The 124,725-nt window shown below is 37.2% G+C and overlaps 2 protein-coding genes and 1 pseudogene across 5 annotated transcripts; 1 reads left to right on the top strand and 2 right to left on the bottom strand.

Annotated features, from left to right (window-relative positions):
* Positions 1-20,163: 20,163 nt before the first annotated feature.
* On the bottom strand, positions 20,164-24,870 carry LOC139674639 (sterile alpha motif domain-containing protein 9-like; annotated as a pseudogene).
* Positions 24,871-25,351: 481 nt separating this feature from the next.
* On the bottom strand, positions 25,352-47,468 carry HEPACAM2 (HEPACAM family member 2). 4 transcript variants are annotated; one of them, XM_071560007.1, is made up of 11 exons: positions 47,334-47,468; positions 43,390-43,740; positions 42,062-42,346; positions 36,039-36,335; positions 34,493-34,618; positions 34,387-34,411; positions 34,227-34,264; positions 32,864-32,937; positions 31,400-31,512; positions 30,142-30,160; positions 25,352-28,151 (listed from the first exon to the last, which is right to left on the bottom strand). In XM_071560007.1, the coding sequence occupies exons 1-11, from the start codon at positions 47,401-47,403 to the stop codon at positions 28,089-28,091; spliced, it is 1,461 nt and encodes a 486-aa protein (XP_071416108.1). In that variant the 5' UTR covers positions 47,404-47,468; the 3' UTR covers positions 25,352-28,088. The 4 variants fall into 4 exon arrangements, with proteins under 4 accessions (XP_071416108.1, XP_071416112.1, XP_071416110.1 ...); XM_071560011.1 differs by lacking the exon at positions 43,390-43,740; XM_071560009.1 differs by lacking the exon at positions 30,142-30,160.
* A 2,587-nt stretch (positions 47,469-50,055) lies between these two features.
* Positions 50,056-120,605, top strand: VPS50 (VPS50 subunit of EARP/GARPII complex). The gene is made up of 28 exons (XM_071560709.1): positions 50,056-50,185; positions 52,458-52,526; positions 60,942-61,064; positions 61,656-61,727; positions 64,124-64,177; positions 67,318-67,388; positions 67,803-67,920; positions 68,009-68,044; positions 70,506-70,588; positions 72,264-72,306; positions 72,541-72,639; positions 73,821-73,961; positions 78,421-78,556; positions 80,602-80,699; positions 82,108-82,202; positions 82,831-82,929; positions 86,184-86,274; positions 87,783-87,959; positions 92,611-92,729; positions 94,132-94,238; positions 100,943-101,064; positions 104,836-104,916; positions 112,472-112,620; positions 113,670-113,766; positions 113,914-114,072; positions 116,427-116,548; positions 117,734-117,923; positions 119,854-120,605. The coding sequence occupies exons 1-28, from the start codon at positions 50,153-50,155 to the stop codon at positions 119,971-119,973; spliced, it is 2,904 nt and encodes a 967-aa protein (XP_071416810.1). The 5' UTR covers positions 50,056-50,152; the 3' UTR covers positions 119,974-120,605.
* The last annotated feature ends 4,120 nt before the right edge of the window (positions 120,606-124,725 follow it).

Raw genomic sequence — 124,725 nt, forward strand, 5'->3', positions numbered from 1 at the left:
TCCCCTCCTGACTTTACAGGTTGGTGAACGCCTAACAGTAAAGGATCTCTCCAAAGAGAATATTTGATTGTCCTAAGCAATCTCTGGTTTAGTAAGGCAAATATCAAAGTTTTATCCAGTTGTGTGTGGCTTCTTAAAATAAGTTTTTTTATATGTCCAAGGTTGAAAATTTCACAGCCTCTCTGGACAGCTTGCTCCAGTGCTTCATAACCCTCAGCAGTTCTGTCTTCAGAAATACTACTGCTTGGTTCTGTTTCCATACAATCTGTTCTTGTCACTTTTCATTTTGTCTATACTAATAATCAAGCACGGGCAGGATCCCAAATTTTCCATACTGTTTAATTGTTACAATGACCTGGTTTTGGTTTGTGCTTGTCAGCAGCTCCCCAACCAGGGCTTTGGAAAGGCATTTGATGTGCACTGTGAATCACTGTAACAGTGACAGTAGACAGTTCATGTGTCCACCCTGTGTGCTGGATGAAGGAGAAATAAGATGTATAAACACACAGATAATCCCTTTTGCTTACATGATGCACATATAACTTCATGGCTAAAATGCCCATCAGAATATGAGAACAATCCCAAATCTGTCTTATGCAGCTGTGACTCACACTCACAAGACCCCAGAACTTCTTTTCTCTTGTCTTGAAACACTAACATAGTCAATTGTGGCTGAAAAGAAGTTATTATTAAATAGAAATAGTACATTTCTTCTGACACAGAAGAAAAACACCATATTCTGACCTTGTGATGAGATTTGATTGGGTGAGCAGGATACAAGGCTATCTATCCTCATAGGATACATCGGAGTCATGAAGAGATGTCTGCCAGCTCAGTTCCATTTTTTCCTTGCCCTTGTATAATCTGGTTATAGTCTGTCCCACATATACCTGTCTCCTTTTATGGGTTCTGTTCAACTGATTCCTTGTTTTAATCTTGGTTCATATATGCTGTACACATACAAACAAAATGGTGCATTTCTTCTCTCATAGACATGCTGTTATTATACCTGTAATGGAAAGTCACACCAAAAAAACTCCCTGTGTATGTTGGATAATCATTGTATTAGTAATGAATGATATAGAGATGTGAGATGCCATAAAACTAGAATTTTTCTTTTGAAGTGCCACAGACTTGCCACAGTCCAAATGGAACTGCTTGAAGACACATGGAAAGAGAAGGCAGTACACAGGCTTTAGAAACTTTAAAAGAGATGGAAATGCTGAAGTGTTGCATTGATGGTTTCTCAAATGTTAGAAGTTTGGTGTGCATCACTCTTCCAATAATATGAAAAGAAGGAAGTTTTAAAGAACTGTCAAAGTTCCAATAAGAAAAAGGTTGAAAACTCCTGAAATAAATAGTTAACACAGCTGATGTCCCCATGCCACAGCAGAACAGAAGGACAGGTTTCTATGTCATTGCCTAGATACACAATGTCTCCCAAACATGGAACAAGGTTTTTTTCCCTTGTGATTTCACTGTGGTGCCAAATTAGCTTGTTCATTGCTCTGTTTCAGGCTCAGTAATACACACTACTGCAGCAAGTCACAATTTATACAACTGAACAGAATGAAAGTCATATCACATACAATGAATGTAAGACACGTCTGTGTTATGATGCTGCATGGCATCCAGATGCCATGCAACATATGCTTCATGAATAATCACAATATTAATGATAATGGGGTAGAAGTTCTAGGCAGAGGCAAACATTAAAAAAAGGAAGAATGTTGCTGCAGTTACATGTAAGTTGAAGTAGGTATATGGTTTTCACTTCACTTTGAGCAAGCCTTACTCAGAACTGCTGCAGTGAAAGGATTCCAAGAACTTGAGCATCTACTGACAGAAGACTTGGTAAGTTTAGCTTGTCCACATTGAATCTAGCTTGGTACTTCTGTTCTAGCATGCATTTGTAGAAGGACTTCTGCAGCACTGTGTGTCACTTTAGAACAGCTACACATTCACACCAAGTCTTTCCAGATGCAAATCTGTGCAAAAATCTTAAGTAAAGCATATTGATCAAATAATTATCAGTTCTAGAAACATAATGGAGACAAGTGCATGTTTATGAAAATAAGCTGAAGTCTGAAAAAAAATCTGAATAACCTGAAGTAGAATTTGTGAACAAAAAAGAGCAGAGAGATTAGTTTGATGGAAACAGTCCAGAAGTTACTGATACTAGGAAAGGGACAAATCACCAAACTAAAATCTAAGTTCCAGTATGACAGGAGAGTTTCAACTATTTTGAATGTCAATATTTTCTCTTAGAATTAACATCTCAAATCCCTTCTCTATTTGACCTTCAGTTGCTTACAAGGGGCAAAAACTAGCTGAAGTGCTTCTCACACATCTGAGAGACATCTAGAAATAGAATTATAATGGGAACTAAGTACCAGAATAAAGCAGAATTCTCTTTAAGGTCAACTTCTTCTTTGGTTATGACAAACACAGTCCTCATGTGAGTGATGTGGGCATCTTATGGCTGATCAGTGAAGATAATATTCTAAGTGGCCTGTTCTGAATTACCTTACAAGGCACTACTGACTAAAAAGACAGTTTAACCTATCAAGTTATTAAAACAGGCAAATCCTGTGAACAGAAATCGCTGTGCAACACATTGACCACAGATGTAGTCAGACTGCCTTCTGGAATTGCTTGTGCCCAAGGCCAGGTCAGCTTTTCCTAAAGCCAGCACTAGATGTATGCACAGCATCTCAGAAAGTTAAAAAAAGATCATACAGGCTACCAGAGCAAATATCAGTGAAAATATCTGCTACACCACTAAGTAGATGATGATGGTACTTTTACACAAATACAGCACAAACTTATGGATCCTGGCTGAGTCCATCCAAATTTCCTGGCTGAGTAAATTTGAAATCTGAAGATGGGGTTTCTGTGGGTTATGTGTACATTTTTTTAATCTACTAGTTGCATGGTGCAGTGAATTCATTAGGTATTCAGGTAGCAGCAGATAACTGGGCAGATGCTTTAGGTCAACCAGACATGAAGCAGTTCTAATCCTGAAATAATTACTGTGGTGCTGGGGTCCCATTGAAGGAGGTCTGATTCAAAGCTAGAGAAGTGTGATTACAAGGCTCCTGGATCAGAGTTGTCTTTCCCTCAGGCAGTTCGGAGCACAAGGGAAGTGGCCATGCAGTTGTCTATATTTCTCTGTACAGATATGTTCTGCAGATGTTTTTTCAAGTTTCAAATGTGCCTCTTCTTAATTTTTTTTAAAGTTTCTGTGGGGTTAAGATTAAGGTAACCTAAAAGTCCCAAGAGCTTGGAAAAAATATTGCTAAGTGTAATAAAATCATATGTTACATCAAGTTGACTAAAAATATATTAAGACAAATTAAAAACTCCTTTAAAGAAAATACAGCCTAGAGACTGATTTTATGCTATGCAGCAACTACCATCTATTTGAAAATGGGTGTAAAGTTCATGGTGTGCAGTTGGCACTGGTCACCTATTACGTACAGTCATAGAGGACTTCATGCATTAAGGGCAGTCCGACACCTCCATAGCGATTCAGAAAGGTAATGGCTTGAGCCTGTGCCTTGCACAATCAGTGGTAAAGGATTTCAAAACCTTCAGTTGTTTAGGATCCAGACACTAGAGTGACATCTGGTAAAAGCCCATTCGATTGTATGAACTTAGATTCCCAAAGCAATTCTTCACCATCGTAGAAATACCATCCCCTTACACTATGCTACAGCATGTTTTATGCCAACATTGTTTGGATGTTTGCTTCATGCCATCCAGAATCACACATTCTTTTAAAGCATATTGTTTTCAGGGCAATCAAACTGACACAGAAAGAAAAGGAAACACTCAAAACACAGTTTTGACTTTGACAACTAATCAGCACTGTTTGAGATTTATCATTATTCATACAAAACCAAACTGAAGGCTAAAATCCTGTTAACATGACTTGATAAGCATTTTGCATATAGAATTCCCTTTGATTAACACCCCATTGGTGGCATAAAATGCTCTACTTGTCTCATTGCATATTGACTGGTGAAACACACTGATGTTATGATGCTGAGTTAGAAATGAGTTACAAGACCACCTTAAAATTAAACTAATTAAAATTTTCCCTTATGAAAAGAATGGCCTTGCCTTCTGCAAACATCTACTGTAGACTTGTATCAAATGATCCAATATTTCCTACAGCCATAAATTATGTCAATGCTGTATGCAAGCTGTGTAAGTGAGCCTATAATATTCCAGTGCAAATGCTGTGAAGAACGCCCTGTTTTTGTGGAGGATCTCATGTAGGAACAGTCTAAGTCTGCCTTTCTCTCATATGGAGAGTATCTGAAAGTTATACCATCTGCTGGGGCCTATATTCAAGATAAAGCTCTCAGTCTGTCAGCCAAGAGTCATGATTGTTTCCTAGTTTTAGGATACAAAAATGTTAATGCGATATATATTTTTTGTTATAGTCTTTGCAAACATTTCCTTTTTTAACCTAAACCCTCTTGAGACTAATGAAATCAGCATAGTTCATTATACTGAAGTACTTGTTCTATCTGCAAGTACCTGAGACTATTTTCCCTTTATATTACATGCCCAGAAAAAACTGTAAAAAAAAAAAAAGAAGAAAAATAGTAGAAAAACTGTTTCCATAGAAGATGGAACATGCAATTCCAAATTAATTACTTTTCAGGCGCAAGCAGATCCTTTTCAGGCAGTCTAACATCTACACAGCTGAGCTATTGCATACCTCTCAAGGATTGCCACAGCACACTTGTAAGTTTTAGGAATATTAAAAAAAAATCTGCTTCTTAACCAAGCATATTTTTAACCTTAATTGCCTCGGGGAATAAAAAAAAGATACGTCATCATTTTGTTCAATACTCAACATCTTGTTCTAGGAACAATCAACTCTGAAATAATAAAGGCTTTCTGGCTCTCCAGAGGTTCTTAGGTTCTTCTTGTTATTTTTGGATGATGGTCATCTTCTTTTTAGATTTGCTGGCTGCATTTATCCTAGTTGACATTCCTGATACCTTGACAGTTGACTGCAGGGTTGTGTGTGAGGGCAAGAGTGCATGGATTCTAAGAAAACACCTTGTTTGCATCGTCTGTCCAGGGACCGCCTATTTTCTTTCCTTTTAAGTAATCGCCACAATGACCCATTAGGCCAAACGATCATATACCACTGATAACAAATCTCTGAAGGGGTATTGACCACAAACACCAAGCCTGATATTTGTTGATCTCTCTTTGTGGAGCTTTCCAGACTACACTCCATTTCCAGCTACCTGATATCAGATTTGCATTAAGTGAGTGAGTGGAGCTGTGACTGAGTCATAGGCCAACAACGACCTTGTCAAAGCCAGTGCTCAGACTTCTACTCACCACAGATTTCTGGGTTTTTTTGTTGTAAGCAAGAACTTGATGAGAGAGGAGGATCTAGAAGCTGATCACAGCAGGACCCTGACTGAAATACATTCTTTCACTTCTCTGAGGGGGCCTATGTCTCTTCACCAACTGCTCAGAAGCCCTAGGAGAGTGGCCAGGTGCCTAAGCAACTGAAACTGGAGGATGTAAAATCCAATTTCCACAACAAAAGCGAGGTTGAAGCATCGGGGCCTCCATTTTAATGGCTGATTTTTGTGGGTGAACTCCTGAAAAATGACTATTTTTTTGTTATGGTGTATGGTGATCCTGTGTGATTAAGTTCTCTATAAAAACAATTTTAAAGGTGTTTTGTGCTGTTGGAGCTACCCCTGCTTACCCACTGCTAAAATAACATTAATGTCAGTCTCCCTGTAGGTACAGTGACTGAAGAAGAATCCACTCCACACTGACCAATGAGTAAGCAGGGGTGGAGCATTTTGAACTTTGCATTTTGCACTTTGCATTTTGTTGGAGCACAGTGAAGCATATGTGTGGGGGGAGATGTGTGTGGGGTTTTTTCCTCAAAGGAATATGTAAAATTAGGTATCCAAGATACCTATACAAAGGCTCATTTCATACCCATTACTCTAAACACAGTACATGCTAGAGTCTATTTTAAAAAATGGTGTAAATTAACTTTCACCATTTGCTTACCACAGACATCCTGACTGTTCATAGAGATAGCTTCTAAAGACATTTTATGTGTAAACCACTATAGACAGCTAGTAAAAGAATTGTATGTCCTCTATAGTTCTCAGATTAGAGAGCTCAGTTACATCACATATATAAATAGACAAAAAGAAATGCTACTTTAAAGAGCAAGCAGCAAAAAGAAGTTACTGAAAAGTCAGAACTCTTTGAGAATTTTAATTCTCAAAATCCAGAAAGACATAAGTTTACACATTTCCCTTGTTTTGATGATGGAGTAATTTTGCAGTCTGGAACACGTTAAACAACACTTACTAGAAATAAATGTCTTTAAATCAGCAAGCTAGATAGCTAACATCCAAAAGTCCCTTAAGAACTTGGTTGAGGAAATGTCTTTTTAATAAATCCTGGAATAGTGAGGAAAGTCTAGAAGAGTAGAAATAAGGTAACATTGATTCACTATTAAAACGGACATAAAGAAAGGCCTGAGTAATTTTGCTGCTGTGACATCAGGTCTAGACAGAATAAAAGGAAACACTGGTGTAATTCAGTTAACAGAGTGAATGGGTGGGAATAGAAATGAGTTTTTTCAGTAAAGCTCTGTGTTCTTTAAATTGAGGATTTTAAACTAAACTGTAGCCATTTTAAAAGAAAATTCCAAGTTTTCTTGGTAATGGTAACGGGACAGGTGAAACACAGTAATTCATAGGATGTTTAAGTCTTACCTGTCACTCTGCTGCACATCACCACTCTTCAGTGCATTAAAACAGTTTATGAAAATGTTCAACAAGACTTCTAAAAGGTAATCAACAAATTAGAAGTGTTTTACCTGGAAAATTAATCTGTTTCTGTTATATCTCATGCTATTCCACAGTTTTAGAAGTGATCTGGGAGTGAATATGAAACTACTTGTACTAAACCTAACAGTCAACAAAATGGTTGCTGGAACAATGTAAAGAAACCAGATTAAGTAATAAACTGATCCCATTGCAGAAAGTCCTATTTTAATACAGCTAGATAGAGGACATACCCATAAGAAGAACACATGACAACACCACCCTCTAACTGGGGAACAGTAAAGAATGTGAAATGTTAGTTTCACTGAAAAATTACTTCTTAGAACAAGGAAGACGCAGAATAACAAAAATATACATTGGTGGTAGCTAAACAGGGAGGAGACTACTAAGGGGAAATGGAGAAATCTGTCTGAAGAACAATCAGATATCTTTTTAGCATATGTGGTTTAGCTAAGGACAGGATAGAGGACAGTGGTGAGGAACTGAAAAGCAATGGCCTGTGATATACTGATTAGACTGTAGAATTTAATGATCTCTTCTGATCTTAACCTTGACAAGACAATGAGCTGCTTCCTTTAAGTGCAGGAAAGATAAGGTTCTGATGTGAAAATGCTCTCAGTAGAAGAATGGAAGCATGCTTATTGGCAAATAAAGTTAGTTAAGACAAGCTGCAAACCCGTTATCTCAAGTTTATTACATGTTATTGCATACATTTGGTTTATTTTATAGAGTTAAACTTCACAGCTTTTTATGGGTCTGCTTGGGGTTAAAGCTATGGCACAAATAGTGCTTTATTGTGGGGTAGGGATCATATAGAAGGATATTTTTAGAATGTAGGTGGAAGACAAATAATAATAAAGGTCAGATAATTCCTATGTTGCCTTAACTAAATAGTTGTGACTAGTAACCCCTAGCCTGTATTCTGGAAATGTTTGATAAAGATAAGCAGTCTTTTGTATTGCATGAAAAAAAAGTACTACCAAGGCAGAGCTTTGTCAAGTGTGCCTAAAGAGCTACAGCTGTACCTCTTCAGGCTTGATTTATGGTGCAGCAGAGTATGTGTATGTCCATGTAGAACCCCAGACTGGGCTGAATTCTGCTCCTGTTAGTTCTCCTGCCTTAAAATGCAGCAGTTCACTAGAGTTGGTTGCTATACTGGAAGATGAACCTCTTAATGACCAGCTCTTTTTAAGAATCTACAGTAAGCTGTATTCACATATACAATGCTCAGTGACGTAGTAAGATATTTTACATTGTATAGAAAAACAGAGCAGAAAAGTATGTTTGGTTATGTCAACTTCATCTCATACACTTCCAGGGCCCTGTAAGAGATGCAGCAGATGAGGAACTGCACACAAAAAGTATATTAACATAAAGCAAGCTCCTCAAGGCTATCACTCCTTAGAAACATAAACAGAACTCTGGTAATAGGGAATGAATATTTTCGTAACAAGTACAACAATCAGAAGAAAAGGTGTCTGAATATGATCTATACGCTGATTTACATTTAACTCATTGCTGCTCCTGATGCATGTCTAGTGCAGAATTCACAGCATGATTCACAATTTTTTTTGTTTCTTCCAAATTAGGCAGTCCCTCTTATGAGAGAGCCAGCATCTATCAACTTCAGTATTGTTAGTTTTAAAAACCTTTACAAACCATTCCTAATGCTCCAGGATCAAGGATATTGTTCCTGAATTGTCATGAAAAACTGCTCTGTGATCTGGCATTTTTAAACTCATATTCTGTTGGACATATATTTGAAGTAGTTAAAATAGTTTGAAAGTGAGGAGAGGAATGCAACTCTATCTTATTAATACAGTGTCATTATGAAGAGTGAGTATGTGAATTGTTAATGCAATTTAAAAAATGTTCTTGCAAGTTTTATCCAAGCTCTGTCCCTGTACATCTAGTGAAAATATTATAACCCCTCATCCAAACATGTCCCTCCAACCCTTACTAATTCCTACATTTTTCTCATTCCTCTGCTGTAATGTTAGTTTGCTTACTAAAGTGTGGGTACCTAACTTGAGGTCCAGCTGCTACTGCTTGTGAGCCAATCCATAGGACAGTGCATATTTTTGAAACACTGAGGCTGCTGTTTTCCTGTAGAAAGTAAAAGTGTTTCCCTGATAATGCACAACCAGCTGGCTGACCAGTTTTTGCATATGTACAGTCAAGGTCTATTCTTCATTTCACAGCTTTCTGAGATATTCACCACTGATAAGTGTCTCAAAAGATAACTTAGATTCTCTTAATCAATTCATTCAGAATACCCAGGAACCCTTAAACTGGTCATGTTTATCAGATCTTAGAAAACAGGGGCAAAAGATGTATTACTATCTGACCTAAAGGGATTTATTTACAATACTTTATGCAGGATTTAAATAGATGCTTATAAAGCATGATCAATTTTGAAAACATAACTTCATATGTTACTACAGATAACTATGGATAAATCCATAAGGAAAAGTAAATGTGATGAACTATGGTATAAAATACTCTCGCTTTTGTTTAAGCTGAGTTTTAATGTTTTAAAAAGACATTTACATTGTGGTATGTTTCCTGGACTGAATATCTATGTTATATAAAGGTCACTGAAGTGCTCTCTTTCCCCCTCCATTTAGAGCCCTTTTAATTTAGATCAACCATCATCCATCTGAGCATGAAGAGCCACTTCTGATATTTTTCTCTCAGTGTTTTCTCTATTTGCAGTAATCGATAAAAGAAATTTTAAAAAATATGAAAGCAGAAATCAATGAAATTTTACCAAGCATGAAATGGTGTATTAACAAAACAGGGGGATTTGCTGAAGTAATGTTTCAGTAAGGAAGGAAATACCATTGACTTTATTACAGCTGCCTAATGTTTTCCACGAACTGCAGAAAATAATTCATTGTATCTTAGTGACCTACAATAACAGCTGACTGCTTGCACTTGATGGAAATGTGATTTGTGCCTACTGAAAATTAACTATTTAACTTCTCCATATTCTTCTGTCTGGTAACCATTAGTTTCCTTTGCATTCTGTTTTAAACTGCCTTGAGAGACATGTACTCCAGTAAACACAAACAGCAATTGCTATTCACTGTTCTTCCACGAAAGAAGAAAAATACGGTCAGACTGCATGCTTCTGTGAGCTGTAAACCCCATGCTGAGCTCTAAAAGACTGAACTTAGATGAGGCCCCTTTGTTTTAGCAGTCATTTTATCTCAAAGGTTTAATAATGTAATAAATATAAAAGAACATTTTTGACAGTTGCATATGTGCAGACACATGCAGACATGCACACTCAGCACAAAGTTACAGGGTAAGAATGTTAGAGATGAAAAACAAGTAAAGGTTCAGAGATGGTCTAAATGAAGTGACAATGTAAAAGCAAAAGTAAAAATTTGTCTAAGTAGCGTGAAGAAAAATGAGCAGGGCTGAGACAGGAAGAATGGGAACAAAATCTTTGTCTATTGAGATGTTAGAAGAGTTACTAGCACCATTGTTGCTGCCTTCAAGAACTGAGATGGATCCAAGCTATTCTGCTGCAACTCACTTTGCTGGAAGTCCAACAGATTTCATATTTGCCATGTAATACCATCCCTTCATTACAGAATATGTTCTGTCTGTTCTAGGAAATATCACAGAGATATTGTACAGCCATCTATGCATATAATACTGTATGCACACACAGTGTCTATCCACATAATGTGAAACCGTATTTGTAGGTTCATCACATATAAAATATCTATGAACATTTACATCTACAACCACTGTTGGATAGCCACACTGTTTACTACAGAAGGACAATTTGTCCAGGGATCACAAGCAAGTTTTACTTTAATAGGTCACCTGGGATCCTTCATGTGCATTCGGAAGAATCAAGAATGTTCATTGCACCTTCAAATATGACCAGTATTGTACACCCCCGTAATTTACATGAAAAATAGATATGAAAAAAAGATATATCCCCTTTGACTTTTATTGTATAGCATTGGAATGCACTGCCTGTTTTTTCTAGGCTTTCTAATTTAAAGGAGGATAATTAGCATGAATCCAGGTTTACTTCCACTGAACTAATGCTCCTACACAGAGGTAAAACTAGTGCAAGGAGACCCTGAAGGCTTCATTCTACCATTAAACATTGGTGGGATTTTGTTTCATTCTTTCAAATGTGTGAATGAAAAGGCCATATTACTGACATGAAACAACACGGAAGGAAGGAATTGTTAATGTAATATCGTAATTGAAGATCAGTCCTTTTAAACTGGTTGAACCACTGCATTTTTTTAGATTGCTATCTAAGTCTAGACCTCCATTTTGTGTGCTAGTCAGAAAATGTCCCAGTGAATGTGACAGTGGCTCTCATCAGCAAGGAAACTGTTTTCTGACTTGTTTGTGGCATGACGTCAGGATACTACTCATTAAAGCATGAGTATCAGTGCCTCAGCGGTTTATGTTTAAAATATTAGGTAGGTCTGCTTATGAGCTGAGCTCTCTTAATATCAGAAATCAAGGGAACATGTTTCTCACTTAATCTTTCCCTTTCCCTGTGACATCTATAACATCTCTGTAAGTTCTCCATTTCCCACCTGCTGCTTAAAGTACGGGACCCATGAGTCAATTGCCTCTATGCATCTGAAGATGGAACTGGGCTCAAAGAATAGCTGAAATACCAATGTGAGAAGGAACCTGTGATTGTCAAACCACAAGCTTATATAATGAAAAGTTTGACTCTTCTGTCACTGGGGAGTCATTCAAAAAGTTCCTTGAGATCATTCACTGTTTTGTTCAGCTTTTTATTTTTTTATCCTTCCAATCAAAGGGAAATAACTGGCTAACCAATTGGCACAAGATACAGAAGACTTAATGCCCCCCAAAGTACCTTTATATTGTGCTGGTAAAAAGTTTATGTTCATTATAGACCTATATTTTTCCTTTACAGGTATTTAAATGAAGAGAAAGTGTGGAATTTAAACAGGTTCACAATACTGTCTGTATACTAAATCACAGTGAAAACCAAATTCTACAGAAGGGGAACACTCATGATAGAGAGCTGTGTCATAACAGGCTTTTCAGACTAATATATCTGATAACTAATTTATGTGTTTCTTACAAACTGATGGTGGATATGTTGTACAGATTTTGCCTTGTTTGACCTCATAGAAAACATCTATATAATGCAGGCAAATGTCTGAAATATTTTATAAAAAAGACTGCAAAGCTTTCTGTCTCAGCAGATATTCCAGTTGCCTGCTTCAGGTACTCAAGTAGAAAATTTCACTCACTGATACTAATTTTTATTATTAATTTTACTGGATATACTTTTTGGAATATAAGAAGCAAAATACAGATGCCTGATTGGCTTTCTCTATACCATCATGTTGTACACTTCACCTTTCTTCTAATATGCCTTCTCCCCAAACTAAATTGCCTCAAAATTTTTAGTCTCGATTTGTGCTGAAATCTTTCTCTGCCCTAAAAAGGACAAATGAGAGACTAGATGTCATAATATTTTGAGCTTTCATGATCTTACACTCAGGTTAGAGAGGTAAAACCCTTTCTATGTGGCATTAAAATGTTTACAGTATTATTCTCAAAGTTTTTCTTAGAGTGATGTAATTTTTTGCTTGCTTTTCAAGGAGTGCTAAAAATGGAGAGGATTTCTTTTAGTTTGTTATAATATATGGGTTTTCTCAGCAGATTTATAGTACATCAGCATGCACATGTAGTTTGGTTTCTCTGACTTACCTACACTGAATTCTCTGTGTTGTTATGTTTCTTCTTTTCCTTATTTCCCCTTGAAGTTTTTCACTAGCTTCTTGCCATTTTACTACACCTTTTCTCACTTTTGTCAATGCTTATAATGAATCATAAGACTATTTTTATTCCTCCAGGTTAAATAACAGGAGAGAAACTCTCACTTAAAATAAGGTGTTAGAGAGTCCTAACTAACTATGAACATACCGTGGAATTTTATATTTTAATGATATTTTTTCAAAATTCACTGAATAAAAGTATATTGAGAAATCTGCACAAAGGTTGCTTGCAACACCAGTAGATAATGGTGTTCCCAGTGGCACCAATGACTACAGAAATGACAGCACTGAAGCAAACATGGTTCCAAGATGTAGCTGTGCTAAGGCAGAAAATAATCGGTTCCATAATATTTGGTTATACTTTTCAATAATATTATTTTAAGAATATAATATAAATTCATAATTTTTTCCCTAAAGAACACCTTTCAGATGAGCATGTAATAATATTCTGTACACCTTTTAATTCCTGTGGGTGCACACATGGTCCAAAATGTATGTACTGGTTATGTTGTTCATCTACTATCAACATAATTGTTCTTAAATATGGTTCAAAAGATGAAATGGATAACTAACTGTGCACTTTCTCAAGTTACAACCATTCTTATATACAACATGGGAAGTTGAGATTACTGTTCAATGAATTTACCCTTGTGCACACCAAAGCAGGTACAAATAAGGAGTGCAAAATTAATTCCTGTAGTGTTGTAGATAATTACAAATATTTCAGTCAATAGTTGCAATTCAGTATCCCTTTGGTGAGTGTTCCAATGTCTGATAAATCAACATTTTCTTACTGCAGCTTCTTAGCAGAAGCTGTGCGTTTGCCTAGTGGAGTTAGATGCATGTAACTACAGCTACGTCAGTTTCTGTACTGTGGGCGTGTAGCTAAACACGGCTCTGGTGTTCAGCCTGGCATGCCTTTAGTGAGATGACAGTTTTCAAGGTGAATGTGAAAGTCTAGAGGGTCCTGAGGCAGAGAAACCACAGAGGAATGCTACAGTGAAAACATTAAGATTGGAAGCCCTAGAAAACACGAAACATTAATAATTATTCTATAGAAAGCTACTCAGTAAATAACTTATGGTAATAAGTTATTTTTTACTTTTGCAAGCTTAACTGATCTTCTGTGGACATATAGTCTTCTCTCTTACTTGTTAAATATATCTGACAGTGAGACAGGTTGCTTTTGTTTGCCATATGGATTTTCCTTCCTTTTTTTCTTGTTTCCTTCCTTTCTTCCTTGTTTCCTTCCTCCTTTCCTCCCTCCCTTCCTCCCTCCCTTCCTTCCTTTCTTCCCTTCCTTCCTTCATCTCCTTCCTCACTCTCCTTCCTCTCCTTCCTTCATCTCTCTCTCTCTCTCTCTCTCTCTCATTCCCTTTCCCTTTCCATCTTGTGGAACAGTAGAGGGAAATCCATGTCTAGATCACCACACTAATTGCTGGTGAGAGTGATGCAAGGCCATATAAGCAAAATGTCTGGTGCTGAGCCAATATTGTACTTTTCAGGGACCTTAGCTAAAAGGAACTTGAAACAGACACTCGGTAGAGAAATTTGGAATGTCTGGCAGGTCTATCTCTCTTGGGAGATCAGCCAATACTGGCTTTTATGTCTGACATCAAAAAGTAGCTTTTGGTGTCTGTCAGGTTTATCATGGTGCTCTGCCTTTTCAGGCTCCTGTCAATCCATACAGCAGTCCTCCACAATGAATACAGGCAAGCAGGACATTGCTCTTTCACATGCTTAAAGGACTCAGTGTATGTATCTTGCTGGGAGCTGGTGCAGGCAAGCGGTTCCTGGAATGGTGAGACAGATCATCTGTAAACTGCCTTTGCTTCAGTTCCACAGCTGCAAGAGCAGCAAGCGCTGGAGCCAGATGAGTCCAGAGAAGAGACTTTGCTAAAGGCTGGCCAAGAAGCCAAGCCACAGGCAGAGACATTGGTACATAAAATACATTCCAGTGGTTGGCATCTGGGCCCTACAGCTGCCCAGCACACCCAGTGTGTGGCCATGGGTGTTGGCTTCAATACTAGAACATTTTGAGGGCGAAGCCAACAACCAACAGCCAGAGAAGACAGTGCCAAGTTACTGCAGAAATTAAATTCATGTGCCAATTTGCTTGCCATTTCAAAAGACAAATTTTTATTGCATATGTATTGTTTTGAATATACCCGCATAAGAGTTAACAGAAATATGCTGGTATTTGCTAGGAGGGGGAGGGGGTAAAATACTCATGTAAGTGAAACGATGCTCCTTGGGGCACTGGTTAACAAAACAAAACCATACCCATTATACTATTCCTTAATTAATGCACGAGTTTCCTTAGAGACCACAGCTTTGTTGGGGGACACAAGTCTGGCGTGTTTCTTTCCCAGAGACAGTGTGGGGATAGTTGTATAAAACAAAGATAGAGGTGAAATGAAAGATATGTCACAAGACTGAGCAAGTTTCAGCTCCAGAGACAGGGTCTGTGCACTATTAATGTGTAAGCAGGTCAAAGTGTCATGTAAAAACAGAAAGGTTGTATTAGACCTTTAGAATATAATAGAATCTAACACGTGGCTTAGAGTATAGTATATCTAATGGGATGCATGCTACACAGTCCCAAACTGTATCAGGCTGTATAGCCAGCCCTTCAGTGGAGACAATGTCACAACAGATGATTACATTTCATAATGTGTTAAGAACATACAGGGTAAGTGTATAAATGGAATATTTGCCTCTCTTTCTTTTAAAAAATTAAAGCCCTTAGGTACTCAAAATACTTGAACTATGGTAGCAAAAACTTCATAGAGGCTAATTTACCAATCAGATCACACATTAATTAGCCAAAGCGATTATTGTTTTAAACACAGCATTCATTTTCCTTCAAATGAGACTTGATGTTGCTCTTGCACAATTCTGCAGTTCCTGTCTCCCCAAGCCCAAAAGCAATGCTGGAGTGCAGTACTTCTCTGGAGAGCTCTCTAAAACTGTGAGTCTAAGATCCTGTCTCAATGACTCACAGACCTCCCACCAAATCTTCTCACTTCACAACATCTGCAAATTCAGTTAAGAATCTGAATGTCAATCAATGGTTTTCTCTGGCTCAGTAATCATTCACAATAATGATTTTGTTATTGAAACTTCAGCACCAGTTCTGTTGAAGATTTACAGGCCAGAATGGAATCCAGCTCTCTCGCCTTTAATTATCCTAGCTTTATAGTGCTAAAAAACCTAGAAAAAATAATCAAAAGCCGCTCAATTAGGCAGTTATAACTTTACAAACTCTTGGGACATATTAATTTAGAAAGACAACATGGTAAATTGAAATAAAAAATCCCAAGTTTCTATCATATATAGGCTTTAATAAATAAAAACCAAAAGAAGATCAAATAGCACTAGAAACCTTTCAACAACAATCTACTATCATATTTTTCTTCTGAAAGCTTAGGTTTTAAATGCCTATTTCATTCAGACTATAAATTAGTGGTGAAATCTTCAGCAGTTAAAATGGCAAGATGTAATAGTCATCCCAGCTAACATGAATGTTTTCTTAACTCATTTAAAGCCTGTAAAGTGAGAAACAACTACCTTAAATCCGAGCTTAACTCAATAACTATTTTGCCTCTGAATAAAGCTGTTGCATATTAAGTATTTGATTTTAATCCCTTTGTTATAACTGAGAATTTACTCACCAAATTACCATGTTCATGTCAATATAAAAAAAATATTGTATGTGTATCACAGGAGAGCCCGTGAATTCAAATGGTAATGAGATCTTTTCTTTTCTGTTTCTGTGTTACTGGACTAGATTGTGCTGTACTGGGGCTTCTTAACAGTTTGATGTCTGTGGAACAGATGGCTGAACAGAATGAGTTACTGATGCAGATGCAAAGTTGACACAGAACCATCTCCAGGCAGTGATAAAAGAGATGGATGGCTCTAGGAGGGAAAGTTCACACAACGGTGTATCTTATCGGCACACTGTAGACCCTAAGTCTTTGACATTTTTACTTGTTCTCAATTTCTTTTTGCCATTTGGCTCATTTTGCTTCTTTTGCTACTGGTGTTTTCATAACTGCAGGCTGAAGAAATTTCACCATAAAGTTTTGTTGTTCTAATACAAGAACCTTACTTGCAAGACTAGTTACAAACAGCTTAACTAGACAGCACTTAAAAACACCATTTTGTTTCTCCTTTTAACAAGACTCTCATCCCTGCTTTTTGCCTTCTACTTGGCCTTTTGGAGAGCAGGTCTGTATACTAACATGTCATTTGCAAATCATCCCTGTGGCCACACTGATCATCGTTATCTTGAAATCTCCTATACACTTATACCAATAGCAGTTTTATCAAGGATCATAGCTATTGTTTCTGATGTTCTTCTGCTGGGCAGACCACTGGTCAGTCTATGAGATTGTAACTCATGTTTGAGGTATTTTTTGTAACTCTTCCTACATTTTGTTTCATTGGAACAGACATCCTGTCATATACATAAACTGAATCTATCTCGACTGCTTGAACTAAACTAGTCAGTGTTCTTCTCCCGTTTCTCTGTTACAAGACTTACACACAGGAATGATCATTGAAGAAGGCGGGAAGTTAGCACAAAACCAGGTCTCCTTTCTTCCCTTCTTTCTTGCTTTTTCTTCTTATCATCATTATTCATAACTGTTACCACATTATTTCCTACTGCAACTTTCTCCTTCAGTCTTCCATCTGCTGTGAAGCCAGACCTCTTCCAATGCAACCATAGCTGCACTGAAGCTTATGCCACAGTTTGGCTCAACCAGAAGCAGTGGAGCCCTAAGCTCCTCTCTGGGATCACAGCTACTGAGTAGGACAGAGCACACTTTTCATTCTGATCTTTTAAGCAACAGCCCAGAACAAGCAAATGCCTACAAAGATGAATTCAGAAGTTAACTTGTGATAGGTTACATGAAGTAAAGATTTCTGCAGCAGAGTCCTCAAATACGCAGTATGGATTTGTCACAGCCAACACTCCCTCTATTGGAGGGCGGATTGTGCTTCTAACTGAAATAAACACAGTGAGAAACTCCTCGTGGTGCTGCATCTCATTCTCTTTGGGCAAGTCCCTCCAGCCCAGCCCAGCCCAGCCACTGTCTTTCCATCTTTTTTGCTCAGGATGCATTAACTCTTGCCACACTGCCCCCTGAATCAGGTCCTCTGGGAAGCTTCCCAACGTTGGTGTTTGTGGTTAGACAAAGTCCAGGTCTCTTGCTGCAATCCTGTTGTTACCAGTCCTCCTGCTCTGTCCGAACGGCAGCAGTGATGGAGAGGGCCATTTCCCAGTGCCCTGGCACAGGTGACACCCTCACTCATGTCCATGCTCAGCCCCCTCACCACACCACTGCTGGTAAGTCTCCCATGAGTTCCTGACTCAGTTGGGAGGGGAAATGACCTGTCCTACCCCTGGTGGATTTTCCTCGTAGCTGCTCTTGTGCACCTTCTGTGCATTTTCCGGAGCGATTTCCCTCCAGCTGTGGGGATGGCGTTTTCCACATCTCTCGCACGGGGGGCTGGGTGGCCTCTCGTTGTGGCGACCCAAGTGTGTGGCAAGGGCATGTCGTTCCTCGAGGCCGCTGTGATCAGAGGCCGAGACAGCCTCGTCACCAGCACCTCTATAGCTCCAGCTATCCACTTCGAGCATAGCCCTGCAAGAGTGTAAGATCTGAGTGAAACATTATTCTATCGATATTTCTTTTCCCTGACTGCAATGGCCCCAGTGCTCGCTCCGCGGGGCAGCAGCGCCGCCCGCCGGCCTGGGCCGCGCTGAGGCCGCATCGGCGCCCTTCGCTGCTGTGTCTCTGCCGGTGTTGCTGTTGTGGTAAACACGGGTCGTTGTTGCGCGTCCCAGAGGCTCCCGGGTTTCCCTTTCATCCAGCACCCGTGGGGGTGAAGTGTGTGAGTCACCTGGGCTGCTGCTGCTGCTGCTGCTGCCGCCATGCAAAACTGCATCACCGCCTGCATCATCAGCCCAGAAGATAAACCCAGCACTCGTTTTTGATAAAATTCCTCCTGCCTTATTTTCCTATTCCATGGATGTATTAGTTTATTTCAGCCCTGAATCTTTTGAGTCTTGTACACACTTGTGTGAGAAAAAACCCCAGCGACCCAGAAATAAACAGAAGCACATTTGTTCTATCAAAAACCTTGAGTGACATCACTTTGGTCTGAAATAGAAGTGTGAAATGTGAGTACTAGAGACACTGATCCTTACATCAGGCAGAGAGGAGGGGAGGACTAGGCAGCAACAGCAAAATTTAACACACAAACACTAAGTTATTACATCTTTATTATGGGTACGTAGGAATATGTTCTGCTTCACAGGTGGATCTATTGGAATAAAATTGCTTCCCTTATGTCATATGAAGACTGAATGACAGACCTGAGATTTCAGTTAAGGCATTACCAGATAACACGTGTGGTGTACATGTGGTACCCACCTCAAATTTAAGAAAAGAGGATTTTTCCTGTTGAATAGATAGAAATCATGAAGAAATATAAATAAAAAGAATAATATGTTTTACTCAAATCTTATAATCTTGCAGAGATATGCTCAAATCTCAAAGTGGATAGCTGAAGCTGTAGAGGTGCTGATGACAAGATTGGTCCAGTTTGTAAACACAATGGCCTCTGAAGAGCAAAGACATGCTCTTGCCATGTACTTTGACACTGAATTATTTACATTTTGATAGACACATTCTTTGCACAGGCAAAAGAGGGGAATGTGGCAATAAAGCCACCTAATCTTTCTCTTTGAATATCTAGGGATGAGATTATGGTATCATCAGGAGCAGGCAGAACTGCAGAGAAAACAGCTAGGAAATGTTTTCCCTAGGAAATATGTGAATGCTTTCCCGAGGAATATCCAGCCTGTCCCAGTACATCACTTTTACTAATATCTTTTTTCTCTGAGGTATAGCTTGAATCTTCCCTGTGGTATGTTTTTAGCCTAACTCAGTGGCCACTTTGCACATGGAGAACAGCTTACTACCTTTCTTTTTATCTTTTTTATCCACTTCTTGTTAGAAGACAGTGTATCCTCCTCCATTTTCTCTCTTCTAGAAAACCTCTATTTATTCTGTCTTACCTCATGAGACCTTCAGTCTCTGCTCTGGCAGCACATCCTGAGTCTTCAGCGCAAGACATATTCCCGTAGTCCCTCCTCCCCTCCCCTCCCCTCCCCTCCCCTCCCCTCCCCTTCCCTCCTCTCCTCTTCCATTTCAACTTCAGTCCAACACCTCTCCTTCCACCTTTCTAGCCAAAGTGACAGGCCGGCAGTGGACGTTTTTCAGAGGCTGAAATAGTTTATGGCTTAAACATTCTAAGATCACCAAAAGACTTTTGTCCACTGCAGCAAACTGAAAAGAAACAGCTGCTCACCGAGCAAGGTCTGCCCCTTCCTGAATATGCCTACTTCAAAAGGACCTTCGGATCAGATAAGTGGGTGCCATTGTCCAGCTATCCCAGGTGCACAATGGTATGCATGCCTGAAGCTACAAACTGGATTTCCAGATAAGGGAAGAGGCCAATAAAAGGCAAATCCTGTGAGGTAGGATAATCCTTCTTATCATGCTGGCATGATGTTCAAAACCCTTGAACATTTCACTGTCTGTGTAGGGGTTTTCTACATTCAAAACACTATTTCCTGACAGATACTTTGCCACAAGTTGTCTACACTGTAAGTCTTCTTTGCTGGAAAAAGGAACATGCCAAAGGACATCAATAACATTAAGACCAATTTCTATTTCTCCCTGATAACCAGCAGTACTGTGCATTTGAAACTTTCCTTCAGGGTTTTTGTGCTGTAAATATTGCACATTGACTGCAATTTCTGCTTGCTTCTGAGATTCTTGGAAAGCCTGTGAAGCATTCTCAGCAAACTCTAGCAACTATTCCAGTTTCCCAGCTGTCAGGGCTGCAGTTTTTTCTTTGCACTCTACCCAGTTTCTCAGTTGGCTTTTAAAGACTTGACCCAGTGTATCTGACGTGTATGAATTGTGTTGTGCTCTCTCTTTGGCTATTTTGCCCTAGTTTAATGCAGAACCAAATTTCCTTTTTAAAATGTAGTATCTTGCTAAGGCTTGGCACATGTAACCATTTTGCTCAAAGTCTCTTGGATGCTTGTTCTAACACACATTCCACGTCACCACTCTTTTCTTCCTTATGAATGGCTTTGATTCAGGGTGAAAATGATGTGTCTGACTCATGACCATGTTCCTTGTGCTGCCTAGTAAGCAGCAGGGATTGTACATCACAAATAAGTTTGTCTTGCTTTAACAAAGTCTTATAGAATAAATTTTTGAATAACTGTAATATGATCGCACTTTCAGTCAAGTCATAGGTTAGTTTCAATTCTGTTAGGTGGTGGGATCAGTGGATGAATGATACAAAGACCTTTGTATCTTGTGTATTCATGAACCTGATCAGATATTAGAATATTGGAACCAATTCCCATCTTTTCTATTACTTTATCTTTACTGAAGCTTGTCTTGAGAATTTTTTCCTAAGAATTCTTCATATAGTGATATGGAAATTTTAGATTTTCTTACATATGAGTTTAACAGTGCTAGATAGCAAACCAGTTGTGCTGGTTTAGAGGCCATATCCAACTTACACAAGGTGTTTTTTACTGCTTTTTCTATGTACTGTGGATCAAAGATTTTTTCACAATCATAAATGAATAGATATTGTCAGGATTTGAATACACCTTTTTAATATCTTTTAGTTTCTGATGAAAGGCCCTTTGCTCTTTTCCCAAAAGCTCATGTTTTAAAGAAACACTGTTCAAGGAATTGATTGTCAAACTCTTATCAGGATTCTGAGATCTCATACAGTTTAGAATGCTCACTACAGGTTAAATGCCTCCCTGACATCCTATCCTGTCAGATCTCAGAAGCTAAGCGGGGTCAGCCCCAGTCAGTACTTGGATGGGAGACCTCCTGAGAAATGCTGAGGTGCTGTAGGTTCTAGTCCTGAGGACTTTACTGTCACCGTCCAAGCTTGCTCGACCGTGGCAGATGAACCTCAGGACTTAAACGGTGGGGCCAGTTCTGCGCACGCTGAGCCTCACCTAAAAAATGCACTGTGCACCCATGTGAGGACAGACAGCCCTTCCCAGATCTTCATTTGTGAAGCCGAGCCACACAAACACACACACACACTCAGGTTTTCCATACCTAAGGCCTTTTTCTATTACAGCTGTCTGAATTTCTTTCTGCAGAAAACAGATATTTTCTTGCTCTTCAAAATCATCCACAAGAAGTAATACAGGTAAATAGCCTATGTCGTCACTTGCTCCACAGGTGAGTAAAGTTGTCACCTGTGTTCCAGTGTCACTAGATTTGTTTTTCAGAACAGCACATCTGAATTGCTTCCAGAAATCCCAAAGGATATGCACAGATAATGTTGTACTACCATAGCCTCGGTGATGACGAAGGTTGACAATTTTTACAGGTGGTTCCTTAGCACTGTTAGATGAAGACACGATTAGGTCTTACAAGCTTTTCATAACTGTCCCTTCTGATAAATTCTGAAGTATAGTTTTCAGAAGAAAAGTAGAAATTTCACCAAGATACTTTACCACCTTGATAAAACTCTTCTCACCCTTTAAGGATATTTTGAGATTTATTTTCATCATTCTGTATTCCTGTGCCTTTGCACTCATTTTCACAAAGTATTTCCAATGCTGCCATGCAGTCTTTCTTCTTTGGAAGAACAGTCGAATGACCAAAAGAGGGCAGAACTCTTTCAGAAGACCACATGTGTGATGCTAGTTTTATGATGGTACCAATTGCCATTTCCAGCGTTACATTAGAAACACATTTCTTTGACAGTGTTATGCAACATCAGTTAAAGTACTGGAAGGTTCTAACTGGTAGTTGCCAAATGGCTCTGATTGCACCTAACTTGCCTTACTCTTTGCTGTTATCTTTGCCAAGGTAACTGACTGCTTAAAAGGTTTGGGCATTGTGATCCGAAGCACTGCTGTTACCCTGGTTAGCTGTCTCTTGAGGAAATACACACAATTTACCTCTTTGTTTATGCCTTTTGTTACAAAATTATAACTCACAACCCTTATATCTTGTGTTGGAAGTCTTAAGTAGATTATATGCTTGACTGATAAAGCTGGAACAAATAAATGTATTGACTAGTCCCTTTTCCTTGTTTCTTAAACAGGCCTAACTGACAAATGGCACTGTTTTCCCTTCATGTGCTGGCAGTCAGATGGGGATGCATGCTGAAGCTCTGTAGGATTTTGTGAAGTTACATGCTGCTATGACTGCACGTTGTGCAAACTTAGCTGAATTAGCTAGACTGAGTGCTGGTAGCAGTACAGACAGGCAGCAGGGACCCTTGGAGGGTTGAACCCCAAATTTTGTTACTTGTGCTACCCCCAAGCTGTGTGGCCAGCACTAAACACCTGCGCACGAGGAACTTAGAGAGAGAATCAGAGGAAGCTGGACTACCAGGTATCTTGAGGGAACAAACCTACAGACCTCTCAGAGGACCCAAATGGGTCTTTCCTTTTCCTTGTCTTATTAGAGATGGATAAAAAGTGATCACAGCCCCTTTTGTTAGAAGAAATTTTTACATACTAGAGGACTTATTTAATCTTTCTTTGTATCTTTTCCCTCTAAGATAAAATATTTCTTTAGACCTGTTCTAAACTTTCTTTTTCTGATGTTGCTTCTCAAAGGCTTTCCTCATGTGGCTGTATCTTTCAGACACACTTCAAAGGAATTTCAAAGGAAATCCAGTTTTCTCACTGTCCTAACCTGCTGTTTAGAATAGTGATCTGGAATATTGGAATGTATTTGGAATTTTCTGTACTTTTAGATACAACTTGTGGATGGGACTAAGCATAACAGACTCAAAGGACTTCAAAAGTGATTGAAAGCCATGTTTTGAATTTAGTATGACTTGATAAATCCAAAATTTAGCAAGGTGAAGTTAAAGAAGAAAGTGTAGCTCTAAGGAAAACATGAAAGATGTCCAACAGAATTTTGGTTCTCTCCCAGGTAAGCTTTTGTCTTGACTTAGCAAAACAACCTTATTCCTTTACCATTAAGATGAAAAAAAGGTATACAGAGGCTACTTTTTAGCACTATAGGAAATAAAAAAGATGTACCTTGATGAAGATATCAGTGCTGACCTTAGGCAGTACTTTCCTAAATAACAACATGCCTTAATTTTTGGTTGAGGCATGCTATTGTATTGAGATGCTCTAAATCAGAAGCCCTGCCCTAACATTTCTACATTAAATTGTATCTGAGTTATGAGAACCTCTGTGACCAGCAGCTTTGTACTTTATCCTGGAATGCAGCACATAGCTTGAGGAGATATATCTTGTCTTTTTAGGTGGAACAGGATTTTCAATATGCTGATATTTGCACTGCATGTGTAATGCAGATTCACACTTGAACAAAATGCTTGGATGTCTCACCTTTTGTCTTCTGTGCTCCTTGCCTATTGCTTATTTTCCTCAGATTTAATCAAGAAATGACCCTTTGCTTTTTTTCATCATCATTATTTTAATGACACAGCACAACTGTCACTTTCCATTACAAGGCTGCATCAGTTTCCTTGCTTAAAATGTGTTCCCTTTATATCTGTCTGTGAAGTGTTTGGAGACTTTTGCAGCAGTTCTCTCTCTCTAGAAAAGTTCTATGGCCTCCACAGAAAGACAGTAGGGCTCTTACTCTGTAGGAGCTGGGCTCATTTCATACATCATGGGTCTTTATGAAAAACTACTTGTTGAGCAAAACATTTCTGTACAGACTGACACAGTTTGTTTTATTGTCAGCTAGTGACAAAGATTGGATACTGCACTTTGAGATGCTTATGAACAACATTCTGGTTTTTCATGTGAGGGCAGAGATATACTAAAAAATAGAGCATGACTGACTTTCAAGGGCATTCTAATACAATGGCATTAAAAATATTTGGTTAGCCACAAAAATATTCTCAACACAGCCATTTAGCTGCCTAGAAAGTAGCTTCTATAAATCAGAAAATCCCTTACAGGACACAGGTTTGAGGAAACAGTCCCTCTTCAAACATAGAAGTCACATGGGACATGATCAACTCACCTATGTGCCAGGAAGATAATGTTTACTAATATTAGCTCCTTTCCCTTTCTCCTTCTCACTGTCTCAAGCATAGTTACCCAGAAGCTCCTGCCATGTTTTGTGAGAAGCCATTGCACTCTAGCTCCCAGAAAGACATATGATACAGATGCACTGATACACTGTCCCTTGTAATAACATGACTCCATTTGCAGAGCTGATTCTGCTGCCTTAACTAGAAGAATTATTTAAGCCAGACAATGAATTTTTCTTCTTTCTGTAGGGAAATAAATTGGCCTACCAGTTAAGTTTTTCTCTCTAAATTTTGATTGTAAGTGGAGAGTGAGAATGTACAGCCATGACCATACAGAGCCTCCAGGGGACATTTTATTTGCAACAGGTAGATTTTTGTTTCTTATTTGCAAACCTAATGATATTTGCCCTTTCCAGTGAAAATGCATAACCATACATGGACCTATAGAACTATGAGACATTATGTGATGCAAAAAATATTTTATTAAAATTACAGGAATTTTAACAGGTACTTTTACAGGTATTTTTCAGAAGTTTGAAGGACTGTAAGAGTGGACTTCTGTCTTGGATTGTTGAAGTCATCTTGATGCCTTAAGATTTTAATATAGCTGTATAGTTTCTCACTCTTAACATAGCAATTAAGGGTTTCTAAACCCCTTTCTCATGCTTTATGTTACATTCCTGAAATTCTGTTTAATGGTCTTTCAAGGAAAGAGATTTTAGCAAGGATATCTCATTTGGGACACACACACTTGGGCAGGAATAATAAGATATATCGGAGTCAAAACAAGATAGAGGGTCCAGAAGCCTTGGACAGGCTCCAGTGGAGCAGTTCTAAGAGTGGCACGAGGGGCAAATGGGTTTTGGGTGGGATGTACCCACTACATATGGTAATTAGTTAAAGTTATAAAATTGTGACAATTCTATCCTGGTGCATGGACCTATAGATTGTGTAGCAACTGAAAGCACTTTCATTAAAGACCATCTCTATTTTTTCTGTATTAATATTGTCTCGAAAGTTCTTTTCTTCAATTTTAGGCAACAATCTGACAGTATTGACAAATGACTTAATCCATAACAGCTTGCTGATCTGTTATTAAGATATGAGCACAGATTCTGAAACAAAATGTTGTGGAAGCCTTAAAAGCCACTTAGGCATGGGCCTAAATGAGCTTAAAAGAATGAAGAATGGAACTGATACGGAACTGATTTTTTTTGTCACAAAAAACTTAGAAAAATATATACTAGTGGCAGTTTTAAATGCAGAGGCTCCAGAGATGGAGAAACAGTAATTTCTGTTAATTCACCTGCATTTGTTGCCCTGTGGTCCTGCAGTGACATCAAATGTGGTTAAGATGGAATAGTGTCAAGCACTTCAGAAATTTGTGTACTCATTTCAGGGCACTCCAGCGAGAAGAGAAAAAGAAGTGAAAAACCAGACTTTGCATATCTCAAAGGACTGTCTCAGTGCGAAACACATAAATAAAGTCAGCTTTGAATGAATGATGGGGGAATCTGTGGGTAGTCTTCTGGGTTTCTCAGTCCTTCAGGACAACTTCATTACTCCTGAATTCTGCCCAAATGTTTCTGCTTACAGCCTCTGCTTGCCTTCATGTCAGAGGGTTATTTCTTGGGGAGCAAATCTGGCAACTACGTTATCTTTGAGATGATGTCAGTACTTCTCACATATCTGGGCTGCATCAGCTGCCTTTGTGAAATGTCAAATCCTATTTTCCTCAGATGTAATGATGAAGTTATCCATTTCCCTTTTCAATATTCATTGAAAATCACATCATTTTTCCTTGTCTTTGAAAGGTGGAGGCAGGAAGAATGTTTACTAAATGCAGATTAGGAAGGTGTTTTAAGCAAGTGGAAATAATTTTTCATAAAACAGAGTGCTTTGAATAATCCTGTACAGCTTGTTTTAAAGGATGGACACACTGTATGCTTTCTCATTACTCACACTAATGATTTTCCACAAAATTAGCTGTTACTGAACTATCCTTTTATTTATTTTTTGTAGATTATTTCAGTTCATAATTCCCCTTTTCCCTGGCTGCAGCCAACTGACAACATCTAATAGCTGACTCTGAAGAATTAACAGTGAATTTTTAAAGTAAACTAAAAATAAATGGCAGAGGAACTGGACTTCACACCAATCTATGAGATTCATAGTGAAGACATTTTATTACACAAAGCACACAGTTTATATAGGGTTAGAACTACAGCTTATTGGCTAAAGGAGTTACACACCACCACTCCAGATACTTCAATTGGTTAGAACCTATCTCTCACAAGTCCCAGGTTTGTATTATTTCATCCTGGCTATTTTTGTGCACCTGCAGAGTCTTGTGAATTCTTACTATGTGAATTCTTGGGGAGTAACCCTCCTCCCTATCAACCAGCAGTAGCTGAGCTCCTTGCTGCTTCTGGCTGATAGCTAAGTCTCACAGGCCTTTCTATAGATCTGAATTGCTCATTTTTGATTTTACTGAAACAACAAATTTTCCTGTAGGATTCAGATACCAGCTAACAGAAGCTTTTGGAATAGTATTACTCTATTTGTGAAGGGACTTGTAGCACACTGTTTAAACACAGTAAGATTGGTTTCATTTGCATTGGAGGATTACAATTTTAATATACAAATAGTCTGAAAATTCTGCAGCTTTAAGAAATAACTTCAATTACTTGCTCTCCTAGTCAAGGAGAAACATGCTTTTCAGCAGAAAATAGAAAACCAGTTCAAATGCAAAGGAAACAGAATTTAATGAGAACACATGATTTTGAATACTATACATAAGCACATTTTTAAACTGTAACTGCCTGGTAGATAAGCTTGTATGTTTGTAAATTAAAATATAATGTAACACTAAATGAGTTAAAAGAATGACACTATTTTAAAGCCCAAATGTATTTTGCAATCTGACATTGCATTTATTACTTTTCATGGCAGTATGGAGATTTTCTCTTTAAAAGTTAACCCCAATGAAAATCCTCCATACACTACCTTTTGCCATTTTTAATAAAACAAGTTAGGGTGCCATCCCGGACCCGATTCCTTCTTGTGCCTTTACCAAAGGTTTTATACTGCATTTTTTAAGCTGTCTCTTTGTCTTTCATAGTCACTGATAAGGAAAAAAATGAATGAAAAACACTCATATTTTTCAAGGAATTATTACCTTAAAAGCGAAAAAAGAGAAATGGGCAGTTTGGAGCAGCTCAAGGAAAGGGGTTGTCAGTCTGAAGAAAAACTGCTATTTCAAGAAAAGGTGGCATAAGCCTTTGCCATTCTTGAAGTTGTTCTCATTTCTTTCACTGTGTTATAAAGAAAAAGAAGTATTTTCAGATGCTTTGATTTCCTCTTCCCATGTCTTCATATACATCTAGGAAAAAACATATATTTGTAACAGTTGTCCACAATGCTGCCTTTCTTTGCAAACATGTAAACAAACCAGCAGTTCTAAACAGAAAAGCAAAACAGTTCTTCAGACTGAATGACAACCCTTGGAGCGTATTTGCAACACAATGATTTTTGATTGAATTTTTAGCTTGCATTATATGTCTAATATTTAAAAGACAAGACAGATTTGAGCCATAAATAACATAATGGCTAACATGGCACTCTGCATTGCTGCTCCTTCAGCATAGATATTTCAAGTTGCTCTTGCTTTACCAACAATAATATGTTGGAGCACTTGCTAAAGAGTGGTGGTAATGGTGGGCTGAGCCAGTGCTGCCCACAGTAAAAACCCCTTGCTAAAATGCCTGACAAGACTTTGCATCCTCACTGCTCTTCAGCAGCTGGCAGAGCAGAGATTTGTGAAATGATTAATGCTTGCTCAGAGGGAAAGAGCATGGATTAGAGGACAGGGAGAAGACATAAAATTATCTTCATTTGGAATGAAAATGAAACCCAAGTCACAAACAGTTTCTGTTAGAAGAACAGTTGAGAGCTGTCAATGCTTATCTGTAAAAGCTGACTAAACCTTTTACTCATTAGCTTTTGCAACCATTTTCAGATTTATTTCATATGTGGAAGAGCCTGTTGTCCAGTTTGCCAAATGATTTATATTTAGTTTAAAAAAAATTGCAGAGATCTTAAAAAATCAAACAAAATGGCTTAAAGGAGTCTGTTTAATGAAATACTTGAGTATGTGACAGTTCCATAACTCTCTGTGACTGTGGAGAAATGGAGCAGAACAGTTCCCTCAAAACCTGATTTTGTGTTTTCTGTTTGATTCTTTTGAGGAGCAGAAGAGGTGAATCTGTAAAAGACTGTTGTGAACAGCAACTAATGTGACCACATGAATATAAAAGTTTGCACAGACAGCTAGCATCTCACCTCATGTTTTTGACTGCAATTAGGTTATGAGTCTAGCAGTCTAAACCCAGTTGAAGACTTTAATTTTTTTCCATCAATATTTTTACCTTTTAAGAGTTGGGGCACATTTAAAATTTTGTAATTATTTAGAGTGTCAGAGGCATAAGTGTATGTGTGGATGAAAGGATAAAAAGGCTGGAAAAAGCAGGATGAAAAGTGGAAAGCTATTCCCAGGTGTTAGGCATTGGCTGGTCTGTGAATGTGCTGGTACTGTCACTGGGATTTCTAAGAGCAAGAGAGAGAACACCAGCTAGTGCTGGTGAAGTTATGTTCAAACAGAGAATTTGGAAGATAGCTCAGACTGTAAATCTGAGAGTGAAATATTGCTTTTGACTTACTTTTCTTTGCACATTTATTTTAATAAATTTATGAAATGACAGCAGTTCCAGTCAAAAGCACTGGGAATGAGAGCAAAATGACCACTTTACTAACAAACCTGTTTGGCTCCCATAATATCTGTTATTTTTGTTTTGTACAAAGAGAGATTCCTGCAATAAACAGAGTGCAGGCAAGTTTTGTATCATTTTTACCATGAATATTGCTGATTACTGTACAGATGGCTGTATACCAAGTCTGTGGGATTCATCCATAAGGAATCATTTCTTTGCACTACAGGAGTTTGCAATTACATTCACAGCTTCATTCCCTGTTCCATGGTGTTTTATTTCCCCCCTTACACTGATGCATCCTGCTGCAAGCACCAGTGTTGACTTTGTTGTCCTTATCTATTTATCACTCAGAGTCCTCCTTCTCCACAGATAAGGAACTGGAAAATTCATGAACATGGTCTTTCTAATCTGAATAGTTTACCCAGTACTGTGCTTAGCAGATTTTGTGTTATTAGTGAGAATTTTATTCCTATGTTCCTTTTTTCAGAATATGAAATATGAAAAGACCAGCAAAGTAGGTTTTGCAAACTAGTTATTCACAACTACAGAATATGTTTTGCAAAGTTTGAGTTGAAATCTCAACTGTCACAAAGTTCAAGTTACCTTTTTGTTGCATTTATTCCTTTTTTCAGAGAGGTCATGTATCAGTGAGAAAGTTGAGAAGGAAGACATGTAGGAGGAAGAACAAGAAATCATGTAATTTATGAATGCTATTTTTATATCTGGCTTTAAAAATCATCTTAGGGTTCAAAGTGAAAAATTCCAAGCAGAACAAAACCATCATTAGTAGTTTATTGTTGGTTTCTCACTGCTCAGCTTGCTTTACAAGCATGGCTGCATGTTTGCATACATAATTTGGACATACAGGTGCAAATGTAAGCTGCACTAAATTTTTTGTAGTGTAAGTACTGCATGCTAATATAGTCACATAAACATTGTGATTACTCAGACAACGGATTAATATATTGATAACTGCGTGTATTTTTGTTTTCAACCATAAGAAACCCAGAACACTCATAAAAACATGGAAAGTGTGATATAATAGGCTTGTTACCAAATAAAGTCTTGTGTGCTGTTCTTAATTTGTAAGAAAGACTTTCAATATTCACAACAGATTTATAGCAGCTATACTGCCATTGCAGAAACTTTACAGTGTATTCACTCTTCTTATGCCAAGAAGTGCTAGGCAGTGGGTGATTTGAACAAAACCAGGTCTACCAAACACCAGCCACATAACCACATTAACCACAACACGCTGTGGCCTTCCTGGTATGTAACTCAGCAAAAGTGTTTCTGTGGAGCTCCCAGCCAGGGTACCACAGAACAAAAATTCCTTTGCTGTAAAGACACTGCTTACTGAAGCAGCTGAGCAATGTCCCTTAATATTCCAGTGGCTATTTTAACAACCACTGGTTACTGATCAGCTGATAAGTTTTGGCACTGCTAAAAAGCCCACACTAACTCTACTTGACAGATGGCTAGAAAGTCTTGAAGCTGTGCTGTCAATTAAACTGCTTTAGTTGAATATTTAATCTGCTCAGTAGGAAGTGCTGATGTCCTGGTGCTATGAAATTATAGACACCATTCTAAATCATACAGGAATTTTAATTTGAAATAGTGTTTGAAGATCTTATCTCTTGTTTTTCACACTTAGACAAAACCAGCATGATGAAACAATAGATGGGAGTTTGAGGAAAAGTGAGGCATTGTATAGGTGGATGAACTGACGTAGCTTTTACCTGTTTTCCTTCCTTAACCCACTCAGTGGAATTAAGCAACAGCTACCAAAATGTGAATTGTTCCAGATGCAAAAGTACTTGTCTTTGAGCTATCATATGAGTGAATACAGCCTTTAACTTACTGTTGGTGGTCTTGTTGTGGGTGGTCAGGAACATGACAAATAACTTCATAAACTGTACTAAGCATATCCTGGTCTGGGACAAAGTCAGATCCACGAACGGATTGACTTGAAACCTAAAAGCAGCAAAATGTATTCCTACTGTAAGTAAAAATAGGAAAAGATTCAACAGAAATTAAATTGATAATGTAACTTGGATTTTTTTTTTAACTTTCAATCAATGCTTTGTGAGTGGCTTGAACAAGTCATGTCTGTTAGTTTATATTTCATTGTGGGTAAGTTTTCATCACATTTCTAATAAGGCAAGTCATAGTTTTAAATTCAATTGGGACCTTAGAAGGTTTAGGATGAAGCTTTTGCATTTAATATAGCAAGTACTTTATATTAACATAGCACAGGTCAAGAAAGGAACATTTAATAAAGAGAGAAGCAGGAGAACAGACAGGAAAAAAGGAGAAAATATTCAGGACATGGGTTCAGCATGAAACTCTCACCAGCATGTCAAAGTGACAGAAATGCAGGGAATTTCCATAAGTGAAGTAATAATGAAGTTGTGTAATTTGTGAATTATATTAATCTGATCTTATGTCAAAACAATAGACATACCTAGACTCTTCACCTATAAGAAATTCCCAGTCTTTCTGCCTATACTCTACCTTCAGTTCTTCATTATCTCCACTTTCTTACTTTCCCCTTTCTCTACTAACTAAAATGAATCAGTCAATCAAATGCTGACATTATTGTCAATGCTACAAATCTGAGTAACTGAACCTAAACCAGTGTCGTTTCTTGAATTTTTTACTGGAAATTATAATAGATTTCTTTGCTTGTACATCCATTCTGTTGTCCTTGTCACTGCTCTCTCTGTCCTGACTTACCAAGGCCCCGATTCTTGCAGAGTTGTGATATGAGAAGCTAATGTAGTAGGATTTTTTTCTGCTAGCAAAATTCATTTGCTTAAGTCCTGCCCCACAATGCATGGAGGTAAAATAATATTTTTTGTGAAATACAGCTGAGATTTAGCTTGTATATTTTTTTACAGTGAAAACTTTAAATACTTCCCTGAGGCTCTTTTAAACTGCCGGAGTTGAATATTGCATGAGCAGCAATATTAGGGTCAAGGGATAAAATGGCCTCACAATAGTTAATTTGATTGCATGACACAAGTGGTTCAGTGCTACCCATCTACCCAACACTAACAATACTCTTTTAATATAGGCTAGTTGAATGGAGATTGCTGTCTTTAGAACTTGATTACTCCTTACTGCACCATATTGATACAAAGTATTGAACTAGTAATGCAGTAAATAAAGTAAGTACTGGGCAAACAATAGCTATGAATGTAGTGTCATACAGACATCTGCAAAAATGACAGAAGTAAACTTCCAGAAGGATTCTAGTACAGATATTTAGTACACCTTAAGAAATAGAAGAGAAATCATCTGTTTATTATGTAAAATCACATACCCGAGAACCACTGGCAAGATCAGGAAAAGCAACAAATTCATATATCCCAAAATCATCTGAAGCACTTTCATGTCCTAAAGTTAGAACATACAAACATGAGAAAAAGGATCAAGATGCAATATGAACCTGGAAAATAATGGCTGGCAAAGTATTTTGCCCTAATTTTTAAAATATCCGAATACTGTTTATTTGATCTGCTTTAAACCACTTGACCACCAAGCTCTCAAACTGGTGTAGAGTGAGGCAGAGCAGCTGCACAGCTGGTGTGCATGGTGCTTGGCCATCTCCAACACCTGGGATCAAGAGGCAAACCTCTTGCTAACCTCAGTAACAGTTTTGGTATAGCCATTAGTACTGTTTTTGCTGGGAGGCTGAAGTGACCAATTTACTTTCATTTCCCATAGAAACGACGCTCAATCCATAAAGTTTGCACATCTACACTGTAGTGAGGCAGTACCACCTGAACCTTTTACAGTGCTGAGAAAAAAAAGGGAACATAATACTAAGAGGTGCCACATTATTATTTGGGACTTCAAATACAGCTTGTAGTTAGGTGTAGTTAATGTCTTTCTCTATCCTCCCACTGTCCAGGAGATCTGAGACTCAGTTGTCTCACTCCACAGCAAAGTCTGTGGCACTAACAACAATGCTGAGATCCTGTCCTCTGATATCATTTGTTGGGAAGAAGGGCCCCTGTGCTCAAGTGAATTTCTTACCTTCCTAAGCTCTGTATACTTCCCTATTCTCATGCATGTGGCAGTTTACAGCCTTTTCTGATGCTTTGGTAGAAAAGGATGGGAATAAAAGTGCTACCCTTCCAAAGGATGGCTTGTCTCCAACATCTCCTGACCAGGATTATGTGGGAAGGATTGTGGAAGAAAAAGAGGCAGTGATAAAAATCACACTGGGTCCTGATGACAGAAAGAAAGGTAGTACAGAATATGGTAGAAGATTATACTGTAATATCATATTATTATCTCATGATTTTGTGCAAATTGCCACCATGAACATCTATAATTGTGATCCTCCCATGGTGTATCACCTCTTACTGCTATCCCAGAATAACAATAATTTATGTCATCGTGGTGAGAACAATGGAATGCAGGTGATTCTAATCCCAGAATACTGAGATTAACAGCTAGAATTCAAGCCAACAGGGTACATACTGCTGTCAACTCCAGGCATGAGCTAAACCCAAGCTGACTTGCCATTTTGGTTCTAAGTATGCTAACATAGAGGTGTGCAACCCAAGATAAAAACACACTTCCCTTCCTTTACTTCTTTCTTTTTTTATGTGGAGAATTCTTTTTCCCATCAGGAATGGATTTTGACCTTATGCTCATATTTCTTTTATTAGCATTACCTGAAAATGCCTGTGCCTTTCTGTAATCAGCCTCTGGCCTAGAAAACATAAACATGTTTCTCAGTTTGATGTCACAAGCCAAGCAAAGAAAATTAATATGATAAAATACCATTCTCTTGATGGAAAGGACTTCAAGACCTAAGAATGATTTATTTTGTACCTGCTCTGCAGCTTCTGTTGTATCACTGAAAAAAAGGAAAGAAAAATTATTCGTTTTGTTCTGATGGTCCAAAAGAAGAACTGTATTGTGCCTAACACTTACATACCTTTATGTGGCTGATATCTTTTCCATAGGAATAAAAAAGTCATAGCTAGGATCAAAAATAATGAAATTCCTGTTATTACTGCAAGTGAAGATAAAGATTTTCCTTTTTGAGCCAGCTTTTCCAACCCTGTGACAAAGAAGATGAATACTGCATTTAGTTTCTTGTTTTCTACAATGATACTAAAAAAAAGGCATTTTTTTAAATTAATCTGAAGATAGTAAACCTGCATGGAGACACAAAATAGGTGGAGAATTTGGGTTCTTGTGAATTGGTAATACCTGTATTGTCCCACAAATCTTGAATTGAAAAAGCAATGACATGCATATCTGAAATGAGTCCAGAACAGATTGGCACCCAGAGCTCAGTGAAGGTCAGTTAATATAATCCACAAATTACAACATTAGAAAAAGTAGAAGCACACTCAAACTTTAGGCATGGAGACACCAAACTACCAAGACATTTGGTGAGGAGGTGAGCAGGTTGTGTTAGATGGGAGGGAAATATCTTGGTAGGAGCTATAGAGTAGGATAGAAGAACTATTATATTTTTTTCTAAAGATTTTCAGATCACTGACAGTCTGGTTGTTCATCAGACCCTATCAGAAACCAAGAAATTTTGTTTGTTTGAGTTTATGTCTATATATACTTCAAATATTTCTTTCCTTTGCTCAGATCTTTGCTGGTATATGCATTAACAGAAGTTTTTCAGCAGGATTTATTGATACAACACAAACACAAATTGCCTAAAATTACATACTTAAAAGTACATAGAAAACATTTGCTGAGAATTTTGGAAAGACAGGAATGTGATAGTTAGGAAATACCAGATATAGTTGCTTGTGCACTCTCAATTTCATCCTTTTGCTCTGAATTGTGCAGAATTCTCATAATTAAAGGCCACATCATAATCCATACATGTAATTTAATGATGTATATCTGTCAGTGTCAGCTTTATTAGTACAATTCAAAAGTGTGTTATTTAGCTGGATGTGTTTGCAGTACTTGATGAACTCCTGTGCAGAGAGCTAGAATTGTTAATGTTTACTTACACCACCATGTAATTCACTGTTGAACTTTAATAACATACATTCCTTATCTGAAAATACTTGTATCCATCAGTACTAATAAGAGATATCACTCTTCCTCAATATCTTGCTCTTCCCTGTATGCTTCTGGAAGTTTTCTGAAAAACTGCTTTGTTGGCGTTTAACACTATCTGATACAGAAGCTGAGGTTATAGTGTAGGAGAAGTAAAGGTGTGGGTTCAACAGAACCTAGCAGTCAATCCAGAGATTCACAAAAATGACAGTGAAACAATTTTCATGAACATAGTAATAAAATCGCACAAAACTTCACTCTTAGTGGGCCTTGTTCAAAGTTGTGTCACACTGCAAGTAAACATGTATCTCAGTGAGCAGCCAAAAGCCCCTTTACCACCCTGCTAACAAGATCTGAATTTTGATACATATTCTAAGAATTATTTCCTTTTTCTGAGGCTGACACACTGCTCAGATGTTACAGTTACAGCAATGAAGTTACTTTCTTACCTATAGAAGTAACGACGACTGTGAAGTGAGTTTCATCTTGTTTTCCAGTCACATTGTTGAAAGCACAGCACACGTAATCTATTGTCTTCTGGGCCACTTTATCAGATACAACTTCCAGATGGGGACCATATTTGATTACATGAGTGGTATTGTCATCCCTTTGAATCCATGAGTATGTATTTGGTGGGTTTGAATCTGCTGAACAGTCAAACAGTATAACTTCCCCCAAGTCAACTGTAAACACTGCCCCTATATTCAGACCTTTATCTGACTTAACTCTAAGTTCATAAGGTCCATCTGCATTAAAAAAAAAAAAAGGAAAACACAGTGAGAAAATGAAAATCATAGTATACAATTAAACTTTAAACAGAATCATATCTTTAAACTTAGAACTTTTAGGTTAGACTAGCCTTTAGAGTGGATTCAGTCATTTTAATTAAAAGGCTTTCAGTTTGATAACTGGATCTGTACTAGGTTTAGCTCAAACTACATCCACTTAATACTGGTCTAATTGCTGTTTAGGGAAAAGGCACAGCTCCATGCATTGCTCAGTATGATAGAAAGAAAGAAAACTGAAATCAGTTAGAAATGCTATAAAGTAAAGGAGCATATTTTCTTCAGAGGCATATTCGATTTCTACTTCAATGACAAACTTACTGGCATAAGTAATTTCTCTGCAAATGTAAAAGGAATAAATTAGTCTTGGAGCATATAAACATTCATTGTAGTACTTAGCAGTATAATGATTACTTAGGGAGCCATCCTACAGGTGTAATATGGAGTAGAGTATGCCTTAGACAACTTCAGAAAAAGGTTTCCGTAAATGACTGCTGGAATCAACTTCAACTTTCCCCTCACTTTAGCAGTCGTGTACTATTTCAACACCTTACTATTCTAAGGTTATCTTCACAGAAAAATGTGAAGGGAAACAATATATTTAAATATTATAGGAATATTTCCCAAGCTATTTTTATTAGATCATTTCAGATCATGGGGCTTTCATATCTTTACATGTTACAATTATTTTTACAGTTTTCAAAGTATAGAAATTAATGTAAATAATATAATAATCAAAATGTGCCTTATTAAATAGGTTTTTTCCAGCTAAAAAACCCCAAACAAACCCCTAATAATTTTAGTGTTGCTAATTCCCTAAGAACTTATGTGAAGAATCAAAAATGCACAGACATAATATTGACAAAGCCAAAAGAAGAAAATATGAAGAATATCTTTTTGGTAGGATTTCTGAAGTTCAGTAAAGCTGCTGACAAATGCCGATGGTAGACAGTACAGTCAAGTAATATTTACACCTTCCCATGGTTGTCTAGAAGAATTAAGATAATCGGGCTGGGTTTGAATGTGAAACTGGCTGCTAGATGAAGCTGCACACTGGTACATTTCAGACTCTACTTCTCACCAGGAAATTCAGGCTGGTGTTAGCATTTCCTCTAATGTACACTTGTATTTACCATCTGTCTTTTTTAATGAGAGTCGTTTATTCTTCAAGAACACATAGGCCACCCCCACACAGCACAAACCAGGCCATTTTTTGTGGGCCTCTGTGTTTTTTTCTGTTTGTGATCACTTAGAGAATATAGGGTACCACACATAACCTCAGTTTAGTCCACTTTTAACCAAATATCCATATTTTGCAACATAAACTTGTCAACTATCTTATTTTCTATATTTATTTCCTAGTGGCAAACCTTTTGCAATTGCATTTTAAGGAATGGCCAACATAATGCAAAATATTTACTTGGGAAATGAAATACAGATGAACTTTAGCATGAATTAGAGATGCTCCTACCTACATTGCAGGGGCCACTCTGAAAAATCGAGGCATTTTTTTAAACTCTAGATGCTAGACTGCTTCTTCACAGGCTATGCAGTTCCTGAGTAATTTACTTTATTGTCTTCAAGGGTCAGCTGCAATGAGCATTTCTGCAAAGTACAGACCTATCCCAGAACACCAGTTTCTCACAGGGGCTTGCCTCTTAGAGGTATTTACTTCCCCTTTTTTCAGATAGGAAAGCATAAGGGATGTAGTGATCTTTGACATTTTTCATAAAAGAAAATAAAGCCCCTCACAGAGTATTTATGGGTAGGAACATACTTTTTTACTTTTCAGAGCAATTAGTTGGTTCTTTCTTTCCAGTTCTCCTTTCTTAGAAGAATTAACTTTTATTTTCACTGGTAATATAACCTTTGATATCTGTAAACAGAGACTCATGGTAAGAATAGCTGACTGGTTTCTGTGCCCCCTCACTGTACTGGGTGATTTGCCACATCTGCAAAAGAATCAGAACTGAGTTTTGATACTGTTTTATCAGTATTGTAACAGTACAGCATAGAGAGATAACAGTGAAAACAATACTTTTTTATGAGATCTGCAAACTGAAAGAAACCATTATAAAAACACTGGTGCAACCCGGCCGGGGAAATTTGTTTGAAAAAAATCAAGAGAGATTTTCTTAAGAAACAGTCAAATCTTGGCAAAATCTGAAAAGTGGCATTCCTTGCTGAAGTAAACACAAGGATTGAGGAACTCTTCTGCTTCATCTGGATCAGTCTTTTGCCTCTCCTGTGCATTGTGTACATCATCAACATCCCTAAACACTGGTTAGCTGACAGGTATACACAGCTTCAAGGATGATCCTGAAAAGCAGGTAATTAACCATTTCTGCTCTAGTAGTACATATATTCTAGCTTTGGGAAGTCCTAAGGAAGAAAATCCCACTTAGCCTGTTACGTTCAACTCTGTCAATACAGTACAACAGTTTCTGCTGCAGCCTCCAGGACAGCAGCTTTTTCCAGTCTTGAAATAATTTGTTTCTAGGTCAGACTACTACAACAGCCATGTTCTGGGGTGCATTATCATCATAGATAATGGAGAAGCAGAAGAATATTTATAAGAAATAAAGAAAAAAACCTACTTTGATACTTAGTTAAAACCCACAGTTGACAGCCTTCATGGATCCCTCAGCTCTGTCTCCTTTCCAGTATTGTTTTCAACCTGCCTCATGTCTCAGTAAAAACAGTTAACTAAATGACTTGTAAAATAATAAATCATCCTTTCTGAGTCACAATTTACTGCTCTATGGGAATATTTCCAATTGCTCCTATCATCATGAGACTGTTACAGTTTCCAAGCAGATGGCAGGTATTTACCGTGAGTGACCTTTTCTTTATCGCAACCCCCCCGCAGCAATGACATATGGCACAGAGAGATCCCAGGGCCTGCTCTGGATTGTTATTGACAACTGGGAGCTGGGAGACAAACTACCTCTGCAGGCAGAGGTTGAACCAAATTAGATGACCTCATATAGCTCAGAAAGTAAGACCCCAGTGCCCATCACTGACTTGGATAGAGATGGCAGCAAATGTATTGCAGTCTTTCAGCATTGCATTGTTTTCTCTTAACATTTTTTTCAAAATCTTATATTGTGCACAAAGCAAACCCTCAGTTCTGATGAATTTCAAAGGACGTTCTGAAAATGCAGATACTTTTAATGATATTTGCACATATGGAGAAAAACTGAATCTCAGATTTTTTGACATATACTCATCTTTTGAGCTGTGTATGTCAACCACTCAAACAGCAAAATGTTCCAGAAATATGGACACAGAATTAACTTTGAGATTTTAAAATTCTAATAAACAAAAATAGTTTAGAACTTGGAAAGATTTTTCAAATTTGCTGGAAAATGCATGTAGTTGAATGAGGAAGAAGGAAGGAAGCAGAACTGAAACTGAAGGTCAGTGCAAGTGTCCCAGACACCTGTCAGTGTGATCAGTGCTCTGGAGCTGATCCTGTGTGCAACAGGTCAGAAATGCAAATGCCAGACAGGCTGTGCCACAAACAAAAAAAGTAGTCCGAAAGGTAGCAAGAGTGGCAGCTGTTCTTCTAGTATGACCTGATTATTTTGCATTATAAGAAGGCTATCAGGCTGGATACAGTGTCTCCAGGTCTTTTGTAGATATTCTTTGAAAAGACAGGTGTATAAGGCCCTTTCATAGTTAATTAAAGTGCAAAAAGCAGTAGAGGCACTGCAGTGATAAACCTTCATCTCTCATTCTTAGCACTTTAAACACTTAAGTGAGCTGAGATTGTGAGTGTACACAAGCATGTACAAAATGTGCTGCCTTGAGGAATAAATGTGATTTTTTTTATTATAGTAATGATAAGTTAAAACTCCATTAGTACTGGTTATTTCCTTGTAGAGCATTTTATCATGAATCCTCTAATGAGATGAAAGCTCAATTCACATCCATCCTGTTTAAGACCCTTTGCAGTAGCCGCTTCATCTTCATGTATCCATTGCTGACACTTTTATAAGTTCCATGTTAGCAATCAATGTCTGTTAATCTTTGCTAATTTAGGCAGCCTTTTTCTCTGCTCCTGGTGCAAAGAGATCACACACATGTTTGCAATGCAAGTCACCCCCTTATCCAATTCTTCCAAGTTGTAAGGAAATAAGTAGCAGAATGGATAATCAGAGATGAAGGGAGGAGGAGGAAAATACAACAATAAGAGATGTAGATTCTGAATATGCTGGTAGCACAATCCCAACAAGTCTAGGGCATATGCTGCCTACTGGCTGCCAGCTGCCAGCGTTTGGTAAAAACAGGAGTGAGCACCAGCCCTTGGCTGCACAGGAATCCAGTTCCTGTCACTGTGCCATCCAAACTGTGCCATTTGATAAGGTAGTTACATCTGAACAGGACTGGTGGCAAAGTAGGTCCTGACCTGTCTGATTTCAGCTCTCCTCTGAGAGTGATAATTCAGCCCCCGAGGACATGAGGATTAGAGTATAGCAAGGTTACATGTGTAGCATGTGCTACTCGCAAACCTTGGAGGCAATGGAAAAAATGAGTGCCCCTTCTAAGATTTATAGTATAACTGTTGAATACTGATTAAATCAATCTTTTGTTTCCTCCAACTAAATTCATTCATGAACTCAATCTATGTTTACAGTTAGTTTTCTCAAGTGCCCTCATTCCCAATCAAAATATATCGTTACTGTATGGTTCATTCTTCTGCCAATATTGGTCTTTAAGCAACACTTCTTTCCCTGTCATGTTTCCCATTTGACATGGAAAGCATCACTCCTTTCAGCTTTAATTTTGCTAAGCCTGACTGAGTTCTCTGGGTCTCTTCCCCATTCCTTTGTTTTTTGTTTCTTTCCAGTTTGAGATCAGTGCTCTAGGATCTCCAGGGACTGACACAGTATTCTGCATAGTCTTATCATCTGTGTGCCATTAGTATTCCATTGTTTCCTTGCTGGAAATCCTTTGCCCACCATCCTAGAATTACATATGTCTTTATCATGCATGAATCACGCTGTCAGTTCACAGAAATGTTGTGATAGCTCAGTCACCCAGGCTCACTGTCTTGATTATTTCCCTAAACAATTTCAATCTTATCAGTAGAAGTTCATATTTTTTATTCCCTAAAAAGGTATGCCCATTTATTTTTTACTAGCAAATTTTATACCAGTTCTATTACTTTGTTGAAGTCATTCAGTCCTCCTACTTAATATCACAGATGAATTTCATTGAGATACTCTCAATCTTTAGGCTGGTGCCATTACTGGAAGTATTAAACTGAATTGGACTCCAAATGATCTTGAGGAAACTCACTAACGTCAGTCCTTCAGCATGGTACTTTCTGTGCTTAGTTTTTTGATAGTGTTTGGCATCTCCATTTTTAACAATATTTTCCTGTATAATCATCTGGTTATTTTTATCCTTTTAAGTCACATCTCCTCCAGATCTGAAGATGTCTGTGGGATTCTTGAAGTTCCTGTTTGAATTCTGGAGTTGCAACTGATCTTCACAGCTACATTACACTGACTAACTTTATTATCCTGTTGTAAGTTAGAGCTATTACAAACAAGCTCATTTTGAATGCTAGCTCCTTATAATGTTGACCCAACTGTTCTCTGCCTGTTTCCATAGTTAGAGGCACTCTTTCAAGCCAGATCATTCATACAAAGGTAATAATGAATATTTCATATACTCACAATATATCGTTGGTGCAATTATTTCACTTTCCATTGCACTGATGGGGTTAGATACCAGACAGCTGTAATTCCCAATGTCTTCTTTTACAACAGGAACAATTAGAAGTGTAGCATTGTTTGATGAAAAGATATAGTTAGGGCCAGCATGGAGATGCTTCCCATTTTTCATCCACTGGTAAGCTATCCTTGTACCTTTATCCACAGTACATTTTAGGGTAATATTCCCTACGTATTCCACTACGCCTGAAGATGGTTCAGTATGTACAGTAGGCTTTGTGACTGGAACTGTAAAACAGATAAGAAGAGTTGGTAAATTGACAAGCCACTATATTACAGTCTTTGTTGCCAAGGTGATTCAAATAGCAGTAATAATTCTCACTGGAAATCACTAATATTTCAAATTTTATCCATTAAATGTGGTTAAAGGTTAAAAAAGAAGGCCATATTCTTAGCCAGTGACTGCAAGAATTGTTATAGAACTTGAATAAAACCAGACTCTTTATATTACTGGTAATAAAATAAATGCTGCAATGAGGTATCCCATGGTCTCCAGTTCTTTTCTCATGTACAGATCACTGAGGCCACAGAAATGAAAACAGCACAAAGCATGACATTGCCCACGATGTGTGACTTCTCAATATGACTGTCCACAGCTTTGCCCACACTGGGAACCACTGAATGGTCCAGTCGTGAGGATGCCTGCAAATTGAGATGGGTTTGGCAGTTAAATGGCAGCTACAACTTTGTCACCTCAAGATGTCAGTCATCTTGTTCTTCCAAACCCAACAGCTATAGGGCTCTCTCTGTATTATCCATAAATTACAGTAGCCCCCTGTAATTCAATGGTTTTTTTTTTCTTAAGCAGAGTCTAAAGAGGGAACTGCAGTACTTTAGGAATTCAGATCTGGGCTTCTTTCACAGACACAAGGTTACAAACACTGGCAAAAGTCAGAGTTCTCTTTCTTACAGATGGTAAAGCTCAAGTTGTTAATGTAAAAAGACTGAAATTCAATGCATCCTTGTGATAGCACAGCAGAAACTTATGAAACCTTATTTTTTACAAGTCTGTCTAACTTCATATTGTTTCTATACCCCTTCAGTTTTTTACTTATGATATAGAAACATTAGTCAATATATTAATTTTGCTTAAAGGTGACATATTTTATCATTCCCTTCAGTAGCAGTAGAAAACAATATAACTTGTTAGCATTTATTCATGTGTGGTTGCATTAAATGATACACTATTTTAACTAGATACTAAGAACCAGTACTGCAAAACTATTGCAATTTTAATTTCAAAATGAAGATACTATCTTTTACTAACTTACCATCAACAGCTACTTGAATCTTTCCACTTGCAGCTATTGTCCTGTTTCCGCGGACATTGACTTTTACAATATAATTGCCCTCATCACTGGTATGCAATGGATTGATCATCAAAGAAGCATTTGGTGGTATAAGGGTAAACTTGTGCTGGTATTCCAAGTCTGGAACCACTGTTTGATTTACAGAGCCAAGCAAGTATTTTGGATTACTCTGAGGCCTCTCAAAAAGCCAAATTATCTGGATTTCAGAAGCTGTAGCATTGAAATTGTAGTCGACAGTAAGATGAAGTGGTTGTCCCTCAATACCATGGATGGTATGAGATGGTACTGTCAACTTTAAGGCAGAACAAACACCTGCATAAAAATGAAAGAAGAAACAAACAAACCCAAAACACAAATGGAAACCCTGGAGAACTCTAATGAGAAATTCTCATTGCGAAAAATCTCTAAACAATAAAACTTACACTTTTTTGTATGGTTACAACTCAGATTTCAAGTAAGAAGGGGGCAAATGCTCACTGACCTTGGTTAAGTTGGGTCTATCTACAGAGATCCAGCTTCAAAATATAAAAAAAGCCAAAGGATGGATCTTTCACTGTTGAAAATGCACATTTACCTTAATAGATAGAATATTTTACCTTTAAAGTATTTCAAATTTCAATGTCTTACACTGCCTAACAGTCTTGGATTGCATACTTAATTTTAAGGATTTTTTTTCTAGACTGGTTCAGTGACAGAGGGACTTACTTTGCCAGTTACACTGAGAAACTGGCTGAAAATCTGACAAGCAGCACTTCCATGAATGTTTGATTAAATTACATACAGTTATTGCTGACTGCTCAGTACACGCAAGACTAAATTCAAGAAACATTACTAAGCTTGCAAAAGTCAAGTATTTCGATCTCAGGAAATTAGCAGAATTGCTGTTGATATGCACAGAAGCAAAATTTTCAGCCCCACAATTAATCCTTTTCTCCAAGAATTCAGTCTCTGCTATGGTGCAAAAAGGCCACTCCTCAGTTAATCATTGGACTTTTCCATACATTTTTTGAAAAATTTTTCATTGTGTCTGCCTGGGACATATTTATAGAACATTATTAAAGCTTTGGTCTTGGGACTGAGTGATTGATTTTCACATGAATTTTTTCACAGCACTCACAACAACAGCAACAATGTAAAGCAATGACATTAATGAACTGATTTCACAAGACCACTATAATTGACAGGCCTTTAAAGATGAAGAATTTAAGCCCAGAGAAAATTAACAGCGAAAATACCCACTCAATTTGGATGATCACTTCGAAATATTAAGGACCGGATTTTTCAAAATACATATAAACAGATTTTATTATGTTCAAGATGCAACTCCTATTGACTCCAGTTGAGGTTTGATTGTTCAGCTTTGAGTGGTCAATAATGCTGAAAACCACACTGCAAGTCCTAAGACAAAACCCCAGGTAAAAAGTGACCTCTTGTAAGTAAGACATGTAAAAAACATGATTCAAGTAACCCGCCTGACACTGCATAAGAACACACCATGCACCATATTTTCTCTTCCTGCTACCGATCATCTTTGTTTGGACCAGATGATCCTTGAGGTCCTTTCCAAGCTGAGTCTTGACAAATACCTGCAACCAAAAGTAACTCCCCAGCTTAAGTGCATAGAGTACATTTCTACCTGGAAAGGGGTGGGTAATAGGGGGAGGGCAGAAGGAGCTCTGTGGGAAAAATATGTGACTGTCCTATTAAAGGCTGCTAAAATATATGTGTGTAACATTTCTCAGAGGTTCATTCCCTCCCTGGAAAACCTTACTGTGCAAATCAGATTTAAATTGCTGTTATCCAGTTGAAAACAAAGAAAGGAACTCATCAGTAGAATCCTTCACAAAATATTTAATGCTGGAGATCTATTTCACATAACATACAAATACATTTCAAATTTTAGATCAACTGGAATGAAGTCAAAAGCATGTCTCAAACACTGGGAGATGTGTAAATGATCAATTAAAAGATCTGTCCATATCCTTCATCATTCTTTACACATGATGCCGTTCAGTTTCTGGGTTTATTTAGCTGTCAATAAGCAATTGTGCTGTTGGTCAAGAAGACAGTAACAGCTGCAGTGTAACCATAAAATATGTAAAACAAATAATATTTCTCACAGATTGTGCAGGAAATTAGCAAAACCTAAGCAGGTCTTGTGAGTATTAGGATAACTGGGGATCACCAGTATGAAAGGTAACACCATAATAGAGTAAGAAGAAGAGAATTGCAGCTGGAAAACTTGCTTTCTTCACAGTTAAAAACTATGGGAATAGAAACTGCAAATTAACCTTGTTCCACTTGACTCACAGGGAAAATTGGCTCCATGTAACAGCTTGGAAAGACATCTTGATGTGCAGTTAAGGAAATTGGTTTTGCCCAGACCAGAGGTGGTGAGGGAAGAAATCCCATTTTCCCCTGGAGTTCCTTCAGGAGCGGCTTTGGATAACTTCAGTTCTTGTTGCTCTCTCTGGCTCTGCTGGAGTGATTTTGTGGAGAGCCATCAGCACACAGGAGCTTTTCCATGGCTGGCAGGGCAAGGGACAAGGCAGGCTGAGACTGGGGTAACTTTTTGATAGTGGTGCTCTGTCAAAAGCAAGGGTTTTACAGGAGCAGAGATGGAAGAATTTGGGGTTTTGAAGAGATCATATCTTCTGCTGTCTGAAATATTCTATACTGAAAGGGTTGCTTTCTTCACCAGAAGTGTTGTCAGGCATTGGAATAGGCTGCCCAGGGAAGTGGTGGAGTCACCATTCTAGAGAGTATTTAAAAGACATGTAGACGTGGCACTCAGGGATATGGTTTAATGGTGGAATTGGCACTGTTAGGTTTATGCTTGGACTTGGCGATCCTAAGGGTCTTTTCCAACCTAAAGAGTTCTATGATTCCCTTGGATTAGACTAGAAACTAGTTTTTGTTTTATGACCATAAGTGTTGTACCAAAATGACCTCCATTTGGAGCTCAGTGATCTGTGCTTTACTTCCATCTCACTTTGCTATCACCAATATTAGCAAGCATAACAGAATTGTTGTTGACATAAAACAAGGGCTGCAGTTTTAGTTTTTTATTTAAACTATGACGTAACTTTTGAGTTTATGGCATAAACTGAAACCTGCCTAGCGAGGTTTTAGCATTCTCTGAATTTAATATGCACATCTCCTTGTCCAAGTGAGTTTGGATTCTCAACTGCTTTTTACCAGCGTTCATTTAGCTCTCCAACCTCCCCAAACTTGGTGCAAAATAACAATGATAATAGTTTTTGCATTTTTTTCACTTTATGAAAGTATGTTCATTTATAAAAAACCCCTCAGATATAATGGGCCAGGGAATCATAATTAATCATAATAAATTAATTAACCAAAATAATAAATCAATTAATCACAATTAATCAAAATGCACTATTAAGGGGGAGACATTCTTCAGTGGACTAAAAGCTTAACTGAGTTTTAATACCAAGTATATTTAAGTATTACATATAAATTAATTAATCATAATAAAGTGAAAAAATAATGTATCAGCACTGTATCAACTTAATAAATTCTTAAAGAGGTCTGTAATATCTTCTGTATAAACTTTGGTTCAGAACCTGCCCAGCCTTACTTTTTGAAAAGAATGCACAATGTATATATTACTCAATAAATGTGACTATATATACTTAATCAATGCCCACATTTTACATAGATTATGTATAGCACTCATTTTTGTCTGCTGCTAGAACTTTAGCTCCACTCATAACACAAGGTGCCTTTATCCGATTTAAAAGATTAAAAGCTTTTAGGCTACTTTCCTAAAATAGAACATCTGACAATACAACAAAAATATCTTTAATTTATAAAGATAAATCTTATAAAATCAATTCCCATTTCCACAATGACAACCAAATATAATTCATACTGTATCTTACCTACAAGTAGAAAATATATTTTGCACTGTAAGTTCCAAAAGAAGTTGGCTAAAGGGCTCCATGAAAGCATCCTGTCCCACACAAATGCCACCTTCTCCTCAGCACTAAGCTGGGGCTTGGACCTGCAGCTGCTGGTTTATTTGCTAGGGAAATCAGCAGTGAGTTAACAGGCCCTATCCTGTCCCCTGCCTTATGTGATTTGAATATGTGTATACAAAGAAAAAAGGGAGTGGAGCACCTGTTAGATGAGCACCCATCTTCATTGCCTCTGACTTTATCATAACCCTTCCCCGGCAGTCACAGCAAATATGACACAGAATGTAATAAATGGGGCACACAATACAAAGTACCTTTAATTAAGAGAAGTAAGTAAACGCACCAACTGTACAGGTTATATAGTTACTGACTTCCTTTAGTTACAGTTTCATAAAAAGTATCATGATGCTACATACTTCTGCTTATTTCAAACTAGAATTAGTACTTAGAATATTTTTTTCAGATCTTTTCCAATAACAGCATCTCTGTTTCTGTTACAAAAAATATTAAACAGGTATTAAAGAGCCTCACTTAATGTTTTTCCTAGCACTTTCAAGCACTTAAATTTTCTGAATTTTTTTTCCTTAGCATAAGCATAACTCAGCGAAGAGTTCACTTCCTTTCTCTAAACAACATGTGATGTCAGGTGTCTGTCAGGCATCTTCGAAATAAGAATCCTGTGGTAAGAGTGGAGAGCTTACTACAGTTGTTGAGCTAGCTGTTGATTATTGTTTGCTCTGCATTAACTTACATGAGTTTAAATTAGTATTAATGTAGGATTTGGATCTTGTCCAAAGCTGTCACTCACCATACAAATCACCAGCAAACTGGGCAAACCCTCCCAGAGTTGTGCAGTAACAATTTGTGACAGCAAATATTTGCAGTGACAAAGGTGGTTTATCTGCACAAAAACACACTATAGTTTTCACTATACAGCACTAAGACAGACTATTATGGATTAACAAATATTAGGCTAGACTGTATCCTGCTTTGTGCAGGAATTGACCCCCCCGTCATTGTGTGCTAGAAGTAGGGTCCAGCAAGGTGCTAAGCCCCCACCAGAAGGGCTGAACACTCAATTTTTGTCTTAGTTAAAGGGAGGCAAAAACACCCAGATCCATCCAGGTCCAATGTAAGAAACATAAGGGTAATTTCAGGTTAACAACAGAAGTACAGTGTCCCACCAGAAATAACATCACCACATGACACAGGCTGGGAGATGAAGAGGGTATTTCATATATTCCCAAAGGCTTCCTAGGTCCATTATCCTGCACCTTCTGAATGTTGTTGGTTATAACCTGCTGAATCCACTTAACTGTAGGCTAGATACATCAAATTGCAACCTTTTATAAAACCTGAGTTAGAATTTACTATCACTATTTGAACATGTAATAAAATATTGGTCACAGGTTCCAACTAATTTCTAACTGAAATGATGGGAGCTTACACATTTGGATAAATCCTGTGTTGGTGCTTTAAATGTTCCATAAGGGCAAAGAAAATTGGGGAAAAGAAAAAGGCAACAGATTAGCGCAGTTATGTTTTCCAAGTGTGTTCCCCTCATTTCCAGCGTTTGAATATATTCTTGATGTTACTAATATTCTGCAAGTTTTTACACTAACTCACAAAATGTAGTGCATGTTGAAAAGGCACAATATTTTTCCTATAAAATTCTAGCTTGTGCTAGTTGTTAAATTGCAATTAAAGCAAACCAAAGCTCCCTCCTTTTGAATAAAAACAACTATGTAAAGCAACATTATTTGCAGCACTAGCATTCTGAACACTTGTATTTCTGAAAATTTTAGTTATTTGATTACTGAGAAGTAATTTTGTTATGTGCTAAAGAAAGCAGGGAGGGGACCACGGGTCGTGGCCTTCCCTTTGTCACAACATCCTTCCAAAGACACCTGCTCTTAGCTGACCTCCCGTGCAGCAACACACCAGCCAGCCCGGGGGGAACTTACACGGGGTCACAGACATCTGCTGAGCTGACCTAAGGGCACACTCGGGTAACCGCAGAAGGACAGACAACCTTGTCTAGAGGTACTAGTATGCTATAGGTGATATATTGGTAGTTTTATTGAAAGTTGCCTCCAGTTAAATAAATGCTGTAAAATAAACTCTTCCTTTTCTTGTATTGCTATAAAGTAGAACTAAAAACCTATCTGCTTGTTTGTCTGTTTGTATTTGATATCTATACTACCAACACCAACACAAGCCTGTTTTGGTGATGCAAAACTCCATCACCAGCGAACAGGCCAGACACACTTGTGAATAATCCGAAATAACCGGCGGCAACCGGGAAATGCTCATTCTCTGCGCGTTTTCTAATTTGTCTCCATAGATTGAGCCTCGTTTTGTCTTCCAAGGTAACTGATTTCAGTCTCCACACGCGCATCTCAAGGTACAAATACTTCATCAGCCCCCGCCAGACCCGCAGCCCCCGCGCCCAGGGAGGCGCCGCCGACGCAGTGCCGGGGCCGCCATCCGTGGGCGGAGGGGCCCGGAGCCCGGAGCCCGCCCACTCTGCCGCGTTGCCCGGGACTGCCCTCCAGGGGACTGTCGGTCTGCCCGCCCTGCCGGGGACTGTCTGTGTCTGTCCGCCCGCCCGTCCGCCCGCCCTGCCGCTCGCCCTGCCGGGGACTGTAGTCGTGCGCCGGCGCGGCAGAACTACCGTTCCCAGGGAGCCACGGGCGGGGTCAGGTGGCGCCCAACATGGCTGCGCCGTGTCCCGGCGCCGCGCGGGACCGCTGAGCGCAGGCCGGGGCGGCGGCAGGGCCATCATGCAGAAGATCAAGTCACTGATGACCCGCCAGGTGAGCGGCTCTTGGCGGCCGGGCCCCGCCGCGGGGGTCCCGGGTTCTCCTCGGGGCCGCCCGGAGGCCACCGTGGCGCGGGCATCGCCCTCTGCCCTGCTGCTCGGGGCGGAGGGCGTGCGTCGTGCGGCCTCTCGCGGCATCCACCTCGGCTTGGTCTTTGCACTGCGAAATGGAAGCGTGCCCAGGTGCCAGCGCGTGGCTGTGTCACACCAGACAAATCGGTGTTGGAGATGACAAGGCCAGCCTGTGTCAGACTCCTTTTTTTGACATCATTTTGCAGCGCTGGGCTGCGATTCGGTAACTTGGCTTTGTCTGGCAGCAAACGCTTTTGGTCCAAAAGCAGGCGAGGCAGCGGAGAGGCCGCGGACGTCTTTGGGTGGCACATACTGAGTGTGTGCCGGAACACTCGGTGTGTGTCTGTCAGCGCCCGCTGCTGTGTACCAGTTGTACCAGTGGTCTCTAGGATTATGTAGATCTAAGACTGTGTTTGGACCAGTATTTCTAAGGTTTTCTCAAGAAGTGTATCAATAGAACATTTGAGTCATTCATGTATATGAAATACCTTTTAAATAAAGCCTCTTTGTCCATGTGTCTAGATTGGAGAATTTAAATAATTACTTGTGTCACCTACCACATCAGATCTTCTAGATAGTCATAGAAAATGATGGGAAAGTCAGAAACCTTTTTTTTTTTTTTTTAAACTACATTCTCAGAGTCATGAGGCTTATGGAGGAGGTAGGGCTTAAAAATGAACATTGGAATGAAAGGGGAATTTGCAAAAAAGTCTTCTGTTCCCCTTCAGTATACAGCTTGACTAAGAGGAAGTCTGCCCAATGTGGAGATATTGCGGTCTGAAAATGATGTGACTTAAACAGTTTTCAGTCTTTGGAAAGATTAAAGTTCCATTTAGCATTTGATAAGTGAAACATTTTGTTGCTTCTGGAGATAAGCTGCTAGTGCTGCAGATTTTTGAGGATGTATGGGGCATTTTGTATGAAATATGACAAGCTGCAGCAGTTGCTTTGCTTGTTCCTTACCTTCAATTTCTGATACAAAAAGGTGAGTTGCCTTTAATGGTGGTAACTAGAAAGAGAGGATGTTTTGAAATGATACAAAATGAAATCTGAGAATCAAAACCAAAATGAAGAAGTTTCGCTTCCTGGGAACATGAAACAATTGTAAGTCACTTCCTTGGTAACTACTACATTTTATAACATTTTATCAATTTCAAAGGACAAACTTTTCTTATAATAAACTCGCACAGTAGTTTTGCATAGGTCCTTTTGTTTAGAAGAAATGAGAGTACTCAGGGCTTGGACACTAAACTGTTAGAGTCAACTGCAACAGTAGGAGGGAAATCTGCCTGAAACTCGTGACTCACATGAGCACTGTGAAGTCTCAAGGGAAGCTCCAGTCAGAACCCACACCCAAAGCTTGAATGTGTAGATTCACCTTTGGCTAAGGAGGTGACAGAAAACACAGTAAGCAGCATGTTCTATAGTATTGCCTCATAAGATGGTGAGGTGCTGGATCACGTCAAGAGAAGTTGTAGTTGCCCCATCCCTGGAAATGTTCAAGGCCAGGTTGGATGGGGCCCTGGGCAAACTCATCAAGTGTAAGTGTCCCGGCCCATCTAAAGGAGGGAACTAGATGATCTTTAGGTTCCTTCCAACCCAAATCTTTCCATGAAAATTATGAATATGCTGAATATTCTGCAAATATATAAACTATTTATGTATTTTACAGCTAATGTGTATTATGCTTCTTTTTTAGTTTAGTTATGCATAAGGAAAACCTAATTGTGATATGGTAAATAGAAAATAGCAAGTCAAGCAAAAATGATATAAGTTTGCCACAGAGTAAGTGGCACTTAACTTGAATTCAGTTATTTGATTCCATTAAACCATCAAGTTAGTGGAACGAAGTCTGTTACATTTTTTGGACACGCATTCATTTTAAAATTTAAAATAATGTCTGGAAGTTAAGAGGGGGAAGTAAGTGAACTTCATGAAAAGCGTGTTAGTGAGCTGTACTGAAAAGGTATATACTGCACCATAAAGTTGGAAATGCGTAGAAGTTTGAGGCATAATTTATACACTAATGGTCTTGCTTAAATATTTGTAGAATGAGGTCTTAGCCTTCCAGCCACATCAGAGTATTTATTAAAAGACTTGTAGATATCTGTTCAACATCAGGTAAGACTTGTGCAGTTTGATTGCAAGATATGTAAAGTAATCAATTTTAACCGATTATTAAAATTCTTTTAAAGGGTCTAAGAAGTCCTCAGGAGAGTGTTAATGACCTCAGCCCTATTGAAAGCTTTCGGATTCCTACTAAGGTATGATACATCATCACTCCACTCCCACTTCCTTTGTTTTTAATTTTTCATTTTTTAGTTTGATGGCACTTGCGTCTTTTTTCCATGAACATCAGGTTTGCTGTTTTTCTTTTGGAGAGTTTTATTTCTTGCTGAAAATATTTTAAAATATTTTTATGAAAGCATTAAGAGCTGTAAGACAAACCAGTTCACCAACTCAGAATGAACTTCCATAGAAATTTCTTTCTTGAAACTTTTCAGTTGTCACTGGATGCTGATCTTAATATTACCTAGGTTTCTTGCTGGAGTGAATTAAAAAAAGGACAAAGAAAAACACCTTTTTTAATGTTTACTTTGGAAAGTAGATTTTGTGTGGGTAGCTTTTATAGTTTTGGTCTTGATATTTAGTCTCTTCATGGTTTTGGAGCTGTAAGTATATTTGGTAGTTCCACGGTTTTAATCTTCAACATATATAATTAACTTCATGTTCTACTTTAACAGTTGTATCTTAATAATAATAGATTTTGACATTTTTTGGGTCTCAGTACTTAATGGCAGCTTACTCTCATCTCACAAATCATGCTGAATAATTTGTGCATCAGGGAACAATTGTCACAGTATTTGACTATTCCTTATACCCTTTTTATCTGAGTGGATGATTCACAAGACTTCTGTGGATTTTGTGTATTATTTTTCCCTAATTTGGCTTCACCTTTAACCAGTAAGATATTTAAGTTAGTGACTTACATTTGGATGGCCTATTTTACAGTAGTTAAAAAACCAAACCAAAAGATCCCTTGCGTTTCTTTGCCTCTATGTAAGTGCTGTGTAATGTGATGCTTATGCTGACCAGAAAATCAGTGTTAATGTATATTTAAAAAGTCAAGTAAGAATCTCTGAATTGGTACATGGTTAAACAGTGGCCAGTATATTGATATTGAAGAGCAAGATGTATTCAGTTGCTGTGATGTTGAAAGAACTGTCTCATCTCCATGGCTTAAATTTCAGAATTACAGATTCCTGCCACACACTGAACATCCAGTTTCAATCTGTCTTTTTAGCCAAGTTGACTCTTCAGGTAAAAGCAGATGTAGCACCCTGGCTAGATTTCCATTCTGTAACAGACATGTCCTGTAAGTCTACGCTGTGTATCAATAACAGTGGGAAATTAAATACTTCTCAATCATTGGGATTTTTTCATACATTTATGTCAAACATTTTTAATGTGAAAACATTATCTGCAGCTGTCCTGCAAACAGAAATCTGTGCCTGAAAAGACTATATTGCATCAATGGTGGAACTTTTAATCAGATTCCTTTTTTTTGTTAGAGTTGATAGAATTAGAGTGTTATTCTCTCCTGTGCCACAGAATAAAGCTTTTATATCTTTCAACGTTTTAATACTTAGGATAGATTTGAATTAGCTATTAGGAAGAAATTCTTTACTGTGAGAGTGATGAGGCACTGGAACAGGTTTCTCAGAGAAGTTGTGGATTCCCCAACCCTGGCAGTGTTAAAGGCCAGATTGGATGGAGCTCTGAGGAACCTGATCCAGTCAAAGGTGTCCCTGCCAATGGCAGGAGGGTTGGAACTAGGTGGCCTCTAAGTTCCCTCCCAACCCAAACCATTTTGTAATTCTATGATTATGATTTTTTACCTTGAAAAATGTTTTAAGTGAGTAGTTCTCAAAATAAATATATTTGGAATATACATTCTATATTTGGAATATAGATTTGGAGTTGCTTTTACCTTTTCGAAAAGCTGTATTTGAAACTCTTGAAGATTTGAGTGTTTATTTGATTATCTGGATGATGCTTTTAGTCATATGGTTTATATTCAGGTAGTCCTATGAAGAAGTGGGAATTGGGCTTGATGATCCTTATACATCCCTTCCAACTTGAGACATTCTATGATTCTTAGAGAATCATGAATAAAACTACTGTGTTTTGATCAATTTAACTTCTGGCTAGGGTCCTAAGCGATTTGTCACGGTAACTTTACTTCCAGCCCTTTCGTTTAAGAAGAAGGATTTGTATTGTTATGCCTCCTTAGCTTTGTTAAAGCCTTTATTGTAGGATTTTACTTTTCAAGTGATGAGACATCAGATGAGGAACAGTAATATGTTTCCTGTCACTGAGAGCAAAGAGTCAGATACACTGAAAACAGGGAGGGGGAGATGTTGCCTGTGTTTGTGGAATGAGTGGGTAACTGGCACGGATGTTGGGTTTCAGTACTGCACAGAAGTTCAAAGCCATTGAGCTTTTAGACATTGCTATTTATTGTGATCTAAAGCTATATTCAATCACATGACAACGTACTGATGTCACAAAACATAATTGCATTATAATTATAGGATTAAGCAGCTTTGTTGAATATAATCTAAGGCCTCTCAATAATTATTGTATTTTAATGGATACCTTTGGTAAAGATAATTCACTTTTGATTGCAAAAGTAAAGACTTAAGAAAAGGTGCAGGTTTTTAAGGGCAGTGAGTAAAAATATAACTTTATATTGTTTCAGGCTGCTACTAGAACACATATGTTGTTCTCTGCTGCCATGTTTCAATAACTGTTTTTGTTTATATCTTGAATATAAAAGTCTCAAGCTGTTTTGATGACAGAATAGTTATGATGCTGCACTGTCATCATCATACTTGTACAGTCAAATTGGTATCTCCCCATGGATTTAGGGCAAGTGTTACTGAAAGCTTCAAAAACCTACATAAAAGCTATGGAGGGATATACAGAATGAAAAGCTGCAGGGCCAGCATGAATTTACTGGAAAAAGCACAAGCCATTGATAAATAATGTTGACTCTGGGGACAAAACCATGTTTTTGAGATGAGGAACTGTCACACTAGTTTGGAGGTCAAATGGGAAATATGGAGCACAGTACGAAGAATAAATTGACATTGCATCTCTTGATGGCAAAACCAGCAAAATTCCTTTGGGTCTTCATAGCTGAAGATTGTTAGTTTGCTGACTGCTTGCTGGCCAGCATGTTGAAGTGATGACTGTGCTCCTCAGTTTTTTATTTTTTCTTATTTATATTTTTGTTACTTCAATTTCCTTTTGTCACATGATGTCAAATCACCAGCAAGCTTGCTTTAGTCCGTGCTGCAATACAGACTCATACAGCCAACTAATGCACACAGAGAAGTAAGTGTATGATAGTAATTGTATCATTGTAAGAACTAAGTGTATAATAGTTTAAGTCTGGGCTAATGCCTGCAGAGAAGTCAAATCCAAACTGCGGGGCTGGATGTAACAGTTTGCCCAGAGAAGTTGTGAATGCCACATCCCTGAAGGTGTTCAAGGCCAGACTGGATGGGGCTCTGAGCAACTTGGTCTAGTGAAAGGTGGGTTGGAATTAGTTGGTCTCTAAGGTTCCTTCCAACCCAAACCATTCTATGATTCTATGATAATTTTGTGATATCTAGACGAGAAAGTTGTTTGCAGAAAGACTGTACCTTTTTTTGTCTGAGATACCTTACTTCAGTGGTGTGCCCTGATCTCCCTGGTGAACTGTAATTCTTTTTGAACCATTCTGTTATTGTCAGCTTTGTTGTTTTCCAAGCCGATAACAGTTTTGTTTAGCAGATTATGTCACAAAAGGGTGAGATAGGTATTTTGTATGCTTGAATTCAAGTATGTGGGGTTAATGATGAGTTGACTTTGAATTAGATTATGTTTATTTTGATGATAATCAGCTCATACACAATGTACAAATATTATTTGAATTTGTGGCTTATGGTGGTAAACAACACCGAAAGTTTATTTTTCATGCTTTTGCTGTAGATACAGAAGTGTGGCTTTGTTAGTCTGTTTGGGCTTCTATTTCTCCAGCAGTAGCTGAGGGGTTTTCAGGAGTGCATTAAGTGATGGTGTGGCTAATAGCTGTTGTATGGATCAGCTTTGTTGTTTTCTCCATGAGGAGAGTTGTTTTCACAGTTTGTTTTGGTTGAGTGAGGGCTTTTTAATAAGTATTCTGTATACATATTGAAGGAGGAAAGATCAAAAGAAGGATTTGGGTTTTTTGTGTGAAAGATAGGTAATACTTCAAACTTCCTTGTGGGACTGCCTACCAGTCTGGGGGAGGGCAGGCTAGAAGCAGGGAGGGAAAACAAAGTGAGTTTATGGATACAGTGATTTATCCATTAGAGGACAAATATATCGTTGTGTATAGATAAAAGATTTGGTTTGTGTATATATGTATATAAGCACTGTATTACATTTTTTTAATTCATAGTGGTAGTATGTTGCAGTATACCTGCTGATTGAATCTGTTGAGTGGGGCTCTCATCCTGGTATTTAGGATTAGCTTTTAACAAAAGTATTCTCCATGTTCAGAATGGAAAGATATAAATCAACACCATAATCATTGGTGTGTTTTTGGCTCATGACAAGGAAAGAGAGGTTGTGTCCAAGTGAGTATAGCACAGACTTGGCCCCTGGCACTGCCTAGGTAGAGGTGCATAGGCTTTTACTGAACTTCAGCTTCTGTTGAGATTTTTTTTTCTGAGTAGTATCAGTTAACTTTTTTCCATGTCTTCACTTCCCAAGTCTTTTAGTTGATAGCAACTGGAATGCAGAAGGTGTTTGCTTCAACTCCCTGCCAGTAACGCTTCATTCACCAGAGCAATATTGGCTTTGCTGTAACAGGCAGCAGAGAATACAAGGAGAGTGGGAGTGTGACGCATTGGGAAATAGCTGGGTAGTCATCTAAGACGTGCTGAACTGCATTTCAGATGAGTCTGCAATGAGATGACTCTTCTGAAATATATTTCAAGGAATTGCCACAGACTCCTAGACTGTAAACTTTTATTTCCCTAGAACATGACAGCAAAATGATGTGATAAGTGTGTGGATGCAAGCACTGTGTTTTATTTAGCAATGGCTTCTAGTATGTAAAGCTGTCAGACTGATAGGGTTTTCCTTTTTTCTTACCCTCTCCAGAAGCTGTCTTTCCCTGATCTGTTTAGGGGGAATTATGAAGAGACCTGCTGCTGAGGGTCGTACTGATGGTAACCTGACAGGATAAATTGTCTTTCTGTGAAAGTATAATCCAAAGTATTGGGGTGAAAAAAACCAAAAAAGCACAATTGGCACCACGATTGACACAAGTTTTATGCAGGAGGTGAAGCCACTTGCTGAATAAAACTTTTGAAAAAGGAGTAGCTCATGACACGGCATCTTAGATGTCTGTATTGGTCCATTATTGCTTGGAGAGATCCAAGTGCTGAACATGTGTATTAACCTAGGAAGATGGATTGAAATGAATACTGTGGGATCCACCTTGCCAATATGCTGCACTTCTGATCTCCTATTGATTCAGTTTAGCAGTGGCAAAGTTCTCTGCATGATTATTATCATATGATTCCCTCTGTTCCAATTTTTTAAATTCAGAATAGCACTTGGAATTACTGAATTAATATAAAATTTACTATAAAATGTGTTTTAATGATGACTTTTTTAAGGCAGATACTTAAGTGGCAATAGTTAAAAGTTTTGAGATGGAAATATGCCTTGAAGGATTTAATAGAGCTTCTGTCTTGCCATCTGCAAAGTGTGTGAGTACAAGCTCCACAGTGCTAGATCTGGCCTTTGCTGAGACCCCTGAAACTATGGGCTTATTTGTATATAGTGAAATTGTTTTGTATATCCAATTGAAGGGATGAGGAAAATTGAATATCAGCAAATAAACTGTAACAAAGGATGGCTACTTCCTTCAGTTCTGAATGAAAAGATTGGCCTTCAGCATATGAGTTATTTGAGACCAGTGGAGTGTGAGGTATTGGAAGGTGCAGCTTGTCACGGCACAAAGTCTGGTGGCAGATAGTGTAATTTGTATGAGAGTTAAAGTTTATCCTGGAGAGTTTTCTCCTTAGACTACTTTTCTTAAAAAATGAACAATATAAAGAAAAACCTTGCCCATTTAAAACATATTTTCCTGGGTAGTATTTTGGCAAGAAACATAAATGATCTTTCTGAGACAGGAGAAAATGGTTTCTTATCAATTTTCCTAGTCACATCAACATCAGCTTTATGTTTGTCTTGGAAACTGGTGTTCTATGACAACCAAAAGGTCATTGATTAGACTTCATTGAAATGCTGATATTAAAAACAACCCTGCAATTTATTACTACATGGCTCCAAATTCAGAATATGTGTCCACAGTGGCCTCCTTGATGCATCTTTAGCAGATGTCAATTACTGTTGACCTATGCATTGACATATTATTTCACCAATATGACAAGATATCAGTGGTCCAGAATTTCAAATGATCCTGAGGATTTCTTCTCAGGTTTAGGTTTTTATCTTTTTCTTTTAGCCAACAGCCATGCAGGAACTGGTAGGCAAATATTAGATGATAAACTGGATGATTCCCCTTGCAGTGGTTCAGTGGACCCTTTTGCCTTTCTTGGATAATTTTTAATTTTTAGTTTTATGTAGCCAGAACTAAATGTACTGTAAGATGTGAAGCTGATTTTTAGAGAGATGTACAGTATAAAGCTATGATTTGTTAAGGAGTCCAGAGGGAAATGTTTTTTTTGTTTGTTTGAAGGGACAGGAATTAATATGGTTAGTTAATAGCTTCATTGCTTTCTAAATTAAATGAATGCAAGAGCAGTATGCCATTGAATCTGAACGTGTGTGTCCTCTGCCAATCCTTGTGCCTTTATGTGATGAAAACTTCAGAACCATAGAAAGTAAACATTGGGACAGACTCTGAAAGGACTGGTTTTGAAAGATCATTTTGATCTCATCCCTAACCAGCGCTCCTCTCCTCTCTTTCTCATGATCTTGGCAATACTGAAACGTGGGGTGGAAAGTTGTCGCTGCTGGGTGAATTGTGTGGCGGCTCTGAAGGGACAGTCCTGGCTGCCTGGCGTCCTGCCTGTCTCTCTGGTGCCAGTGTGGAGCTGCAGGCGCTTCCCTGCCGGCTTCCCGCAAACTGCGTTGGCAGATAAGAGTCGCCAGGGCCCGCCCGGGAGTGGAGCGCGGTGTGTCCCGCGGCTTTCCCCGCGTTCCGCGCTCGGAGCCGCTTCCAGCGGGTGGCGCGCGAGCAGCGCCGCGCCCTTGGTCTCCGCTGGAACACGAAATCCGCTGGCATCTTTTTTCTCTGCATCAAAGCCATTGCTTTTTGTCTCCTGCCCCTGCCCTCTCCCCCCCTTTTTTTTTTCTTTTCTGTTTTTGCCCTGTCTCGTTTTTTATCCAATGAGAGGTATTTCAGAGAAGGAGTGGCTGCTTCTGATGCTCTTCCAAACCATCTATTTGTCACCCCGTGGCTGCCTCCAACTGTGTAGAAAAACAGCACCTTGCCTTTTATTAAAGTGTCACTTTGCCTTATAACATGTACACATCGACCTTGTTTCAGTTGATGTGCAAAAGAAGCAAGTTAGTGGCTGTTTAGTGAATTAATCTAAGGTCTGATACCTCCAGCTAGTGAAATAAGCCCTTGAGCTCTTGTTGATGAAAATGCCATCAACCTCATCCCACTGTAACAACCTGGCACAGTTGGGATGCTCAGGGTCATCACAGGACTCTTCACTTAATGGCTTCACCAGGGATTAATCACAATATCAAGCAATTTGATCCATTTTATGTTTATTTTTGATGAAAATATCCTAGGGCTTCTCCCTTTGGCGTCTCTGGTAAAGGTGGGAACAACATCCAGGAGAGGGCTGGTATTGGTTGCAGCAGCCAGTACAGCAGGGGAAGACTGTTCTTGGTTTGCTGAGACCACTGGAAGCAGCTGGGTCATTTAGAAGACCAAGAGGAGATCATCACAGCAAGGAGGGGAATGCTTTCTTTTTGAGTATTAGTTTTCAAAGAGCTGACAGCACATCTCTGCGTAGACCACTCTGCTAAAATCTGAGAACTGGTAATCTTGGTCAAAGAAGGCAGGTCTGCTCTGTGTTTACTTGTAAAACATTCAAGTGTTTAATGACATGACATCTACTATTTCAGTGACTTTTGAGGGCTGAATTAGAAACTTACACATTTGTAGTGATGCTGTCTACCTTATATTTACAAAGAGGGTTCTTCTGATTTTAAAAATTCAGGTTTTATTTGTTTTGGTGTGTTTTTCCCTTCTGGAAGAATAGTCTGCCAGTTCATTTTTAGTTTATTATGAGAATTTCTAAACTACAGAGATAAAAACTGTGGACTCAACATGCATTTGTGCCATGAATATATTGATGAAGTGTTAAGTGAGCTGCAACATTGAAATCTGCACTATGTTTCCTGAAATGTTTTAGATATCTTGCTGTCCCTGATGGAAAGAACAAGCCACAGCATACTCATCTTTCCATTTTTTGCCATTGCTTCTTGTGCTAATGTTGTAAATGGCTTTTGAGAGATTTTTGTTTTGTTAAAACATTGTTTTTGTTAGGATGTGTTATTACATAATGGAAATCTTTTTTTGTTTTGTGCAGGAGGACCTCAGAGAACTGCATGAAGAACCAACTGATCCTCAGGCACAGCAGGAAATAATTAACAGCATTGAAGAAGTTTATTTTTCCAATGATTCCTTTGATATTGTGAAGTATGAGTTAGAGGTAAGCTGTCATATTAAGAGAAAAAAGAGCAGCATAACAAAAAATGAAGATCAAAAATATGCTTGTTTCAATGCGCTATTTTTTGTTTTGTTTCTTATTCTTGCATCAGTATGAAACTGTACCCTCCTACATCATCTTGCAGTTGTATGGAGCTTTGAGCATATAGTATTGGTACAGTGTCTTCTTTAATGTGGTAGCATTGATGTCAATTGTGGTAACAGGCACTTCCTAATTTAAACTATAGTGAAAAAAGCCAAAATAGTTGAGAAAAAAAGACTGTTCAATATTTTGTGTATTTTTTTAGCAAACTGACTGAGACATAATAGTTTCCATGTTTGGAGGAGGGTTGCGTGTATACACATATGGCTTAAAATAAAGTAACTGAGGTAATTATGATACTATATGAGGCAATTATATCTTAACACTAGTTGATTTCAGTATCCATCATTTGAAATAATGAATTAATTCTGCAAATTAGATTGCAGAAGCAATAAGAATGTTTCTTTAATGCAATTGATTGCTTAGTTAATATGATATGTGATTTAACATCCTTTAATTTCTCACTGAATTTAATTTATTGTTTATATGCAGAGGCTTCCCCCAGTACTTAGTCTTCAAGAACTGGAAGAGTACAGAGACAAATTAAAACAACAGCAGGCTGCTGTAAGTAGAGTTGTTTCCTCTGTAGCCTTACCCAATTTGTGTATTGTCTATAAGTCTAGCAAGAAGTGTAACTGAAAAAGTTGTGATTTCTTAAACACTTTATATATTAAGCATTTTTTAAAAAAATATGTTGTGTGCCTTTATTGTGGAAAATCATCACTACCTCATATAATTGTATGAAATCATGTAAGTAAATCTTAGTGATAAGTATTGTAACAAGGAGCACATGTGCTATTTCTGTAGAAACTTGATTTTCTGAATGCTTGTCTTTTCATGTGTATTACAAGAAAAGTAATATTCAACACAAAACTGAATAGTGCAGTAATATCTCCTTTTTGAGAGTTTTTAGCAACGTAAGACATGAAATGTTTTGAAAACTCTGTCCTTAGAGATGCTGTTTTCTCTTACTTTTCGTTTGCCAATTTTTTAATTCTCCACAAGGGCTTCTAGTGAATACTGGTACAGAGTTATTATATATGATATATATATATATACACACACACATACCAATAATTTCTTGGTCGTGTTTGAAAACATTTCTTCTTAAATATTTGTAGTCCCTGCTGAAAAACAAAACTAAACACACTGTTCTCAAGCTTGCATTTGTAAGACTGTTAGTATTGTATTTCTTTTTAAGTTTCTATGTTTGTGCACAAGAAATTGATTAAGATAGCAATGCCTGTTTTTAAAATTCAGTACAGACAGCAGCTCTCAGTAGGATTCCACTTACTGTTACTTTAGAACAATGGAGAAAATTTTAAAATACGCATGTTCTGTGTGCTAAAGAAGGTATAATGTGCACAGGGTGAATATTCATTTTGACACAGATCTAATTTAGTACAATACCAATCTAAAAGGTAGGTCTCTTTATGACTTTCCTAGATCTCCATGTATCATGGTTAACTCCAGCTGGCAGTGAAGTACCTTGCAGACACTCATTCACTTCCCCACCAGTGGGATGGGGGAGAATGGAAGGAGAAAACTCATGGGTTGTGATAAAGGTAGATAATGAAAAAAAAAGGCGGAAAAATAAGTAAAGTAAAAGCAAGTGAAGCAAAACATGGAAGTAATTCACTGCTTCCCATGGGCAGGCAGGTGTTCAGCCATCTCCAGGAAAGCAGGGCTCTAGTACATGTAACAGTTATTTGGGAAGACAAATGGCATCACTCTAAGTGTCTTTCCCTTCCTTCTTCTCCCCCCAGCTTTACATGCTGAGCATGACACCATGTGATCTGGGCTATCCCTTAGGTCAGCTGGGGTCAGCTATCCCGGCTATGTCCCCTCCCAACAAATTGTGCACCTCAGCTCACTCGCTGGTGAGGTGGTATGAGGAGTGGAAGAGGCCTTAATTCTGTGCAAGCCCTGCCCAGCTAAGACATCTCTGTGTCATGAGCATTGTTTTCAGTGCTCATCTAAAACAGTCCTATACCACTCCTGTGGAGAAAATTAACTGTAGCCCAGCCCAAACCAGTGATGCCTTGAGAGACCCCAGAAAGCTGGACTCCGAGCTAAGTTAGTGTGGGATAAGATAAAAAGGTAGATTCTTTAATGTTTAGGCTTAGGGCCTTCAGGAATACATGATGACACACGACCCTAACTCTGATTTTCTATGGTTTTTATAATATTGTCTACTCAATCTCCAGTTCACACATCTCTTGGTGTAACCCTGTCCTACCCCTGGCACACCCCACCAGGATTTGAGTCTGGGGGACAGTGGGACCCTCTGTTCATCATCTTTGTCTTCCTCAGCACACGTTGGAGATTTTCCAGTGTTCTGGCTTCAAGGTTGTTGCCTTATGTTTATGTCTCATAGCACAGGCTTTAAGATATTATTCAGCTTCCTACCTTGAAATAACTAATGGGATTTTAGGCATTGATATGGGATAGGGGTTAGAATACATAAACATTGAACTTAAGTTGTTAGAAATATTAACACACTAAATCTGCATTTTACTACAGTTACAAGTACTTCTAAAATCTATAAAAATGAAAAAATCAAAAATCAAAAAAACCCTGAGGCATCACCAGCACACCTTGGTAGATGGTTAACTTAAATTTATAGTCTAGTAGTAGCATGAGCAGAATAAACTTGCAGTGTCCTAAATTATTTCTGTCTTCTATTTTAGCATGTTCCTTAACAAGCACACAGTTAAGGGATTAATTTAAAAATGTCCACTAATCCCTAGATGGGACTGTGAACATATTTCTTATCTTGCTTCTAAGGAAAGCTGATCATCATTTTTATGAATTTTTTTAATGTTGTGGAATATTTATTAATAAATTTGAAACATACAGAACGAAATGATAGAGAATCACAAATTTGTAGAACTTCAGTATGGGGATGGCCTACTTAATTGAGATTGCTATGTGCCACATGGAATGTTCTTCTTTTTAAGGTATCTAAGAAAGTTGCAGACCTGATCCTTGAAAAACAGCCTGCATATGTTGAGGTAAGATGACCAACAGTTACTTTTTAAGAGTAAACTGCTGTTTTGTGCTCTTAACAATGCTGGACTTGTTTCACTGGAGATTAAATACAGTAATTTTTTAGTACAGATGCTAGTGCCTCTTTGGAACCAGCTAGTTATGCATGCTAGACCTCTGTCTCTATAGTGAAAAGAACTAAGGGCATATGAAGTTGGAAGTCCTTAGGGTGATAAATGTTTCAGCACATGGTCAGTTTTAAGAAAACTTTCTGAAAACATGAATTCACATGCTTGGCTAATACCTGTATTGGACTTGAAACAGGAGCTGCTTTAGGGCCTGTGCTTAGGAATGGTTTCACAACTGGTTCTATACAATAAAACATCAATGACCTTTCTTAATATCAGTTAAAACTGGAAGCCTGCCACTAATCTCAAGCAGTTGTGAGAAGAAAGCATGTAAGAGAAGACTGAGCTGGAAATAGGGTCTCAGCATGTCAAAGATCTCTTAAGAGCAAAACAAAGCAAAACTGCTTTAGTTGCTTGCAGTAGAGTATTGGCATGACTTCCCTCCTTCTTCCCAGAACATATTTGCAATAGCTGTCATAATAATTCTCTAAAGAGAAGATGTTTTTCCTACTAGTTTATTCTTAATACTGTTCCTATAACATACCTGAGCATTCCAGGAAACAACATGGAGAATTCTGCAAAAAGGAAGTAGTAATTGTTATCAAGTTAGTCTGAGAATTATCATGTGGTGAATAATCATGTGTGTATACAGCACCTTTTGTCACCATTGTCACATCAGTGATTGTGGCAATTCACATTTTGGTCAAGAAGCTGAAAAGAGTGTGGGAGAGTAATGATGGCTTGTACTTCCTGATTGTGTAACCTGTGGTAGATGTCATGGAACTGCAGTTATTTTCCTGTTTCATACAGAGAACACAAGATTCTCTTCTGCTCGCTTGTGCTTATGGCCCATGCATCCAGCCTTAGTGACCCTGCCATCTGTGCTCTGGCATTTCACTGGGTGAAAGTAGTGCTGCTGTTTAAAGATAAAGGAGGGGTAGTAGGCATTGCTTGCATCATCTCCTGCAAAGGCTGGTGAAAGAAAAAAGCTGTAAGGGTAATTTTTTTTCTGTTTTAGTTAAAGGAGTCAGGTAAGAGGCTATTGCAGAAAGAGTCTGATAAATGCTACAGTGGTTGATACTTCACAGGATAGCGTAGAGAAGAGGTAAAAGGTAATTGTATGGTATAAAAACCTTCTGGTATTATTTCACTGTTGTGCATGTTTGAAAGTGGTACTTTTGAGTTAGTGGTGCTTTTTCTGAATCCAGCATTTTCACTTTGAAAACCTCCTCTCACTGCATAACAGTACTGCAGTGAATGTGCTTCTTGCATTTTGCTGGCAATGTTAATGTTCTTATTGCAGCAACATCTTACTGAGGTGCACGTTTTAGAACAAGAAGTGCTTTCAGGTGTTCCAAACGGACAGTTAAAAATCCATTGTGCCAGTAAGAATCTCTTAAAAAACATTTCTTAAATGCTTATTTGCTTGATGAATTCAGTAATCCTTCAGTGTTACTTATGGACACAGGCTTGCACAGAGTTATTCTTGTCAGTAGGCTTACCTATTGGAGATTTCTAGTGGGCATTAGAAGACTCACTTTCCCACTGACTCATGAAATGAACCTCCTGATGTGCTGTGAGTGCTTCATAATGGCATTTCCAGTTCAGTGTCCAATTACAGTAGCAGGTTAATAGAAGAATAAAAAATGCAGTTGACTGTCTCCTGGACACATTTTCATTGTGCAAAGTGAAGTTTGGGGATATCATGATTTGCACCCCACTTCTGTTATGAAGGGCTGGTCTAACAGGCACTACTATGGCCAACAGAGGCATAGCACAGACACAGGGTAAGGGATTTATAGTTTTCCCTTCTCCTTGGAAAGGAAATGTATGCTTTAGGAACAACCAGTGGGTGGAAGATTGTCTTTGAGAAGAGAAAAAAATTTATTCAGCCCTAAATACTGGGCAGAAGACTCCATCTCTGGGGACCTTTAGGTTGCACTCTCTCCGTCTGCCTCTTCATTCAGTCACATTTGAAGGAGAGATTTCGAAGAATCTTTGCAAGAGGCAAGACTGGAGTTGCTCCTTATAGTATGCATTTCCTAATGAAAAAGGGAATAATGACCTTTGAATAGCTCTCTTATTTTCAAAGTACATTTTCAGTGAGAAGTAGGGATTGAGGAAAGTAATCTTTGAATCTGATTTCTTAAGATATTTTGAATGACAGCAACAAAGCTGTCATTTTTACAAAAACAAAGTTGGTAACATAAAGGAGCTGGTTTTAGAAAGCAGCAGTGAAAGATGCAGGTCAGTGATTTGGAGACTGACCAGAAGCTGATTTGAAACAACTAAACTTTGAACTTGTTTTTGTTTGTCATATCTTTGCTTTGGTTTTCCCTTCTTCTCATGAAAAGCATTTGATATGTTTTGAAATTATAGGCAGAATTAAAAAAAAATCTCTTTTTCTGTAGTGTGGGGAAAGCATTCGCTGTTCCTAACAAAAGAAATCCTCATAGTTACAGTAAAACAAGGAGTTGTGATTATACTACACGCTTCACTAAGTCAAAGTCAAGCTAAATTCAGGTCACCTCTGCTAAAGAGTTTTCAGCTAAAATTCAACAGGAAACAATTACCATTCATTATGAAGTGACGTCTATTAAATTGGTAGAACACAAGTGCTTCTAAACAAGAAAATGCTGTGTGAAACATGATTTTTTTTTGTTTTGTTTTGCTGCTCTCTGGCATATTAATTAAATCTTGTACTTCTGTCCCTGAAATTTTTATCATTCTGTTGTGATGCACTAATAGTGTGGAGAGTCTTAGGCTAAATGTGTAATTTATAAATGTAGAGGATCCCACTGAAATGAAAGTAGATTTCAAATGTCTATCCTCAAAAGAGAGTTATATTTTAAAAGGTGGTTTTTATTAATGTTACATTGCAGTGCTTAGTGTATATAAAATGATGAAACAAATAATATATGCAATAACTCAACAAAGTCATTATAACATCGCAAGAAAAATCTACTAATCACTAGTCTCAATTGATGTGTAGCGCAACCTTAATTTGTATATTTATTTAACCTGTTGTCTCTCTGTAGGAACTTGAACGTGTTACATCATTGCAGGCTGGCCTTCAGTTAGCAGCTGTTATTTGCACGGATGGAAGAAGGTATCTTGCTTAACTAACTACAGAGATTGAAGCGGGGGGAAAGTATTTAAGAAGAAATCTGTAAACCCAGGAAGTTTGGATGCTGGTGATGTTTCCAGTTTATGTGCTGAATTCTATTAGCAGTAGTAGTTAAAGATACTGAAACAATGGCAAACTCTTGCAGCTCTCAGTTTTGCAAATGGGAGTTTTCTTTAAAACAGAAAGTGTTTGAAATACACCGTTAATCCACAGATAAATGCAGAAGGGAGGATTTACCTTGTTAGTAATCCATTGATATCATCTAATTTTCTAAGTTTTCTCTGTCAATGCTGACAATCCTATTTTCTAGCATATATTTTAATGGACATGTTAGAATTGATTAGAAGTTCCATTTTATGAATTGTTGAAGGTTATGTTAATTTGTAACTTTTGCAGACACCTGAAAACAGCAAAGGAAGGCTTCACACAAACTAGTTTGGGCCTTCTTGCAAATCAGAGGAAACGACTGTTGCTTATTGGACTGCTGAAGTCTCTGAGAACAATAAAAACACTGGTATGTACAGTTATTTTTTTCAGAGTCAAATAGTTTTCTTATTTTCACTGTAGTTATTACACTTTGGTTTCTTTTTCTTTTTTTTTAGCAAAGAACTGATGTGCGTTTGAGCGAGATGTTGGAGGTAAGTCCCTGCCAGACTGATAAAATTTGAAGTTATTCTAAATCTGTTTTTGTCAGTTACCTTAATTTTGTCCCTTTCCTTCCTCTATAAACAGGCTATTGGTATGTGTGTGCATGGGATGAAATTATAATTATTTTTTTAAATGTTATGCAAAAGGTTTATATCACATTAGATAGCCCCTCTGTCAAGAGAGAGTATTTTCTGTCAAAACCTCAATCCTGCCTTTAGATCTGGGCACTGAGGTTTGAGCTAGTTGAGTAAAAATGCTGTGGAGTCTTCACTCCCCCCTGCCCTCAACTTATACTTCTTTTCTGGCCTTAGTTTGATATTTGGGAAAAATAAGAAGGTGAGATTTAGCTGATTTGTTGGTATGGTGTGTCACATACACTTCTACTGGGATATTATTGTATAAATGTATAGAGGAACTATAGATTATTTTTATACTATTACTAAAATAGTATTTTATTTGTAGGTGTAGTAGCTTCTGTCCTAATTCATTGAGTTAGCTTTTTAATAGTCACTTGTAGAAAAGATTGCAGCATGCAGGTCAGGACAGTAACAATTCTGATACTGTTACATATACTGCCTAAAAATGCAGCAGATACTGCACAGAGCAAAATAAGATCTTGTCTTAAGGTGATTAATTGTATGAAAGACAGCTTCAGAATTTTATTGACAACTATATTTTAATCATAGTACATGTGTTTACAGCTAGTACTGGTTGGAATGTCATGATGATAATCTCTAGTGAATAAATTTGGAAATTGAATCTTAATGGTTTTAACTTTTAAGATGCTTTAATTCCATCTAGAGTAAATCACCTTGTGTCAGCAAACTTTCTTATTCTTTACCAAACAAGAATGTAGTTGTTTTCAGGTGGCATAAATGTTGCCTTCTGCTCAGTAAGCTGTGCACAATGATTAGCTTTTAATGTCTGTGCTTATTTTGTCACACAGGAAATAAGCTCTTCACTGTCTATTAGTAGGAGTTGTCTTGAGACAGAGGTGTGGGTGTTGCATTCACACATAGGCCCTAACATCTGATTATCATAATTTGTCAAGTGATTTTTGAGGGTTGGAACTGCTGTTTCTGACTAAGTGCAATTTTAGAGCTGTGTTCAGTGTCTGCTCCCAATAAGTTATCCCAGATATTGTCCAATTTTTTGTCTTTACTCCAAGAATTTAGTAATGGAATACGCATGAGAACTATTAGTAGCCATTCACAGAAGCGCATTTGGAAAGGGTTCCCAATTGAAAAAGGCAGAAATGAAACTACAATACCTTATAGGGCTGAGCTGCACCTGGAATATAATAGTAACATATCTTAAGCAAGCAGGCTTTCTGGTGTGAGCTCTGATAGATTTAATGGAACGAATACCAAGTTTCCAATGGAGAACAATGCAAACACCTGTAAATGCAGCAATCATTTTACTGTTCTGTTTTCATCTAATAGGTAATATATTCGGGGGTTTTTGTGTTTTTTTTCAGTTAAACTTGACTGCATTAGAACACTGCTGTTAAAATCATTCATTTCAGAAACCCCTTTATGATAATAGCTGAATATAAATTGCCCTTCCTTTTCTACTCTTTAATAAATGACTGAAATTCCAGTAAGAGCTTTGCATTTGAGCTCTCTAAAGCACGTAATACAACTGATGTAATTATGACAAAAAAGGGAAGCTCTTAGCTATTGAAGAGGGTTTTCCTTTCTCCAAGACTCTTTCTGGTCTCATGTCTAATAGAGTACAAAAAAGTAGGTATACCCAAGGCACTGCCCATGTTCAATTGGCAAGATCCTGGGGTTTTATATTTTTGCACCTATGTTCTTTTTTTGTTTTTGTCCAGGCATCTTCATATACTTCTGATTCATCTGTCTACCTCTTCGATATTCTTTTTTATAAATTAGGGCAATGGGTCCATATTTTTATTCTAAAATGTGGGGTTTTTGTCATGAGGCCTTGTGTGAGCCAGCTGTAATTAAAGTAATTTCTAATAAGCTATGGAATGTGTCAATTTAAACAATGTTTATTTGGGCATAATGTTAGGAGTGTCTTCCTTGTTTCTTTTTAGGTTTTGTAACCTAAGCCCGCCAGTGTCTGAACTTACCTCTTTCCAGGCTCATGAATAGATCATACTGTATTAAAGGTTTGAAAGTTAACTAGGAAGATGTGAATTGTTTTGTAATAAAAACTTTCTGATGTGTTTTTTATAAATACAAAAGGAAACAATACAGCAAGTTATTTGCATAAGGTAATGTAATAGGTAGTGTTTTCAGATGTGCTAATGTCTGCTTCTGATTATACACTATTTGCACATTTTTACAGTAGATCCTCACTCTTTAACTTTACTGTGGAGACATGAGGCAAAATATTTTATTCTTAATGTTAATACATAAGCATGCAACCAAAAATGAGTGTTGTACTGTTGATTCAAATGATTTTTCAACTGTATTTTATCCTAAGGAAGAAGATTATCCAGGAGCTATTCAGCTCTGTTTAGAATGCCAGAAAGCTGCCAGCACCTTCAAACACTACAGTTGTATAAGGTAAAGTGACATCGTGCAGATTTCAGCTTCTGTGTGATTTTTTGTAAACAATATAAACCAGTGACTAATTCTCATTCTCTAAAGAAGGTTTGATTGAAATGTTATTTTCTTCTTAGAAAAGTAAAACCAAGGCAATTGTAAAAGCATAAACATCTGCTGTAGATTCTCCTCTTCCTGTGCTGCTACTAGCCAGTCTTCACAATCATAACAGTATATAATCTATGTTTGGATATGTCATTGTTTTGAAACTGTTGTAATGTGTTGGCAGGTAGTTTCAACTAAGACTGAATTGTAAAAGTGCTACAACATGCAGCCTAGGGATACCTGAGCTGATTTTTTAATCAGCAAGTTTATATTCTGGAATTAATTTACATACAGGAGGATGGCTTCTGGAGGGTAACTCACCCTGAATCTTGGCAATGAAATTAGCAAGTGCAGAGTCTCATGCTGACATGAAGAAATTGCTTTCAGAACTGGAACTAATCCAATATCAGCATTTCCTAACTTAGAGAGACTTGATGTTTCCTTAGCTTTAAAAACAGAAGAAAGATAAGCAGGAAATATTCATAAACTCCAGCAGGAGATGCAATAACATCACATTCGTATGGAGGCTTTTCTGTTTGAAGGCTTGTTGCATGTGCAAAAACAATAAGGAAATACTGGCTTCTCTAGTGGTTAATGCCAGGTCTTTCTCATATGTTTTTTTCCTACTTAAGCCTTTCTTTGAAGGGTGTTGTATCCAGTTTATCTAATGGAACCAAAAAAGGAGGGTGATGTGTGTAATCATTTAAATGTAGAGAACTAAGTAGGAACGCTAGAATCTGTCTTCTGATGAGTAACATAGGCTCCTTAGGAGGAGATCAGAGCACAGAAGGAAGTAGTTGTAAAATCGTGTATGGTGATTATTTCATGAAAACTGTGATTTCCATGCTTGAAGAGAATATCCTGCCTATTTCTTTATTGCTTTGACCCTTCTAAGCAAAAACATGGTAATCATGTTTTCTGTCTTTCATTTCTGTACGGTGTTCTAAAATTTTTAAAGCTGATTGTTACAAAGGCGCAGTGGTGCCTTTCTTTGTCCTAAGGAGTGTCTCTTGGGGAGCTATTTTTTTTAATCTTTTTTTAGTAAGTATAGCTTAGAGAAGAGAAATAACAGTCTTTAAAAATTTTTCTGAGAGTTGTGTAAGCTCAAGTTCTTTTATAACATTTCTGTAACAGGTTGCTGAGCAACAAAGAAAAGTTACTATAGTTTGCAAAGACTTGACAGCCTTGACTTTTCTGGGTATGTTCTGCTGTAGAACACAGAGCCAAGCCAAAACATTTAAAGCATTAGTTTCTTGTGAATGTTTTTGAATACTTGGTTAAATTCTAGCAGGATGTGGCCTTATCTGGGCCCTCTTAACACTGTTGTATTGTAAGCGTAGGATAATGTGCTGCTGCAATAAATACTGTATTTTGAGGCATTAGGAATACTGCATATGCCTGTAGGAGATGCCTTTTAGTAGTAACAGTGGTGTGATGGTGCTAGTCTAACAGAGTAACAGCAGCATAATGATTTATGATAAATTATTTTGGTTCAGTAGCAGGAAAATATGTTTTTGGAAACAAGGAACTTGGTCTGAAGTATTAATATAATCAGTAATTTTATTTTAAACATTTTTTCTTTCATTAATAGTGAATTAAATTCAAAACTGCAAGACACCTTGGAACAAATAGAGGTAAGAATTAGTATTTAACCTCTTAAGTACTAGGATTGAAGTACTTATGCTCAAGAAGTAACATTTAAGCATCTCAGAATAATCTGGTACAATCTTGGCTACTTCACAAATGTCATTATCTGTTTAAAAAAACTGTTTAAATAAACATCTTCCTCACTTGCTATTGTTTAAATAATGTATTACTTAGCTTGTTTTTATTTAGCATTTACCATGTTTTTTCTTTCATTTATATAGGAACAATTGGACATAGCGCTTTCCAAAATATGCAAGAACTTTGATATCAGTCATTATACAAAGGTTCAGCAGGCTTACAGGCTGCTTGGAAAAACACAGGTTAGTGCTCATCTTCTGAGTAAGGGATAAAGAACAGTTATGTTACAGTATGGAATTTTGAGTACTGTGATGAAAATCTATTTTCCTCATTGCTGTGGTTTAATGCTAGCTAGCAGCTAAGCCCCACACAGCCACTCCCCTTGGTGGAATGGGGACAGAATTGGAAGGATAAAAGTGAGAAAACTAGTGGGCTGAGATAAAGACAGTTTAATAGGGAGAGCAAAAGCTGCACACGCAGTCAAAGCAAAACGAGGAGTTCATTCACCACTTCCCATGGGGAGGCAGGTGTTCAGCCATTCGCTGGAGAGCAGGGCTCCATCATGTGTGACAGTGTCTTGTCAAGACAAACTTCATCACTCTGAATGTTTCCCTCTTCCTTCTTATTTCCCCAGCTCTTATTGCTAAACATGATGGACTAATGGACTAATGTTATGTTGTTAATGTTATTAACAACACAAAAACTCAGGAAATGTCCTGACCTGAAACTGAGGCATGATTATGGCAAAATTAATATGTTAAGCACTCATTAGTCCTAGTACATGTGCTGTTATCTCTTTTTCAGGAAAAAGTAATGTTTTTCAAACATATGTCTTTTTTTTCCTGTTGCAAAGAGGAGTTTTATTAGGAAATTTATTGATATGATGTATATGCCTTTCTGTAACACTTAATTCTACTTTACGTTCTTCAGTTTGGCAAGGGGATGGATTGAAGACTCTGTAATTGTGGTTTTGGTTTTAATAATTGCAAAGGAAATACTTTTCTTTTAGTTGGAAGTGTTTCCAGGGGGATCAAGCGCCCAGATCTCAATTCGTTTCTTTTTGACACATTATCAGTGATTGAGAGAGTAAATGAATGAATGAGTAAATTCTATAATTAACTATATTATATAGGTGTACAATTAATATTTACTAGTGTTAATGTAAAAAAAAAGTGAATGATAGAGGGAGAATGGCAGAGGAAACTGATTTTACTCGTAATACCTGTACTTTTTTATGTTACTATATTGTAATATTACCAAGTCCTATGTTAGGTATTTTTGAGAGAAAGATTAAAAGCCATGCTTACAGTCTGTTGTGTTTAGTACTGAAAAAGACTTATGTTGAAAGGTGATGGTTAAAGGAGTATGGGAGATGACAAATTGAATTGTACTATTTGATTTTATGTTACTCCATTTCTTTCAGACAGCAATGGACCAGTTACATATGCACTTCACCCAAGCCATTCACAACACCGTGTTTCAAGTAGTCCTTGGATATGTGGAGCTGTGTGCAGGAAACACAGATACCAAGTTTCAGAAGTTACAGTACAAAGACCTTTGTACAGTATGTGATTCTTGAATATATGTGTATGGTTTTTAATCTGAATATTTCCACTGTTGTAAGTGTACCTTATGTCAGTAGGGACTCAGTTATCAAAATAACTGCAGCTGCTATAGTTTCTTAATGCAACCCTAACCCTAACCCTCTTCACAACTTAATGGTTATTTTGATTGCACTAAATCTTAATACTTTGGAGTTACTGTGCACTCCATCTAAATTATTATAAAGTAAATCACAGGATACAAACGGAAGACCAACATGTCAAAACGTGCATGTCTTCAGTAGAATATGCTAGTAATCAGAGTCATTATTAACTTTGAACTTTTTTCAAGTGCATTTAGGTAGTATTAACCATTTCTATAGTATTACATTGCACTAAGAGTTCTTGTAAAGGTGCTAACTTAATTGGAGTCTTCTCTATTGACTTTGTATCAGTTTCACTGCATTTTTGTTATCAAGATAGAGAACTGTTACACTGAGATGCAAAAGCATGATGATAGGGACATCATGGACTGGGTATAACCATATATTTTTTTCTAGTATAAATAGTAGGTGAATTTCTTGATATCTATATATTTTTTAAATGTTAGAATTAATTGCTGTATTTTGAGCAGCATTTTTAGTTCACTCTTAAATTTTTTCACTTTCGATTTTACTGTTGTACCCCTGAGAAATTTTCTTAAACTTCAGTGATGGGAAGAAAGAATGTGAGATATTTTAGGTGATTCTAACGTTGATTTAAAATTTGAAATTGCTTCTATCTTGAATGTTCTTTAGGGTGTTTGTTTCAGTCACAGACTAAATCCTCATCACACTTCATCAACTCAAGGACCCACCGCATCAGTTGCAATTTATTAAATTAAAACACAGTTATAAGAAGATTTTTTGACATTTGACTTCTCGTATGTCCTGGGATCATGTAGCTTCCTAGTAAACAACACATCTGCATTGAAAACCATTTCATCTTAAAGAAGTGCCTCTTTGACTTAAAAAGCTTATATAATCGAAGGGCCTTCATATAAATGAAAGTGTGATATGAAAAATTAATTTGTTGGGAATAAATGACATGAGTATTAATGAAGAGAATGAGTAAGGTTCCGGATGGGTGTTATTTGCACTTCACTGAGATGAAGTCTAGCTGAAGAAAGCCAGCAAACCCTGATCTCTGTTCACTGGACTGCAGCCCTTTCATCCTTCTGCTATAAGTCTTCAGAGTGTGGTTTTATTATAATTTCTTGGTTTGTAATGCACTTTTCTCCCAATTTTTTTTCTTTATGCTTCTATATGCCCTTCAGTTTAGTGCTCATTCTTTGCTAATGCTGGTGATACTAATTGCATTTATTTACACTCACAAACAGTACTACTGAGCTGCCTCTGACAGCTTCTAAAATACAGGTTGTGTGCTGCTGTTGATCCTTACTCTTTACAGTGTGGAGGGATCTTGCAGATACTTGGAAATACAACAGGAAGAGAGTGACTTTAACTGCATGGCTACAAAATTATTACCTTGTTATTTCTGTTTGGTTTTACTTATGCAAAACCTTAATGAAATGATGCTTAAGTTATGTGAGCCTGCAATAGCTGGAATCTGACAGTCTGTATAAAGGAAGCTACTGAAATTTTGGGACTAAATGTGTTGCTTGAAATTTACTTTTTATATTTTTCATTACTCTCTTGGTAACAATTAGGTGTTTAGGGGCAGCCTGCAGATGAGAAATTTTGCTCTGTTACAAACCATGCTGTTCAGTGTTGGTTGTTACCTGTTGCAGTGCATTTGTGAAATCAGTGCTGAATAAGCTGAGCTATCGTACCAATTAAATTTCTAACTTCCTGCAGGAAAAAACCACGAGCAGATATTTATCTTTGGCATTCTGTCTTTGGGGAATAACTTGTTTAAGATTCAAATATGATCTCTTTTATCTTTAGTTCTAGTGAGAACCCTCTTCAGGCTGTCTGTGCTATTAAGCCAGGATGCTCTTAACATATAAGTGGTTATGGAGTTCTTCCTCTAATTAAACAATGGAAATCATATAAAATTGAAGTATTCGTTTTTGGGCAGATTTCCTCTTACGTGTTTCTAAAAATCTGTCAAAATGAACTCGCTTAGCTTATTTCTGTTTTATATGGGTAGTGGGGGCTGTGGTGGCTTTTTTTCTTTTGTTTGTTTCTTCAGATACTGAGTATTATAATAATGTGAGTTTTTTAACAGTATAATGTTTTCAGAAATTCTTAAGCATTGATATAAGTTACATACCTGTGCACTCAGAGTCACTGTTTCCTTGTTGAGTGCTTCTTTTCTTAGCAATATGCCATACTCTAGCTTTTACATCCTTTCTCTTTTTGAGTACTACTGGAGCAGAGCAGAGTTTGGCTGCTTCATTTTCTTTTTGATATTCTTTATTCTAGTATAAGTTGAAAGAAATTCAGTTGTTTGCTTTCTTAGTCTAATTGGAATTATCTTGGTATTTTGTAAGTGATCCTTTCTTTCTGGCCACCCAGAGGCCAATATGTCTTCAAATATGGTGATATGTGTAAGCAAAGTTTAGATTTTATAGCTACTACACACCCTGAAATACAGTAAAAGTAGCATTTCCTGATGAGTTGGCAGAGAAAATGGCTGAATCAGTAGTTGAATTGGCAGGACAACTTATTTGAATGATAAACTTATGACCCTGTTTTTTTCAATTGTTAGCAAAGGCCTGTAGTATCTGAGATAAAAATGTCTCAATAATTCAGTCAATAATGTCTATCAACTCTTCAATTAAAGGGTGTTGTAGAAAAAAAGCAGTTTTCTCAATCGTTGCATCTTTTTATGTACGAAGAACGTGACTTTTTTTTTGTCGGTATGTCCAGGAGGCCTAATTTGTGTCCTTGAAGCAGCTCTAGTTTGGTAGGGAACAGCACCAGGATAATAGCTGAGTTTAAAAAGAAACAAGCAAGCATAATGAAAGGACATAATTATTAACATGAAGCCTCTGGATGCTTTTGCTATTGACATCTGTTAATGCTGAAGGGCAGTTTCTGTGAGTTCTTAATCATAAGCAGAAAGTAGGAGAATGTATCTTGAGTGTGTTCTACTGCCAGGAACATTATGTGAGCTTGGGAAACAAGAGAACATGATTAAATAGAAAATAAAGATGTGTAGTTTTCAATTTTCTTGTTTTACTTGAAAGCTGAAAAATAGAAGGAGTATAAGTCATGCATCTGCATTTGCGAAGAAATCTGTCCAGTGTAATGTTTATTCTCCAACAAACGTATTGAAGATTATCAGTGTTATTTCATTTCTTGGGAAGGATACAGAGTGTTTCGAAAGCCTCAGTGAGATCAATGGATGAGGATGCAGGTCAGAGGGAATTGATTGCTTTTCTTAAGAGTTTGGTCTCTATAGAATCCATAGTTGATTATTTTGGTGGTTATGTTGATATCACTGTTACAGAAGTTGTTCATATTTTTGAAGAGTTTTCTTTTAACTAATGCCAAAGCTTTTGTATCATCATGGATATAGGTTTTTGGGTTAGCAGGCACACAGTAACTAGGCTAGTTAGCCTTGCAGAAATTGACTGTGGGCACTGACACAGTAATTGGAAAGCATGATCTATTTTCTAGAGCAGTGTGAGTTGGAAGTGCTAATTTCCAGACTTCTCTGCGAAACTTTAAATAACAATGTAATTAAAATCACATCTGTGCAGCTGGACTTCACCCTTGTTTATAAGCTCTGAGACTGTTTCTTCACAGTAAGTGAGACAAAAGGTGATGTAGCATTGCCACTCAGATGAACAATATATTTTACAGTTTTATCCAGCAAGACCCCTTTTCAAAGTCATCCCTTTTCTTGTCAATCTCATCTTTATTATTTCTGCTATGTATCTCTTGCTCTGATAAAATTCGTACTCTTCACCTAAGAATGTCTTAAATTACAGTTGGCTCTTTGGAGCAGGGTGGTTCAGGAAGGTAGAGCAGCTGCCATCTAAGTTTGTTTGTTTGTTTGTTTTTAAACTACTTTTTATACATCATTCAACCTAATGGGGTACTAGCCAGGGTGGCTTCTATGTACCACTGAAGAGCAAGAATCTGTATCATTGAAATGATGCAGTGTCTGCATTCTGCATGTCACAGGTTGGCTGCATCCCTCTCATAATGAGATGTGCTGATCATTAGACTTCCTGGCTTTGCTTCTTTATCTGCCTTACTATTCCATAAATGTAAGATGGGTTTAACATATGGGCCAACTGAAAAAAGGAAAAAAAAGATGCTAAAAAATGAACTTTGCACTTTTGGATATAATTTGATTAATTGGCTAAAATCAGGAATTCAGCACCTCTCAAGTACATTGGAAAATGAAACTGATATGTATCAAGCACCTCAGCTGTATTAATATGGAGGATTTTGTGTAGTTTGTGTTGCTGCTGCAAAAAATGAACACAATTTTGAAGTTTGAGAGTGTTGTTTCATTTTACTGTAGCACATTACATCAGACAGCTACATTCCATGCCTGGCTGACCTCTGCAAAGCCCTCTGGGAAGTCATGCTCAGTTACTACCGAACGATGCAGTGGCATGAGAACCATGACCAAGATGAGGAAGCAGTTGCGTCTTCTGGTAAGAAACTTCTGGAAGCAAAACTTCTGATATTTGTGCATAAATTATCAATTTATGTGTTTGTACCTTTGTGATCAAATTTATTACATGGAAACATTGTCACAGTAGACTGTTTACTTAGCCAGAGACGCACTTATAAAACTAGTTCTCCTTAGTGTCCTTACTTGTGATAACCTGAAGAAAGAAAATGATCTGTAATCTGCACTGCAAAGCCTTTTACAGGGACCATTAAGCCTAATAAAGTGGTATATACAATGACATGAGTAATTTTAAAGTCATTGCTCTTTACATGCATCCAGAGTGTTTTGATATGTTTACTACTAATCTTCTTTCATGTAGTTTTTAAGTTTCTGGAGATGTGACTTAGCTGTAATGTGCAACTGGAATGTAATTGATCTACTGAATCACTTTTTCAAATACCTCTGCAATGATAAAGCACACAAAAGAGAATTTTACAAGTACAGTTTCAGAGGGACTATAAGTATGTCCTTATTGTTTTTTCTAAAACGTATTGCTCATGCTGCAGTAATTATTAAACCCTTACATGGAATTCTCATTCCATACTTACTGATTTAATGGCTGTTATATGTGGTGAAGCCAAAGAGTAAAATTCCTGTAGAAAGACCATATTTGTCAGAAGGAGCCTGGGAGGCAGTTCAGGACATTATGCTGAAGTTATTCCCTCAATTAAACCCCACATGCTGGAGCTGTAGAAGTAGCAGTGTTCAATGTTGCATGTGTGTCTGGCCTTTGTGATTTTGAGAACTCAAGGCCGTCCCAGTATTTCTCTGTTGTTGTGCCAGTTATGTCCGCACTCTTAGAAAGGACCTTAAGTGTGTCAAGCGATTCTTGGTCTTAGGGCACAAACACAGCTGTAGAAGTGAGAAGCTGGACTTAAGACATGATTTACATAGCTCTTTCTATTTGAACAGTGAAGTTCATCCAAAAGAAGTCCTGCTTGGATTATAAAAAGGAAGTTGCACTTCATCTAGGTTGTTTGTCAAGTGTTTGTGATTACTGATGCCTGTTCCAGATGTTAAAATGTACTTTGCCTAAGTTGTAAATAATTGCCCTTCTGCATTTCTGAGGAAAGAGTTGTGTCTGCTTTATATCTTTAAGTATTCTGCTCTTTTGTGTTCTGAAAATTAGTCCAGTTTGAGTCTGAAGTAACTGAGTTCAGAATTTGCAGTTTCTTTCAGTTATAGTGTGAACTGAACTTTGGGAATTACTCTAAAATCAATTGAAAAAATGCTTAGTTGAAATAAACTAAATGGAAACAGATAATTATCTCTAGATATAAATACAATCCTAAAATTTTTTATGACACTTATTTTAGAACCTTTCATGAAATAGGAAATAACAATGAGATTTAGGTTGCTGAAGCATTCTATGGCAGAATAGCAATAAATCATAGTGAAATGTATGGTATTGATAGTTCTATGAATCATCAATAACACTTAAACAATTGCTCTAATATACTATTGGAAAGACAGGATCAGGTGTTTGTATGTAGAAGTTATTTAATCCTCCTTTCTGTTTATATTTTGTTTAATCTTTTGTGGTAAAATCATTTATGAAAATGCATTGTCAGAATTATTGCTTTCAGGAGATGAACATATTTAGGAGGCTAATATTTTATGATTTTTCTTTCAGAAGGAAAAAAAAATTGAATGTCTTGCAACAGTAGATATAGTATGGAATTATGTTTGGGTAGAACACATTAGAGAGTCTTGTAGAGGATAAGCAGCACTTGCTTAAGCATTTAACTTCTTTATTTGAAATATCAGTATATGTTGCTCTCATCTTCTTTTGTTTTTATTGAATGGGATATCTTTCTCACATAAAAGCCATCAGAAGCTTTCCTGGTCTGCGCTAGCATATAATACTTATATATGCATCATTCATTCCATTCAAAAGTTTAGAGCAAAGTAGCTCTTCTGGAGTTTGCATAATGGATAATATGGCAATAGCTAAAGCAGAATTGGTAGAAAACAAGGATACATTTCAAAGCTATTGTAACTATCTGCAATGCCTTTCAACTTAAGTTTCAGATGACAACAACGTGATTGGAACTGAAGAGAACAGTTTTGACCGCAACTATGTGAAGAAGAAATTGGAACATGGGCTTTCACGAATATGGCAGGTATGTTCTTTGACTTTTTTAACGCCCTAAATATTCTCTTCCTTTTCCCTTCTGTTCCATTATTAATTGCAGGTACATTTATATTAAGCTTTTTAAAGAAATGTCTCCAGGGATTTTTTTAAGTAATTTGTTTTGATTTGAATATATGGAGACCATGGAAGTATAATTTCTGTAACTCAATTGCTACTTGGTTGCTATGCTTGCAAACTTTGTCAAGATACCAAAACATTGTAACAGACTTTCAGTCTGGTTGCATTTCTCACAACCTGTGTGTTGCCCCACAGTCTATTTTGTTTTCCTGAGCTTTAGTCTGTTAGCACAGTCATACTGCCTTATGTTTCTGGTATAACCAGCTGTGGAGAACTTGTGAACCTGCCTGATTTCACAGTATTCCTGGTCTGACTGCTGGATCAGCTTGATGTGCAGTGTCACCCAAATGTGTGATGATAAAAAGTTGTAATCCTGAGCTCTGCTTTTGTGCTGGCAATAAAACCTCTAGGATTGACCTTGTGTTATAGAGTGCTAAGAAAAAAAGGTTGTAAAATTATTTTAGAGGAATCATCCATGTTACAGAAAATGGAATAGAATCATAGAGTTGATTGGGTTGGAAAAGACCTCCGAGATCATCGAGTCCAACCCTTGGTCCACCTCTAGTCTATTTACTAGATCATGGCACTCAGCGCCACGCCCAATCTGTGTTTAAAAATCTCTAGAGATGGTGAATCCACCACCTCTCTGGGCAGCCCCTTCCAATGCCTGATTAGTCTCTCTGTAAAGAATTTTTTTCTGATATCCAACTTAAATTTCCCCTGGCAGAGCTTAAGCCCGTGCCCACTTGTCCTATTGCTGAATGCCTGGGAGAAGAGACCAGCCCCCACCTGGCTAGAACTTCCCTTCAGGGAGTTATAGACAGTGATGAGGTCACCTCTGAGCCTCCTCTTCTCCAGGCTAAACAACCCCAGCTCCCTCAGCCTCTCCCCATAGGGCTGGTGCTCCAGTCTCTTCACCAGCCTTGTTGCTCTTCTCTGGACTCGCTCCAGCACCTCAATATCCTTTCTGAACTGAGAGGCCCAGAACTGAACACAGTACTCAAGGTGTGGCCTCACCAACGCAGAGTCCAGGGGAAGAATCAATTCCCTGGTCCTGCTGGCCACGCTATTTTTGATAGAGGCCAGGATCCCATTGGCCTTCTTGGCCACCTGGGCACACTGTTGGCTCATGTTGAGCTTCCTGTCAATTAGTACCCCAAGGTCCCTTTCCGCCTGGCTGCTTTAGAGTTCTACTCTAAATCTCAAAAAAAGAATTTATAAGTGCAAGCAACCAAAAAGTGCTAATGAACCAGCCATCTGAGACTTCACTTTTCGTCTTTAATTTATTAGGTATACTAAAACTTGTTTGTGTTTTGTAGGATGTTCAGTTGAAAGTGAAAACGTATCTTCTGGGAACAGATCTGTCTAACTTCAAATACGATGACTTCATATTTGTACTTGATGTTATCAGCAGGTATATTGATGTGATCGTAAGACCATTTAATATGTGTCCACAAAGTTGATTAAGGCTGATACTTACATTTTGATGCCAACTTCATTCATATGTGCTGATAGCTTGAAGAGCAATGCTCCTTTATGTGGGAGTTCATGAGGATGTATTTGGGAGAGGTAGCATGAATTACTTTGCTGCTCAAGTAGCATTCAAGTGTGGTATGATTTTAGTATTGTCTGCCTTTAAAATCGGACATGTGCAGGTCTAATAATTTTGTTTCTAAGAACCTTTAAAGGGACTCTCAATCATGAGCAGAAAAATACTGTGATACTGCCAACCTGTACCATATTATATCCTTCTGCTTTGGTAATAAAATGACAGATTGAGACTGTGAGCTGACAGCTTGCCCTGCATAGTGGGATCTCAAAAGGACTTTTATTTTGCTTATGACTCTATGTCTCTATGTATATGGGACATAATGATAGGATTTGGAGGGAAATGAGACACGGAATTTTGTGGAATGCAACCTTAACATTGCAGTGTAACATTGGTGCTCTGCTTTTGGGGAGATACATGTTGTACACTCATGTCTGGAACAGCAGTATTAATAAATCAATAAATATTTCTAAATTTTGTTTTATTACTATAGGCTGATGCAAGTAGGAGAAGAATTTTGTGGCAGTAAGTCTGAAGTTTTGCAAGAATCTATCAGAAAACAAAGTGTTAACTATTTCAAAACATACCACAGGTGAGACTGCTGTATGTGCAGTGAATGATTCTAATGGCATTTATTTTTGTTGGGTAAATGCTTTTCCAAAGGAGAAGCCTTTGTTTCCACTGTGGTTGTGGAAAACCCAGTTCTGTAGCAGGCAAGCCAGATAGACATGAACAACTTTTTTTTTATGTAGAAATTCAATAGTTTTGCTGGCTGCCGCTTAAGTTGTCCCCTGGCATCCTGAGAGTCAATGCCTTTGACGTCCAATCTTTGTAGCAAAATTGTTGCCTCTTTTGCTATGCCATTGCTTAAAAAGGGTGATCATGTGTGACTGTGAAATGTCTTTTTCGATGTGCAATTTTGTCTTGTATCAAGTAAGATATTTGGAATGGAGTCCATCCTTTAAATCATGTTTTCCCTGACTTTTTCATTGACAGTATCTAATTTCATTTCCGTCAACCCTATTGTTGTATCTGAGGCCAGTTATGTGTGCTGTCTAGGCAGTCTCTAGACTCAAATATCATATATGGCTATGACAGCTTCAAGACTTGTCCTTCTCTTTATTTGTTTTAATTGCCTTGGTTTTCCAAATGCTTTGATTTGGATGATTGACAACTTTTTTATTCCAGTTGTCTAGCACTATATTCTTTCTGAGTGTAAAAAGCTAGGAAGATATGAAAAGAAAAACAGTGTTCCATGCTCTAAGAAAGTCTTACTGTCATAGTCTTGATCTGTTGTCCTCTGTCGTACAACTAATACATTCAGACTCATTTGGTCTGAGACTTTCATCCTAAAATCCATAAAGTATGAAAATTATGGCAGGGTAACATGTTGCGGTGTCAAATTCAGAAGATGAGAAGGTGGTTTGGAATTTCTTCCAGCTTTGGTAGTTTGTAGATGGGATTTCTTTTTGGACATTTAATTAAGAGCTCAGTTGCAGTTGTTTGAAAAGATTGAGTCTTAATCAGATCCACATTATGTCTGGTCAGGAGATGCCACCTGTCTTTATTTCTTGAAAGCCTTTCTGAATCCTGAACTGAATTTCTAGAACTGATTTTGGTCCACTTAACTGTCTTTTACTACACTGACTTAAACATAATGCCTTATTTGGTTAAGGAAATACAATTTTGAGTGTTTTCCTTATGTTTAACTGCTTAGGGACTACTTTTCTGAATTATCTTTGAGTAAAAAAAAGGTTAAGGAACACTGATGGAATATTTATAGAAATACTAATTTTTTTAAATAATTTGTGGGTTTTGTTAAGGTAGTGTAAATCTTGTGAAAATAAAAGGGACTATTTATTGATATTATGTAAATTATATGAACCTTTTAACACTTTTTACATGTTTTATGCTGGGTGGTTATTGTGAAGATTAATTGGCTGGTATTTTCATCTTCAGAAGGAAAAATATAAAAAAACCCTGTCTCACAGCTACATCCTCCAGGTTATTTATATAAAAGCTTTAAGCATCTTGCCTTTTCAGGTCAAGGTAATGTGACTTTCGCTCCTCTTGTGTGTTTAATTGGAGGGGAAGAAAAAAAAGCAGCAGTGCTTTTAAGGATTCATTAGTACATAAAAGCTACATAAAGCTGAAATGCTTAGTGTCCAGGTCTAATTAGTTCTTTCTTTGTGTAATTTGACATATGTGGCCTCCTGAGCAGTGTGGCATTATAGAGAACTGCCAACATAAAGAAAACATTTAAAGGAATTGGCTGAGTAATTAAAAAAATGTAGAAGAGAACGTAGCACTAGAGCATGCATGAAACCTTTTTTTGGGATGAAAGTTGATTATTTTGAAAAATTTAGACGGGCTTTTGTTGAGGAGCATCAGTAAGGTGCTTTTTGGAATGTAATTTACTTTTTGTATTGATACATTTGTATAAAGGTGTGTCTGATCACTAAAGCTTTTCAAAGAATGTATACACCAGGTCTTCCATGTATACCCCTTTCTAGATTTATATGCTGGTGAAAATGAAGAGCATTTGGTTCAAGTACTTCATCAGAGCCTTGATTTCAGCTTTGAAATGCTACAAAATGTCTTGCTATGTGGTTTTTAAATGTTTGCTTTTCTATGATGCTTTCACCTTAGTCTCCTTCACAAAGAATTTTAATTTAATGCTGGCTTTCACAGCATCTCAATCTGTTGTTTTTGTTGGCTTTGCTGTGATAAATTCTACAAGCTATGGGTGCTCAGTGCACTGAAAATAGCATTTGAAGTGTATTTGCATTTAACTGGTGAATTTAAAAAGACACAGCAAACTGTAGTCATAATGCAACACATTGCCTATCTCACTGAGGCAAGCAAATTTTTGTGGTTGTGGTGGGTGTAGTTCATTACTGAAGTAGTGGTATTTCTAGAAGATTTTATTGCCTAATTAGAAACCCAGTGCATAAATTACCAACTGATACTTGTTCAACAAAACAATATATCAGATATTAAGAAGAGAAAATAGAGCAATGTCACCTCAATAAGCACTTATTGCTGTATTTTCCTATATGTGTTCCACTTATGTGGCAACATTTTTCTTTATTAAAGGTATTTCTGCTTATGACCAAAAGGAGGGTGTTCTAGTGATTAAACACAGAAACAATGGAGATATGTAATGCCTTGATTACTTTCCTTGTTGCATTTTCAATATTGGTACCAAGGTAAAGATAAGCTATGGAGAAAAATACAGATTAATAACCATTTACCTTTTTTCATCTCTGAAAAGTTGAGATACCCCATGAGTTCTTTGCACCTTTGCTATCTGTCGGCTTCAGTGTGTTTGAAAGAAGCATCTGGTCTGGGCTTTCAGAAGCTGGTGTGCTGCTGATAGAATGTTGGAGTATATTATATTGCTTTCTACAGTTTACATGGAGGAAAAAAAGAATGTTGGTGTATATTATATTGCTTTCTACAGTTTACATGGAGGAAAAAAAGAATGTTGGTGTATATTATATTGCTTTCTACAGTTTACATGGAGGAAAAAAGGCTGAGTACTTCTGCATAATCATAGATGTCCCTCTATAGTTTGCACTGGCTCTGACCAAAAAAATTTGTTTCCAAATTTTGGAGATAGACATTCTTTGATAGTTTCTCTGGAGGTGTCACAAAAAGACACTGTGTTAGTAGCCACAGCTTTTGGGTGGTCTATCACTTGAAAGAATTACTTAAATGCCTGTTTTCAAGTATGACTTTTTGTACAGTTTTAGAAGGTGTTTTTTTACTGCATAAGTTAAGTAATTGTCTATTTTCTGATTTACTCTTCCTGCCAATCAAGAGTATTCATTTGTTGTATTTCAGAACCCGTCTTGAAGAACTAAGAATGTTTTTGGAGAATGAGACCTGGGAACTTTGTCCTGTTAAATCAAGCTTTAGTATTCTGCAGCTTCATGTATGTTCTGTGAATAAAGTATACAAATGTATTAATACTTTAACAACTTGTTCTAAGAAGCAGTAAGATCCATGAACCACTGTTCAAATGGCTGCTAAAAATTCCTATATTTTACTTCATGATATTGGAAACTTAAGAACCAAGTGGTTTTAAAACAGTAGTGTTTCTGTTTCAGCCAGGGAGAGGTTTATGGAAGATGCTAGACTTGTAAATGTAAAATTAGCCTTTATTTTTCATGCTTTAATTTACTCTTAATACATCTGTTTTCCATTTCTAATTCATTTATCTGACAGTAAGATAGTAAAAGATGAGTGCCTAAAAGTAGTTGCCTTAGGGCTCACTAGCTTGTACCAATCTGGCATCTGTTTCTGGAAACATAGGTCATACTGGCTCATTTGGGAAGGAAAAAAATTATTCTTCTGTGGTGAAGTCCAACTGAAAGCAAGTAATTGGTGTGCTCACTTTCTGTCCTAAAGTGATTTTTGTGAAGTTTAGCATGTGGTGAATGAAATTCACTTGTTTTGCCATATGATACATGGTCCCTGTGATTAAGCTGTAACTAAAGTGCAAAAACGATTTAGTGGAGCAATCTTAAGAAAAAGACAATTTTGCAACTTCTATAGAGTTAACTGTAGAAGTGAGCAATGGACTACTAGGGCAGTAATAGTACAGAGGGAAAAGGAAGGAGGACCCTTAGTAGCATCTGGTAGCAAAAGAAATAATATTATTAATAGAGATATGGGATTATGAATCCATGCATACTGCTCAAGGAACTGGAGCAGCAGAAAATGTCAGAAAGTAACTGACTCGTTTAAGCAAAAACAAATCTAACATTGTAGTCCTTTTAGCTGCATGATCTTTAAACCTTTAGTTAAATGCAGATATGCATTTTGCCATTGTTGAAAATCAATAGGTGGAGTTTAATAAATAAAAACCGTCTGTCAACTGAGATAAGTCAAGGTTTTTAGAAAAAAAGGCAAAAGTCATGCCTTACAAGTCCTACTTGGTCCATAAATTTGCAAAAGTTTATACATACACCCAGTGATCAGAAACATTATGTGCAATGGGCTTGAGAAGTAAAAAAATTTGAAAATAACTTCCTAAAAATGAAGTATCAACAAGAAAATTTCAGCTTTAGTAAATTGCTTGGTAACTTATGTAACGAATACTACATTTTTGGATAGAATTTAAGTCTTGTTTTATCTCCTCTTTTCTGTGAAATAAAAATCTGCGTTAGTTTTCACCTAGTTTTTGACTGTGAATACTTTCTGAATATAGATGTATTGCATGTCATAGGAAAAAACTGCTAAAATTGCCAAGACAAGCAAGCCTAAGATTGCCACTTTCAAGGTTAACTTTAGCCAGCATGAAAAGCATGTTTAAATAAGCAGCAAACTTTGGCTAAAAGTTAATTGTCCACAAGTTTGTTGCTATTCTCTGTTCTTATGGAACTGGAGTCATAATACTGGAACTGCCTGATTAAAGTTGTGCTTTATTTCTGTTAATAGGAATTTAAGTTCATGGAGCAGTCACGTTCCCCATCTGTGTCACCGAGTAAGCAACCTGCTTCAGCAATTTCAGCAACGGTAACATTATTTGAGCAGTACTGTAGTGGAGGAAACCCATTTGAAATTCAGGCTGACAGCAAAGATGATGAGACAGAGGACGTGTTAGCTTCCAATGGGGTATGGAGTGTTTCAGGGGGAAAAAAAAAAGCAAGCAATTCATGCTTTCACTAAATGCTGATTTATTTTGTGTAGCAATGACAGCAAAATGTCTTAGTACAAGAATCAGTTACCTGCAATACTATGTTGCTTTGCTTTTAGAAAGCCAGGCATCCTGTTTAAAGTTCAGTTTGTTTTGCAGTGGATCAGTATTTTTTCCACTGAAGTTAAGTGTTCCTGAAGGCTAGCAAGACCTGTTCTGCCCAAATTAGTATTTTTCCAGGTGCTTAAGTTAGCATTCTTAGTGAGGTGATTTTAACATTTTAGGACTTCTTTTCTGTACTCATCATGGATTGCTCCTTCTGCTGTATCTGTTGAAACCTACATGAGTTGGCATGAATAATGACCCTGAGATTAGCTCCGTTGGTTAAAACTTGGTTGTAATAATGCCAAGGTCATGGATTCAATGTGGGCCATTGACTTTAAAGTTGGACTTGATGATCCTTGTGGGTCCCTTCCAACTCAGAATAGTCTGTGATTCTGTGTGTGCAGTCGTCTGGTGGAAAACCTCAGTAATGAGTCTGAGGGCACTTTGGGGATCTTTTATGGTTTATGGCCCTTTCTAAATGACATGATGGCTGTTTGACCCTGCTTAGTTGAGCCAGTTATGCCTTATCAGAAGGTATGAATACCTTCAGGCCTATGTGATACCTCCTCATGGGGAGGACATTAGCATGATAAAGACCATTATTTCATCTCACAGGATCTGGTTCTTACTGGCCTTTTCTTTACCTGACTCAAAAACCAGCTTGTTGCTAAAAGAAGGTTGGTGTGTCATGGTTATCCTCTGACGTCTTATGTAGATCACAGGTTTCACCACCACACACCCAAAAACTCTCCTCCTCCCCTTTGGCTGCGGGGTAAAAACCTGGCTTCAGAATAGCACCCTTTTGCTTTTGCAAATGGGTGATTGTTTGAGTCACTACTCTTTAACATTTCAATCTCTCATAACTGTCTGTTCCAAAGTGCTGACACATCGAAAGGACTCTGTTTAAAAACTTAGAAGTTACACCTATTTCGTTATCCTTTACATAGAAAGAGAAATAACTTGCTTAGGTAACGTGGGATAAAATTTCCACATTTTAGCACTTAAAATGGTAATTATTTCAGATGAATGTTGCAAACGTTTATTTCCAGAGAATGCAGACACGTTTCCAAATATTTCAAGAAATAGCAGGACGAGGACATAAGCAATTAATTTACTTGTCAAATGATCTGTAGGGTGGTAAGAAACGTCAGGATTTCTTTTGAGAATTTTAAAGTCTTTGTAGCCGCTTAGTTGTTGCAGTTCTGTACAACTGAAAATGGGCTGCCGGACCCTGTCACCTCAGCTCTGTATCTTTACTTACACTATTGTAACACTCTTCAACTATGATGAATCCTACCGCTTCCTATGGGTTTCTTTGGGCTGATTGCCTAAACACTTGTGGACTGATTATTGCTACAAGATACCGGAATTTATTTTAGTACTTTAAAGTTTTACTGCAGACTGTGCATATTCAAAATAGATCTATAAGATCTCCATGGGTTGAGTTCACTATCTAATAGTTGTGAGTTACTGCATACTTTACAATACAGATGCATTTATCTCATTAAATAGCTTTTCCAGGTCATTAATAGCAGTATATTGAGGAGCCTTAATAAAGTATTTTTCTGTGTTAAAAAATACTTTTCTCAAAAAATTTACAGTTAGTATATGTCAGCTGTCAGAGTCATATATCAATATGCATTGTAGTTAACAATTTGTACTCAATTTATCATTTTACTGTCACTGGATTTTAATTGAATCAGTATGTCATTTATTATATATTAGTGCATAATAAGTAGTGGTAATTCTCCATGCCAAGTTAAACTGTGGCACTTGTCCTTAGTAAAGACTGATCTCAGCTCATTTTTGAAATAAATGAGCTCCTTTCATTGCAGCTTTCCTTTGTCTGAAATGTTCATGAAGCAGAAATTTTGCCTGTGAATGCTAATGATGCAGACATTTCTTTTTAGAATGCCTCTCATACTACGTTCTTTTTTTCCACCTGAGCTGTTTTTGCTTTGAATTTGCTTGTACTGTGGGATTGTCACATTTGTAATATAATGCTTTCGTAGTGCTAGGCTTTAAAAGTCTCAGCAGCTTGGGGCCGGGGCTGGGAATTGCTGTGCATGACTGAAAAAATAGGTTTCCTAGTGTTTTGCATGATGGAGAGACTGTGTTTTCCCCTCTAGAGAGGTTTAATCCTTTAAAAACCTGCCATTTCTTAAGGATCCTGGAACCAGACTGTCAGGTGTGTCACTGTTGACTGCTTGGTTAAAGTAGCTTCAAAGCAATATACACATTAAGGAAAAGTTAAAAGGCATCTCTCTTCAAGTGCAGGTGCATTCTGAAGCCAGATGGTTGGATGTAGTTAACTTTGTGATAGCAGTGTAGGTGTTCAGGAAAAAGGATTGTATGACAGAGCATCAACTGTTTGTTTTTCTTTATTCTTCTCTGGCTTAATTTTTTTCCCAAAATAAATTTCTTTTTTCAGTATTTCTAAAGTGTCCTGAAGCATGCATGCTAAAGAACAGTCTAGAACACCTGATAAAGACATTGACATGAAAAACTGCTTTTAATTGGAGTGAAAAAAGGTTACAGGTGTTTAAAAAAAATCTTAATTGTATACTTTTAATATCTATGTGTGACTTAGTATTTATAAAAACACTTATTTGTATTTATGACTAGTATGTAGTCAGAAAACCCATACTCTAGCAATAGTAATAGACGTGTAGCATGGAAATGCTAAACTGTATTATATATGCTCTGTAGCTCGTGTTGCTTATTTGTTTTCAGACATCACCTTTTAGGCTCCTACCTTGTGTCTTTGAATTGAAAATAATTTCCTTGTGATCTCTGAAGTGCAATTCAACAATTGAACACAGTGAAACAGTTTCAAAAAACCAGAAATGCAGATGAGTGTTTGGAGGCAGTAGTTGTCTGTGTATACTCAGTTTCTTAGTTTTCAAAAGGTGCAATTACCATCAAATGTATAAGAAGGCATGTCTTAAAGCAGGTATACATGAATAATTTATCTGCGCATTCACATTTTTTGTAAAGTTATTCTGGAATAATTTGTGACAAATGAAGCAAATGGCTGCGTGGGACTTTCATCTGAGAGGATTTGTTTCATTGATGATTACATTAATATTTTAAATATCAGGATTCTGTGCCTTCGATTACATAAGGGATCGTGTATGTTTCAAAACAAAACTGAGAATGAACATGTGCAAATGAATGAAAGCATGCTCTAAACACCTGGTTTATTTCACTGATGCAGTTGAATTAGATCATTAGAGCACTTCTTAGAATCATGTAGCGTAGTGCGGTTTGGGGTTTTGTTGTAGTTTTTATTCTCCATGAGGAAAGGTATATCACTTTGGGTTGCAGAGTCCTGTTCCTTGTGTACTCTGCAATTTTTGGTTGTTCCATGACAGTCCAAAGTTGATATGGATGTAGCATAGAGATTTATGCAAAGTTATCCCCCTTCCTGTTGATGTAGATAGAAGAGCATACAGTGCAGAAAAATTAGAGAAAAAAATTACATGGTAATAGAGCGATGAGAAATACACTACATTTGTTGTAGTAGCATTTCACAGGATCACAGAATATGCCAGGTTGGAAGGGACCCACGAGGATCATTAAGTCCAGCTCCTGGCCCTGCACAGGACCATCCCCACGAGTCACATCATGTGCCTGAAAGTATTGTCCAAATGCTTCTTGAATAGCTTGGTGCTGTGACCGTTCCCCTGAGGAACCTGTTCCAGTGCCCAACCACCCTCTGGGTGAAGAACCTTTTTCTAATATCCAACCTAAACCTCCTCTGACCCAACTTCAGGCCATTCTCTGGAATCCTGTCACCGGTCACCACAGAGAAGTGAGATCAGTGCCTGACATTCTTCCCCTCACAAGGAAGTTGTACCTGCGATGAGGTCTCCCCTCAGTCTCCGCTTCTTCTCCTGGCTGAACAGACAAAGTGCCCTCAGACATATTGTTTTCTTGCAGTGTTCTCTAATAGGTTAAGTGGTTGAAAGACTTTCTAGTGCAAATGTCTTTAGGAGTGAACTAAAACAAACTTTGCAAACAACTGCCAGTTGGTTTTTTTGGTGTATTTTTTTTTAAATGCATGTAGCATAGATCAGTATTTTTGAGAAGCTATAGTTTAGTCCTTCTTGCAATAGTAATTAAGGATTGCATAGTGCCAGATTTTTTGTTTTATTGCTGCTGCAGGGATGAATTTTGAGGTTTTATTACTGTTTTTCAGATTATAAAGCAAATAATAAAATCTCAGAAATGTGGGTAATTGATACAGCAACTAGAAAGCAAAAAAATTATCAGTAGCTGGGAGGAATTGAATGATGCAAATATTTACTCAATCAACCTGAAAGTAGAATTGCATTTAAAAATGGCTTTGTATAATTTGTCTGCTGCATTCTTAATGAACATTGTCAGCAGCCTTTCAACCAGAAAAGATACATGTATTCCTATCAAAGTAAAAGCCAAGAAATTTCCAAAGTGCCACGTTAAATGAGTGATTATAAGAAAAATGTTAGTCAGTTTGTTTGTTTATTTATTTATTTAAAATAGTATGAATCAGATGAACAAGAAAAAAGTGCATATCAAGAGTATGATAGTGACAGTGATGTTCCTGAAGAGTTGAAAAGAGATTATGTGGATGAGCAGACAGGAGATGCCCCGATAAAAAGGTAAGTAGGCTGTGTGAGTCCTTGGTCTAATTCACATGCTTTTCATCTCAGTACTCTAATTAGTTCTCTTTCTACCATCTACAACAGTGGAATAATAATTGAATATCTTTATGCAGCTTGCGCAGTTAGAAGGGCTTAAAACTCATCAAGCTTCAGAAAGCAACATTTTGAAAGAGGGTAAAAACTCTGTGAAGCAGGTAGTGGAAAACTGACTAGCAAGGACTGGGTGTTAACTGAAGTTTCTTCTATAGCAGCTGTTGTGCAGATATATGTTTTTTGTTGTGTAAAAGCAGTTGTTTGCAGACCAGTGGCTCGAGTTCTGGGCTTCTGCCTTTGCAGAACAGCAAACTTCTACGTATTATGAAAAAAAAAATTAAATTCTTCCATAGCTTGAAGACAGTCCTTTGGAATTTAAAATTCTCTTTTTCTTTAAGAATATACACACACACACATATATATAAATGAATATACGTATTCTATTTCAATGAATATATTAAAAATTTTATGTATATTCAATATAAACGAAAGCCAACTCTGTGGCATTTAGAAGGATCTGAAATACAGATTTCTGTTTAGTACATTGTATAACTGAGATGTGATGCAGTCTAACATAATTTTTGTGTAGGGATTGCTGGAGAAATAAAATGCTGTCACTTAGGCCAAGGCAGAGTAATTGGTTTTCTACAAAATAACACTTCAGGATAAAATATTGTTAGCATGATTGTTAGACTACTTAATTTCTAACAAGTGATGAAGATATGTTTAAAAATACCTTAACTGAAACAAACAATAGTTACTGTCCATAGGTTTGATCTGTGAAATTGAAGCATTCTGAATTTTTGGAGTAATACTGTTTTGAGCTATGGCAGCTGACAGAAGGTTTCTCTTACAGAAAAATAGAATATCTGGACAAGCAAGGGATCTATGAGTCTGACTCACTACCACTTGCAGGACTACAGTTCATGAAAACTTCAATGACTTTTTTTAACTTAATCTTCCTCAAAAGTGCTTCCATTTACAGATAGTGATTTTCATCTGTAGCTGACTAATCTGCTCCTTTTTTGTTGTGATTTGTGTTTTCATTTTCTTTACTTCATGAACTATAAGCATGAGAAAGAGTAATTGAAACCATTGGTAGGGCAAGGCAGAGGCCTGCAGTACTCAAGCCTTCGATTACAGATCAGAAACTCCTTTCTTTAGCACAATTCTATGTAAATTAGGTCAGACTTCTCTCTTAAATGTTAGAATCCTAACCCAGTTATGCTTTGGCAGAAATAAAGTGCTACAATGGAGTACATACTGTCATGTGAAAGAAGGGGGGAGGAATAATTTATTATCTACTAAATTTCATTTGTATGTGCTTGAATATCGTCACATTTGGTTTATTTTGTTTTCTTTCAAGCATTTCTCGCGAAACTCTGAGGAGCAGAAAGAGATCAGATTATAACCTCAGTAAAGTGAATGCACCTATTCTGACAAACACTACACTGAATGTAATAAGGCTTGTTGGTATGTAGAACAATTGTAGTTTTTTATCACTGTTTTTTATTTTTGTGCAAACTTACAGATTTTAGCAAATATGTTAAATGAAATTCAAGACCTTAAAAAATATAACTCATTGGGGTCTTTTTCTACTCTTTGAAAATGTTAATAAAATAGAAAAGTAGCGACAAACAAGTATTTTTAATTAAATAGACAAATTTACTTATATCCTGTGAATTACTTTACTTTGAAAACTAATCTGCATGCATATATTGATTTTAAACTATAATGGTGGATTATCTGTCTAAAATATTGACTGTATAAAAACAAGGGAGATAGCAAGCAAAAAGATGAATGTTTATGTTGCTGATGGGTCTTATGAAGTGTTTTATCTTAGAGTAGAATTGTTGCAAAAGTAAGAACTTAAAGAAATTTTTTTCCTCTGTCGTTACACAAGTTCTCACACTCAGAATAACTTTTTATTACATTGTAAACAACTAGGAAAAAAGCACCCTCCCGTACTATAATTTTATTAATTGGAATGCATCCTAGTAATCCCTAGGGAGTTTAGGGAATCTCTGTCCTTAGACGTGATCAAGACATGGCTGGACAGGCTACTGAACAAAACCTCATCTCCTTACATCTGCTCTGAGTGTGAGGCTGCACTTGGCCAGTTCCTCAGGTCTTTTCTAGCCCAACACATTTTCTATGAAAACACTCGCCTCCAACTCCAGGTGTAGTGGGATTGATTTTTGTGATCATCCCTTCCATTTGATTAGCCAGATAACTGTGTGATAGCCACTGACTTTCATTTTGTTCATAGAGAAGGGGAAGTAACTACCTAAGTTTGTGATGTTAGAAAGAAGAGAGAGGAATTCTGTATTGCATTAATAAAGTTTTCTTCAATGTTTATGTGCATGAAAATGATTGTTGTATTTCAGAGTAAGCTTTTTAAAAAAGTCTAGTCTAACACCTGGTTAGTACCTTTTGTGGTCTTCGATGGCAGCATGTAAATCAGGAATTGATTTTCTAAACCTTTTTGGCAGGTTTGCTAAAACCAATTTTTTTCCTTGAGCATTTACAATATAGACCTGAAATGATATTTGAGATCATTTTGTTGTAACTTTTCTGGCATTGATCTGGGAGTTACGTTGGAGAGATTTCTTTGCTACTTTCTATTCTAAGAAAATTTAGGATTGAATCTAGAAACCGCAAATGGCACTTTCATACAAACCCCAACCTCTGCCTAACAGGGTACAAGTAGGGGGAGCTGTAGTTTTGGTTTTCCAATTTTATGTAAGGAATCTTTTTCTATTTGTGGATTCTGTTCATAACACCAAAATTAAACATAATTTTCACGGCTCATATATATGCTTTTTTCCTCCTTCTAGAATTATGATTAATTTACATTTTTTTCTACTATTTAGGGTATTTCATATTGCTATTCTAATGACTGATAATAACATTATTTGAAACCTGGAATTGGAAAAGGACCTCCTGCAGCCCCTGCTACAGGAAGTGTCATTTACTACTCTCTGTAAATATGCATGTTTTAATCTCCAGCTTAAAAATACTTCTGTTCTCATGACTCTGCCTAATAGGAATTCTATTCCAGAAACCTTATCAACCAAATGGTTAGAAAAAATAAAAAATAACCCGCTTATTTTCTGCCCACTTGATCTTATGCCAAAAGAAACTTTTATCTTTAGCAGATTGTCTTGTTCTTCAGGCCTTAGTGTGCTGCTGGTTCTACAGAAAGCAATCCTATTTCTTCTTAGTCTTGATTTGCTAAACAAAATGTGCCAGGTTTTTTAGTATCCTCTGTGTTTGTTTGCCAGAAACTTAGATCTCCTACGTGCTTACCAGTTCTTTTTCTGCTCTTGTTAGAATATTACCAAAATAATTTGCAGTACTTTGAATGAAATCTTATTCCATTGTGTTTCTGTTGTATTGTATCATCCTGGTCACAAGTTCCCTCCTTATACACATCTTTGGATTTCTCATAGCTGGCTTGTACTGATGGGTCAATGCATCTGTAATGACCTTGTACAGCCAGCAGGTTCCTCACTTTCCCATTGTTTTTCCAAAGAATGAGCTTCTAGTTTATAGTAGAGAGATGCATGGTTTTTAGTTAATTGGCCCCCTAAATGCATGGCTTTACATTTTGTACTACTGAATTTCGTCCAATTTTTATTACAATAGTCATCAACGTACTCTAGTTCCTCCTGTAGATTATGTGTTTTTCTGCTTTGATGGTGCTTCTTAATTTTTTTCCATTACCACACCTTTATTTCTGTGCCTGAGTAATTTGTGAAAATATTAAAGAGGAGGCTGATTGCTGGGAACTCCACTAGTAGGTTTTTCGGTTACTTCCCTTTTCAACACACTCCAGCTGCACTTGTTTGCTGTGCAATATTTTTAAATTAATACTTTCAGTAAATCCCAGATAGATGAAATGTACTGTTTCCTTTGCCTAGAAAATCATTTAGATTTCCTAACAAGAATTTGTATCTTCATCTGGTACAGTTCACTTCTGTTAGATTTATGATTTCTTTTAATTTTGCCTCTGTATTTCTCTTTGTCATTTCCATATTTTCTTCAAAACTTGATCTAAAGTTCTGCATCCTACAAATTAAAACAATTGTTCAATAATTGGTTGGATGACCATTTTCACTCTTGAATATGTTTTTCTTTGCTGTTTTTCAGTCATACTGTACAACCCTTGACTTTATTGCTTATTGCACGTGCAAGTTACTACACTGATTACCAGACTGGTCATTTCACTGACATTTTTTAATGTGCCTAATTCCTTCATTTCTGTAGCTTGATTGTTTTAAGATCTTTTCCCGTTCATTCTTAGTGGCTGAAAGCAGCCAGTTCAGTTCTATTAGTCACCCTGTTCCCCATTTCCTCACTTTTCTCACTGTCAGGATCATTATACCCAGTGAAAACCAAGGCAGACTGACCAGGGTCCCTTCTCCATTTAGTAGCAGGACTACATTTTCTTCAGTTTTCTTTTGTTATTGATGTGTCCATGTTGTCCTTGACATTCCTGGCCTCATTTAATTCCAGATGGGCCTTGGTCTTCCTTGTCTCTTTTCTACTTACCCTGACAACATCTCTATGTATTACAAGTGGCCTGTACCTGCTTCCACCTCCTTTGTACCTCCTGCTTATGACCAAGTTCTGACAGGTGTGCTTTGTTCATCCACACAGGTCTCTTGACCCCTTTGCCCAGTTTCTTGCACATCAGGAGATGCTGTTCTTGAGCCTGGAGGAAGTGGTGCTTAAAGACTGACTGTCTCTCTTGGACGCTTTTCCCTTGCAAGGCCCATTTTCATAGGAATCTTCCAAGAAGATTCCTGAAGGTGTTGAAGTTAGCTCTCCTGAAGTACAGGGTTGTGATCCTACTTGCTGCCTTGCTTCCTCCATACAAGATACTGAACTCCACAATCTCATGGTCACTGTAGTCAAGGCTGTCCCTCACCTTTGCACCTCCAACAAGACCTTCCTTGTTTGTTATTATAAGGTTTAGCAGCACACCATTTTTCATTGGTATTTTCCACCATCTATTTGAGGAAGTTGTGAATACTTTCCAGGAAGCTCCTGAACTGTTTGTACTTTGCTGTTTTGTTCTCCCAGCAGATGTCAAGGTGGTTGAAGTCTCCCTGGAGAGCCAGGGCCTGTGACCATGAGGCTACTTCTAGTTGTCTGTTAAAAGACTTCATCCACTTTTTCCTCCTGATCAGGTGTCGTGTAGCAAACACCCCTCGACACTGTCACCCTTACTAGTCTGCCCTTTTATCGTAACTCATAAGCTCTCAACTTGCTCGTGATCAACCCCAAGATGGAGCTTGATGCATTGGAAGTGTTGCCTTAAATAGGAGGCAACACCTGATCTGTCTTTGCTAAACAGCATGTAGCCCATCATGACAACATTCCAGTGACACAAGCTATCCTGCCACACTTCTGTAATTGCAGAGATCAAAGCCCTGTGACTGCACACAGATCTTTAGATTGTCTTGTTTGTTCCCTACACTGTGTGAATTGGTGTACAGGCACTTTATAGTGGTATATAAGTGTCAATGTCCCCATGGGAGTGCAAGGTGGCTGCCCCATGCTCCTGTCTTATAGTCATGTCTTTGACTGTCTGTACTTGCTGGAGGTAATCCTCACTTAAGCCTTATTTTGTTGCTTGATTGGTCACTGCAACTCTCTCCCTTTACCACCTTTCCTAGTTTAAAGCTCACTTTTCCAGGTTGGCCATTCTATCAGCAAAGATTTGTGTGTGCTAATTTGTGAGGTGCATTGGTTTTATATAGGTCAGTCTGGTAGAGAATACTCTCTATTTACTATTTTTAAGGATAAAAGGAGTGGTGGAAACAATGCTTCAAAAGAAACCTGGCAAATGTTCAGCAGTTTCAGCTATTAACAGGGAACCTCTAGAAACTCAAGCTACTTTGAGTTGCTGAAACTGTAAGTGGTGATTTTAAGTATTTCTGGAAGTTTCTACCATGATGTGGTTTGGGGCTGTTTGTGCTGTTTGGAAATATTCTTATATATCCCTTTTTCAGCCAAAATAGGAACTTGAGTGCAGTCAGGTAACAACGTGTAGAAATTAAAAGTTGGTGTCCTGTTAGAGGGAGCAACTAGGAGGAAATGTTGGAACACTTAATGTGTCAAGATGCTGAGTGATGTGGTAATAGAGATATGTTCCTGGCATCAGAAGATTTTTATAGGGATGGTATTTGGGCAATGTATAGTTTACAGCTCTTTGGAAAAACGTAAAGCCCAAGAGATTACCTTCAATATTCATGCCAGCTGCACAGATATTTGGAAGTCTTAACTGTCCAGAGTGTGACACATCTCTCTGATGTTGTGTTTAGGTTGCAGGCAAATTTTAAGATGTATTTGTCACAGAATAAGTGGAAAAAATCAGCCTTTGGCAATACAGAATTTTCAGATAACACAGGTGAAGGTAGCAGTTGCTTTGATTAGTGTACATAGTTTCCCAAACATCTGAGTGTTTTCACATTGAACTGTGCATTTGTTTTTTCCTTTTGGAAGGCAAATAGCATTTTTGGTCTGCTTTTCAGTTGGTTCATAATGCTGCTGGGTCAAAACATTATTGATTATGCATAGACTTAACATTTGGGCTGAACTGACTAATATTAAGTATTGCAACTTGTGTCAAATACCCAAAATAAGAAAACAGATGCTTTTGTATGTTAGCAAACAGTGGCACAGACACACAGTGTTCAAGCAGGGAGTCTAAGCTAGGTAAAAACCTGGAAAGTCGCAATGTCAGGTTATTGCTTGGTTCTTACTATAGTGCTTTACCATCTTACCAGGCATGTAACTGTATTATGTGTTTGTCAAATTAATGTTATCTTCACTGAGCTACACAATTGCTTGCTTTAAAAAATGTAAATAACTCCCCCCAGCCCCTTCCCCGGGTACTACAAGCTACCTTTATTTCTTTGTTACCCAGTCTCTGATTAAACCAATGTTTTCTGTATCTATTAGTAAAATACTTTTCAGGACACAGCATTAACTTGAAAAACAGTGTTGCTGACTACAGAAAAAAGAAATTGTTTTTGCACCCTCATATAATTTTTCCAACCTGTCACATCAAAACATGTCTGGAATATGACAATATCTGCTGTATCCTGTCTACATGCTGGGTAGACTGCATTTTGTTTTGGCTCAAAAATTACTGTCTTACTATAGTAACCAAAAGCTTATTATATATTCTTTACGTTTTTGAAATGTAAAAGGGCAAGCAGGATGTAATTTTTGAGGTAACCAGCAGGAAATGTGGGGGCTCTGCAATATCAGGATTTTCATGAAGTCCTCTTGTTTTATGACCAATTAAAGAGCCATGCCCTGTTCTGAGAAACAAAGTAACTGAAAACTACAGGCCCTGTGTACTAGGTCTGCAGGAAAAAACTTCTGAGTCTAAATCATATGATCACTTTGATTTGGATAACAAATAGATGAAGGTCCTGAGGTTAGGGAGTTCTAAATTATTTTTAAAAATTACTATTTTCCCAAGTCAAATGTTGTAACAGAGAACAAGAAGGAAGAGTCTTCTCCCTGGATGTGCCAGGGTCCCATCATCCTCCTTTACTCACAGTCTGTCACTCTAGAAACATTTCAAGTGTACATCTTAAAACTGCTTGTGATTCTTATCCCAGGGTAAAAAGGAAAGAGAGCAGGAAATGCTATAACACCATTGTGAAACACTTTACTCCTTGGAGTTGTTGTGTGAAATCCAATCTTGGGCATATCATTTTTATACTTTTTTTTTTATTGCTTGAGGAAAGTTCTTATGTGTATATACGAACACACACTTCAGTGGTTCTATATAGCATTTGCCAGAGACTACTTTAGGGTATTATTATTTTTTGACTAAATGAAGCTGAACCTTGTAGAGCATCCAGAAAGCTGTATATTTTGAATTTGGTACCAGAAAGCCAAGAATGTTTGAAGACATTTTGATATGGATTAACATCCAGATGTTGAGAAGTCTTGAGATATTTGTGGTGTCTTAGCCATCATTTTCAGCTTTGTTTTTAAACCTCCCAATCTCTAAAGTATTACCAAATTGTTAATCAGTATTCAAGGCTAAATAATACACTTTGTAAAGCTGGTTTTGAGTTCTTCAAACTTGACACTGTCTTTGTAGTACTTATGCTGAGAAAACTGATCTTCTGTATTTAATTTTTAAGGGAAATACATGCAGATGATGAATATTCTGAAACCAATTGCATTTGATGTGATCCACTTCATGTCCCAGCTCTTCGATTACTATCTGTATGCAGTCTATACATTTTTTGGTCGAAATGACACGGTAGGTAGAAACATTTTGCATTTTCAACCATCCCTGTACACACAGAATGAAAATATAGAGGAAATGATTTTGCTGAAAATACTACCCAATATGTAATCCTCAGAAAAATTAGTGGTAACAGAATGGATTTGAATGTAGAAGTAAGAAAAGGCTGATCAGGTCAGTCATAAGGGGTATAAGTACTGAGAGCATTATTGTCACTAGGATATTAATCATATTATGTTTTGAATAGATAGATACTCTATTCTTTTTTCCACCAGTATTGGAAAGGAGGAAAGAAACAGTGAAATACCTAAAAGTAGTGGCAGAACATGGGTAGCAGAGGAGCAGTCTGCAAAAGGAGGGCGGTAGTTTTGAACTTAGAGAGTATGAGGTGATGTTAATTTTTCAGTATGTATTTTTCTAGCTTAAGGATAGCAAAAGGAAGAGGAGAAGGATGCCATGAAAGTTAGGTTGTAACTCATGTTTAAGAGATTTGAAAAACACCTTTTCATATCTAGTATTCGTCTGTTGAACTACTTAGACTATTGAAAACTTTTTTCAGTGATCTTGTAGATGAAATAAATACTTATTGTCAATCTCTTTACATAACGCAGATCAACTTTCAGTAGAATTGTCTTAACATGTTTATGAATAATTGTGTGTAAAAACAATTTTCTCCTCTCTTGGCCCCTAAATTATTCCACAAGTAATAATGTCAAGCAGTTCCAAATTCATCATCATCTGTTGGCAAATTATAATGGATTTTCAGACTCAGCATGGTTTTGAGCTGTTCTATTTGGCAGAACAAATGTATTTGCAATTTGTGTTTACAAGATGGGTGTTTTATTTCTTGAATTTTTTCTTTGGTTAGTTGTTTTGACTTTTGGGTGGGGTTTTTTTGTTGTTGTTAAGATAATTGATTTTCATTCGCTTAGTCAGTTACTCTAGTATTCACATTTTGTTGCCTTTTTTTCATTTTGTTTCTTTTCCTCCTTCCATTTTGTGTTTCTAAAGCCCATACCGACTTCCTCACTCTGTGCTTCTAATAGAGAACAGCACAGTGCTAGGCAGGTAAACATAATAGCAAATTGTAATGTTTTTGTAGCGTGCCTAATACTTGTTTTGACAGTTGATTTTCCATGGGAAACACAATGCTTACAAGGGTTTATGATTGTAATAAACCCTCTTGTAATGCTGCTTAAATGTCCTCACTCCCCATAGTGTTTATAAACTATTAGAAAGTAGAGATGGGTGATGGTATGTGATTTAGACCACTGAGAATGTTTCTGGTTTATTTTTATTTACAAAATAAATTCAGATGGGATTCTTAGAATACACTGGTATAACTTTCTTAAATGTTTGAAATAATTTATGAATTTTGTGCTCATTGCCAGTTCAGTGAAAATCAGGGATTTAAAATACACATGTTCAGTTCTGTGTCCATTCATGATACTAAGTCACTGTTCTTTCCAGACCTCTTTAGAATCATTATCCTAAGTAGTCAGTATTTAATCTTCTTCACTGTCAAAAACTAAGTGTTGTTGTAACCAGAATTGCTCTTTCAACACGTTTTCTTATTTGTGAGATGCACTTAAGGTTGCCTTATCTCAAATTATGGAGGAACGCAACATAAAATTAAAAGGAATTGGCTGTATTTAATATCTACTCGCTAAAGGGTAAGATGTTCATGAACATGCCATAAAATAATCTTCCTTGGCAGAAAACATATGAGGAGAATTTGAATTTTTTTGACAGGACATTACACCAATTTGTAAGCTTAATTTTTTTTATAGCGAAAAGGAGTTCTGTAAAATTTGATCAGTAGAATTATTCTGCAAATTTCTAATGCTCTGCTTACTACTTGCCGTACTAGGTCTCCATTTTGGGGAATTTAAATACCTATCATTTTGCATATAGAAATAGCAAAAACGTTTATGAAGAAAATCAGAAGTACTGATGAGTGACACATTCTGTCTTTGTGGAAAAATTCTGAGCAACAGTTTTTTTGTTTGGTTGGTTCTTGTTTTTCCCCCCCTCATATGTGTGGGTACATAATTTTGACTTCAAACTGAAACTGGTTGCCTTGTAAAGTGGCAATACTTGCTAAGTAATGTTTCATGGAAATTTAAGTTTGTTTTTACTTGCCTTTTCATTCAGATACGTTTCAAATATGAAATTACAATTTTTTAGAAAGAAATACATCGTTATAGAATAAAAGGGTAAAAGTTATTGGTAGCTATTGAAAGCTGGCAATCAAAAGGCAGAAAAAGAATTATTGGTAGATTGCATGATGCATAGTTTTCATGGTGCAAATTTCTTAAAATTTAATGGCTGAAACTTGCAGATATATTTTTAATATACATATATTTTTCCTTTAAACTGTGTTTTTATTCTGTTTGTTCTTACCTTAACAGAGAGAATAGTCAGTCTTCAATTTGCAGTCCTTATGTTTGTATCTTGAACAAATACTATACGATGTTAAGAAGAAAAAAGATTATTTGGAAAATTAAGGATGTGTGTTTCTTTAAGGGAAAAACATTATTTTTCACACATATACTTACAAAATCAAAGGCAGTTCAGAACTGATGCTCCTACAGTAAAAAATTGAAGAAAAATACAAATTATTTTTGTAAAAAGGCTTACTTCACTTGCAGAAAAACAAAGGCATGAACATTTGTGTTTATCAGTTTATCAAATGGGTACACCAGGATAGTGATTATGTCTCTTAGATCATGTTCTAGATTTCATCGGAGTGTACTTCCAGTGGAAATTCAGCTCAGATGCAAATTTTCATTTAACACATAGAAGGACTGGGGCAGATGGACATTTTAAGTCAGAAGATTTAGATTCAGTAAACAGGGACCTAAATTATACTGTTTTGTTTTTAAAAGGAACAGAGGAGATGACATGAACTCAAACACTTTCTTCCCTGATTCAGCCCACTAAAGGAAGTCTAATAATACAGGGCATAACAGTGCCTCTAAATATGTTCAGTAAATTGCCTTTTGGTGTGAATCACATACCAGAACTGTATTGAAATCCTTCCAGATTGTTGACTTAAATGTATGTTCCTTAGATGTCCATTCCCACATTCACTGTTGTGTTAGTTTGTTGGGTGTTTTCTTAATTAAAAGTAGAAGATAAGTAGTTACAATAATTATGCATGTCAACTCAGACCCTCAGCTGGTATGATTCACTGCACTTAGCAGGAAGTTAGTCCAGCTATGTTGATTTATCCCAGCTGAGCTTCTGCCTCGTACTCCTGAGCCACAAACATGAAGATGGCACCTTTCTCGGGTAGATCTTTATAAGCATAAGATGTTAATCACTGTTTTATAAAGAACAATGGTGATACTTTTTACATATGCAAGAGACATAATTGATAATTACATGAGATTTTATAGCTAGAGAGAGGAGTGAAGACCATTTGGCTTAAGTGTGGTATGCAGGCAAGTGTCTGAGAGGGCATTGTGGTGCACCATCCTGGGCTCATTGCCCAAATAAGAAAACACAGTCCTGCAGCCAAATACAGTATTATACGAATAAGGATACCAGTGTTTGATTGGTATGAATGATAAACTGTCATCTTCATGGAAGACACTTGTGTCATTCCTCACACCAGTGCAGAGTTGAATGCCGTGACCTCTGTTGATTTTTTCATTTTGTATGGTTGTGATTATATACTAAAACATTAATGGAAGTAAATTGTACTTAAATTTTACTGTATAACTGTAAAGTTAAACCAGTGAGTTTTCCTTTCCCAACTTAAATAGAATATATTTCTTCCAGTTTGAGTCAACAGGACTGGGCCTCAGTAGCAGCAGATTACGCACAACACTGAACAGAATCCAGGAGAGTCTGATTGATCTGGTAAGTACCTGGATTTTGTTAATGCTCAGTGGAACAGACGTCTCTGTACAAAATTTAGGAATTCTATTTCAATGTTGCTTTTTGATTTTTTTTTTCTCTTTTCATGTTCAGTGTCTGTAATGCCAAAGGCTTGGGTTGGTGATGCAGAGATCCTTACTGTATGAAATCACTTGTTTCTAATGTACAACAACATATATATACAATTTAATAGCTTTTGCTAGATGTAACAATGAAATTCTGTATTTAAATCTTCTATTACAGTTCATGTAATAAAGAGACAATCAGAATTGTTTTTATTAAGAGAGGTATTATAAAAAGAATACCAAAATAAGACAATAGGTGACTCATTTTTCTTTAGTAAAAGAACAGCAGAACAGTAAGCCACCCTGAAGAGCATTTGCCTTTCAGGATAGTAGAGGTAGTATACTAAGTCCTTCATGAAAGTAATTTCTTAATTTTGGAGAACTCTCCTTGATGTATTTTTTTTACATTGTAACCCATTAGTCACTTCATGACTTACTTTCAAGATGTGAATAGTAAATATGGTGCTCATATCACACTATTAGTAGATTACTGTCCTTCACAGGAGCATAATAAACAAGACTTTTGGTAGATTTTGTGGATTCGACTGAGCAGCAGAATTTATAAAGAAATACTGCTAAGAACTATACCAGAAATGGAAATTTGAAGTTCTCTTTTTCCACCAAAATACAAACATTATGAATGAATTTCCTAAGGGTATCATATATGGCTTGTACAGTAGTTAATACTGTGGATCCTACAAGAAGGTTTTATTTTCTAATGCTTCTGCTTTAGAAAGGAGTAGAAGACAGATGCTTTACTCTGATTTTCACAAAGATTTGACACGCCACAGAAATTTACTCTATGCTTTTTTAATTCCTCAAAGTCTTATATTGAATCCTAAACTGTGTCCTCAGAGAAGCATTTTAAAGGATTTTGTAGCCATTTCTTACAGAGTCAGTAGAGGGAGCATAAGATAACTTACAAGCCCAGGCCTCTACAAAACAGGAGAAGGCTAGTCATTTTGGTAGTTGCCTCAAAGACAGGGTATTCAGAGAGAACAAATTTAATTCTAGGAAGAACTTGCAAAAGAATCAGGTAACGATTATGGGAAAATGGGAAGTTATGGAATTAATTTTTAAAACTTACTCTGTATTTTTAAAACTCTTGTAGTGATGGTTTCTAACAGTGCTTTACAGACTTGAATTTTGTTAGCTGTTAAAAAAATTAGAAAAAAACCCAACTAAGCCCCCAAATATTTCTATGAATAACATGGAGAAATAACAGCAGGGTTTTTTTCTTTCTCAGTAATTAACTGTACTGTAACAGATAATGTTATTGTCAATTGAAATAAGCTATGTTTAAGATAACATTTGAAAAGAAAAAGAAATTTTAGCTAACTACTATTGACCTAAAGGCACTCTATGAGATTTAATACTATCTTATGAACTTATGCTGGTCTTATACTATAAATGGATTTTTTCCACTTTTTGACTTGAGGAAGCAAAAATCTTCTGGGTATTTTTACTTATTTGCTTATTTTTAAGAGTTTGTGAAAATCAAGATCAATTTTTACTGTGTCATAAAATGACATATACATTTTTCAAGATTTTACAGACAGTTCTGGATTGCTCTCAGGATTCTCATAACTTATCCTAGATTTTTGTAAATTGTGTGTGTTGTAGGGTTCAGTCTCATGGCCTGTTGGGAATTTAAGGTTTTTGTCTTGTCTTCTGTCTATGATGACTTTATTGAACGCTTCATTTCTGTCACATTTCAATTGCTGATGGCAGCATTGATGTTGTTTTATTTTAATAAAGGAAGCCTAAATCTGACAATTTTGAGTCTGTGACTAAAGCTCTGCTAGATTTGCATGTGGATCAGAATAGTTCCACAAATCTGTTGGTGCCTGTGAAGGTTGAGCTCTGTGATCTCTATCAAGACTCTTCAGTAATTTAGACTGGATCATTCCTAGCTTTCCTCTTGGACTTTGTCCATTCCTTTTTTTGAGATATTGCTGGATGAAGGCCTCTTTATATTTATTGTCAGGAGCTAGAGGAAGATTTAGCAGCCATCTCTTCCAGATTTTTAGTAGTTTCTGTTTGGGATCAAATTAATTCTATCTAGTTTATACCAGATACCTCTTTAGAACACTGCTTCTATTTTTATTCCTCTGGAATTCAAGCTTCCTTTGTGAAGGAAAAAGCAAAGTGGAATGGGAGTTCCACTGCTGGCAAGGTAAGGCTGAGCTGCACTTAGTGTTCTTTCTTGCATCTTTTGTAGTATGTTCAGTACGAGGAGCTGGGAGGTCGAGTGGAGGTTGATTTGAGGCATTGCCTGTAACTCCTTATGGAGCTGCTCTATTTGAAGTTTATACATTCCTATTATGACAGTGAAAGAAGTTTCAGTCCTTTAATATATACTGCACTTACAGTAACCATACTTGAAAAAGAGTACTGCCCTGTTCTTTATTTGGACCAATGAGACACAAAGTCTCTTCTGACTCGAGGCCAGTGAGCAAAAAGTGCTACAGCAATTTAAAGCACTTCCTCTCCTCTTCCATGCATCTTGTCTCATGTATCACATACCTTCAGCTTCTGCTGGAGGTCCTTGTCCCTTCTAAGCAGTATTCAACTCCAGCTGAAGCACTTCTTTGCTGTTTTGTAGTCTAATACTTCATAGCAGAACCAACTGTACTTTATAAACTACGTCAAGTCCACCTGTAGTTTAGATCAGTGTTTTAGACTGTGAACAGGAAATTGCTGAGCTACAAACATGTGTTCAGACTTGTTAACTTCATTGCAGGGCAGTAATGTGACACCTCAGCCATAATACATGTTTTTCAATGTCCATATGCCACTTCTACATGGATAAATAGTAAACCACATTATAATAAACAACCCCCCCCAAACAATAAACAATAACCAACCAGTTGGAAGTAAATGTGCCCCTTCTTCTTGTAATTATGATACAAAAACATGTTTTTAATTTGCGTAGTTTTTTAATTTAGGTGTTGTGTATAATGTCAAAATGACAGTGATGAAGGGACTTCATGATGACAATGATGAAAGTATTCAACTCTTTGCAACTGAGCAAGCACATTCTTTAGGCACTTCTTTAGATATGCTTCTGATTTCAAACTGTTACAAGTAGACTAGTAATGAAGTTTTTGCTACTGTGTATGTAGATTAAAGCAAAGCAATTCTAAAACTGAAGTCTTATCCAAAATTATTAGGTCATAAGAAGCAGTTTTGAAAGATTATTTATTATTTGTGTGATCTGTAGAACTCTTTGTGCTGGAGACAGGTTGTAGAGTATACTGGTTTTTGTTTAAAGGTAGTGGAAGAGGTTTATTATAATTAACTGTCAATTATCTCCACCATAATTGACATGTAATAAGTTATTTTGGTCATAAGTTCTTTTGGATAACTGAAGTAAATATGTGTTTCTTTTCTCATGATGAAGTCAGGCCCCACAAAAATGTCTCACTTGCAAATTGCTTGTCAAATTTTTGACCTGGATAATTAGCTCATATAGTTTATACTTCTGATTTAGGTAATTAATTCATAGTCTCCTCTTCCTTCTAAGATGGAAGGTTTAACAGAGGTTTGCTACTGGGTTCAGCCAAACTGTTGAAATGAAAATGTTCTCTTGTTAAAGATGACATTTTTTGGAGGAAGAGATGGAAGGCGAGGCTGTTCCTTAAATGGATTTTTTTTTCTTCCTATTCATTAAAATTTTCTTCTTTGGAGTAAATAATTAAATGCTAAAATAAAATACCCAGCAACTAAACAATATCATGCTTCCATTCATTTGTTACCTGTTATTTGCTAATACATGCCTTTCTGATCAAGCAGAAAAAGCTGAGGAAGTTGGTTCTGCTTTGATATTGCTCTCTGCATGCTTGATGCTGGGTGCTGCAATATGTTCTCAATGTAGCTTGACATTTCTTGAAATTAAAATTTGGCTGGCTGCTATTTAGTGTCCTGACTTGTACTTTCCTCCTCCTGCTCTTGAGATTGGCTCTCACTTTCAGTTTTACAGGATTTTACCTATTTGCTGTGGTACTCAAAGAAAGTCTCTGGCAATAGATACTGTCTTGCAGATTTTCTTAATTACTGGAAGGGTTAACTTTACTGAGTTTGGTGCACTGAGAAACATCTGATTTCTTTAAATAGTCTGTAGCCTTTTTTCCTGTTCCAGCCTGTATATTTCACCCCTTTATTGCTGCTGTCAGTCATTTGATCATTTCTTTTAATGAAGGCAGGAGAGAAAAACACATGCATCACTGAGACCCTTTCAGAGTGATCTTGTGCTTTTTTGGGGCATTGGCACACCGGCTGTTTCCTTGGGCTTCCTTTTTGCTGTCAACATGCTTTTGCAGTGCCTGCTTTCTAGACCAAATTAGGAGAATGAAATGCTCCTGCTGTGTTTTGCCAGTGTGTTTGAAGCAGAGTTTGATTCCCTAGTGGAACTGTATCATCTCTTTGGCTTAGCCAGTTCTCATGCACATTTTGTCTTCAGATGCAACATGATTTTGGCATTTAAAAGATTCATAAGATATTTGCCTTCATGGGAAGCAGGAAGGAATTAAAAAGTTGTTTAAAATGGGTCTGACGTGGCAGGCAACTATGAAGTGTGATAAATGCTAAATTAAATCTTTATAAAATTTGTTATTTATATCTTTTATAACTAGTCTTTGAAAAAAAGAAAGCTACTTAAATCTTTACCATTAGTACTCTTCCTTCAGCTCTGTGGCTCTCTTTCTGTCCTAAGAATAGAGAACTGTTTGGTGGGCTGTGTGTTAGTTTCTTTTTGTCCTATGTAAACAGAGCTTCTTTCTCTCTCGCTTTTTTTTATTGGAGTTTTTTGTTATTTTTGTTTGATCTGGGTTTTTGGAGAATGGAATTAGTGATGTCTTTGTCTCAGTCATATTTTTAGAGAATTGACTTATGCCTACATGATTAAATGTCATTGCTCATGTGCAGTACACTTCAGGATGTGCTCAGTAGGTATCTTAGAGATAGCTGAAAGAGGTTACAGGAGGTTTAGCAAATATCCAGGCCTTTTGGCTTACTTATCATTCTAATAAATTCAGCAGAATATAAATGAACATTCATTTTTCAAATAACGTAGCATTGTGGCTACCTTTATATTATAATCATTCCTGTGCTCAGTGCTACTGTATCTTATAGCATTTCCCATAAGCTTCTTTTAGAAGTTCTGTCTTCTGCTCATTGATCTGTTTCTGTGAGATCTTTTAGCACTACAAATGCTGTGTTGATGGTATTGCTCAGTCAGCAGTCCTTGTTTTCAATGTTAGGATTTCTGTGGGGATCCATTAAGGCCCCTGCTTTATTGGCTTTTTACTTCTGTAACCCTATTACAAATTTTTTTTCCTAAGTCTGAGAATACTTTCCTCACCTTTGTTAGTGAGAACTCTGCTTTCCTAGTCTGTGTGTTGTTCCATCTGCTGTAGCCTGCTTTTATCCTTGTGTTTGACGTCTTTGGAAGATGGAGAACTGAAAGAGCCTTTCTGATTTAGCAAATCCACCTCCCTGTTGCCTTGGGTTGCCACACCACAGGAGGAAACTGTCAACTAAAATCCAAGATAGTTAAAATGGAAGTTGTGAATTTTTGTTCCTCCACACCTCAAACCATTTTTAACAGCTTGGACGCTATTATCTTCTCAGTTGTCTTATATTCTTAGTGTCACTTTTGGCTTGGCTTTCATCCAAGCAGTAAGCACATTCTGGTGCTGCTGTGTCTGTAGCAGCAGTTTTATCTTTCTACTCATTCTCTATCAGTTAATTTTCACCAAGTCCTTACACATTTTGACATAATCAGTTTTCACCTGCTCTACTTTTAATTGCTGCAGTATAACCACAATGGGTCTGTCAGATATTGTTTTTTATCAGAATAACCTGCCCATTGGTTTTCCACTTTTCACCTGATCATCTGTGCCATACTTTTTCTCTTGGCTTTTCAAGATCTTCAATTCACATTCCTCCTTGTGTCAATCTTGATGTATAGAATGAGTTACATCACCACTAAGTTCCATCAGTGTTTCTGATGCTCATTGCTGTCCTTTTCTCCTTAGGCAGAAGTGTCTGCAAAAACCTGTGTGAATTGAATAGCCATTACTCTGTTTCAGGTCTCTTCTCACAGTTGTTCTCTACTGTGAAGCCTGGAAGAAACTCACTGTGACTCTTGTGGACAGAATGAGCCTATTTTTCTTCCTCCTTCTTTAGTTACCTCACTGCAATTTCCTCTCATTTCTATCTCCAGTTGAAAAAAATAAACAAGCAATCCACAAAGTTCAAAGCTGCCTTTTTTTAAATTTTGTTTTTGGCTTCATCTTTATCCAGTGTTTTAGAGCCATTTGAGAATTAAACCAGTTTGTCCAACCATAAATTTTTAAGCATTTAAAAATGTCTGATTGGTTGTGTGTTCATATGCTGTTTTACAGTAGACATGTCGTGCCTCTGATTTTTGAAGAAATTATTTTTACCACTGCTTTGTCACTGTGTTGCTGTTGTTACTTGCTTTCATTCTATACATGCAGGCCGATACATTGTAGCACTGGTGTGGCCACAAAGTTTCTATCCCCGGGGTCATGAAAGGCTCTTATTTACTGAATCAGTGCCATATCATGCCTGTCACCTTTATCTGTCCTGGCTTCTATGTTACCTTTACTTTGTAGCATTTCTCATCTTTTTATGACCTACGTGCAACCATGGTGTGAGTAATTAATCCAAAGCCAGAACTACATTTATGTTTTCATGTCCTGATGCAGTTTTGGGAAGTAGCCAAGTTTCAGAGTGTCCATTTATAGACCCACTTAGACCAATATGATAGCTCTGGGAATTTCTTCGTTCTGTGATTGCTTTTCTAGCTGTAACTTGTACTTACATTCCTCAAATGTAGAGGTGGGGGTTTTCCCTATTTTTTTCTTTATTTTTGCAACAGGGCATTGGTGTAACCTGTTTCTTCCTACAATTTCTGTTGCTTTGCTGTGAATATTTTCTTGTTGTCTACCATCAAGATACGTGCAGGATAGAAGCTTTTGTGGAATAGTAGCTTGATTGAGAACATCAGTTGTATTTTACTCACGTTGGCCACAGCTCAGATAAGCAGTAAAGCCCATGCAGGAGTAACATTCCTTTGATATGCCTCCTTATTTGGTTGCTGTCAGATTGAAGATCCTATCTGCAAGGATGACAAGTCAGTCTCACAAAGGGCAGTTGGGCTAAAGTCTGTTTGCGTAATGGTGTAGTGAGAAGTTTATTCTCTGCCTTTTTTTTCAATTATTATTTTTCCTTGTATACCAATCTAAATTACATAATTTTTTTCACCCATTTGAACACTATACTGTTCAAATGATAAACTGTGATTGTCTTTAGAGTCAGGCTTGATTTAAATTACACCTTAGAATTTGAAACATTCCTTCATCTTGTCTGGCATCTGAAACTACTCAGCTGGAGCCATCCTTGCTGGTTTTGTGGGGTTTAATTTGTTTAATTCTGTGTTTTAGGAGGTCTCTGCTGATACTTCAGGAACTCTCACAGCTGCTGAAGAGAGAAAAGAGAAGGTGCCAAGCCCACATCTCAGTCATCTTGTGGTTTTGACATCTGGCAATTCTCTGTATGGTTTGGCAGAGAGAGTGGTGGCCACAGAATCCTTGTAGGTTGTTTACGGTACACTGTATTTTGTGATCACTGAAAGCTGTGGATTGTGTAAGAAATTGTGATTAAAAGCCAAAACCTTCTTGAGAGCTCAAGAAGTCCTACTTGTCAATGTGATTTTCAATATGAGTGACAGAGGTAATTTCTTAAAGCTAGTGGGCCTAACCATCTGGTCTAACAACCTGCAAGCACAAGCAATGGAATTTGTGACAATGCAAGGCCAAATGGAAAAAAGTTTAATTTTAAAGAGGCTAATTTAACCTGGATCGTTCATTTAACCTTATATTAAGTACTCAAATAGTGATGTCTGAGACTCAAAATTGCTTAGTTCATATTGGTTTGGCTTGGATTACCATGTTCTTTGCAATGGGTGAAAGTGGACCTGAGAAGATGAGCTTATAACGAGCAAGTTTTCTGAAAGTTACCAAGTGTTTTTTGTTAGATCAGAATAATAATAAGGGTCAGGTAAGAATTACTTTTTCCCTACATGAGATGACAGTTAAAGATTAGAAGTTCATTTAAAAAGTGTATTTTTCATTTATGATTAGTTAGAAATATATCTCCTTGTTATGTTGTTATTAACAAATTCTATCCCTCAGAATGAATAGGAGGTCAAATTATATTTTATAAAAGAGTCACTGATATATAGGTGATTAGGAATGGTTTTTTGGAATTCTGACATGGGTTTATTAATGTTATTGTTAACTGTCCTGCGGAATGGAAATTGCTTGATACTTGGCTACTGACTTTACTAGACCTTACCTCAGACTTTTGCAGTGTCTCCTGACTAAAGAAAAAATGAAATGTTGATATTCAAGCCTTAGTCCCTTTATTCAAGCATTTTCTTGTTAGCAAGTCCAATTTAAAATTGTCAGAATTGGGAATACTTGTTGTTATGCTGTCATGAAACTGATACGGTTCTTCTCAGGACTACATTTTCCATGATTACATATTGTTATTGTCAAATATGTCAACTGTAGAGTAAAAATTGTCAAGACATGTCAAATATTGCATTTAGTTCACGGTAAATTTTCTTTGCTTTCAAAGGGTATTTCTGGCTGAGCAGTTTGAATTTCTTCAGCCTCATCTTGATGCAGTGATGCCAGCTGCCAAGAAGCCTTTCCTTCAGCAGTTCTATTCTCAGGTCAGAACTGTGTAATTCACGTATGATTTTTAAACAGAGGATTTGAAACTTGTATGTTATGGTGCAAATACTTGTGCATAATAGTTATATATTGCTCCTACTAGCCAGAAATTTACTAAATTGAATTTTGTTTATATTCTGTTTCAGACAGTGTCAACTGCCAGTGAACTACGTAAGCCAGTTTATTGGATTGTTGCTGCTAAAGCCATTGATTATGAACAAATGCTGCTTCTCATGGCTAATGTGAAATGGGATGTGAAAGAAATCATGTCGCAGCACAATGTATATGTAGATGCTCTTCTAAAGGTGAATACCTTATGGGAAATGGTGTGCTACACTTTGTATAAGCATTAAATTACCCTAGTGCTTCACTAAAACTGTTAAACAATAGAACAATCTTCCTAGAACAATACAGCATCCTGAAAAATGGGAAGTTATTATAAGGTGGTCTCTCCAGAAGTTTCATTATGCTTACTACTAGTCCGTTGTTTTGTAAAAATACCCATTACATGATGAGTGGAAGTGACTACAAAAGTTTGATGAGTCTTGTGTCTGAATTAGGTCTAAAATTGTAGAGAAATGTGTAATAAACAGAGTAACATTGAGGAGGAAAATCTAGTGGCTAGAGACTGAGTATTTCAATTTTTTTAACCAAAAGGCTGTTTGCTGTTCTGAATAGTTTTGGTGATTGAGGTGTATCATAGGGGCTGCAAGTCAAGTCAAATCACCATCATTAGATCACGCAGTATCTCATTGAGGTTGCTATATTTAGATGTTAACATTTGAAAGGAAGAAAAAGGGAAGTTATTTACCCAGCTTCTGAGTTGCATTCAGTAGAAGTGGTTATACAGTTGCTGTGTCTTATGGCCTACAGAACCAGTTCTTGGGGCAATCCCTTTCTCATCCTTTTATATATGCCTAAATAATGTTTCTAAATGTCTTTATAGGGAAGTTCTGGCAGTGGTAGAATAATACTAATTCTTTTAGAGAAACTTGAGAATTTTATTTTAAAGATATGTGAAGTGTGTATCCCAGAAAAAGCTACACATCTGTGTTGAATAACAGTTTTGATAACACCTTTGAACTTTGTAGCTCTTCTGTGCTTAAAAAAAAATCAAGGCAAAGAAGGATGTATTTGACAGAGGATATGTGATTGCACTAATTTTGATGGAGTGTTTGTGATTACTCTTGTTTATGCTGCCATGGCTTTTTGACATCAGTTTGTACTTAGAATAGTTGATCTCTGAGGTAAAACTTTTTCCTTTTGTGAGTGTGCAACTGCTGATGAATTTGCTTCAGGACAATCAGGGCTAATACCATTTAAAACCACTTCTGATGTCTACATTGTATAGCCAGTATTATTTACTACAGAAACTTTTAGATTACTGCTAAGCAGTTAGTGGTTTGTTGTGTACTCTAGGATTCCCAGAATATCAGATGTAAGCACAGTGTTTAAAGTAATAATCAACTACACAAATGTAAAATTCTATATGCAGTCAGAGCATGTATGGAAGGAGATAAAGTGTGGAAAGATGATTGTTCAAGAAATTAATTTTCATAGAGTGTTAGGCATCTTCATCTTCAGAAGGGTCAGTTGTATGCCAACATGACATTGGGGTATCCTGCTTCTTCTTGCTGAATTAATCTTTCAGAAAATTGTGTTAGACACCAGTGGGTTATTGAGATTCCCTTCTGATTTTCTTCACTTACTGGATTTTTGATAGGGGAGGATATAAAGAAAGTTAAAAATATCCCTAGACAGCCTTGGAATGAAAACACTTTGTTGGACAAATACAGTCCAACATAGGCTGCACTGCAATCTGCTTTTGCTGGTTATACAGAGGAGTTCATTACCAGTCTGCTTTATATTTAAGTAATTTGATACCTTTTGTAAATGATAGAAGCATTAGTCACTGGCCACAGACTTCTGTTTCACTTTGTTTAAGTCCCAAAATCATTGTAGCAGTACTTACATTCAGTTATGACTAGTTTGTCACTCATAGTATCAGCTCAAATCCATCCGGGCCATTGATGTTTCGTATGGAAACAGGTGCCTTCCCTGAACCTGAATTGTTATCTAATGGTGCAGTGTGCTCCTAAACTGTTAGATTTGGCCTCTTTCACAGGTGCTCTCAGCTCCCTTTAAAGCACTGAGGACCTAACTAATCTGCAAGTCTGAAGAATGAAAAATGTTTACAATATTTCTGTGCTTTTTTTTGAAAGCTGATGGGGCAGGTATTTAGAGGAATAAAGAGATCATCACTGGATTTTCTTCAGTGGCTGTATATTGATGTGAAGAAGCTAAATATGAGTTTAGGGAGTGAGACAATGAAAATGGCATTTGAAGGATAAGCTACTTGTTTCATTTTCAGAGGTGTCAGTTTCACAGGGAACTACAGTCCTGGAGAACAGAGCAGCATTTCCTTTTTGAAAAAAATCACTGCGGTGATGTTGTGAATGATGTACTAGAAAGTGGTAGATTTTCTACTTCACACATTACTCTTGTCTCTACAGTCTGTGCCTATTAAGCTTCTCTGCTTTGCTCTTATTTTTCAATATTCTTTTTCACGTGTGTTTCTAATTCTTTGTTGTTGTTGTATGATGTATAGAGTATGATTCATTCTTTGCTTAATGAATAGATGTATTTTATGTTCTGTCAGGAATTTGAAGAATTTAACAGAAGGTTGAATGAGGTGTCTAAGAGAGTCCGTATTCCACTGCCAGTTTCCAACATCCTTTGGGAACACTGCATACGCTTAGCCAACAGAACTCTTGTGGAAGGGTGAGTAGTTCATAGAAGTCTTGCTTTTGGGTGTGTCTATAATGGTAACATTTATTTTACAGAATTAGAAGTTCCCCATGTGCTTTTGAGAAGCCTAAAAAATAGTGCTTAATATACTCCTCAGCAGTTGTTTCAGAGAGTCTGGCCCTAAGCCTAAATGGGATGGTCTTGTGCCTAGATACTGCTGAAGAATGACATTGAATGTTTCACTGAAGCATTTGAAAACATAGTGCTCTTTCAAAGAAACTTCTGTATGAAAATTATCATTTCCCAGCAGAGCAAAGAAGAAAGTTAAAAATGTAATTGTCAGCACCTCAATGGTGATACCATTTATCTTAGCCAAGGAGAAAGATAGAGTTGTCAAACCTAGCAGTCAACTTAGAGCAGCCATGAAACAGGATTTTTCCAAATGCATCAGGAACAGAGAGGTGTCTTTGTTGGCTTGGTCAATAGAGGTTCTAACACCTTACTCAGGAACTGCAACAACTTGCTCATCCCTCTCTTTTTTAAACAGTGTCCCAGTCTTTTCAGATTCAATATTGTAGCCTGAGTATTGCAGACATTTCATCCACTGCATTTATTTTTGTGGGTTTGTTCCCTGCCCTTAAGCTCATCTACTGCCTTTGCTAACCTGTCACCAGTTTTCTGTCAATCCGCTCTCATTAAGACATAAACTTCTCAGAGAGATTAGGCAGTGCTGCCACCCTTTATCCTCTGGTTGTTGTGGCTGATTTTGAGCAAACAGCTTTGTGCCTTTCTTTGATGTTCCCCCTTGGTTCAACAAGCTCCTGGTGACCACTTTTAAAGCTGCCATAATACCTTTCAGACTTCAGTGGTCGTGATTGTGTGAAATCACTGTCCAGTGTGCTCATGAGCATTGGTTTAATTTCTCCTAACGCTCTTACAGTAAGTTGTTCAGTGTAGGATTTCTACTGGCTTTTTGGGGGGGACATTTTTTTAAATATCACTGGGTAAAGTGGGGTTCTATTTTATAACTGGGGCTAAAACTTATACTAGTGCAAATAAAGCTCTGCAGAAGACATCCCAAGAGTTCTTGTCTGCTTTTAATTTAAAGCCATAATTGTGTTCCAGCTTAAGGTTTGAAAGATTAAGTTAAACAACTTTGAGAAGCAAAATTCCTTTTTATTTCCTTCTAAGTTTTGCTTTCTGATGTTTCTCTTTTAGTTATGCCAATGTAAAGAAGTGCAGCAATGAAGGACGTGCCTTGATGCAGCTGGACTTTCAACAATTCTTAATGAAGCTAGAAAAGTTAACAGATATTAGGCCTATTCCAGATAAAGAATTTGTGGAGACCTACATCAAAGCATACTACATAACAGAAAATGACATGGAAACCTGGATAAAAGAACATAGGGTAAGAGTCAAATTTGCATTCTTTTGTCTATCAAGAAAATTCACTGTGATGATAAAATCATGCTAACAACTATAAATAATGCCTCCACATGTTAAAATGAATATATAAATATATATGTACATATTAATTTATAATAATAAAATCTGTATAGGAAGAAGTATAAATATAATTGTATGCATGCATGTACATGTTCATTTTTATGATATTAAGTCAGTATGTGTTTCTATTGGTTCAGTGTGTGATAACTGGGAAGGATGACTAAGCCATGCACATGTACTTACTGTACCAAAAGATGTTGAGAACTAGAGCAAAGTGGAAGCAAAAATATATGTGTGCTGTTCAGAATATGCTGAAGCACACAACTTGATCATCAAGAAGTAGGCTTTGAAATCACACCATGAAGTTTTGCCTTGCCTTTAGGAGTAGATTGCTTAAACTAAGTTGTAAGGCACATTGAATAAGAATTTTTCCTTTTTGTTTCCTCATTTAATGGTGCTTAATCAGGATTAACATTGCTCTCTGAGATGAGTCTTGTGTTTTGAAAAATTTAGCATGGTTTCATGATAGCTGAAAGTTAGAATTGTAACAGGTCTATGTAAGTAGGGGTCTCATGCTATTGGAGATGCCCATTGATGGAGTGAAGTCTTTTAAAGTTGAGCAGTTGAAATCTGTATTTTGGGATGACTTGAAATCCCACTTGAAATGGATGAAAGAAGTTTGTCTTTATTGTAATTTTCCGTGTTTTACCTGGAGTCACAATGTCAGGGTAAGGTAGAATTGCAGCGGTCAGAAGAGGCAGAGACAAATTCAGGCAGCAGTCTGATCACAAGGTGCACTGAAGACAAAGGACTTTATTTTTAGTTACAGCTTTACTTTTATCTACTCTTGTATATTATGGTTAGCACACTATTGGTTAGTTAGTTCGCTGAGCAAACATGGAAACATCCTACTGGTTATAAGGTATCACACGTTCTACAGGTGGCTCTCTGGTCCTTAAGGATGCACTCATCAATTACCTCAGACACTAGGGGGTCTGCAGACCCACTGAATTAACCCCCATAATTCCCCCTCTGCTGTGCCACAAAAACAGCAGCAGCAGTCTTCTGCAGGGGCCTTGCAGAAGACCACCTGCACATGATGTTAACAACAGCACAACTGTCACGATCACAAAAATCAACAATCCACTCTTCACCATAGATAAAAGCCATCCAGTTATAGGCCATCTATAGTCCATCTTTGAAGCAATTTGTTTAGCTACTTTGAACTGTCAATCACTCTTTCACTCTCAACTCCCGAGAGAGATTGTGAGCTGTTGTTTGATGACCTATGTGAAAAAACTCCTGTTTAAACCCATTAGTGGAAGCTGTGTTTTGGAGAGTGTTAGATATAAAGGTAATCCTGGAAAATATGGTGTTTTCACAGATGTTAAGAGTTCTTGTCTTAACATTTTTTCCATTTTTCCCTCCTTTATCATGTACTGAAATTAACATTCTTTGGAGACTCTGTAGACAGAAGCACTTAGAACTTACTGGAAATGAGAAGTCAAAATCAAAATGATCAAGTTTTGTCACAGTTTGTTTTAAAACATAACCATTTGCATACATATTTCCCACCATTTCTCCCAAAAAATGGAAAATATATTAAAAATTGATTTATATACATATTCACAGTTACTTTCTGTAAACTCTGTACAAGTTTTCTAAAGTCGTAAGCATTTTCCATTATAATCTGCCATGTAGTGAAGTACAGTTTTGTCCTTTGCCTCAACTATGAAAACTATCCAGACCTGACTTAACTATTGCTTTAAATCTGCCTTGTGTGCTGACTGCTTCTGTCAGGTAGAAAGTCCACACTGTCTGCATTTTTTTCAATTTTCTACCTTTAACTTGTGTTTTATTCTGCCATAACATGATCTGCTTTTGTTTGCCAGGAGTATTCCACAAAGCAGTTGACCAACCTGGTGAATGTTTGTATGGGCTCCCACATCAACAAAAAGGCAAGACAGAAGTTGTTAGCTGCCATTGACGACATAGACAGGCCTAAAAGATAACTGGAGGAAGCCGCTTTCCTTGTGACTTGTACCTTTTTCTGTTTGTGTGAAGCATGCAGACAAATCTCTCATGGACTAAAGGCAACATTAGAAATGTTGTGCATGACCTTTCTTACCAACATTGGAGGAACTCGGAAGTGACATGATGTTCTAAAATATGACTTTTCTAATCTGTAGAATTCTTTTCTGTTGTAGTTCTTCTTTTTATTTTTTTTGTTGTTACTTGCTCTTAGTAAAGGGCCCCCATTTGTGTATCATTGGTGAGCTGTATATTTTGCAAAACTTATACTGTAAGTAAAATCAAAATAAGAGAGAAACACACTAGCTTAATATATCATTGATGCTCTTTTAAAGTAAAAAGTCTACTTGAAATATGATTCCTTTCCTCCCTGCTTTCACCCTCAGAAATTGTGGTATATTATGGACCAGTGTAAAATGAAAGGAAATGTACAATATTCAATCGATATATTCTGCATGTGGATTGAGTGTGGATCAACTAAATACTGTCATGTTAAATCCCCTCATTTTTATATGTATTTAAAAATGTCTGGTTATTTCAGAATTAATTTAGTCATATCAAAATTATTGACTTCAGATTAATAGAAGGTAATAAATACTGTACACTAATATGATTTCTTTGTGAGACTGTTTTTTCCAATTCAACAATGCAAAATGTCAGCAGCAATGCCAGGGAATTGGAATAATGTTTTTCTGGATGAAGTTTTGGGACTAAGATACTAATCTTCCTGTTTCCTGCTCTGCTGTAGACATCCTAAGTGATCCTGAGCAAAGCAAAATGGCTTGGCTGCATATTTGTCCTAGAAATCAATTTGTCAGAGCTTCACTGACTCCACTGAAGCTTTCAGGTTTTTGGTTTTCAGTACGTAAAGTTATAGAAATTTTATTTTTTTGTTACATAATCAACTCTTTACAGTGCTCTCAGACCTCTTAAAAAGAAACATTCAGCTATTAGGTAAAACAATTTACATTGTAGGTAAAATAATTTACACTGACTACAATCCACTAATGTGTACAATGTGCTAAATTCTCAGTTTGGGATTCAGACTTGCCATTGTACTTTTAATTCACACATGGGAGAATCAGGACATACCGAACAACAGCAGTAATCTAGTGACAGAAAATTGCCCCTTGGATCATTATAATTGTTCTTCTCTGTGACTTAATTTCCTCTTCAAAGTGTACTGAGCATGATTGTGTGAGTTCAAAGAAAGTCTGTATACAGTTTTAGAAGAAGGATAGCATTTACATTTTAAATGTTGACTCTGTGATGTTCAGCTTCCTTTTTTATCTGTATTTTAAAGGAAATAAGATTTGAAACAAAATTTAATACATTCTTTATTGACCATGCTTTCATGTCCGGTTCCATTTAAAACTTGCTTAGTGGTTTGTCACTATATGTGTTGAAGCTGAATCACTTTTGCCCTCATTAAAAAGGTGGTTCAAATGAAAGTGTGGACTTTTGCGTCAGCGTATCTGCCCCGAAGTCAGATCCAGAGCAAGAGCTCTTGGAAGAAACAGAAACATGTTGGAGACTATTAGTGTAAAATATGCTTCTATTTTCTTCTCTTGGATGAAATAAGAAATTCAGATATCTTTACCAGAGCCTTGGTGAGCTGACCACATGGTTTATTTCTCCTAAACTGGTTAGGTCACTATAATTTGATTGCTTACTGAAAGGTAGGGGTATAAGCATTGATTGGAATGTAGGATCAAGGAGAACAATTGCATGAACCACAGTCAGGAGTGATTTTTTTTGTAGCGTATCTATAGTTTGACTTGTTATCTTTAAGTAAGACCCCAAATAAAAGGATGTTCAAGATGCAGTGTTAAACCTATGCATCAGCTGTTTGGTCTGCATTCACATATGCCTCAGAAATTATTGTATTTTCCATAGGAACTTTCCCTTGCTGCCCACAATTGGTGCTAAGGAAGAAATCACATAACTTAGTTGTCTACATACACTCTTAGATACATGACTTAACTTTCAGGTTGCACTGTATGGAGTCAGGAGTTGGACTCAGTGGTCCTTGTGGGTCCAGTCCAGCTCAGGATATTCTGTATTCCTTGGTCCTGAGTGACTAATGAAGCCAAGTTTCCCCTGAATGCTGAGTTATTAACTAATTAAGAGTCCATTTGGTAGTTTCCATCCTCTGATAAGAGAATTCTTTACAAACCATTGAGTTTTTAGCATCTCTGTGCATCTTCATTTTCATTCATTTTCTTATACTCCTTTTTCTGCAATAGTCAATATGGCTTAAATATTGTTTATGTTTTAGAGGAGAGTTTTGGAATACTATAATTACAGAAATTTCCTTCAGTCTCCAGCAGTGCAGAGGTGGGCAATGCATCTGTTTAGCCTGATGAAGACTTTGAGTCCTGATCCCCAGACAGTAAGTACTCTGATATTTGTCAAACTCAGCTGGAGTGTAGGTGAGCAGTTTTCAAGTCTCTGATTAGGCAAAGTCTATCCCTGCACTGCTCAGTGCACAGCTGGCTTTCCTACTGTCAGCTTCTTTCAGTTACATCTCATGGTGACTACTGGGACAGAAATATGGGGAAGTCACGTGATTGCTTGCCTTGGCCCTAGTGTAAGATTGAAGTCCTTGATTTGGCGTAGGTTTAAATATTCAAAGCAGAAGGGCATTGATAGGAAAGACTACCTTGGAACAGCAGTGCTTCAGTTGATGGGACAGTGCACAGAGCAGCCCCTGGAGGTGTTAATTCAAGTGATCTGGGTATATACATGAACCCTCCAGGATTTCAGGCAACTAGCTACATTTTCAGGTAATTGTTCTGAATTCCATTGTTCCCACATGGGTAAGAGTCTTCCCATGTGTCAAATAAAAGCTTGCTTCTGCTCTGCAGTAGGCAAAACTAGGCCCTGGCCCAATCTGCTTAGCAAGCCTGGGATGTAGGGTCTAGATCATAGCTTGTGTTCACAATTTTAGCTTGTTCACTGCAAGAACAGCCTCTCTGCCTTTTTACTGCCACCCCCTTACGGGAGAAAAAGGGACAAGTGGTCAGTGGCTGCCTCAAAGCTTCTGTGAAAGGTTTGCACTCCCTTTTAGTTTTTGCAAATGTGAATGACAAAGGCATGTCTTGTGATAGCTGTGGATGTGGTTTGTGCTCTTGACTTGCTATTATGCCACAGAATGCTTCCAAAATTACAAAGATCCCTCTCTTACTATGAAAGGGATATATTTGGGGTCTTTCATGTGTAAGACTTACTATACTGTAAAAGACACAAATGGAGATGGACAAAAATTGCAGATTTATTGTGTGTGTGATAGTATTTATTTTATTTATAACCACTGCTTGAAACACCACAGCATAAAGACTAAACATTACACTGACACTAGGATTATGGTGCAAGTATGGAAATAATGCAAGGTTTCTGTGCTTGCTGGCTATTTAAGGACATCTGTGAGTGTGTTGTTTTTACAGTGCCAGAGCTGGTTTTCATCACAGCAGAGACTTGGGTTTTTAAGGATCTTCTGCTCCATCATGAGATCCTGAAGTGTGATGTAGGACAGCGTCTTTAAATAATACTCAAGATTTCACAAACACATATTGTGTTTTGTTTGGGGGTTTTTTCAAGTAGGTGTTAAATCAATAGTCTGGTGTATGATCCAGTATATGCCTGAGAAAATAATGGTGACAGGAGTAACCTTGTTTTTCTGTTTCTGCTCAGTTTTAATTCAGCAGAGTATTCTGTTCAGTCCCAGAGTGTTTACATGTACAAGATAAATTAAAAATAGTTGGATGTGAACTAAACTCGAGTCTCCTGGGCTATCCTGCTGAACAAAGTCCCACAGTATCCCTCAGCTGTGCTGGTTTGGTCTGGAACTCTGGATCTTGATACATAAGTGAAAGAAAAACAGCATTCAGAGCAGAGATGTATAGATTTATGGGATACATTTCTTGATTGTCTTGTGCAGATTTCAACATTGTCAGATTTAAAACTGGCAAATAACTGCTTAAATGTGCTGATCTTTGAAAAACAAAGTATTATGAACATGCTGAAGGTCTGGGGGAAGACCTCTTGTCACTAAGCACAAAATTTATGATCAACTGTGTGAAATGACTGCAGGTATATCTGTAGATTTTTTTTACAAATAAATCCAGGGTTCATAGTTGTATGTATTTCCTGCCCTTCACTAGTCATTTTTATTCATACACAGAAATTCCATTCATTGTATTTCAGTAAAAAATAAAGAATTTCATCTGAGCCTTAAAATATAAAGAATCCTTGCACAGGAAAAGAATTATCTTGGAGGTGCTGTCTGAGAGCTGCAGGAGTGGCATATGGAATATGCACCATAAAACTGTTCCTTGAAATTCATCCATATATTAAAGTGTAAATATATACACACAGAGAGCTTTGTCTGCAATGTAGCTCAACACTAGGGACCACAAAAAAAGCATAGCAAAATTGAACAATAATCAATAATCAGTTTCTCTGCTGTCACTTTTATTAATAATCGACAGTGAAGCCTGGGTAGGTAGTGTGAAGATGTTTCCTTGTGGGAGTAACTGGTGTCTACTGAGGACAATGTCATAATCTAGGTCTGAATTCTGAGCTTTGAGTACACTTGAGTCACTGTACTGCTCCCACTGCCTATGTCTGCCACTGACATGAGCTGTGCAGGAAGCACCATGCGGGATCCAGCTGCAGAGGAGTTCCTGCCCAGCCCAAAAGATTGGAAGCATCAGGCTGGACACTGTTGGTGA

The sequence above is a fragment of the Pithys albifrons genome, chromosome 7 (genome assembly GCF_047495875.1).
Source record: "Pithys albifrons albifrons isolate INPA30051 chromosome 7, PitAlb_v1, whole genome shotgun sequence".
NCBI classification, from domain to species: Eukaryota; Metazoa; Chordata; class Aves; order Passeriformes; family Thamnophilidae; genus Pithys; species Pithys albifrons.

Excerpts from the sequence above, each read along its gene's own strand:
- HEPACAM2 (XM_071560007.1), bottom strand. The coding sequence starts at position 47,403 with ATGCTTTCATGGAGCCCTTTAGCCAACTTCTTTTGGAACTTACAGTGC. Across the intron at positions 34,619-36,038 it reads AGTCGTCGTTACTTCTATAG|GGTTGGAAAAGCTGGCTCAA; the intron begins GTAAGAAAGTAA and ends TCTTTGTCACAG. Across the intron at positions 31,513-32,863 it reads ATCTTGCCAGTGGTTCTCGG|GTTTCAAGTCAATCCGTTCG; the intron begins GTATGTGATTTT and ends TGCTGCTTTTAG.
- VPS50 (XM_071560709.1), top strand. The coding sequence starts at position 50,153 with ATGCAGAAGATCAAGTCACTGATGACCCGCCAG. Across the intron at positions 86,275-87,782 it reads TTAGTATTCTGCAGCTTCAT|GAATTTAAGTTCATGGAGCA; the intron begins GTATGTTCTGTG and ends TTCTGTTAATAG. Across the intron at positions 92,730-94,131 it reads GGAGATGCCCCGATAAAAAG|CATTTCTCGCGAAACTCTGA; the intron begins GTAAGTAGGCTG and ends TTTTCTTTCAAG.